This window comes from Pseudorasbora parva, chromosome 9 (assembly GCF_024679245.1).
Source record: "Pseudorasbora parva isolate DD20220531a chromosome 9, ASM2467924v1, whole genome shotgun sequence".
Lineage (NCBI taxonomy): Eukaryota > Metazoa > Chordata > Actinopteri > Cypriniformes > Gobionidae > Pseudorasbora > Pseudorasbora parva.
In genome coordinates, this window is record NC_090180.1 from 43,325,425 (window position 1) to 43,469,603 (window position 144,179).

The 144,179-nt window shown below is 37.7% G+C and overlaps 10 protein-coding genes and 1 pseudogene across 12 annotated transcripts in view; 8 read left to right on the forward strand and 3 right to left on the reverse strand.

Annotated features, from left to right (window-relative positions):
• Window positions 1-1,597: 1,597 nt before the first annotated feature.
• Window positions 1,598-19,527, forward strand: sema4e (semaphorin 4e). 2 transcript variants are annotated; one of them, XM_067452729.1, is made up of 15 exons: window positions 1,598-1,825; window positions 5,308-5,626; window positions 7,798-7,943; window positions 8,077-8,139; window positions 8,515-8,613; window positions 8,697-8,796; window positions 8,954-9,061; window positions 9,947-10,098; window positions 12,837-13,009; window positions 13,152-13,308; window positions 13,400-13,622; window positions 14,685-14,800; window positions 15,532-15,701; window positions 16,528-16,580; window positions 16,657-19,527. In XM_067452729.1, the coding sequence occupies exons 2-15, from the start codon at window positions 5,512-5,514 to the stop codon at window positions 17,274-17,276; spliced, it is 2,295 nt and encodes a 764-aa protein (XP_067308830.1). In that variant the 5' UTR covers window positions 1,598-1,825; window positions 5,308-5,511; the 3' UTR covers window positions 17,277-19,527. The 2 variants fall into 2 exon arrangements, with proteins under 2 accessions (XP_067308830.1, XP_067308831.1); XM_067452730.1 differs by lacking the exon at window positions 1,598-1,825 and having other exon boundaries at window positions 5,291-5,626.
• A 147-nt stretch (window positions 19,528-19,674) lies between these two features.
• Window positions 19,675-31,272, reverse strand: cactin. Its single transcript, XM_067452728.1, has 10 exons — window positions 30,970-31,272; window positions 29,578-30,079; window positions 28,250-28,345; window positions 27,451-27,596; window positions 27,198-27,360; window positions 26,899-27,013; window positions 24,593-24,785; window positions 24,379-24,501; window positions 22,375-22,742; window positions 19,675-20,497 (listed from the first exon to the last, which is right to left on the reverse strand). The coding sequence occupies exons 1-10, from the start codon at window positions 31,248-31,250 to the stop codon at window positions 20,007-20,009; spliced, it is 2,478 nt and encodes an 825-aa protein (XP_067308829.1). The 5' UTR covers window positions 31,251-31,272; the 3' UTR covers window positions 19,675-20,006.
• A 1,478-nt stretch (window positions 31,273-32,750) lies between these two features.
• LOC137089211 (uncharacterized) lies at window positions 32,751-39,676 on the forward strand. The gene is made up of 4 exons (XM_067452732.1): window positions 32,751-32,871; window positions 34,158-34,568; window positions 35,082-35,492; window positions 37,686-39,676. The coding sequence occupies exons 1-4, from the start codon at window positions 32,771-32,773 to the stop codon at window positions 38,005-38,007; spliced, it is 1,245 nt and encodes a 414-aa protein (XP_067308833.1). The 5' UTR covers window positions 32,751-32,770; the 3' UTR covers window positions 38,008-39,676.
• A 4,009-nt stretch (window positions 39,677-43,685) lies between these two features.
• LOC137089888 (uncharacterized) lies at window positions 43,686-55,875 on the forward strand. The gene is made up of 11 exons (XM_067453452.1): window positions 43,686-43,785; window positions 45,256-45,561; window positions 45,835-46,095; window positions 46,273-46,404; window positions 47,073-47,113; window positions 47,232-47,321; window positions 50,781-50,901; window positions 53,010-53,303; window positions 53,602-53,862; window positions 54,052-54,174; window positions 55,494-55,875. Exons 1-11 carry the CDS (start codon window positions 43,719-43,721, stop codon window positions 55,568-55,570), a joined length of 1,773 nt encoding a protein of 590 aa, XP_067309553.1. The 5' UTR covers window positions 43,686-43,718; the 3' UTR covers window positions 55,571-55,875.
• A 6,234-nt stretch (window positions 55,876-62,109) lies between these two features.
• LOC137089226 (natural killer cell receptor 2B4-like) lies at window positions 62,110-67,631 on the forward strand. Its single transcript, XM_067452748.1, has 5 exons — window positions 62,110-62,236; window positions 63,557-63,850; window positions 64,149-64,409; window positions 64,602-64,724; window positions 67,008-67,631. The coding sequence occupies exons 1-5, from the start codon at window positions 62,170-62,172 to the stop codon at window positions 67,082-67,084; spliced, it is 822 nt and encodes a 273-aa protein (XP_067308849.1). The 5' UTR covers window positions 62,110-62,169; the 3' UTR covers window positions 67,085-67,631.
• Window positions 67,632-70,948: 3,317 nt separating this feature from the next.
• On the forward strand, window positions 70,949-81,424 carry LOC137089746 (interferon-induced very large GTPase 1). Its single transcript, XM_067453312.1, has 6 exons — window positions 70,949-71,181; window positions 73,072-73,201; window positions 75,093-75,201; window positions 75,291-75,881; window positions 76,277-76,368; window positions 76,619-81,424. Exons 2-6 carry the CDS (start codon window positions 73,076-73,078, stop codon window positions 81,422-81,424), a joined length of 5,724 nt encoding a protein of 1,907 aa, XP_067309413.1. The 5' UTR covers window positions 70,949-71,181; window positions 73,072-73,075.
• A 21,402-nt stretch (window positions 81,425-102,826) lies between these two features.
• LOC137089212 (interferon-induced very large GTPase 1-like) lies at window positions 102,827-108,211 on the forward strand (annotated as a pseudogene).
• A 1,193-nt stretch (window positions 108,212-109,404) lies between these two features.
• On the forward strand, window positions 109,405-122,690 carry wdr48b (WD repeat domain 48b). Its single transcript, XM_067452733.1, has 19 exons — window positions 109,405-109,545; window positions 110,186-110,326; window positions 110,492-110,570; window positions 110,668-110,750; window positions 112,041-112,170; window positions 112,279-112,367; window positions 112,497-112,598; window positions 112,789-113,013; window positions 113,132-113,206; window positions 116,340-116,442; window positions 116,673-116,770; window positions 116,847-116,954; window positions 117,063-117,159; window positions 118,109-118,204; window positions 118,439-118,544; window positions 118,626-118,713; window positions 118,799-118,875; window positions 120,142-120,334; window positions 121,362-122,690. The coding sequence occupies exons 1-19, from the start codon at window positions 109,498-109,500 to the stop codon at window positions 121,455-121,457; spliced, it is 2,034 nt and encodes a 677-aa protein (XP_067308834.1). The 5' UTR covers window positions 109,405-109,497; the 3' UTR covers window positions 121,458-122,690.
• Window positions 122,691-126,239: 3,549 nt separating this feature from the next.
• blvra (biliverdin reductase A) lies at window positions 126,240-133,543 on the reverse strand. The gene is made up of 7 exons (XM_067452734.1): window positions 133,396-133,543; window positions 130,970-131,093; window positions 130,544-130,663; window positions 130,324-130,421; window positions 127,967-128,074; window positions 127,722-127,890; window positions 126,240-126,928 (listed from the first exon to the last, which is right to left on the reverse strand). Exons 2-7 carry the CDS (start codon window positions 131,086-131,088, stop codon window positions 126,664-126,666), a joined length of 879 nt encoding a protein of 292 aa, XP_067308835.1. The 5' UTR covers window positions 131,089-131,093; window positions 133,396-133,543; the 3' UTR covers window positions 126,240-126,663.
• An 86-nt stretch (window positions 133,544-133,629) lies between these two features.
• Window positions 133,630-135,983, forward strand: coa1 (cytochrome C oxidase assembly factor 1). The gene is made up of 5 exons (XM_067452735.1): window positions 133,630-133,778; window positions 134,981-135,118; window positions 135,191-135,342; window positions 135,417-135,493; window positions 135,629-135,983. The coding sequence occupies exons 2-5, from the start codon at window positions 135,025-135,027 to the stop codon at window positions 135,708-135,710; spliced, it is 405 nt and encodes a 134-aa protein (XP_067308836.1). The 5' UTR covers window positions 133,630-133,778; window positions 134,981-135,024; the 3' UTR covers window positions 135,711-135,983.
• Window positions 135,984-143,006: 7,023 nt separating this feature from the next.
• hecw1b (HECT, C2 and WW domain containing E3 ubiquitin protein ligase 1b) overlaps window positions 143,007-144,179 on the reverse strand; it is a 52,522-nt gene continuing 51,349 nt past the window's right edge. For both annotated transcript variants that reach the window (XM_067452736.1, XM_067452737.1), the window contains exon 28: window positions 143,007-143,340. In XM_067452736.1, the coding sequence (XP_067308837.1) occupies window positions 143,229-143,340 (112 nt within the window). In that variant the 3' untranslated portion in view covers window positions 143,007-143,228. The remainder of the gene's footprint in view (window positions 143,341-144,179) is intronic.

Below are 144,179 nucleotides of genomic sequence, written 5' to 3' on the forward strand. Positions count from 1 at the left end.
ATATAAAATAACGTTACCTTAAACTCAGATTCATATTTTATGCCCATGTATTATTTATTTATTTGGTATATTTGCCGGCTATTTACCTTTTCGCGCTATTTAGGTTTATGACTGACCACCAGAAGGCGTCATTAACCAACTTTTACCTCAATGTTTTGTTCCCTTCAAAATGTCTCTTCACTTCCAAATGTGGTCATCAGTTACTTCCTCAAGTTGTTCCAAACCTATATGCGTTTCTTTCTTCTGTTCAACACAGTAGAGGATATTTTAAAGATTATTTTAATTCTATTTAACCAGACAGTTGATGGCACCTATTGACCATAGTAGGAAAACAATAATATGGAAGTCAATGGGTGCATCAACAATATTCTTTTGCCTCCAACAGAAGAAAGAAACAAATTTTGGAACAAATTGAGGGTTGTAGCTACATACATATTTTTCTGTTTATGGAATCTTTTGAATGAGAAATGTGAACGATACAAATAATTATAGATCAATTTGTGTTACTATCTGAAAACTTTCTGAACAAGAAATAATTAGTGGCATATATACAAAATTATTTTTAGCCATTTTGTACTAATGGCCAATAAATATGTCAAGGCAACTACAGATTTCTTCTTCAGAAAGTTGTGAATGAATAAATTGACAAAATAAAATAAATATATTTTAAGGCAGTATTTGAGAGACCTAAAATTAAATTCAACAATATGGAAAAGATTTCGAAACAACTTTGCAATATCAACGTTGATTCGGTTTGCGAAATGGAAAAACATTTAACAATGATTCAGCTTTGATGTTGATTCACCCGCATTGAAATGACGGCTGGGTAATCATGTAGCCCTATTTGTGTGTGTACAGGTTTTACTTGTGAGGGCCAGTCTTTAAGATTTCCTCACAGAAGAAGTTAAACACGTCAAAAACCCTGAGGACAATTAATGTGGTTCATGTTATTTGAAATGCTTATTAATAATGTGAAAAAGTGAAAATCACTTTTTCCTTTGTTGATATCACCCCTGAACCTGACATCACCAGGTTGTAGTGTGGTTTAGCAAGTTTCGTGACCTCTATATTGAAATACATTTGTCTTTTAGATATCCAGCATATGGTAAAAAGTGAGATAATGATTATATGCAAGCTTAAAAAACCTGATCCAATGTAGTGTGCCAGTACAGAACAAGTTTATCCAGATTGTCGTGTTAAGTGAGTTATTGTGAACATTCAAAGACAACAGTTTGTCAAAATGAACATTAACAACAGTTCAAATGAAAGCACACGTTCTGATGACTTTTATAATGAGGCTAAGGTGACACCACCCGTATGTCTTGTTTTTTTCTTCACACAAAATGTTTTTTGAAACATTAGATAATCAAAAGATTGGTATCTCTTTTGTTTATTACAGCAGCAAACTTGTTTTTTTGTTTGAAAATCATATCTTTGAAAGCACAATGCAGCCTCTACACTCCCACACACACACACACACACACACACACACACACACACACACACACACACGTAGTGACTTGTCTAAGATTGAAGAGCTTCTAAAAGCATGTTTTTCTCTCTCTTTTCTCTCCAGCAGAAGAATGCCTTTGACTCCACACTGCAGGAACTGAGAGGTTTAATGCTCTCTCACACAGAGCAGCAGACAACATGAGTTCCATTCACGGCAGAGCCACGACCCTCAACACACTTTCTGCTGTCTTTGACACTTAGACCACTTTGATTTGTTTTCTATGGGAGGACTAGAGCGTTGTTTGTGTGTGTGAAGAGGAACCACTCATGCGAGCACAGGAGAACTGTGAGACTAACAGAACTTGGTTTAATGGTGAGTTGATGCAGACCCACATTTTTTAGCTGTTACCTAAAACTTGAAACTTATTTTCAGAGGAACTGAGATGAATACTGCAATGTAATGGAAACCGCTGATTGGTTTTCACTTGTGTGAGAGGGAACTATATAGGCTATAGCTTTATTTAAATAAAGAAACACACAAAAATGTAAATAGCTTTGTGCAGTCCTTAAACGAATACCGTTGTATTGTCCAATACTATGGTGCGATTTGCTTGTAAAGTAATTAGAAAAAATGTTTTAATAACTCAATTTAATATGCAGAATTTTATTTTAATTAGTTAAATTCAATTGAACTAATTCCCCAAAATGTGTAAACACTGTTGGACTGTTGTGCTATCAAAGCATTGCAGCATTGTATCAACCAATGGTGTGAGTTTGGGGTGGGACGACTATAGGTTTGAACAATGGCAGACACAGGAAATATTTGGAGAAACCTGTTTCAAACCTGCAGGGTTGATTTAATTTTGTAGGCCACTCTGAAGTTAGCATCACCTTGACAAAAAGCCAATGTGTGGTTTTGTGCGACAAACTTCCGTACTCTGTAAAACAGGTAGCATCACTTTCGGTTCAGGTCTTTTGTTTGTGCTAAATATAGCATATAGCATGTTAAATATAGGGCCATTTTTGTTTGTTTTAAGATTTTTTTTACTTCTAATCATTAAATTTCGGATATTAAAATTGAACAAAATGCCAACAATAAAAGTAACCAGCTAATTAACTTAAAAGTCTCTAGGTATTGCTGTCAGTTCATACTATTAACACTTTCTCAGACAAGGGAATGTGATTTTTACTCTTTTATTCACATAAACATTTATCAACTCGCAAATCAGTTGTGGTAAATGGAAGTTTAAGCATGTTCGGTTACCATATGCGAAAACCAGTAAGGTTTATTCTTGTGTTACGCAGCACGTTGAGCTTCAGCTGGAACCAGTGAGATTCATTATTGTGTTATGCAGCTGGTTGAGCTTCAGCAAGAACCAATGAGGTTCATTATTGTGTTATGCAGCACGTTGAGCTTCAGCAAGAACCAATGAGGTTCATTATTGTGTTATGCAGCACGTTTGAGCTTTCGCAAGAACCAATGAGGTTCATTCTTGTGTTAAGCATCACATTTGAGCTTTCGCAAGAACTAAATAGGTTCATTCTCGTGTTTCGGGAGAACTATTACGACCTCTGTAGTCACACTAAGACTTCTAAATTCAGTGGGTTTTCGGTTAAATTCTGCAAATATGATCTGTGGTGAACACAAGCTCAAGATATTTTGTTTTACAGCATACATCAGCAATTTGTAAGCTTTTATGTTAAAAATGGCAGTTGCTATGGAACTGGACATATAATAAATAATAATAATTAATTTAATAATAATAATTCATTACATTTATATAGCGCTTTTCTAGACACCCAAAGCGCTTTACATATAGAAGGGGGAATCTCCTCAGCCACCACCAATGTGCAGCATCCACCTGGATGATGCGACGGCAGCCATTTTGCGCCAGAACGCCCACCGCACACCAGCTGATTGGTGGAGAGGAGACAGAGTGATGAAGCCAATCTGGATATGGGGATTATTATAAGGCCATGATGGACAGAGGCCAATGGGCAATTTTGGCCAGGATACCGGGATTACACCCCAACTCTTTATCGAAGGACATCATGGGATTTTTAACGACCACAGAGAGTCAGGACCTCGGTTTAACGTCTCATCCGAAGGACAGTGCTCATTGACAGTATCGTGTCCCCATCACTATACTGGGGCAATAGGACACACACAGACCATAGGGTGAGCACCCCCTGCTGACCTCACTAACACCTCTTCCAGCAGCAACCTGGTTTTCCCAGTTGGTCTCCCATCCAGGTACTGACCAGGCTCAGCCCTGCTTCGCTTCAGTGGGAAACCAATCTTGGGCTACAGGGTGAAATGACATACAAAAATACTATCCCGTTTCTGGGTTTTAAGACAGTATGTTGGTAAAATAAAATACTAGCACACTACTCTTAGTGTTTTTAATAGTATGCTATTCAGAATTCAGACATTCAGTTTTTTTCCTGTTCCATTCAGTGACAGTGGTGCACAAATCACAGTTCAGCTTGTCAAAGTGATAAAATTACATTTTATAAATGTGATTTAGTATTTTCAGTTTCATTACTCTTCATGATCCTTCAAAAAACATTCTAATAGGCAGATTTGCTGCTCAAGAACATTTTTTATTTACCAATGTTGTAAACAGATGAGCGTCCATGCTGAATAAGTTATTTCTAAAAAATAAAAAATAAAAAATGTTTAGTAGCACTTCCCTATGCGGGGGTGTTCTTAGAACAAACAAAAAATGTTTTATTTAAGGGATTAAGTAATGTTTGACTCATACTGTAGCTAAAAATTCCCAAAAGGTGTATTTTTGGGCTTGTAGTCTATTGTAATGGTGGGGGTAATTATGATTAGAATATTAGAAGTGAGTAGGAAGTTCCCACAATGATTTAAAAGTTAGCATGTGTTTACATTTGGATGTCATGGTGAAATACGCGTGCTATCTGATCAGATCTACTCTCTCGCATGCTACAGTGTATCTCCTATGAAATGGCACAATCATGTTTGCAGTCAGCGATGTAGTAAACATACGCTATTGTCAGATGTTGGAGCTTTTGATGCATTCATACATATGCAGTAATTTTGCAAAAATTCACAACGCTTTACTGACAAAGTATCTTTGGTTTCAATACAGGATATGGTTTGGTTGATGGCAGGTTGGTTTCTAAAACTTCTCATGCATTTTTTCTCTAGCACATAACTTCCTGCACCTCGAAATGTTATTATATTTCAAATAATCCAGCTTTTTGCCTGGAAGGCAATAAAATGGATGGAAAAATCCCATAGATTTACAAGCCAAGTGTATGCTGAATAAAGGTGGTGTAGGATTTACTTTTAAATAATTTTTGCACTGAAATTGCTAGTAAATCGGACAAATATTTACAAAGAAATGTCAAGTAACATGTGATGTGAAAGGTGCAATTTGGATGTAGAAAGAAGCAGTTTGAAGTATTTTCTTGTAAAACGTACCCAACTAATCTTTGAAAAATATTTTTTACAGTGTAGTTAATAAATAGTAAGCAGCTAACTAAAAACACAGATTACAAAATGGCTTCTGGTATTTTAGTTTTTCTTTATAAGGTCTGTTAGGTAACACCAACTTTTTAACTTTTCAGGTTGTGCTTTTGTGTGCGTGTCACTTATGACGCTAATTTAGACCTGGGGTTTCTAAGATAAGGATGTGGTGGTTGTCTTTGGTGAGCTGTTTTTGCTTTGTGTCATTCCATGGCACGAAAAGCAGAACCGTGTGTCTCTGTCATGGTCCTAGAGAAAAAGCTTTCATCCTCGGCATTAGCATCACTAAAGCAGTGACAGAAATACTGCTGCCAGCACCCCTGCCTGTTCACGTTCTCTCTCTCCCTCTCTTTCAGATGGCCTCACAGGGTTCTTTGCTGCTTCTCTGAACAGCGTTCTTTGCAGCTAAAGTCATATCTCAGTATGGAAGTGCTCTGGACTGAAGCAGGGGAGAAGACAAAGATGAGAGAACTCTGACTGACAGACGACAGAGGAATCTAGCATTTCAACAGACTTTTAGACCTAAAGCATTCTTGTTGTTTTCTTTACTGGAATGCTGAATGATGCTTCTGCTGACTGTTTTGTGCGTGTTGTACGTCTGCAGTCCAGCAACATTGATTGGTGGACAGGGATCAACATTGAATATCATACCTCGGAAAACCGTGCCAATTAGTAGTAAGTCTAATTTATGACAATTATGTTTGGGCATCAAAAGACCATGTACTTTGGTGAGATACCTTTGATGTAAGATAGTCTCAGAAAATATTTGTGCATCTTAAATGTTTGTGCATTAGATACAAAATATCAATTCAAAAGGAAGCATATGTAAACTTTTATATTAATTTTTTTTATATAGCGCTTTATACAATACATATTGTTTCAAAGCTGCTTCACATTAACAAACAGGAAAATAACAGTGCTAATGTTGTAAACATAATAAATTATGAAATTAATTCAATTTCAGCTGTAAAAAAGCTCTACAGAAGATGATAGTGTAATTTTTCATCTCAGATCAATTTAATGTTTATCCAAGTGTTGATTGATGTTACAAATTAGTGGCATTATCCAGCATAATTCAGTTTAAATGTTGTCCTCATTGGATAGTGTGAGGGCAGTAAAATGAAGTTGCAATAATAAGTCAGTATTCTGATCTTCTTTTTTTGAAGTTTATTTTAACAATTCCACATCACGTCATTCTTAATAACTATTAATTTTGTATATAATAATTTATTAGTGATATTTGATTGTTAACAACAACTGGAAGTGAAAAACACCTTATATTTAGATTCAGGTTTTATTTTACTGATAAAAAGGGCCAAGAAAAAAAAGAGTTAACTTTCACTGAATAGTCAGAAATTATTAAATGACCATAAGGTGGATGCAATATTATAGAATTTAGTCAAGACCACCTAATCCGAGACCAAGTCAAGACCAAGACTTTGAGGGGTAGAGACCAAGACCAAAGCAGTACTCTTTAAATTCATAAAGATCCATATTACTGCCTGAGAAATTACTCATTATTAATCAATAAATCAAATTTGAATAAGACACAATATAGAGCTGTTACCAGTCAAATAAATTATTAACAACAAAATTCCTCTTTGCACTGCAGAGGTAGTACAGAAGATCTGAATTGGAAAATTACAAATGCATAAATGCATAATAAAATTCAAATGCCAAAACGAGACAATAAATGAATCAAAGTAGAAAAGTTATTGATTGCTTCTGAAGCAGTACATTTTACATCCAATCACATGAATGATGTTAATAAATAAATAATATCTCAGCAGTTATGGTCTTGACCTGTCTTGAAAACAAAATCCCGAGACCTTAAAGTCTGAGACAGAGACAAGGCCGAGTTCAAATGTAGTCGTGACCGAGACGAGACCAAGTCCTTCAAAAAATGGTCTCGAGTACTACAACACTGCTATAGAAACTGAAGACTTAAAGTGTGACCATTGAACAAGAAACGCTTGTTGGGGCAGCAGGGGCACCAAAACTCGGTTGAGAAGAAAAGATGCATTTTAACTGCAAAATACTTTTTAAAGAGTTTCTGGTGGATTCACACTCAATTTCTCACACACATATATAAAGCTTTTTTCTTGTAAACTTCATGTATTTCACAATACTTGCAATTCTTCTTAAGTGGGTCATGTTTTAGGATTCTTAGCAAAGTCTCTGAGAACCTGATACCTAGTACTTCTGGACTGGAGACACCAGGTAGTTTGCAGTTATGTAAAATGGGGGCAATGGAGACTAAAGGGTTCCTGGTGGGTTTGCACATAAGTCTTCACTTTAGTTCTTTTATAAATTATTTTTCAGTTAAAATCTTTTTTTCAATACCTTTTTTGTGACCCTGCTGCCCCAGTGAACGTTTCTTGTCCAATGGTCACACCCTGATTTTGCCATTTCTATAGTATTGCATCTTTTGCATTAAATAATTGTTGACAGAAGTGTGGTTAAATAACTTTTTTTGGCTCATTTTTACCTGTGTTGTAGGAAACCTTTAAAATTATACACATCTGAATATAAGCCGTTTTTCACTTCCTGCACTCATTGACAATTATATATCACTTATAAAAGATTATTACAAAATGAATAGTAGTTATTAAGATTGATATGGTTTGGAAATGTGCTTGGAATACAAATATGATTAGAATATCAACTTGCATAATAATTACAGTATGCACGCACAGTACTTCTGAATATTTAAAAGGTGACAAATGAGACAGTAGAGGACTATGTACAATATCTTTGTTTCAAACATTTGTTCTGTGTGTGACTTTTCCATTTCTGGCAAACGTTTGCAACTCCTACCCTTGACTGTGTCTTTCATTTGTTGCTAGGTAATGGAGGACGTTTTTTTCGTGAGGAGGGTGTTTGGAACTACACCACTATGCTTCTAAGGGAAGATCTTAACATGCTTATCCTGGGTGCCAGGGAAGCAATTTTTGCCCTCGATCTAGATAACATTACAGTCAAGAAGTCCATGGTGAGGTCTTAAATGCATAGTTACAAAAGCTTTTTATACTGTGATAAATTTGTTCGCTTAGTCATTAAATATCATTCTGCAGAGTGCTTATTTTTAGTATACAGAGGAGATAAGTTATGTTGATTCTCCTCAGGTGAATTGGCCAGTCACAAAACGGCAACAAGAAGAGTGTTCCAATAAAGGAAAAGATGCTACAGTGAGTTTTCACATCTGAAATTCTATTAAACGGATGCATTGAAATATGTGTGTTAAAAAAAAATGTTTAGACAACTAATAATAGTACCTTGCACACGCTTTTACTGTGACTTGCTGAAGTGAATTAATATATTGTTTTCAGTTTATTCAAGTTTTAAGACATTCTTTGTTTAATAAAATAATCAAATTCTAGTAAAATCAAGTTCTAAGTAAAAGACAAACATACCAATGTGAATTTATATTCTAAGAACACACAGCAAAGGGTAGTGTTTGGTTCTGATTGGTTAGACATTGTGGTCAGAATTAAGAGTATGTCTTTTTATACACAGAGGTCACATCATTTTTTTTTGGCTGCATTTTTTTGTTTTTCCTTTAGAATGAATGCAAAAATTACATCAGAATTCTTCATAAAAGGGACGATGGCAGAATGTATGTTTGTGGAACCAAAGCATTCAATCCATCATGTGACTATATGGTGAGTCTTATCTGTTGTATTCAATGTTAGAGACTACAAACACAATGTGCAGTATACAGTGTTTTATGTGTTTATTCTCTCAGTCCTATTCAAATGGTCAACTGAATTTAGAGAACAATCTAGAAGATGGGAAGGGGAAATGTCCTTTTGATCCTTTTCAACGACACACGTCTGCGATGGTTGGTATGTACTGCATCTGTTTATTCATAATATTGTCAATTAAAAAAAAGAGATTGACAGTTGTTCTGACAAGAACATTTAGATTCATATGCAACTATCAACAAGTGTTAATTTAGTGCCAATAGTTACCACATCATCTTTCTCTTGTTTTCTTTTGCAGACGGAGCATTATACTCCGCCACTTCAATGAACTTCCGAGGCTCAGAACCAGTTATGATGCGCAGCACAGACGTCATACGGACAGAGTTTGCAAGCAACTGGCTCAATGGTGAGATAATGCCTTAATAAATCTTCAACTGCAGTCTACTAGTGCTAAATGCTAGAAAACATTAGCAAACTCATTGCAATAACTTGCAACACCACACCACGTTTTTTCATGTGGATTTTTCTGCCAGAATTCTTTTTATTAGCCAAGGATTAATAGCTACGCTTTCGATCCCCAAACTGTTCCCACAAAGTTGGGAGCATGAATGTTCATTTCACTAAAACTAAAGGGCCAACCCCAACCCCTGAAAAACAGCCCCACACTATAATCCCCCTCCACCAAACTTTACACTTTGATCACAATGCAGTCAGGCAAGTATCGTTCTCCTTGCAACCATCAAACCCAGACTCGTCCATCAGATTGTCAGACAGTGAAGCGTGATTCGTCACACCAGAGAACACGTCTCCACTGCTCTAGAGTCCAGTGGCAGCGTGCTTTACACCACTGCATCCGACTCTTTGCATTACACTTGGCGATGTAGTAGTGATGTAGCTGCTTGGCTATGGAAACCCATTCCATGAAACTCTCTACGCACTGTTCTTGAGCTAATCTGAAGGCCACACAAAGTTTTGACTTCTGCGCACCGTGTGCGTCAGCATGTGTTGACCTCGCTCTGTGGTTTTTCGTGGCCTACCACTTCATGGCTGAGTTGCTGTTGTTCCCAATTGCTTCCACTTTTTTATAATATCACTAACAGTTGACTGTGGAATATTTAGTAGTGAGTACAAATACGTGCATATAAATGCTGAAGGTTTAAGTGTCTGCTGATCACAATCATTCACAGAGAATGGTGTGAAAACACAAACCGCTGTTCTGTGGTTGAAAACACCTTAGGGCTGACAGGAAGGTGATGATAACCGAAATATGCTATTTTATTTGTCATTTAAGAACCAAATTTTGTCCACATGGCCCACATCCTGGAGGGAGAATCAAGCCCAGAGGGGGATGACGACAAGATCTATCTGTTCTTCAGTGAGACCGCAGTGGAATATGATTCATACACAAAGGTGGATGTCTCTCGGGTGGCCCGTGTCTGTAAGGTAAACTCCATTGGAGTCATTTTTATATGTAATACATACAATGGGGCAAAAAAGTATTTAGTCAGCTACCAATTGTGCAAGTTCTCCCACTTAAAAAGATGAGAGAGGCCTGTCATTTTCATCAAAGGTACACTTCAACGGTGAGAGAGAGAATGAGAAAAAAATCCAGAAAATCACATTGTCTGATTTTTATAAAATAATTTATTTGCAATTTATGGTGGAAAAAAAGTATTTGGTCAAGCAAGATTTCTGGCTCTCACAGACCTGTAACTTTTTCTTTAAGAGGTTCCTCTGTCCTCTACTCATTACCCGTATTAATGGCGCCTGTTTGAACTCGTTATCAGTATAAAAGACACCTTTCCACAACCTCAAACAGTCAGACTCCAAACTCCACTATGGCCAAGAACAAAGAGCTATCAAAGGACACAAGAAACAAAATTGTAGACCTGCACCAGGCTGGGAAGAATGAATCTGCAATAGGTAAGCAGCTTGGTGTGAAGAAATCAACTGTGGGAGCAATTATTAGAAAATGAAAGACATACAAGACCACTGATAATCTCCCTCGATCTGGGTCTCCATGCAAAATCTCACCCCATGGGGTTAAAATAATCACAAGAACGCTGAGCAAAAATCCCAGAACCACACGGGGGAACAAGTGAATGACCTGCAGAGAGCTGGGACCAAAGTAACAAAGGCTACCATCATTAACACACTTTGCCGCCAGGCACTCAAATCCTGCAGTGCCAGATGTGTCCCCCTGCTTAAGCCAATACATGTCCGGACATGTCTGAAGTTTGCTAGAGAGCATTTGGATGATCCAGAAGAGGACTGCGAAAATGTCATATGGTCAGATGAAAACAAAATAGAACTATTTGTTTAAAACTTGTCGTGTTTGGAGGAGAGAGTTGCATCCAAAGAACACCATACCTACTATAAAGCATAGGGGTGAAAACATTGCTTTGGGCTGTTTTTCTGCCAAGGGGCCGGATTCACGAAAAATGTCTTAAGAAAAAAGTTACGTAAATTCTAAGAAGTTCGTAAGAAAGTTCCTAAGTGCAATTCTTGAAAAATTCTTAAGAAGTTCTCAAATATTTTCTTAAGAACATCTTAATTTTTTACTTAAGAAGAAAATAAATGGTGTTATTTGGTGTAATTTTATTGAAAGGTATTACTGAAAGTGAAGACTGGCTGAATGGAAAACACCTCAAAGCCTGTCTTTTTGTGCTTCCTGCAGATTACCGTAGATATCATAATAAGTGTGCAGCCTATGTTCATCGTGACTGGCTTGACGGGAGTAAATCACCAAATGTTGTTTTATATGTGCTGTGTCTGTAAAATCTGTATTTTATAAGAGCCTAGCCGTTTATTAAGAACGCTGCTCGGGTACCAAGGATCGGCCGTTAGATTTACACAAGATGAATCATAGCTCAGAGACATCCGAGCCCGCGGCAGATGTCAGAAGAACTGGCCGAGGAAAGGCTGCTCTCAGCGGGTAAACGAGCACTGAACACATGGTGATCGCCTGGCTCTCACAACTCCGAAAACGCCAGATAAAATTGTCAAATATGCGCTCTCTTTATAAACAAACCACAGATTTAATCTTTAAACAATTACATTCTCACCTGAAAAAGTCTTAAAACTACTGTTTCTTGACACAATAACAATATTTTTAAATTACGTGGAGTTTCTCTGGTTTTATACTCTTCCATATGGTACTATTAGTTATAAATATTATATTTAGCCAGCTACTGTTATGTTGTAATGCCTTATATTTGAAACAACCCAATAAATTGCTTAAACATCTTACATTTTTAAGATAGGTTGGAGGTTATCCTAACTTTAAGAAGTTATTTTTACGATGATTTTTAAGAACATTCTTTTCGTGAATATGAATACTTCTTAAATTTTATCTTAAGAACAATCATAAGAAAAAAAGATAAGAACATTTTTAAGAAAAGTTTTTGGGAATACAAAATATTCTTATGTTTTTTCTTAAGTTAGAAAATAAGAAGAAATTGGCAGTTAAGAATAATTTTATTCTTTAGAATGTTTTGTGAATCCGGCTCCAGGACGACTGATCTTTGTAAAGGAAAGAATGAATGGGGCCATGTGTCATGAGATTGTGAGTAAAAAATTAGCATCAACCACCATCATCAGCAAGGGCATTGAAGATGAAACGTGGCTGGGTCTTTCAGCATGACAGTGATCCCAAACACACCGCCCTGGGCAACGAAGGAGTGGCTTTGTAAGAAGCATTTCAAGGTCCTGGAGTGGCCTAGCCCACCTCCAGATCTCAATCCCATAGAAAATTTTTGGAGGAGTTGAAAATCTGTGTTTCCCAGCAACAGCCCAAAACAACACTGCTCTAGAGGAGATCTGCATGGAGAAATGGCAAAACTACCAGCGAAACCTTGTGGCGACTTACAGAAAACATTTGATCCCTGTCATTGCCAACATAGGGTATATAACAAAGTATTGAGATTAACTTTTGTTATTGACCAAATACTTATTTTCCACCCTAATTTGCAAATAAATTCTATGAAAATCAGACAATGGGATTTTCTGGATTTTTTAGTTGAAGTGTACCTATGATAAAAATTACAGGCCTCTCTCATCTTTTTAAGTGGGAGAACTTGCACAATTGGTGGCTGACTAAATACTTTTTTGCCCCACTGTAAAAAAGCACATTTCCTGCCTATATGACATCTATGCAAAATTATATAATTTTGTCCTCGCAGGGAGATTTGGGTGGACAGAGGACACTGCAAAAGAAGTGGACGTCATTTCTTAAAACAAGGCTTGACTGTCCCGTTCCAAACATCAACCTGCCTCTTCTGGTCCAGGACATGTTCCACTTGTGCCAAGATGACTGGACCACATGTGTTTTTTATGGTGTTTTTACTCTACAATTGTACGTTTGAGCTCTTTGATTTTGTTTAAACCATATCTCGATTTCTTTCACTCTCAAACCAAACTTTCAAACCTCAAGAACTATGTACTTCGGACTGCCTCTTCCTAGGGATTGAAACTGATGTGTTGTGTCTGACCGACAGAGACTCCTCTCAGTACTCTGCAGTATGTGCATACAAAATTGAAGACATCAAGACAGTGTTCTCTAAGAGCAAGTTTAAGGCTCCTGTTACCGTTGAGACGTCGTTTGTGAAGTGGGTGATGTACTCGGCCGAACTACCTGACCCCCGACCTGGAGCAGTGAGTCTTCTGTTCAATAATTATATTCGGCATTCGTTCAAAATGACTGAGTACCAAAACTTAGTAACTTTATCTTTGCTTCCCACTAAAGTGCATTGATAATCATGCCAGAGAAAAGAGCATCACCAAATCTCTAGATCTGCCGGACAAAACGTTGCAGTTTATTAAAGACAAGCCTCTGATGGACCAGGCCGTCACAGCCACTGGAAAACGAGCCCTACTGGTGAAGAGAGGCACTGCCTTCACTAGAATTGTGGTAGTCACAGCCACTGCCTTGAACGGAAGTACCCATGAAGTCATGTTCATTGGCACAAGTAAAGATACCTTTATCTTACTTTATAGTTTTTTAATTTATTTTATTTTTTTATAAGCCCTCAAAAGAAATTTATATATAATAAAATATTGCAGAATTCTTGCAATGTAAGTGACTTAAAGGGTTAGTTCATCCAAAAATTAAATTGATGTAATTAATGACTCACCCTAATGTTATTCCACACCCGTAAGACCTCCGTTCATCTTCAGAACACAGTTTAAGATATTTTATATTTAGTCTGAGAGCGTATCTAAGTGTATGCAAACTATACTGTCATTGTCCAGAAAGGGAATAAAAACATCATCAAAGTAGTCCATATGTGACATCAGTTAGTTAGAATCTTTTAAAGCATCGAAAATACATTTTGGTCCCAAAATAACAAAAACTATGACTTTATTCAGCATTGTCTTCTCTTCCGCGTTTGTTTTCAAACCTCAAATAAAGATTCAAACGGTCATGAATCAGCGTATTGATTCATGATTCGGATCACCAATGTCACATGATTTCAGCAGTTTGGCAGTTTGACACGCGATCCAAATCATGAATCAATCTCCTGATTCATGACCGTTTGAATCTTTATTTGAGGTTTGAAAACAAACGCGGAAGAGAAGACAATGCTGAATAAAGTCATAGTTTTTGTTATTTTTGGACCAAAATGTATTTTTGGGAGAATGAGATTTTAATTAACTAACTGATGTCACATATGGACTACTTTGCTGATGTTTTTATTCCCTTTCTGGACATGGGCAGTATAGTGTGCGTACACTTGGATACGCTCTCGGACTAAATATAAAATATCTTAAACTGTATTCCGAAGATGAACGGAGGTCTTACGGGTGTGGAACGACATTAGGGTGAGTCATTAATAACATAAATTTCTTTTTTGGGTGAACTAACCCTTTAATAATAATTTTTTTGTGATGTTCCTCCAATGATTTTTCTATTTACACCATTACTAATACAGATAATTTAATTTAAATGCATATCAAGCCATTTAATGTGAGCCAAGTGCGTTTAACTGAGATTGTTGTCTTGTCTTCCGCATTGTTCTATTTTGTATCAGAGAGCGGTTCAGTGCTAAAAGCTGTGAATTATGATGGAGAGATGGTTATTATGGAAGAGATTCAGCTATTTGAGTCCTCAGAGCCCGTCAAGATACTGCGACTTTCCAACACCAAGGTAAAAAGCAAATGCGTTTATCGATGTGTTTATTTCTTAATTAGAATAATCATGAGCTGTGTGTGCCATGCAATTTTATACTCTGTAGCTGTCAGCCGGTACAGCAACAATGGTTATCATGGGTTGAATGCATTCTATGTCAAAGCTTAAATAGCAGTTAACATTTATTTTCTGGATATACATGTGTTTAAAATGTTAGGGTCTGTAATTTAATGTTTTAATGTTTTTGAAAGTGGTCTCTAATGTTCACCAAGGTCAAATTATGAAATACAATAAAATTATGAAAAACAATAATGTTATAGTATAACAGTAATATTATGAAATATTATTACAAACAAAATAACTGTTTTCTATTGGAATATATTATAAAACTAATTTTCAGCATCATTACTCCAGTCTTTAGTGTCACATGATCCTTCAGACATCATTTTAGTATGCTGATTTGCTGCTCAACAAGCATTTCTTATTATTATTAGGGTTGAAAACAGTGCTGCTTCATATTTTGCAAGTCTTTACTGTCAGATTTAATGTATCCTTGCTGTATAACATGTATTTTCTTTTTTAAAGATATTACTAACCTTTAACTTTTGAATGGTGCTGTGTCTACCGTGTGTTTTTAAAGGATTATTTTGGGTTATGTGCTTGTATATGTGCTGAAGGACAAGTCAAAATGATTGTAATCTCTATTATTGTCTATAGATAATTTTAAGTAATGTGTGATGTCATTCCAGCAACAGCTGTACGTGGGTTCGGAGGTGGGCGTGGTGCAGCTGTCCATCAGTGAATGTGGGCGGTACCACACATGTCTGGACTGTGTTCTGGCAAGAGATCCGTACTGTGTCTGGGACCTCAATGCCGACCGCTGCTCTACCATAAACAGCACACACAGAAACAGAACCAGGTGAAAGAATAATATAATATAATATAATATAATATAATATAATATAATATAATATAATATAATATAATATAATATAATATAATATAATATACCGTAATATAATATAATATAATATAATATAATATACCGTAATATAATATAATATAATATAATATACCGTAATATAATATAATATAATATAATATAATATAATATAATATAATATAATATAATATAATATAATAATACAAAAAAAACTAAATTAATTAAAAGAAAAATAAATAATTCATATTTTACTTAAAGAAAAATATCTCTTATTTTAGGACATTCAGATTATTGGTATAATTTTTTCATGAAAATCCAGCATTTCCTGTTCAAAAAATAATGAATTAATGAGAATTATTATTTGAGGTTTTTGTAATTCACCTTATGCTTAAAATGAAAACGTCTGCACGCATTATGATAATTGCAATTTTAGAGGAAACTATTTAATTTTCAGAAAAATGTATGCTTTATGAAAAATGTACATATATATTTTTGGTAACATTTTATCTTACAGTGTCCTTGTTACATGTTACATGCACCTTACTATATTAATAAATTATGCATATGTATATGCAACTAACCTTAAACCAAACTCTAATCCTACCCTAAGCCTATAGTATATGTAGTTCATTATTATTACTCCGTACTTAAATGTATAATTACACAGTAACACAGACACCTTAAAATAAAGTGTAAACATATTTTTTAAGGGATTATTTCTCACACCATTACTAATATTGATATGTCAATACGTCATAATGATGGCATATTGTTGACCGCTGTAATGTTATTTCTTCCACAGCACCGTGATTCAGAGTTTGAGTGATGGAGACGCCAGTCAATGTCCACCTATAGGTAATATATCCCCAAATCTTTATACTGTATGTTTGGGTAGAAGCATTAAAAGTTACATCTAGACTTTGTGTTACAGGTGGCAGTGAGCTAGTCAACATCTCGTTTTTCCATGGCAATACCGTAAAGCTGTGGTGCCAGCCTTATTCCAACCTGGCAAAGGTTATGTGGCAGCATAACAGACAACCGATCAGACCGTCAGACACCTTACAGATCCTCCCCGACAGCCTCATGATCTTAAATGCCTCCACAGAAGCCAGTGGCTACTACACCTGCAGTTCTGTCGAGCGGGAACACGAGGTCCAGCACGTAGCATATGATCTAAAAATGTGGCCAGGATCTGGGACTACAGCATCAGTCCATGATGTTAAGGAAAAAGAGAACACCCTAGTGGCTATGGTGGTGTTATTGTCACTAGTTCTAGGTATGCTAGTAATTTGGAACCTGTACAAAGGGCATTTTCCTTTGCCATGTTGCCACAGTAGGGTAAAGGACATGACGAACAGGAGCGTAGATGAGAGTCTCCAGGCTCAACAACATAAAGCAGCAGCATCATCAACAGGGAACTTCAACCGCAACAACAACTATGCAAACGACCAGAGGTATTCCTTCCCTAGAGAAACGGACAGACTCTCAACCACTGTTGGATCCTCAGGTCAGATCTCAATGAGATATATAGATGATGAATCAGAGATTTGAGATTGTTTTTATGCACAGACTTGCTAATGAGATACATCATCATTTAAATGCAGACCAAGCCCACGAGTGCTGCTTTCTCTTTTGCAGCTTTTAACTCTTGACTAAACTGCTGTTTTGACCCACTTTGTGTCCTTGATGAATTACCTTAAACTTGTTCAACCACCATATGCCAAATGTCCAATGGACAAAAAAGACACTGAACCAGACATTTTACTTTTTTAGCTTAAAGTCTGTCCACATTGCAGCTTATATTGGCAAAGGACAAAGTTCCTTCAAAGTCAAATCACTTAGTGGTCATATTTGTAACGCCACTAGGCAGCTATTTTAATCATGCAAAACCAGCTTGATTGTGTCATATCAAACTGCTTGGCAATATTTCAAATCAAATTTCAGAATTCTGACATGAACTGCCTCATGAATGTTGTTACTTGTGTTAAAATAGCATTTAAAAAGTTTCAGTTTTGGTTGGCCAGCCATTTTGTGACTTTTGATGTCATAGGTGCTCCAAAGCATCCCGTTTTTTCGTTTCGTTTTTCGAGAGAAATCACACCAATCATTGATGCTCATATGGTCATAGCTTGCGTCATGTGAGAGGAATTACAAGCTGAGCCAAGTATCTTACGAGCACCTCCAGAACTTGGGTAGTGCGTTCATAGGCTCTACCTTATTCCCAAATCATACACAACCACATCATATAGGCTATTAGCGACTACACGGCATACACATATAGTCATACACACAAATACACTCTGGTAGTTTTTGTTGAACAGAATGGCTCTGCTGTTTCTCACTATTCACCAAGTCATTTGCACAGCCGACTTTTTTTTCTTCTTTCTTTTTATATATAAAACCATAGCAGCAAATACCCAGTAGCCCCTCTTGTGGCCTTGACCACTTGACCAGAGCGCGTCAGATCATATACGTGATAGGAAATAAGTGTACAAGACTGACCTAGACCTTCAGCGGCTTTAATTCTGACATTTAATTTCTCACCCTTGGGTAAAAAAGTATTTGTAATTTCATAAAATTAAGTTTGAACCACTGGAGTCACATAGACTATTCTAATGATATCTTTTCTACCTTTCTGGTCTATGGAGGGGTCAGAGAGCTTTCAGATTTCATAAAAAATAACTTAATTTGTGTTCCGAAGGTGAATAAAGGTCTTATGAGATTGGAACAACATGAGGGTGATCTTCCGGTGATTTTTGGGTGAACTAACCCTTTACAGTTAAGTGTATCCCATCATTTATCATGTTCAAGAACTCATGTGAACTCAGGAAAACTTTCCAGTGCAAGTTAAATTATCGAAGTGCAAAGAACACAAGTGGGGGTATTTGGACAGGCCTATTATAATACTTTTGGAAATACCCACTTAGACAGGAAATTATCTATTGATCATATACCTATAAGCGAGAGTGTTATTTTAATGTGTGGTTAATAAAATAGATTTAAAAAAAACACAGAAGTTTCCACAAACAGTTTCTCAGAAAGCAATGAAGAAATCAGTCAAACCTTGTAAAGAGTTTGGGGCCATTTACACAGAACTGCACTTTTTTATAGAAGGATTTGACAATTTGCTGTGTCTAGCCCATGACAAATGCAGTACTCAAGTTAAAAAAAACAGTTGCTTTCTGTCCAAATTTAATACTGATCTATGGCTGCAACAACTAAGTGATAATGAAAACCATTAACAGTGAATATCATTCTGTTCATCAATGTTCAGCAGTCTGCCCTTCCCCCCGTCGTGTCAAATTACAGCACTGAATAATGCATTTATATGGACAAAATGAAATGAATGGCCCCTAACTCAGAAAACAAGGCCCAAAATACTGTTCTGCTAAATAATATGTACTTCTCTTACTTGTAAGTGCCGCAAATAAACTCGGAATTAAATCCAATAATTAGTTATCCCTCAAAAGTGATCATTTATAAACTTAGGATCTTGTAAAGATGACTTCCCCCCAGGTCGGCTGATCAAAAAACATGAGCAAGTCTGAGGCAGACTTTTGATTCTTTCTCAGGACAATTGTAACGGTTGTGTTCCTGTTTTAGGGGCACCCATCGGGGTTAAAGTGAGACATTCGGTCTTGTTAAAACCTGCAGTGGGTGTTGCAACTAACCCAAGTATGTTACCTTTAAAGGTAATTCCACATGGACAAGAATGAACTTCCTGTATCTTCAGGATGTAATGACAAGTGTCAAATGACTTCATCTTAGTCAAATTAATGCAGCTTATGTTACATGTTGTTTTTGTTTTTTGTTTTATGAATGTACTGCAGAAACTTATTTCAGATGCTAACAATATTTGTAACTTTAATAATTTTTGTACATAAAAAAGAAAAGCTGTAAAATTCCTTTTGCCAATGAAAAACAAATTAATAAAAATTAGCACAAAAAATTGAGCAAACAACCTTTAATGCGTCATCTCAAAGACAAATAGTACAAGAATTATAGTTAAGGTACACCTCTAACAACTAACATGGTTTAAAAAGGAATCAAATCCAAGCAAAGTGCCTGCAAAACAGAAAAATGTACAAAACTTAAGTACACATTTAGGTCCTATCCTGTTGAAAACCAGTTTTTCAACTAATGGGGGATGTGTGTGGCATTAATAAACAGAGTTTGTACTTTTACATTTTTAGGTTTACACCAAGCATTTGAAAATGAACGTTTTGTGTTCAATAATCAACACTTGGCTAATATAAATCAAACGCTGTCAGATCCTCCTCTTCATCGTCTGTAGCGGTACCGCTTAAAGTGGAACCACAGCTGAAAGATTCCATTGGCGAACTGGCAGCGGAAGCCATGCCGATGGGAATACTCCCATTCACGGTTCACGATCTTGAAGGCGATGTCCTCGTACGGCGGTCCGGCGTGGAAACGCAGAATTCCAAAGTCTTTGTTGTCGGGACAGGGCTCGAGGAAGTACTGCGGAGTTGAGCGTTTGTCGATGAGATCGGGGTAGAAGATGTTGAACTTGTAGCCCTGGACGATCTTGGGCGGCGGGTTATCGAAGTCATAATGGGTCTGGTTGTATTTGTTCCACTCGAAGCCGGTGTGTACGCGGTTGAAGAAGCGGGGCTTGCGCGGGCGGTATTTGTCGGCCCAAAGGTACATTTTTCCAGTCAAAGGCATTTCGACACTGAACTGGGCCTCGTCGCCGCTCATTCCCTCTTTAGCGCGACGCACAAATGCATCCTCCGCACTTTCATTTGCATCACCTGTTCAAGAAAAAGACATGAAGCATGAGTAAATCTTGACAAAAGGAAAATGTGAACTATTAAGCTAGTTTTATGTTCCTATCAGTTAAGAGTCTTTATTGTCACTTAGACTACAAGATTGAGAATTGAGAGGATCGAATTCTTAATTCTAATTGACTGACACAATATTGATTCATTTCCATAATTACAGGTCTACAAAATAACTCCAAGGCTTTCTGACTACATTAGTCACTTCACTGGATTTTTTTAGAACCGTTTACATAAGATGTTTATAAGCTAGTTTTATGTTCCTATCAGTTAAGAGTCTTTATGGTCACTTATACTACAAGAATGAGAGTTGAGAAGACACATGATATTGATTCATTTCCATAATTACAGGTCTACAAAATAACTCTGGGGTTTTTGACTACATTAGTCACTTCACTGGATTTTTTTTTTTTTAGAACATTTTACATAAGCAATACTTCCATCAACATATTTGCATGTGAGTTTTTGGTGTACTGTCTAATAAAGCTGGATTAAAATGAAAAGATCTACATAAAATCAAAAATTTGCATAAAAAGCAAGTGCCCAATTAAGGTGGATATTTTTTTAGATGATGGAAAACTAGACTAAATTCCTAGTAATTATGTGACTTTTCCTCAACAGATCATATGAATAACCAGTGGACCAATCACATTGCACACCATCTTGAATGTAGTTTTAGCCATTCTGAAATGCCTAAAGCCAAAGTCTAATCATAACCCAACACGACTGCGTTATCAAACATTAGACATCCGCCTCCGAACCAGATAGCATGACATTATGATGTTTCATCTGCATGATGTTTCCACGGTTTCTACTGAAGTAAAACTGAAATCTGAGGGTAATGCGGCTATGACTGTAACAGACAGTTCACACGATGATAGTTCACATAATAAATAAAATGGCAAATTCTCTTGATTTAAACATTGCTGGATTTTTTTTGGGATAATGCAAGTACACAATTCAACAAAATATATAACACTGTTCTAGTGGTTTTTGGATATTTTAATCCAGATATCCTATATATTGAGCCTTTAAAGGAACATCAAAGAGCCATACATGATGCTTTATCAAGACATAAGGTAACACACAAGATCATTTTAGGATGACAACCTAAAAAATATGAAGTAAAACACATTCTGTAACCATCAGCTCATTAGTACAGAAGCCTTGAAGGGTGACATTTTAAGTGCCTCCATTTCCTGCATTTCTGCTGTTTGTAACACACTATACTATAAGATAAGGTGCACATAATGTGCCTCCCAATGGCCGAAGTTGAAATTACTTTACTTAATGAAACTATCTTGCCTTTTCCGAGCACCCAGTATGCAGGAAAATTGTGCAAAAAATTGGATGAACAGAAAGGGAATCTATTTCTATTTCTATTTAAAGTGAACTTTTTTTGTTCTTCATATTCTCAGGCAATTCAAAGTCCTTCAAACAAAGAAAGTGCACGCTTATTTTCAACTTTAAAAGTTCACATTTGACTTTATTCCTGATGGTACTGGTACTGAACTGTTAAATTAGCCTGATGTGATCATACTCAGTTCTAGTCAGAATATGAGTCTGATGCTCCATTGGGCTGTGATTATGTGGCATGTTTCAACCGAACCAGGAAAGACATTAATTGGATAGACCAATCAGAGCAACGGAGTGACACATAACGTTAGTTGTCTAATGTCAACAGAATTCAACTGCCCTGTGTTGCCAAGTCTATGTTTTTTTTCCGCGAGTTCCGCTTAAATGTTGTGGGCGGGGCTGCATTTGGCTGGCATCCAGGCTAATGTTAAAGCATATGGTGTGTGTAATTTGACTATGGTATACTACAGATCTGGCGACAGAGCGATACGTACCTGTCACCTGCAGCTGTGTCCGGGCCAGCACGAGTCTCTGCAGGTCCTCCTCCACGTTGATGATGTGTGTGTCCAGCGGTAGCTCGGAGGGCTGCAGGAGGGTAGGACTGTAGCGGCCGGAGTCGTACTCTGCCTGACTCTGCTGGATCAAATCCTCCTCCGTTAACACGGACTCCGCTGCTTCATCTTTCTCTCCCTCCTCTCCATCTCCCTCTCCTCCCTTCTTCTCCTCAGGACTGTTTCTTCCAGACCGCTCACCCTCTTCTCCATCCTTCCCTTTGGTCAGTCTCCTCTCCTCTTTCTCCAAGTGCGTGCCTTGCTGAGAGCTGCCCGCCTCCTCGTCTGCAGACTCCGCCTCTCTAGGGCTACTGGGTAACAGAATAGACAAATCAAACATTAGGGGTATGTGTAGAATGCAAATCTTTTTATTGAATTTTTCAGTCATTTGTGATTAGATCATATACTTTTTTTAAATGAATATATAATTTATTTAATCTATTTCAGGTGATGACATAGTATAAAGAATTTTTAGAACTAGAATTCTTAGTTATTTAGAGCTTAGTTATTAGATAAATATATCCATGATATTTTCAGGCCCAAATATAAAAATAATTCAAATGAATAATTATACAAATTCCCTGATATTTCCAGGTTTTCTATCATCATGGAAACCCAGGAATATTAGCATACTGCTTAGTGCATATTGTACTAATGCACACTATTTAAAAAATATATATATGTGAAACATTTTGCAGAATTCAACAATAATCATTTTAAACTGTAGTAATCTACTTAGTTATATGACCTCACGAAGTTGCATAAGTAATTCAGCAGATTGAGTCCAGTTCATTTCTATCTTAGAAATATAGTTATTTATTATTTTTCTGCAGTCTAAAAATTACATTCAGTCAGATTCATAAATCTACACGTTCAGGTAATTCGCTTGAGTTGTTGGTTATGATTAAGATTATTATTTTAAAGATTAAATTTAAGAATTTTAAAATGTATACAACTAGAAGATGTATTTTTATACATTATGTATAATTATTTTAATTTTATATCTTCATAAATTTGCATTATATTAAAATGTCAATGATGTTTTCAGGCCCTATTATTTGCAGGTTTTCTGTCACCATGGCCCTGGTTAATGTGTCATATATACTAGAGCTGCACAATTCTGTTTTTTTTTATCACTTGTTTTTTGTTCAGAACAGAAACTCTCCTGGTCTTCTAAATAGCTTTTACATTTCCTGTGCTTCTAATTATTTATTCTAAATAGAATAAATTGCAACTAAACAAAATAATGCCATTTACTAGAGATTCTGACTGTTCATTTCTGCAGTCTAATTAAAAATATTGAATTAATTTCAATTAAATTTTTTCAATTGGTTTGAATGCATCACTCACTCAAAGATTCCACTTGTTTCATTATTGGATGTTTTTGAACAAATCTCTAGACAAATACATTTTTTTAACTGTCACTTATCGCCTTCTACTGGTGTAATGATACAATCTTTAATTGAAGAGTAAAGTTGCTTTCTAAAGGTGATAATATGAATTATTATAAGACAGAAATAATGATACTGTGTGGTTTCATACCACAAACATGACAACAGCTTTCTCTGGATCAGAACGCAGATCTGAATGTGTGCTGTGATCGTATTTTGTCAAAGGGTTAATAGTCATAGAACTGCTGTCATTTAGGAATAAGATCACGAAGGTGTTCGTTTTAACAATTATTCATGCAGCTCTAGAATATACCGTATAATGCAATTTATTCTTAAAAAAATAGTATTTGAAACAGTATGCAGAATGACAAAGTAAATGTAGCATGATACATAGTCACATGGCCTTTCTGTTGCATTTTGAATTCAAAAAGTTCCAGTTTATGTTTCCATCTTGGAACTATAGCCATTTTGAATTTTAAACCCAAATTTCACTCTCTAAAATTGCAAAAATTGCATTTGTAAGTCAGATAGCTCAGGTAGAAATGAAATCACTCACATGGGCCGCTCATTCTCCGGCTCCTCTTTGATGATGGGGAAAAGCGGTTCACTCTCCACACCCTGTTCCTGCTTGAGTTTATACAGCTTCTGCCGTAGGACGTCCTGATGGCGTTCTCTCAGCCTTCACAAAGACACACAGGACCTTATTTTAAAACACTTGTGAATGCTGAAAACCTCCAAAGGCCCCATCACAGTTCTAGTCTGATACGCACCTGGCTCGTGCCATGTAGACCCGCACCTGCTGCAGGAGACTCTCCCAGTATCCGATGTCCAGGTTGGAGCCTCCGGCCTGGATCTTGCTCTCGATGTTCATGTAAAGAGCCTGAAGCTGACTGTAAGTCTTCCCTTTAAACACACTCTGCACGTCTGTGCTCACAGATGTGTTTATACCCTCGCGGCGGTCACCTGACACCAAAATCAGAGGTGGATGACTTTCATTATTAAATTATGAGAGGTGTTGTAGAAGACTATATATAACGTCACAGATTTCAGATATAAATTACACTTTTTATTTTAAAAATGAGTTCACTGCAGATATTTAGAAAGAACTGTAGCTAGTGGCCAATATACTGTAGAGGTCAAAAGTGACATCAGGCTGCCTTCACACTTTGTTGAAATATTATTAAAATGTGTTACAGATTTTGTCATCATATTACATAGTTGTGCTTGGAGTCAATTGTGTCATTTTTGACAACACAATGAAACGTGCTAAATTGTGCAACTTAATTTGCTAGGCTGTCATACAAAGAAATTAGGAACATGCAAAAATATGATTATATTATATAATGAATATTAATAACTGGTTATTTTGTATAAATGCTTTTTGCATTTTTTGATATAGTTAGCCCCTTTTTTGCCAAATAATTTTGTCACATAAATAGCAAGTTTAGAGTTATAAAAATCATTTAAAATATAAAATATTTCTCTCATATTTTGTTGGTGTAACTGCTGTATACCAAACTATAATAAAACTAATAACCAAATAAATAATGAATAAACTATTAAAAACATTTAATAAAATTTCAATGTTTAGAACGGTTATGTTTTTTTAAAGAAGTCTCTTCTGCTCACCAAGGCTGCATTTATTTGATCAAAAATACAGTAAGTACTGTAAAATTGAGATGAGGGGCCCTATCTTGCACCCAGCGCAATTGACTTTGAACACCGACGCATGTGTCATTCCTATTTTGCACCCGCGCAAAGCGCGCTTTTCCCTCCACAGAAGCACGCCGCTAAACTAGTGAATGAACTTGCGCTCTCTGGGCGGTTCAGCACAAAAAAGGAGGCGTTCCGGCGCAAACAATCCCTGGTGCTATTTTGCTGTTCCTTTAAACAATTGCGCCGCTGACCAGAAAAAACCTGGTCTAAAGTCAGTGGCGCGTTGCGCGTTGTTCGTTATGCTATTTTAAGAGCGCATGCTTGACCATAATGTATAGCGTGCACAACGCGCATACACTTTGCTAATGTAATCTACACAGATGCAACAGTTATTTTTGCAAATCATAAATTGTTACACTAAAAAAATATTAACACATGAGATGACGGAAATCATTGTGGTGTGCCACGAAGATGTGAAAAAATAGGCATAAATCTAGCTTACAAATTATTCAGGCTAGTAATTAAGGATCAGACCTGATTGCCCAATAGTGGCAAGACATAGATGTATATAAGGACATCTGACAAATTGGTTTGTGGGTCAAGAACCAGGAAAAACTGTTTAACTGACGCTATTTTGGGTGGGTTTCTCCCATCCCCATACAACACAACTTCTCTGTCTTTCACTGCTCTTACAAGAACATCAGTCTCCTCGGCTGTGAACCGCTCCTGGCGTGCGCCTGGTAAATACGCCATAATAATAGCAATCCATAATGGAACTTGCGCACCTGCATTTAAAGGGAATGTTGGATGACGCTCTGATTGGTTTATTTACGTTACGCCCAAACTACACCTATGAATAATGAAGCTACTTCAGACCAACCCATTTTAGATTTGCGCCGGGCGCAAGAGCCGTTTATCCTGCCGGGAAAATAGCAACAGCACCGAGACCCGCCCACAAAGTTACTTGCGCTTCACGCTTTGACACTTGCGTTTCATATCGTTAAAATAGGGCCCGAGATATATTACAATTTAATATAACATTTTATTTAAAATGTAATTTATTCCTGTAATGCAAAGCTGAATTTTCAGCATCATCACTCCAGTCTTCAGTTTCCCATGATCCTTCAGAAATCATTCTAATATGCAGAATTCCAGCTCAAGAAACATTTCTTATTATTATCAATGTTGAAAACAGTTGCCTTAAATGCCTTTACGGTTACTTTTGATCAATTTAATAATAAATAGACCTGAAACTTTTGAATAGTATTGTAAATACAATCTAAAAAAACACATTATAGATATCATAAATTAAATTACAAACATTTAGTGAACATTTAGTTTACTTAATATTTACTCTGAAATGAATCAATTGTAATACGTAAACAGGATGTAAATGTGATAGCAAAGGTCCTCTCATCACCTGGCCCTTTCCCTGACGTCTCCAGTTTGCGCAGTTTGCTGATTTCGTCTTCAGTAATGGTGGTCATGTCCCTCCAGAAATCCACGTTCTTTCCCTGTTCCAGCTCCATGTACACCTGCAGCCAGTAACACACACACACACACACACACGGCTGTTACAACTACAACACTACGAACAAAATCCTCATGTAAGTTATAGAAGAAGAAATACTGTTACTTTACATTTTAATGCAATGTCTGATCTGGCAGTCTAATCAAGTGTTAAATGATTGTTTCTCTCTCTCTCTCTCTCTTACACACCTTGATGTCCTCCAGCAGGTCCTCCATGTCTGTGGCGGTGAGTCCGTTGAGGAAGGTGTACGGCTCATGCATCTCCACCGACAGATCGTCGTCTTCAGCGCTAATGTATTTAGCCAACAGGTCGATGGGTTTCGCTCGGCCGTCACGGATACGAATCTTAGACCTGCGTTACATCGAGAGACGCGTTACAAATGATCCAGTCACATGTATGAATGTAGGTATGTATAAAAAGATTAGCCATCTGAAGAGTGACCTCAGTTTGGCCTGGTGCAGATGAAAGTTGTCCTCCTGCTCCGCCCACGTTTTGAAATGCTCCGCCTCTTTCTCCCTCTGCAGCATCTCCAGCTCCTGCTCACGCATGGATTTCTCCCGCTCTCGCTCCAGACGCAGCTGCTTCACCTGAACACACACGACTCACACATTTACTTCAGTTTGTCTATTTCATTTCCCAAAACCAATTTGAGCGCAGCATTTAGGTATTAAAAAGCAGACCAAAAATACAACACAATTTATTATCAGGAGACATTTTATTAGGGAAATGAATCAAAAGTTATGAATAGCCATTTTTCCACTACAAGCCGAACGGTTCTTAAAACTGAAATAAAATTGAATGGAAATATATATAAAAATGAAAGAAAAAGTTGTTTTTAACTACTGTTAAAATAAAATGTAATAAATAAAAACTAATTCAAAATATTAATAAATTAAAAAAAAACTGATATGTTTTTTACATTAACTACTGACCTTTTAAACATTTGATACTGACTAATTAAACTATAATAATTAAAAATATGATCTTACAATTATTTATGGTGTGTCCTGACACATTAACTAAAATTACTTTTCAATTTCAAAATTCCCTATTCTATAATGTTTTGGTGGTATTAACTAATAAAATATCATCACTTTTATTTATGGAGCTCCTGTTATCTAAAAATAACTTAATTTGTTATGTACAAGTACATATAATCTTTCTCAATTCTGTATTAATTCTTAATTCAGTTTGGAAATCTGAATTCTCTAACGTTTCAGTGTTCAGAAGTGTTTGGTACCTTCTGTAGCTCCCTGCGGTTTTCCTCCTGGATGCGTTTATTTCTCTCCTTCAGATTTTTTTCTGACAAGTGCCCGATGCCTTTCTTCTCCAGAGCCTGAAAACACACAAACACACAAACACACACACACACACACACACACACACACACACACACACACACACACACACACACACACACACAAGTTAACAGAAGTCCTTACCAGACTTTCTCAAGCAACATCACTGCGATATCAAGGTGGAGTTACAGTAACCTATGCATCGATCAAATGACTAACAATATGACTGTCTTAAATGTTTTCATTTAAACGTCAACGTTGAGCTGTCAAGTCAACGATGAGCTGTCATCAGACTCATGTGCAATTTAATGTTTTTCTATAGTTTTTCTACATTATTTAAAAAACAAGTGTATTTTTTTGTTGTGGATGTCCCAATTAGGATACAACATTTGCAGGATTTTCAGAGACTTCAATTGCATTTGTGAGTAAAAATGCTGGCTGTGTACAATAAGCCCATAATAGGGCTGGGTAAAAAAAATATTGATTCTTATTTTTATTAGCCAAATTTTAGTATTAAATCCTATAGAATGAATCTTTTAGTCTATGCTGTTTTCAGTTGATGAATGAACAGAAACCGAATGCACGATATATCAGCCGATGTTCATATTTAACATTATAATCCCGTTAAGAAAATCGGGCCGATATCTTTTGCCGATATATATAATGGAATATTTCCTACCGCTGAGACACTCCAGATTCGTACTAGTTTTGAATTGCTTGCAATAGAATTGAAATCAAAAGGAATATTATAATGTTAATAATAATATCAAGCATGTTTGTTTTCCTCATATTTTCATCAACAATATGGTTTCATTCAAATCATTTCATTACTGTCTCTGTGGAGGCTATTCCATTTAATATACATGGCACATGAATTTTAATTCTTTATACGCAAGTAATGTTGTCCAATTAATTATTTGCATTATTTCTGCATTTTATTTATTTTTAAGGCAAAATATATATATATTTGTTTTGGAGAAAAAAGCCATAGAAGTGTATAATTAATTTCAAAACTAATTTCGATGCATTTCGTTCCGACCTTTCTGGATAACAATCCGCCATCAAAATGATACATTTGCGGTGTTGAGCATTTTATACGGTTGATGGGCAAAGTATTCTTAAATGCATTATAATTTTTTTTTTATAATTGTTAATAAATTATTATTTACGGTATATTGATATTTTATACTTGCATATTCATTACGTGATATATCGCATTACTGACACATCGGCACATGTCTAACCTCCGCTATCAAAGCGTCTCTCTCACCTTCTGCCATTTGAACGTGCCGAGCAGATTGTTATCTCCGAACGGATTGTCGGCATTAGTGTAGCCCATGTACTCTTCACTCCAGCCCATCTTCTCTCTTTTCTTCCTCTCTTTGGCCTCTTTCTTGGCCAGACGCCTGGCTCTCTTCTCCTCTGGTGTCTCCAGTGCTTTCATCATCTCCTTCTTTTTCTTCGTCTCTTCTTTGGCAGAGGATGCACCCTGTGCTGCCTTTCCCTCCTGGTCGGAGTCGGCGGAGGAGCTAGAGGAACTCGGGGATCTGGATTCCGACTGTCTCCGCCTGTCTTGTTCCCTCTCTTTACTCTTTCTCCTCCACCTCTCCCGGCTGGGGCTCCTGCTCTGTCGTCTCCTCCTCTCTCTTTCGCGCTCCACGCTGGACTCTGCGCTGGAGCGTGATGAGCTCCTCCTCCTGCTGCCTCTTTCATCCTTGTGTTTCATCTTCATCTTATGCTTCTTATGATCATTGTGATTATCACCTGAAGAGCTAAAAAAATAAAAATAAAATAAAACACTTGCAATCACAATCAGGATTTATTTTGATTTGAATATAATCATCCTTGAAGGACCCCTATCTTAAAGTCACCGTGCAATAAAAATGTATAATTCTTGTTTTGTTTTTGGGAATATTGCAGCAATTATTATATAGGATTTCTCTGTGCACAATATTATGTTTTATAATTCTTGTGCTTCATAATCTTTAATCGAAATCTCGCTTTTCTCGCATCTCTCTTCTGATAATGTTTATTGGTGCGACAGCAACCTGTCACTCACATGAGATCGACAAATAGCAAACCACAGCCATCCAACCAACTCACCATAGACAAAATCAAGCCCTGCCCTACACTTTTCTTGTTCCTAAAGCCAAAGTTTCACTCAGACCAATGTCAGTTTCATGCCAACACTGAAATTTAAAAGGCCTCTACCTGATTACTTGTATGACGATTAAATTAACCCTATGAAAAAGTATTATTATAAATGTCTAAAATATTTAGTTTCTAGTATCCCTCATATTCATTTTAAGAATCCAATTTTAAATTACTATTTTATTATTTTAATATTTTTTTACTTAATTCATGCTGTATTTTTGGTTTCTTATTAGCCTTTTTATGATCAACGTTACTGTTTTCTTTTAAAAGCACTTGAGTTACCACGGTGTATGAAACGTGCTTTAAAAATACTCGGCCTGTCCTGAGTATTACATTATTACGTCTTTCCATTGGTTATAGTACTACTATTAGATGCCATTTTAACTATATTACACAGCTCTGTATTTCAATTTTTACGGACTTTTCTACGGATCCCCTCCTCGTTGATAAACTTAAATGCATACAGAATAGTTTGATTATTAGTGTCTATGGTTTTAAGTAACGTTACCTGTCTCTGTCTTTTGATTTTCGGCGTGATCGCCCTCTTCTTCCTCTCTGATCGCGGTCAGAGTCGCTGGAGTGGCCGGAGTCCCTGCCTCTGTGTCGGCTCGGGCCTGCGGAACCTCCGCTGCTCTTGGATCCGCCGCTGTCAGACCGCCCTCGTCGGCGAGAACTCTTCACGGGAGAGCGGTTCCGACTTTGTCTATCCTCTGGCGAGTAGACATGTCTGCGGGATCTTTCTCGAGAGCAGGACCGCGATCGGCTCCTACGATGCTTCTTCGATCCCATGTTTTCAGGTCCTGACGGCGCCGCGTCGCGTAAATAGGTAGTCTATAATGTTTATAATATTTATATATTGGCATAATCAAATAAATCCTGTGATAGTCGTTTAGATAAAATAATAAAAATAATTTATATGTGTGCATTAGGAAATATGGAGTTTTATTATTATTCAAGCTTTACACAAATATTCGAATAATATTAAGCAGGCAAAATATTGAGCTCCTCATCTGAGGTCCTTTTTGAGGCAGACTGTTGACGGCTTCGCTGTTTCTGTGTCATTTTAATTTGAACTATGTTAAATATTAAAGTAAAGTACACTATTCATTTAAATACTAAATTACACTATCATAACTTAAAAAACATAACACTAAAATATTACAAAGAATGATGCGGAGGGGGGGGGGGGTCTAATTCGATTGCTTTAATTCAATATTGCCTTACAAGGTTTTAACATGAGTTTGAGATTATTTTCAATTTTAGAGATTTATTCATTAAACTGGATTTGATGCTGTTTCTGACTATTGCCCTAATGCAAGAAGATTAGTCAGCTTTACTTCCATGAACATGGAAACATGGATTATTTGTTTTAATTTTCCTAACGTTACTGCTATTAGTAATATTTTTTACAGTCTATGGTATCCCTATTTGCTTGTTTCCAGAACTGAGGTAGATTAAAATATAATGAAACTAGGGTGAAACCCTTGACATAAGTGTATTAGGCCTACAGTTATTTAGATATAGATGGGCCCAAGCATATTGGAAAAAGATTACCTCAGTTGTCAGTTTACACGTTAGAGAGGATGTCGATTATACTGTAGGGTTATACCTGCTCATGTTATATAAAAGGGAATGTGAGAGCAGACAAAATGGCAAATAAAATCAACCAGCTAAGTGTTGTTATAAATACTCCCTTTGGTAAAGGAGAAGCTAAGACATTATCAAAAAATAATTGATGAAGAAATTGCAGGACAGGTGGATAATGATGGACGGAAATATTAAAGAAATTGATCAGGCACGGGGAATTATTATAGATGTGTGTGTGTGTGTGTGTGTGTGTGTGTGTGTGTGTGTGTGTGTGTGTGTGTGTGTGTGTGTGTGTGTGTGTGTGTGTGTGTGTGTGTGTGTGTGTGTGTGTATTTTAACTGTTGTTATTATTATTATAGTAGCCTAGTTTCACCGGTTTCACCGAACCATAATCCATGCTCGTACGATAGGTGGCGGTATGCATCTGATAAATCACGGTTGCAACCCCCCATATAAAACTAAGAAGAAGACCCAGATTTCGTCTCAATCAGCTTAACGTTAGTTCAGTAGTCAGGGCACTAACCAGGGAGTCGCCCACATTCATGTACACTATACTGATTCATGATGACCTAGAGACCTGATTGATACGCACCCCAAATCTGGCAACATTGTAGGGTTGTGGCTGCACTGAATCGAGTTAGCCCAGGCTGACAGCGATTTGCCATTTCGTTTTTACTTCTATATTGTTGTAAATAAAACATATTATACCATATCATCAAGTTATGCCTCGCGTCAAAAGTGCTCCTGAAAAACATACTTTTACCAGGGAGGAGGAGACGATTCGCGCCGATTCACGGCGGTGGCAGCTATCAAGATTCTTGAGGTAATCTATGCTTGAAATGTCATTTTTTATTTAAGTTATTTATTTCCAAAAAAAATATTTTCCGCTGCTTTTATTTATACTGGGTTAAAAGTGCGGTTTATGGTGAATGCCCATTGTCAATATAGTGCACGTTGCTGAAGGAATCGACATATTATTTTTTTCCCCACTTTCACACGATTTCCTTTAAGAATTTATTGGATTTCGCCAAGCAATAGTAAATGTGTGACCGCACCTTTAGAGTTAACATTACTTGATTAGCAATTCACAAAATGTCAACTAAGCATATTAAAATTGTCTAACAAATTGATTGTGTCTAAAGTAGTTGTAGATTTTAAAGTTTGCTGAAATGAGTAACGTTAGCGGTGCAGGCATGCTATGTTACGGTATAAATTATGTATGTCGTACAGCAAATTAACCAATCAGAAGATGGACCAGTTTCTATGTTCATTCTCACCAGATTATTATTCAGGTAAATTAACGTTTAGCCCTGGTGGAAAAAAGTAGGCTATGCGAAATATCAGTATACTTCATATGTGTGCTGTTTTGTAACAACTAATTTTGCTCTAACTATATTTGTAATTAAATTGTATTAAAGCATAACTTTAAGTGTATTTATTCAGTGTACTTTTATGTGCTAATTTGGAACAACTTCAAGTATACTTTTATGCCTGTGTAGGAATGATTACATGCTTAGTGATATTAAAGTGTACTTTATTTGTGTTATAAGTATACGCCGATCATAGTGTATAACACTGATCATCTTTTCATTACGGCACCTGATAGTGGTTGGGTGTGATATATTAGGCATAGGCAGCAAGCAAACATTTTGTCCTCAAAGCTGATGTGTTAGAAGCAGGAAAAATGAGCAAGTTTGACAAGGGCCAAATTGTAATTGCTAGACAATGGGGTCAGAGCATCTCCAAAACTGCAGCTCTTGTGGGGTGTTCCCGGTCTGCAGTGGCACCCCTTATATATATATATATATATATATATATATATATATATATATATATATATATATATATATATATATATATATATATATATATATATATATATATATTAAAATGTAAAATAAAATTATACTACAATACAAGTGTGTCAAAAGTTGTATTGTGAAAATATGATGCTAATAGTATATTTACAATATTTTTAATGAAAAGCTAATATATTTGAAATACAGTAAAAAACACCTTTTTTTACCAGGGAAGCATTGCGGTAAATCATTAATTCATAGCAATTCAAGCATTCTAAGCAACTTTAGTTTTTTATTTTTACATTAACAGTGCATGTCAGAGCCCAAACCAAGCCTCAAAGTCCATAAAGTCCAAGGAATTGTCTGTAGACCTCCGAGATGGGATTGTATCGAGGCACAGATCTGGGGAAGGGTACAGAAAAATTTCTGCAGCATTGAATGTCCCAATGAGCACAGTGGCCTCCATCATCCGTAAATGGAAGAAGTTTGGAACCACTAGGACTCTTCCTAGAGCTGGCCGGCCGGTCAAACTGAGCGATCCGGGGGGAAAGGCCTTAGACAGAGAGGTGACCAAGAACCCCATGGTCTCTCTGACAGAGCTCCAGCGTTTTTCTGTGGAGAGAGAAGAGCCATCCAGTACAGCACTCCACCAATCAGGCCAATGTGATAGAGTGGCCGGACAAAAGCCACTCTTCAGGAAAAGGCAAATGATGCACAACGCGTGAGTCATACGTTTTTAACACTCTCTGAAAGTAATATGCACTAAATTAATGAAGTGGATTCCAAGCATGAGTAAACTTAAAAATTTAACTCAAATTTAACTTTAAATATACTATACCTTCAGGATATTCATTTATTTTTTAAATATACTTTCAGTGAATTATTGTTACAATTGCAATTTTGAGCATACAGTTTAAAATATACTTTGTATTTTAAAGTAATGTTCAAATGAGTAGACTTTAAAAAGTACACAAATTTAATTTTTAGAAAATATACTAAAATACAATTATTTTAAAGTGTTAAAAGTTGTATTGTTAAAATAGTATGCTAATATAATTTTTATATATTCAAAGATGGTAAAAAATGTTATTTGCAGTTTTCTGTTGAAAAGGGAATATATTTAAAATACAATAAAGAACACTTTTTTTTTCACGGGGAAGCACTGCAGTAAATAATTATTTCATACCAAATAAAGAATTCTAAGCAACTTTGGTTTTTATTTTTGCATTAACAGTGCATGTCAGACCACAAACCAAGCCTTGAAGTCCATGAAGACGAAGGAATTGTCTGTTGACCTCCGAGATAGGATTGTATCGAGGCACAGATCTGGGGAAGGGTACAAAAAGATTTCTACAGCATTGAATGTCCCAGTGAGCACAATAGCCTCCATTATCCTTAAATGGAAGAAGTTTGGAACCACCACGACCCTTCCTAGAGCTGGCCGGCCGGTCAAACTGAGCGATCCGGGGGGAAAGGCATTAGACAGAGAGGTGACCAAGAACCCGATGGTCTCTCTGACAGAGCTCCGGTGTTTCTCTGTGGAGAAAGAAAAGCCATCCAGTACAGCACTCCACCAATCAGGCCAATGTGATAGAGTGGCCGGACAGAAGCCACTCTTCAGGAAAAGTCACATGATGCACAACGCGTAAGTCATACGTTTGTCATACCTTCTGAAAGTAAATGAAGTGAATAAAATAATAAAATCAATTCCAAGCATGAATAAATAAACTTCAAAATGACACTCAATTTTTACTTAAAATATGCTTTAACTTCAGGATATTAAATAATGTATTTTTAAAATATACAGTGGGTACGGAAAGTATTCAGACCCCCTTAAAATTCACTCTTTCTTATATTGGAGCCATTTGCTAAAATCATTTAAGGTAATTTTTTTCCTTATTAATGTATGCACAGCACCCCATATTGACAGAAAAACACAGAATTGTTGACATTTTTGCAGATTTATTAAAAAATACAAACTGAAATATCACATGGTCCTACGTATTCAGACCCTTTGCTCAGTATTTAGTAGAAGCACCCTTTTGATCTAATACAGCCATGAGTCTTTTTGGGAAAGATACCACAAGTTTTTCACACTGGATTTGGGGATCCTCTGCTGCCATTCCTCCTTACAGATCCTCTCCAGTTCTGTCAGGTTGGATAGTAAACGTTGGTGGACAGCCATTTTCAGGTCTCTCCAGAGATGCTCCATTGGATTTAAGTCAGGGCTCTGGCTGGGCCATTCAAGAACAGTCACAGAGTTGTTGTGAAGCCACTCTTTCGTTATTTTAGCTGTGTGCTTAGGGTCATTGTCTTGTTGGAAGATGTACTTTCGGCCCAGTCTGAGGTCTTGAACACTGGAGAAAGATTTCGTCCAGGATATCCCTGTACTTGGCCGCATTCCTCTTTCCCTTGATTGCAACCGTCCTGTCCCTGCAGCTGAAAAACACCCCCACAGCATGATGCTGCCACCACCATGCTTACTGTTGGGACTGTATTGGACCGGTGATATTTTTCTCCACACATAACTCTTAGAATTAAGGCCAAAAAGTTCAATATTGTTCTCATCAGACCAGAGAATCTTATTTCTCACCATCTTGGAGTCCTTCAGGTGTTTTTTTTAGCAAACTTTCATGTGTCTTGCACTGAGGAGAGGCTTCTGTCGGGCCACTCTGCCATAAAGCCCCGACTGGTGGAGGGCTGCAGTGATGGTTGACTTTCTACAACATTCTCCATCTCTTTCTTTTTAATAAATCTGCAAAAGTGTCAACAATTCTGTGTTTTTCTGTCGATATGGGGTGCTGTTAGCCTAGAAATCTAGACGCACCCTAGCGGCAGCAAATTTAATTTGCCTGCAAGTGTCGTCTAGGCACTCTCAATACCATTCTGAGCTGTGTTCCTCAAAATCTGGACGGCCCAATCACATTGTGTATAGAGTCGGTGGGTGGGGCCATAATGACGACTGCCGAGTTGCGTTTGCGTGCTTCTAGTTAACACAGAAACTGGCGAACGGCGGCGGTCTTTCGAATCAGCTCTGACCGCGACTCTGGAAGACTTGGAGTTCAGCTTTTCTCTGAGAAAAGAACAAAGAACGGCACTGAAGTCATTCTTAAAAAGGGAAGATGTGTTCGGAGTTTAGCCGACCGGATACGGCGAATGTTTAATCTATCAACAAGCTCTGTTTCACCTTCGTTGCTCTGGTTGGTGTAGCGCTCTCCTATCAGGTGCAGAGGGAGTTTGAAAGACAACCGTTTATCCCACCCTCGGATTGAGCCCTGTCTATGGTGAGTTTCCAGACCAAACATCTTGATGTGGGTCTGGCTTGTCAGGCTAGGGTGCTGTGTGTACATTAATGAGAAAAAAATGAACTTAAATGATTTTAGCAAATGGTTGCAATATAACAAAGAGTGAAAAATGTAAGGGGGTCTGAATACTTTCCGTACTCACTGTACTTTTAGGGTATTGCTAAAATGACAATTTTGAGTATACAGTTTAAAATATAATAAAAAAAAAAAGATATTTTAAAGTAATGTTCAAATGAGTACACTTGTAAAAAAAAACTTTAATTTTAAGTATATTTTTCTAAAATATATTTTTAGACAAAAAACTAAAATACAATTATTTTAAAGTCTATTAAGTTGTTTTGTGAAAGTATGATGCTAATAAACTTTTTATGTATTTAAAGATTATGCAGTTATTGTCGGTATATTTGTAATATTCATTTGAATAGGGTATTGAATGTATACTTTTTTTCACCGGGAAAGCACTGCAGTAAATCATTAGTTCATACCAAATCTATCATTCTAAGCAACTTTAGTTTTTATTTTTACATTAACAGTGCATGTCAGACCACAAACCAAGCCTTGAAGTCCAAGAAGTCCATAAAGTCCAAGGAATTGTCTGTAGACCTCCGAGACGGGATTGTATCGAGGCACAGATCTGGGGAAGGGTACAGAAAAATTTCTGCAGCATTGAATGTCCCAATGAGCACAGTGGCCTCCATCATCCGTAAATGGAAGAAGTTTGGAACCACCACGACTCTTCCTAGAGCTGGCCGGCCGGTCAAACTGAGCGATCAGGGGGGAAAAGCCTTAGACAGAGAGGTGACCAAGAACCCCATGGTCTCTCTGACAGAGCTCCTGTTGTCAGTCAAGTTCTGAACAGGAACCAATTTTGGAGAAGTTAATTTATTTCCAGAGGTGGAAAGGGGTTGTGTTGCCTTTTTGAAGAGTATTTTTATGGTCACATTTACTCTGCTATGCTGTGGAAAAAATGGAGTACAGCCATTCATAAAGATAAGAGATGTTTCTTGAGCAGTAAATCATCATATCAGAATGATTTCTAAAGGACCGTGTGATACTGAAGACTGAAATAATGATACTGAAAATTCAGCTTTGATCACAGGAATAAATTATATGTTACAATATATTAACATAGAAAACAGTTATTTTAAATTGTAATAATGTTTCACAAAATTGCTGTTTTTGCTGTGCTTTTTTTGCTGTAAGCTTTGAGAATGAGAGACTCCTTTCAAAAAATTTTTTATTTTTTTTTAAACGGAATATTCCACACTTTTTCTTTTTGACTGGTTAATATTCTATTGTTATATTCTGCATTGGATTTTATTTTTGACCGGAAGATAAACAGCCACTTTTGACTTTTCATTTTGTCAAGTCAAGTCAACTTTATTTATATAGCGCTTTTACAATGGCGATTGTTTCAAAGTAGCTTCACAGTGTTAAACAGGACAATATTGCAACAAAATTAGATTTGGCTGTACAGTCGTTCTGGAGAAAAAGGTGAAGTTATCAGCTTATTTTGATTTATCATATAGCGACAATGTTGGTAGATCAGTATTATAGTTTAATTAAGACCTAATAAATTAATTTTATTTGGATTTTTAGTTGAATAACTTGCATCGAAATATTAGTTTCCCCAACTGAGCAAGCCAAGTCAAAGGCGACAGTGGCAAGAAACCAAAACTCCATCAGGGCATGATGGAGAAAAATAAACCTTGGGAGAAACCAGACTCAGCCGGGGTGCCAGTTCTCCTCTGGCCTATTAACAAACAGTGTATGATTATTATTCTGGCAACAGTACAGGTCAGAAATCATATTAGATTAGAATATTAGAAAGTTTGAGCTATCACGCAAGAGACAAGTTTATTGAGGATGAAGTGTCGATTACACAAAAATATTAATATTTGAAGGATCGGAGTCATCGCGCCAGAGACGGGTTTATTTATGATGGTGTTTTGAGTAAACAATTATTGAATAGGAATATTCGAAAGATTGGAGTCGTCACGCCAGAGACGGGTTTATTGTGGATTGTGTGTCCGTGAGGCAAATTCAGAGGAGACACTAATAGACACGGTCTCAGCAGACACTTTAGGGATGTGCTGGACATGTCCAGGCGCAGGTCCACCATCGGATCCAGACACGGCCTGGATCATTTATGTACAGAAACGTCCTACATGGAGTATTGAAATATGTTAATGTTATACCTTGGAGAATGTAAAAGGAATTGAAACTAAAATCAATTCATTTTAATATTTTTATCATGTTGCTTTATTTACCATTTCTCACTTGCCCACAAGGCAATAGCACAATGGCAACGAGTTTTAATGGATTTTTGCACCCACATTTCAACCTGACTGTGTTAAACACACCGCATGCTCAAGAACATCAGGTCAAATGCTTATGTTTTGTTTATGATTTTAGATATTTTTAATACGATGTGTGTACCCAAGGATAGTACATAATGTGGTAATGTTTCATGTTTTTACATCTTTTACACATCTATGTTAACATTTTCAACACATTTACTGCGTTAAACTCATTAACACAGTGAATGAATTAAAATTAATACAAAACTAATGGTCCTGGAACTCACGTATAATTGGGGGGGAAAATTAGCATGGGTTGTGTCATTTTTGTCACATTCTTTCAATGTAATGTATGCTTTCTGTCTAGTCTCAGCTAATAGGGAACATTCTCAGAACTTCCATAACCTTCTGGCAAGATTCTCTCAAAATAATGGACAAACATTCTTCAAGTAATGTTAATAAAAAGTTAATTCAGTAACTTGGCCTTTAATAATATTCTCAAAACATAAAAAACAAAAAACAAAAAAAACATTACTCAATCTAGCTCTAGCTTTTTTGTTAAACGTTTTAGTAAGTTGGACTTACTTTTTTTTTTAAGCTGCTGACAATGAAAGGCAAGGAGACTCGCACACTGTAAGTTGAGTTGATTTATCCACGCTTTAATGTGCTCCCGTTCATAGAGATTTTTAAATGGATGCCGAGGCTTTTTAGGTCAAGTAGAATCTGTGATCTCTGACCTCTTGTCCACTGGTTTTCCATCAATTGGCAACCTGTGGCGTCGAAATACTATTGGGCAAAATGGCCATGTACGCAGTATGCACTGTAACTGGCTGTGGCAATAGTTTTTTTTTTCATGTTCCCTAAATATCTGTAAACATGATGGTATTTTTATGCTTTAGCACAGTCAAAAGCTTGCACACATGTAGCACCTTTAAATGCTACATCTTGTTTCAGAATGTTTGCAAAACAATCAAATTGAATGCTCCCTTAAAGGTGAACTATATAACTTTTCCGTCTGCTAGAGGGCGCCTATTCAAAACAAAAGCGTAGTTTGATGACATTAAGTTTGAGCGCAGAATCTTGAGACATGTGGTCTTCACCTCACAGCCGGTGAAAAAGAATTGGGATAGGACTCGGGCAAAAATCATCCTCATGGATGAGATTATTGACGTTACAGTAGTATGAAGTAGAGCAGGGCTGAGTTTTGAGGAGCTGAGCAAGGCCGCTGGAGTGATTGTTAATAAGATGAACGCAACATAGCTTGTGAGCAGCAGGACTTTTATTATGCCACAGTCATCGGCTCCATTTTCGCTTTTCCGGTCATGAATATGAGGTAACACAACTGTTTATCTTATTGCATACATCTGAGTGTGTTTAAAACAAGGGGGTAATCTAGCGCTCGGAAAGCGCTCCACCCCTAGGGGCTGCCATTGCTAACCAAGCCATCACCTGCTGTTAGCATCCCATTGACTCCCATTCATTTTTGAGTCACTTTGACAGTGAATAACTTTACATCAGAGGCGTTTAAAGACTCCATTTGTCCATTGTTTATTTCTAAAGAAACACGACAATGCATAAAAGTCTCCGTTACCTTGTATCTTACACTATCGCCCCGCAGAAGCTGTTTTTGTAAAAATAGGCTAACGATTGCATCATAACCAACGCGACTCTGTCGCACAGTTGAGAAATTACCGTATAGACCTGAGGAGACGCTCGCAGGCAATCTTTTACTGTCTATGAGACAGTCTGGGGGATGTGGAGACATAAAGTCTGATAAAGTCAAGGGGGAAGAATGGGGAGAAGCCCATAGTGAGCCAAAAGCAACGGGAGAAAATATTTAAACAACGTGATTCAGATTTCACTTTCCACAACTACTAGAAGACCTACAGCTGTCCGACAGGAGGCTCACGTCACATCTACGTCGTCAAGCTCAGTCTGAGCCTGCGCAGTTCGCTCAGCCATCAGGAAGTGAGTGCCCCTAGGTTGACTTCATTATTTCGCCGTTGACGTCAATGGGGTCGCTCTGTCCATTTCTTTTACTGGTTTAAAATGATGTTCTGACGTCACTCTGTGCGTTTGCTCAGTGGCTGCTGTGACACGTTCACGCTGCTAAGAGTGAAGCGTTTCTGCCAAATAAAACAGAGGAAACCAAAGGTAACGCAGATATGACACAATTGATAGGCGACTCTCAGACGTCCAGGTTCCTTGTTAAAATAGCAATTTTTTTTCACAGTTTACAAAAAGTTGGAAACATTTTTAGGTTAACTCAACTGAACAAAATATATACCACTGACCTAGTGGTTTTTGGATATTTTACTTTTTAAAAAATTTACATAGTGCACCTATAACATTTGCATAGCCAAGAAAAAACACCTTTTTTAAACATTTGAAAAATATGATGTTTTTAACTTTTAAGTGTTAACTTGATGGGAATGTTAGCAAAACATGACCATGTTTTTGCTAGCTGGGATAGTACTACTGTGGACTACTGTGGAAATGAGAAGCTTATTTTAGCTTTTTAGCTTATTTTATAGCAGAAGTATAGGGTGCTGAACCTAATCCACAACCTAATGCAGGGCGAGGTTAGTTGTAACACACACATGGTTTAAATCTTTACACACATGCCACCAAACTTGGTGTATTTACTAGTTGCCATATTAACACTACATAGAGAAAAAAATGTGCCAAAATTAAAACAATCTTTGAAAGATGTATCCATAACAAAAAGTAAATTTCTTACTAAAGTTAATTTTTCATCTCATCTTTCATAAAATTAGACATCTGATATTATTTTAATCTTATATCTGTTATTTAACAGTTGAGCTAGTTCTTTAATTCTGATCTAAAAAGAAAAGACACAAGCCGGGTTTAAATGTGCAGGGACCTTATTAGAGAAATATATCCTATTCTATCCTTTCAAGGAATTTTATTGAGAAACCATGAGAAAAGGGTGATAAGGACTGAGAGTCAGTGTTCAGAAATTATTAATTATCATTATGTTCTGAACTATGCTTTATTTCTGTTTTGTGATTGTGTTGTTGTTGTTTTTAAACAAAAAAATGTTTAATTTTAATGATTAAAAAATTGCATTATTTTTTATATGATAAGTTTAATAACTATTTGATTCACAAAATATTTTAGTTCGTCTTTTATATTTCTGAGATTAGATCAGGTAACATTTTAAGCTGTCATTTGGTCATGTTATGATGTAGCTCACCCATGGGGCATGTTGTCACATTTCACTTCCATTCTTTCGAGATATATCAAGAAAAAAAGTATAAACTGTAAACAAAACCACATAATCATGCTAGATGTGTGGATGAAACAAACACATGGGTGAAACATTTATTTTCAACCCCAAGTGTTTACATAAACTGAGAAAGTCAAAAAGTGTTTGGTTGTGCCCTGCCCTCTCATTTGTGATAAACTGAGGCAGGATATCATACTGTCTTCGATCTAAGTAGTCATCTGTCTTTATTAACACAAAGATGAAATTATAATCTGATTGTTTCATGTACTTTATTACTGCCCAACATGGCTGGTTGCAGCTGGAGGCACTGTCACTTGTTCCTCATAGTAATTTAGTCAACATGTCCTCTATATTGAGAGAATTTCTTCCCCCTAACTTTAAATAACTTCTTTGCTTATGTCTGCAAAGTGTGTTTGGAATTGGAATATTTGGAAAATAATTAAAATATATAGTTAGTATTTAGTAATTCATTATCTTCATATAAACTAATACAAGTATGAATGTGCTTATGTAATACCATAGACTTATGTTAGGCCTGGCTCAAGTGAATTGAAGTGAAGGCCAAGTATTGCAATCCATACTCTGAATTTGTCCTCTGCATTTATCCCATTCAAGTTAATGCACACACATTCGAAGAGTTAATCTGATATTATTACATAATAATATTAATGTAAAGTGTGCATTAACAGTGATTGCTCATCCAGACATCATATATACAGTACATCAAGAACTTGTGCTATTAATAATATAACGAATACTATTCACAACATGCATGTATGAGCTTTCTTTTTCCGTATTTATTCTGTTTACCTTGGCCTGTTCAATTTTCATAGTTTTTAATCTCGACAATATGGAGGAATAGGTTATAGGGATCATGTGAAACTGCTTTTCCTCATCTGACTGTTATTTAGAGAATGCTGAACTGAGCTGTTTGTGGTGAGAGCTTATAAGGAGGCTACATGAGTGTCATTTCAATGTATTCAACTTCCTGTTTTAAGACAACTTCAGCCATCTTAATGTTTGTTACAATGGCAGTAGATCATCTGCTTTCATTCTTCATCCTTCTCCTCATCTATAACAAAGGTAATGCACTTAGTTAAGTACATAAATAATTAAAATGTCTTGTTTTTTAATACAATTGTATAAAGCAGGATATTCAGTCTGATCTAGACTGGATGTGTAATAATTTCTGGACTGAAAAACAAATATAAATCTTTTTACAGACACCATGGCCGGCCCGTGGCATAAGGCGGAATAGGCAAATGCTAGGGTCGCCAAAATGAGTGATTTTTCCGGTTTTATTACTGCTACTTTTTATTAATATTAATTCGAAATATTACCAAAAAAAACCTTAAACAAATTCCCAGACTCTTCCCAGACCGCCGCATCAATCTCCTCCTGCCTAGTGTGTCCGATATTGAACGCGCGATCAGTTTAACCTTGGGAATTTGGGAATGTGTTGTTGCGTCGCCTCTCGCGCATCTAATGTAGACAGGAATGTGCTGGTTCGCTCGCGCCAGTGAAAGTTGGAAAGTTGCCTAATTTTTTATGGCCAATGTGTCAAAAAGACCGAAGCCCTCTGATGCAGGAAAGATAAGGAATAAGGGGATAAAGACAGAGGTAAAGTGATGAAATGAATGAACAGTTTATCTAAATGCATTATCTAAATATGAATGTTTGCTAATTAATTCCAGTTATTTTTATCTTAAACTTTATGTAAGCAACTGTTCTGGGTGATTAGAATTAGAAAAAAAAATCATGTCAATTGTTTATAAACATATATAATTTTTTTTAATAGCCTAATGTTTTTACTTAGTTGTGCAATTGTAAGGGGATATATGGCGTTTGTAAAAATTATTTTCTGTAATTAGTAATGATATTTATACACAGGGTTATCTAAAATAGCTAAAAAAAAATAAAATAAAATGCACACTAAATATAAACATTTCTTAAAAAGTTTAATTCATGGTGAAAAGATGAGCATGCATAGTTTAGTGGAGGATATACTTATACACACATTTTTGTATGTGTGTGTGTGTGTGTCCTTGTTTATATTGTGGGGACCAAATGTCCCCATAAGGATAGTAATAGCTGATAGTAATCACTTTTAGCTGATAGTAATCACCCCACTTTTCAAAAGGCTTATAAATCATACAGGTTGAGTTTTTTTTTTTTAGAAAGTAAAAATGCAGAATGTTTCCTGTGATGGGTAGGTTTAGGGGCTGTGTGTGTGTGTGTGTGTGTGGGGGGGGGGGGGGCAGTGTAGGGGGATAGAAAATACGGTTTGTACAGTATAAAAACCATTACGTCTATGGAGAGTTCCCACAAAGATAGTGAACCAGACGTGTGTGTGTTTGTTTTGTTTTTTAATTATAAAAACAACCAACATATAAAAACCTTGATACAAGGGGCACCAAGTAAAATCTTGCCTAGGGCAGCAAATTGGTCAGGGCCGGCCCCGACAGACACCATTAGAGATTTTTATTTTTTGGGATATGTTTATTAAGATTTGACCACAGAGCATCACAAAACAGTATCTCTGTCTCTCCTCAGGGTTCAGTGCTGAGATCTCTGTCTTTGTGAAGACGGGAGATTCTGTTCAGCTGGATACACAGACACAGGAACTACCAGAGTTTGACATTTTATACTGGACAAATGATAAATCAGAGAATATAGTTAGATATAGTGGAACTAAAGTAAATACTCACTCTTCCTACCACAAGGACAGAGTGGATTTCAATGATAAAACCTTCTCTCTCACACTGAAGAACATGCAGAAGAACGACAGTGGACTCTACACAGCAAGAACTAGTGGAGAATCAGATACATTTATTGTTACATACAGAGTATCTGTTATAGGTGAGTCTCAGTTATGTGTGATTTAATGTGTTCCTGCATAAGAGTAATTGTGTTTAATTTCTCACTTTTATATAGTGTGCATATTTAAGGTTGTGACACTTTTTTAATTAATCAGAATTTTAAGCAAATAGTCAATTTCCTTCCATCAGCAAGGGCAAAATAAATAATACAGATAAATGTACAAATAAAATATGATTGTTTAAAGCTTTTTAGAATCACTGGGCTGTTAAACTGTGAGTGTGATTTTGATCTTGGAGTAAATGTGTGTTTCAGACCCTGTGGAGGCTCCTGTCCGGACTGTAAACTCAGACTGGTCCAGCGGTGACTCCTGTACTGTGAACTTCACATGCAGAGCTCATGGCCTCCTGATTCACTCCAGCTATCAGAACAACAGATGCTCTCCAGAGGAAGTGACATCACGTGAGATCAACACTCTCACCCTGGACTGCAGTGAGGAATCCATCATCTGTAACCATAAAAACCCAGTTAGCTGGAAAAAAGACAGAATAAACATCAAACAGCTCTGTGTTATAGGTAAATATCTGCTTCTGTTCTATTGTTGTGAGCACACAGCCTAATCTACTTGTCTTTTTCTCACAAATCAAACTGCTTTTGGTTTACTATTCAGTGTTGCATTTTTAAAAATTATTACTGTACAGTTTTTACTATGAATGGGCTGATTCATGCTGTTCTTCATCTCTTGCTTTCCAGAGAATGAAATACAAATAATCCAACATGGTTCATCCCTTCATAACATTGTGCTCATTACTGTGATAATGATTGCAGTGGGAGTGATCGTGTTTTCTGGTTTACTCCTTTACTGTTGCTGCAAGAACAATAAAGGTATGTCCATCTCACAAATACTGAACAACGGATCTCACATTCATACCTGGAGTAGTTTCTTTGGAACTGAAAACAAAGATTTAAGAACATCAAGCGATGTGGGATTATTGTACAACCAAAAAATTGTATTCACCAATCAAAGTTTGGTGCATTTTTCGATGTGCAGGAAACGCCATTGCTTTCAGTTGTTTGCTTTATGAATCAGATCAGCATTTAATTCTTTGCATGTATTTATAAAAGTAGAAATAATTGTATAAATATTTATATTTATACCTAACCCAAGCCTAAACCTAACCTCTTTTCAACAATATAAATACTTAACAGGCAAAAAAATGTTACAGTCACAGGTTATTTATTGCAAAATCATGTCCATCGTGTCTGTGTATTGACACCAAAGGTTTCTTACTGAAAGCAATAGAGTACCCTGCACATCAAAACATGACACTAAAGGGGAACCTGTGCATTAAAAAGTGATTCCGATGGGTCCTGATAAAAGAGTCCAAATGTGTCTTTTTTATTATTAGTAAGAGCTGTCTAGTGAATCCAGAAGACTGGTCAATATTAAACTTTTAGACAGTCTGATACATGAGAGAAATCAAACATCTGACTGTGAATAAAAGCAAAGAAACGTTTCCACATCGCAGTGAACTTCCTTTCTGACCTCTCAGGTGTCAAACAGAGTGATGATACAGACTACGATGATGTTGAGGTGAGATTCAAATGCCTGTTCATTCCTGCAGACGTCACAGATAATAAATGTCATGTGACCCAATACTGAATATTAACTGTTTCACATTCTGTGATGGTTTGATTTATTGATTGTTCAGATTCTGATACAGAAGATGACAGGAGATACCTGGACCACCGTCGCCTACCGTACAGTAGGACACCAAACACCTTCATCTGCTCATGACTGTTAAAGCTCAGACTCAACTGGATAAAAAGAGTTTGATGATCGACTGGACTCACAAACAGAGGTTCCTAAAAAAAATCTATTCCCTATCTATTCTAGCTCATGCTACACTAAGCAATGTCCAAAACTTTTCAGCTACTTTTTGTGTTTTTTCTCCTCTTCATGACAGAACACTTCCTGTATTCCTGTATCACTGTTGAGAATGAACTTCAGTCAGTTACTGCAGATGTTATGAATGAGTTCTTCTCTGATTCCCTCATGTCACTTTAATATCAACCCGATCACATCTAAATGTGTATAAATAGTACGAGTGTGCAATGTCGTGGAATGTGTACGCCCAAACTCATTTTCGCGTGCATATACTTTTGATGAAATTCGAGATCTCTCAGAGATCATATATAGGCAGGTATTTAATGAACACTTTTAATGTATCTGTTTTCTGTTATCTGTTAGCATATCTGTTTTCAAATACATATTTTCAAATAATGCAAGTTTAAAGGTGGGGTAAGTGTTATTTCAAAAGCGTTTTAGAAAAAGGACACGGGCCGAGTGGAATAACAAACTTGTAGCCAATCAGCGTAAGGGGCGTGTCTACTATTGATTGTAAGAAGAGAGGCTCAGTGCACGTCACTATTCAAAACACAAGTCACACAGTCACACAGGACGGACATTAGCCGAGAACTAATAACGTTATTTTCTGGCTTTTGCTTGACTATGCGCGTGTGTCATGTTCGCTTGTTTGTCCATTTGCAATCGTATTGTGGCTCACTTCAGCGATGATAAACACACCGTATTAATTCCCACACCGTATGGAGCATCTAAATCTCATCACTGTTTCAATCGTCAGCTCACAAAATGTGTCCGACAAGTAAGATACTATATTGCTAATATATGTTTGTTTCCTCTTTTAATTTATATAACCTGTAAGACTGAAAAAACTAGTATATGCCGAAATGTCTGAATGAAGAACAAGGACTCTGAGAAAATAAAGGAAATTAACATCTGAACTGTCCCTCACACACCACTGGAGACGCAAGTCTCACCTCAGTATCAGCTAATCTACATCTTTCCCTATATACCCCGTCTCCCCCAATTCCTTCCCTGTCTCATGCTGAGATCACCTGAAAATACACACAAAATCTCTATATTACAATGTCAATCCACACGATACAGTATTATATGTGTTTGATATCATTTGAAATGTTTCAGTGCGACTGGTACAAATATCTCAACTCCACAGAAGTTAACCAAAAGATAATCAATGTTTTAAGAGTTTAAAGATATCTTGTCTTAGTTTGGTGGGTGTGGCTTTCAGCCATTTGGCCTTTGGATCAATACAAGTCTTGATCAATGCAAATTCCCATTGTGAACTTGTTTACACTTCAAAGAGTTTGTACATTTGTTTCTGGGTATTTAAGGGAATGTTGCAAAGAGCTCAGGGCTTGACACTTTAAACCGGTCAGCCCGTAATGCTGGATGTCTCAAGATAGCCAGCATTATGTAGTTTCCAGAAGTCAGGTATATATTTCATTCTTTACTTCAGAGTATTTGGTGTTATATATGGATTACCTTTGAATTGACTATGTAATTGGCTTTATACATTTACCTGACTGTTAAATAAATTGTTACACTTTGATTGATTCTGACTTGCTCTGGAATTATTCAGGTTGGGTATAATTTCAACAAAGGGTTAAACGGAATAATTAAATGTGTACGTAAACTATTAAAAATGAATGACCAAATAACCAATTGGCATTCTAACCCAAATTCTAAATTATGAGGAAATGGAGTCAGATAACGAGGAATTGGAATAAAATCCCCTTTTCCCCGCTGAAAAGACCGAACGCGCAGCGACCTTCACCCGCCGATCGTTGGCCTCCATTGGGACGATTCGGGCGGCCTTACAAACCCCTATCCGGTCTGACTGTAATATGTTGTTAGTTAGACTATCGTGCTCGTGTACTATCGAGTTGGTCATGAGAACGGTTTGTGTTTTTGTGATGGAAGGGGTGACTTTTTCATTGAATATTAGATCTGTAACACACAGATTCTGCCCCAGTCGTTGCCTGGGTTACGTATGTGTGGGGCGGCACTATCACAATAGGGCGAGACCCTTTTGGGGGTAAGGGCGTGTTTGTTTTGGTGATTTGAAATATTAACAACGGTTACCAGAACGCACTTACCCCACCTTTAAGGCAGTATGTAAAACTATGTGAAAAAATAATTTAATAAGCTACTTAATCAAAAGAGTTAAGACAACTACAAGCCAAGGATACCACTGTAAAAAGAATTATTTTAAAAATAAGTTACCTGGTTGCCTTAATTTTGAGTTTATTGAAATTAAAAATGTGAGTTAATACAATAAACAAAATCGATAATCTTTATTCAAATATTATGTTTATAAGATTTTGTAAGCATATTGGGAAATTGTGTGTTTTATTTGTGATGATGCAGTGAAATATGCCAAATTGTGCTAATTTCATGATTTATCAATTTTTATGCGGTTCAGATACAATAATATTTTAAGTTTATATTTATTAAACCAATCTCCTTCAGTGTTTCAACTAAAATGTTTAATTTCAATAAACTCAAGATTTTAAGGCAAACAGGTTATTTACTATTTTAAGTTAAACCAACAATATTTTTTTACAGTGTGACGAGCGTGCACTTTTAACCAATCAGCGATCAGCAGGCAGACGCACTCATTCTTGACTGAGGTTTTTAGCGTACTAACTTATAGCTGTGTATATTCAAGTGTTACTTCCTTGTGTTATGACGTATTTTTCCATGGTTGCTCTTAAAATTGGTTTTATTCAGTTGTGTATACCTGTGTGGGTGTGGTGATATGCTGTGAAATGCTTTGTGGCCATCTCAGAGGTTTGAATAAACAATGTGTCACTTTTGACTGTGCTAAGTGTGTTATATTCTACTCATGAGCATGTAGGCTACTTCACAAAAGACATACTCGAGTTCTGTCTGAAGATAAAACACAACACAAAGCTAAGCACGTTGTTGTTGTTTGTTTTTTGTCAGATTATCTTACAATATGTATCAATGAATGAATGACACATTTTGATGTGTGCATTAATGTGTGTGAAATGCCAAATGGGCACTTTTTTGCAATTAATTTGCCTTATTCTTACTGTTGACATTTTAAAATTGGTTTTTCAAGACTTGAGGTCATTTGTTAATTTCTTCATTGTTTTTTTTACAGTTTCCTTCGTGTCATTTTAGTCATATTTGCTAATTTTCTCTTATGTATTAGCCCTGTTTTTATCTGTTTTCCTATGATTTTTTTATTATTATTATTTTTTTTGTCATCATTTTTTGTTTTAAGGCAATAAAATGTTACCTATCAAAATTGATTGGTATGGCAATATGACTTTATAACATTATTTTGTCAGTTAAAGTTTTGGGTGGGTTTTTCTTTGAGTGGGCGGATTTTGGTGAGCTTATGAGCTAGAGGTCGTCGGATCAATCTGGCAACACTGAACAACTTCAGACAACAGCCATCTTAATGTTTGCTACAATGGCAGCCGATCATCTGCTTGCGTCCTTCATCCTTCTCCTCATCTGTAACACAGGTAATACACTCAGTTATTAAATGTGTATAAATAACGGAAATATCTTGTTTTCGAGTGCTTTGTCTTTAATGACGTATAAAGTATGTTCAGCCAGGCAGGGGCAGCGGGGGCAGCGACCAGTGAATGTTTAACTTTCTATATTAGTTGTCAAAAGAAATAAGTGCATCAGTTCTATCGTAAATTAACTAAGTACACATGAAAAAAGTGTGTTCTGTATTGAATCTCCATGTGCAAAAAATGTGAATTAGTACAGAAGTCTATGGCAAGCCGTTTTGACTTTTATTAATTCACAGGTTATGAATTATTGATATAAACAATTACATTTTCACTAGTTAAAATGCTAATTCTTGGTTTCAAGAATTCAATATATATGTTTTAATATTTTAAATAACCAAAATACCCCTATATTTACATGTAGAATGCTGCATTTAATAATTTTGTAAGGGAAAAGTGAATAATAAAATCAACTCCTTAGTGGATTCCGTCATTGACTTGCACAATAGCAAAGGCTCCGCCAGTAGTGGGCACTCATGCGTAAGCAATGACGCACATTCAGTCTGCAACTCATGAACGGCATCTGCTCCTGATGAGAATCTAGCTGTTGAAAAGGATACTGAATGTAATAGAAATATGATTGATTTGTGATCTAAGATGCAGAATTTGTATTTGTTTTAGGCTATACATTCAAATGTCTCTGTATTCCCCTGCAGTTGTTTCAAGAAAAGAAAAAAAGCTCCTGATGAGAAACTAATTAAGGCACCAGAAAGCAAGAGTGGTTCATTTCTAACATTAGATTAATTTGTTTCAAATTTAGCTACTTTTAGATTACTTTTTTTTTCTTACGTAATTTAATGACAGAAGACTTAGTTTACTTCTGATGTAATTGCTTTAAATACTTTACAGACTGAACAATTATGTATAAAACAATAGTGGATTTAAAATGTAATATTAAAATATAGCCTATATTTTTTAATATCACCTTCACCCTTTAGCATACATGCTTTGGTAGGTTCAAGAATAATTTATGCAATTACATATTATTTCATATTTGAATGAATTTAAAGAGTAGTTTCATGTCTAATCTATATAGGCTATTGTTAAGTCAACGTTGATATGGGACTCAGTAATAAGTAATGCAATACTTTAAAGAGTGTGTAATTAGTACATTAATCTAATTACACCGTTGAAGATGTAGTAGCTAGTGAATAATTAACTAACAGTAATTTACCCAACACTGGTGTTAAAGGTGCACTATGCAACTTTCCGTCCACTGGAGGGCGCCTATTCTAAACAAAGGTGTAGTTTGATGACGCCAAGTGTGAGCGCAGTATCTTGGGACATGTGGTCTTCACCTCACAGCCGGTGGAAAATAGGACTCGGGCAGAAATCATGTTCATGGATGCGGTTATTAACGTTACTGTAGTATGAAGCAGAGCAGGACCGAGTGTTGTGGAGCTGAGCACAGCCACTTGAGCGATTGTTATACAAACAGACGGGACGGGACACAGTCGCCGGGCGCACGCATTTCCGGTCATGATAATAAGGTAAAGCAACTTTATCATATTAGATACATTTAAGTGTGTTTAAAATTATGTTATGACGTTACTCTGTGTGTTCGCTTGGTGCTGTTGTGACATGTTCACACTGCTAAGAGAAAAGCGCTTCTGTAGAATAAAACCGAGGGTAGCGCAGATATGACGCGATTGACAGGCGACTCCCTCAAACTATGCTGAGACGTCCCGGTCCTTAGTTAAAATAGCAATTTTCTCACAATTTACATATAATAGGAAACATTTGTGATATTGTAGGTACTCAACTGAACAAAATATATTACACTTGCCTAGTGGTTTTTTGATATTTTACTGCAAAAATACTACATAGTGCACCTTTAATACATAACAAAAAACTGTTCAGCTGATTAACTGTAATTGTCAAAGTGGCAATGTGGCATGTCTGATGATAACAGATGAAAGAAATAATAATGGAAACAATGCTTTTATTTCCTTATTAACTTTATTTAATCAAATGTGAGTGTAAGTTGATGATGGTAAGATGGAGGTGTAAAATTTAAATCCAAAAGCTGCTGAACACTGTTTGTCTCTCCTCAGGGTTCAGTGAGATCCATGTGTTTGTGCTGACGGGAGATTCTGTCCAACTAGATATGCAGACAGCGGAACAATATACAATGATTTGGATAAAAGACACATCTGAAATACTTACATATGTACCACATGGACCGATCCTAATATATGGCACTTTTAACAAGGACAGGATGGATTTCAACACCGAAACCTTCTCTCTCACACTGAAGAATGTGCAGAAGACAGACAGTGGACAATATAGATTAACAGCACTAGGAGATCATGAGGTATATGATACTTATTACAGAGTATCTGTTATAGGTGAGTCTCTTTTTTGTGATGTAATGTTCCAGCATTAAAGATATATCACAAGTCATTTGTTCACTTTTTTAGTTTGCACATTTAAAGGAAGAGTTCACCCAAAAATGAAACTTCTGTCATCATTTACTCACCCTTAAGTTATTCTAAACCTGTATATGTATTTATATAGGTTTGGTACAACTTGAGCGTGTCTAAATGATGAATTTTTGGGTGAACTATCCCTTTAAACTAGTTTGTGGCACATTGTCTTTAATTCATGATTTGATGTGATACTGCAACAACAAAATGTGTGTTTCAGACCCTGTGGAGGCTCCTGTCCTGACTGTAAACTCAAACTGGTCCAGCGGTGACTCCTGTACTGTGAACTTCACATGCAGAGCTCATGACCTCCTGATTCACTCCAGCTATCAGAACAACAGATGCTCTCCAGAGGAAGTGACATCACGTGAGATCAACACTCTCACCCTGGACTGCAGTGAGGAATCCATCATCTGTAACCATAAAAACCCAGTTAGCTGGAAAAAAGACAGAATAAACATTACACAGCTCTGTGTTATAGGTAAATATCTGCTTCTATTCAAGACGTGTGCGTTCATTCAGTGAATATTATCTACTCTACTATTTTCACAAAATGCTTTTGGTTTACAAATTGCACGTAGCACACTATTTATAAACTGTAGATAATTAAGTGACTAAAGTTTATTTTGAATAAACCGATTACAGCAGTTCTTCATCTTTTCCTTTCCAGAGAATGAGAGACTTCCAACCCCAGGCAGTTCGTCTCACATGCCTGTGCTCCTTATTGTGTTGAGTGTTGTGGCAGTGATAATGTTTGCTGGTTTGGTCCTTTTCTGTTGCTGGAAGTATAAAGGTATGTTCATCTCTCAATAATTAAAATATAAAATGAGTGATGGAATATGGAAATTATTATTGGAAATTCAATTTCTTTATTTTGTAAATCATTACTTGTGTTCTGACTTCACTCAGTTGTAAGTGTTGGCAACAAATCAACTCAATACTATGAATTTCGTACTGTACATGTTGCAATATTTACTTTTTTTAAGACAGACTTTAAGGTTTCTTTAGAATCGATACAGATTTCTACAAAGAAACTCAACACGATGTCTGTTATAGTAATAGCAGTCTAATGAATCCAGAACAGTCGCTCTGATACATGAGAGAAATCACACATCTGACAGCGATCAAAAGCAAAGAATCATGTTTCCACTCCGCCTGTAATCTGTGCAGTGAACTTCCATTCTGACCTCTCAGGTGTCAAACAGAGTGATGATACAGACTACGATGATGTTGAGGTGACATCGGATGCCCATTTTCCTTAAGATATTATGTTTCTCTAGGGTCTTACTGACATGTCTGCAATTGTAACATCCTTTGCTTAACCATAGACTGTGAAAAAGAATATGGATGTAGAACGTGACGTCACCCGTAGGTTTCCAAAAGAGAATTTTTGAAGCCTAAAGCTGATTGTTGCCATCTTAGTTGTTGTCTCTAGCGGCCAGTTGATGAATTTATTTAGTTATGTTCAAGAGAGACCCTGGAGGAGTTTTCCGCTTGGTCAAAACCAAGTAAAGGTTTTGGTTTTGGAGCAGGTCTCTTTAAATGATAATGAGCTACAGTGTAACTACAGCTCCATCCTTTAAATGCAACTTCATATTCATACATTTGAAAAGCAGTCAGGCCAAAAATGTTTGGCACGCACAAGCAAGTTTTTGCCCACTCTGTCTGGGACATGATTGCCTTCATATATAAAATCAAGCCATTTTGCTTTCTGTTTATTCCAAAGATGGGATTCTGTAGATCTGAATGCGTTCCCAGCCAGGATCGCTTTATTGTTTAAACGTAGTAAAACGAAAGGCACATTCTGTTCACTGTGTACAAAATGGGGGTGGGAAGAGGGCGGACTCCGTATGTTGCTGTGAGGCGGTATGGCTGCATGTTTTCTTTAAAGCTTCTGTGAGCAGGAACACACGGCAGAAATCAAACTAAATGCAAAAAATCAATCAATCAATCAATCAATCAATCAATCAATCAATCAATCAATCAATCAATCAATCGATCACTGTAACTATGGCTTCAAAAATTGCTTAACTCATTTTGATGGGTTGGAAACACGTTGTCAACTTATTAATCATAATTTTTTACATTGAGGTTTGTTTTACTTCTTTTCAGATAGGACAGGAGATACGGACACCGTCGCCTACCGTACAGTAGGACACCAAACACCTTCATCTGCTCATGACTGTTAAAGCTCAGACTCAACTGGATAAAAAGAGTTTGATGATCGACTGGACTCACAAACGGAGCTTAACGTCCTCATTTAACTCTGAAGAACTCATAACTGACTCGTGTGAAAGTGTACAAATGCTCTTACCGCTGTGAATGAACTCAAGTCAGTTACTGCAGATGTTCAGAGCGAGTGCTTCTCTGATTCCCTCATGTCACTTTAATATAGTTTCATGCAATCACACTCTTCACTCTTCATTGAGGGTTTTTATGCAGTTTGAATTAGTTTGCTGCTTTCTCTTAAACAAAATACACTTTATGCATGAAAGTATTGGCACACGCCTCTTAATTATTGAATTTAGTGTTTCAATCAGACCCACAGGTCAATGTGTGGATGTAGAGGTCAAACAGTTGGAGTAGAAAAAGGAAATGACGTGCTGTATAAAAAGTTGGTGTATAATCCAAAAATGGTGTTTTATTGGAAGGCGAAAAAATATTTACAGTGTTGGAGATAACTAAAATGAATAAAAAATGTACAAAAAGAAAACAAAAGAACAATAAATGAGCTATTTTTGCTCATTTGGCTTAACCAAATGGCCTAAGTCTGCTACACTGCTCTGAGTCCACAACGGTCCACAATCAGAACTGACATCCTTTATGTGAGTTCTGGATGACATAAAGAATGTCATGACATGTCAGAAGAATGACATCAGAATGTCAGTTCTGATTGTGGACCACCGTTGTGATGAGCGATTTCGAAACACTGCGACATAAAGCTTTAAGACCTTTGTCATATTGGCCAGCGACAGCCATGACGCCATACTAGTACGACCTAGAATGGAGCACATGGAGAATGAGCAAACGGAATTTCCCTTCTCTCTCTCTCTCTCTCTCTCTCTCTCTCTCTCTCTCTCTCTCTCTCTCTCTCTCTCTCTCTCTCTCTCTCTCTCTCTCTCTCCGGATTACAGTCGTTTGTTTTTTACAAACAAATAATTGTTACAGTCGACCATAGCTTGTGTTACATCCGTTGGGAAAGGTGGTGGGTATTCAGGGATTCATCCATATGTCTGCTCTTCTCTTTCTCCCAGATGTTTTAAAAAAAAATGTTATGAGACATGCATCAAGTGTATGCCAACAAAACAAACCTTTAATCTTTTCCGAAAACTGAAACATACTTTCTAAGTATGGCCATGGTGCACACACTGCAGGAACCGCTGAATTCTTCCATTTTGCTATAACCTGATCAATGTTCAAAAAATGCTGAGAAACTTCACAACACCATACAAGAGTGATTACTGAGGCTGTCTACAAAAAAACAAAAAACCTTTTAAAGAAGAAACAGTGCTTTTCCTCATATGACTGTTATTAAGCGATTGCCGAACTGTTTGTTGTGAGAAACTTTAACTCTTTCCCCACCAGCGTTTTTTTTTTAAGTTGCCAGCCACCACTAGGGTTTTTTTTTTCACAAAAATGTAATAGCCTATAGAATATTTAGTTTTATGAATATCTGAGCATTCAATATATCAAAATAAAGAGCAGGCCCTCTGCTTTTAAACAAAAACAGAAGCTAGCTTATTCTAGCTACAAGCATTCCTTTCTTTATCAACTCTTAAATGGGTAAGTTTGATAGCGTTTTGAAAAAAAAAGCTAAGAAAATTACGTTTTTGTCAAATACATCCAGATCAGCTTCTGAGATTATCAAACACAGATGGAGTCCATCAACACCCATGCTTACAGCTCGTCCTGTGTCCACATTTCATTCAGTAACATTTGGCAGTATTTGATTTTTAATGTTCATCACGTTATTTCACATATGCATTTGCTGACATACGATCACTTGTTGTTGTTTTTAGTCGTGTCCCCTTAGCGTACAACAATGAAAACATGGAAAACTCTCTTTATTTTTTCATTTTGGAAGCAATAGCCTACATTATTAAATCTAACTAAACTAATTGTCCAGCTGGGGATCATGACACAAACTGACCTGAAGTGTTTGTTATGAGGAGTTATGAAGGAGCTGACAAGCATTCAGTTGTTGTTTTCTTGCCAGAGTTGTGTAGATTATTCCTTCATTTTCTATTCTCTTTCTGTTTATGTCAATTGAGGAATGATAGCAAACTTCTTCAAATTTATGTAGTTTTATCAGTCTCTTTCTTTTTCTTCATATAACACAGAGATGTCATTGTTGAGAGTTTTCCGGTGAGATTGAAATGTTCATCTCAGACGTCAGATAATAAATGTCATGTCACCCAATACTGAACACTAACGGTGTTTCACTCCTCAAAAACACCAATTTAGCTCATCTTTGATCGGATTACATGGGCCAGCCTTGGCTCCCCACGAATATCTGTGAGCCTTGGCCGTCAATGGCCCTGTCGCTGGTTCATTCCTTGGAGCACTTTTGATAAATACTGACCACTGTAGACCAGGAACACCCCACAAGAGCTGCAGTTTTAGAGATGCTCTGACCCAGTCGTCTAGCCATCACAATTTGGCCCTTGTCAAACTCGCTCAAATCCTTAAGCTTACCCAATTTTCCTGCTTCTAACACATTAACAAAATGTTCTGTTCAACAGGTGCCATTATGAATTAGTGGTGTTGACTTCACCTGCCTGATCGGTATATATATATATATATATATATATATATATATATATATATATATATATATATATATATATATATATATATATATATATATATATATATATATATATATATGTGTGTGTGTGTGTGTGTGTGTGTGTGTGTGTGTATATGTATACACTCTAAAAACTCCAATTAATAAAATTTTGGAAGAGCAAAAAAAATATGTTGAACTAATTTTCTTACTTGTGCTTAGTTAAGAAGACTAATTATATTAAGTCTGCAGAAATATATTTGAAAAACATTAAATGAATTGATATTTTCAAATCCAGTTAACATTTATAGAATTGCAAATGTTGCGATTAAAAAACACGAATCCAGTAAACATTTTATAAAAGTAGGCTGGCCAACACAATATTTTACTATGGTAAATAGATTTTAGTTTGTGCTGTTGAAATGGGCTGTTAGAAACATTTGATAAAATAGCCTATATCAGAACAATATTTGTGAAATTAGATGTATTTTCGATGTTTTGTTTATGATGGTAGGCCCTATCTGCATTATAATGAGAAGATGGATCCTACAACACTTACATATTACATATTTAATATACATATATAATTCATGAACATATGTAGTTAATTGTGGCATTTAATCTGCCTAATTTTAATGAATACGTACAGGAGCTTGTTTGACTACGCGAAAGGATCTGTATTGCTCGTTTGATTTCGCGGAAGCATCTCTGGAGTACTTTGATCCGCGGAAGGATACAGATCAAAGGACTTCGCAAGGTTCACCAGAGAGGCAGCAGCTGCAGCAATTTTGAGGATGCAGTTCACGCCAGGTAAGTGTTAATGATTAAACTGCATACAAATATGTCGAACATATTAGGCTTGAGTGGATATTTAACGTTAGAAGTGAAGTAAGAAGTAAACTAGAAGTAAATATGTCCAAGGGAAATAGGGATTATTTAGGCCTAAGTGATGTCTACGTCAAGTTCACTCCTCATCGAATAAATGATTTACGTTACGTTAAAGTGGTCTTTAACCATGTTTAAGTAATAATACATAATTTTGTTTAAAAACTACTGTATAATGTATTTTAGATTTAATCTCAACGTGTTGTGTCCTATTTTTGTGTCAGACAAACTTTCTCTCATTAGCTATAGGCCAAGGTGCTGTGGTGATTTTTATACGTGCAAATTTACTGAAACATGTCACACGTGTAACTTAATGTAGGCCAAATAATGTACGCTATTTAGGGTTACTTGGTTGTGTTGAACGTGATTTTTTTCGCGTTCCAACTTTTGAAATTGTCCCTTAAATTAAGGGTACAACATAACCAATAACCAACATAACCAAACAATGAATACTATGATAAAATGGCGCTCATTTCATCGTCCTCACAAGTGGGACGAATTCTAAACTTTAGTTTAGTCACACATGGAAGTAAATTCTTAAGTGTCAGATAACTAACTAACTAAAACTAAACTTATTTTAAAAACGAACACTTGAAATGAAATCATCGTGATGATAACTGCCTTCAATGACATAAACTAACTTTGGGGAAAAAATATTTGAAGTGTAATTTTATTGTTTAGTTTGTCTCGCGTCCATTAGAAAACACAGAGGGGCGGCTATACTGGGACCGGCCACCGGGGGGCGATCAAGGCGCAAAAGCTTCAGTAAATGAGAGGGAGACTGCAGGCTTGATCCCACATGCGCGGGTTCAAAACATGCGGAAAGGGCTCCCTCTGCTGGCTGTAGTGTTTAGCCTTTGGCCAAACATTCCTCCTATGATGCAAATATCGTCAATTTGCATCATAGGAGGAGTTTTTCCAGAAATAAAATGAATAAATCTCTGGTCTCAGGGGGATATGAGGGGGGAAAGCACAATCATTTAAATATACTCCAGGGTTTCTACTGATACAAAGCCATATGCTAATCGCTGAAGTAACCCTTTAAGAAGGGAAGAAGAGTTTTTCCTACCGGATATGGCGAAAGTTTAATCTTTCAATTAGCTCTGCTTCAATGTCGTTGCTCTGGTTGGTTGTAGCGCTATCCAATTGCATTCAGAGGGAGTTTGAAAGACGACCGTTTATCCTGCCCCTCGGATTGAGCTGTCTATGGTGAGTTTCCAGACCAAACATCTTGATGTGGGTCTGGCTTGTCAGGCTAGTCATCATGCACTGATACCTATGCATTTCTTTATATGTTTTTTAATGCATTTCTCAGTGTCATGTTATATCAAGAAAACATTCAAATAAAGTAATCTGTCAATGCATATGGAAACAATCAAATAAAGTTATTTGCGTGAGTGCATTTTGCTGATTATTGCCTTTCACTTAAGTTAATGATGTTTGAGTTCACATTAATTTATCCTTCACGTCGGATTGGACAGAAAACTACAGCACACATTACAGGCATTGATCAACGAACGCGGATATGCTCTTTATGTGTAGTGAAATATCTCCTGAACTCAGGTGATTACTTATATTATTTACATTTTTCCTTACCACCCAAATACTGTAAATGCTCATAATCTGTCTTTCTGACTAAATTTAACCGAGACCTTAAACTGTTTATATTTTTCTTCATAGAATTTTTTTATTACTGTGTTGTATTTGTATTGTTTATGTACACTGGAAGCTTCAGCACCAAAAAAAAATTCCTTGTGTGTGAAAGCACACTTGGCAATAAAGCTCTTTCTGATTCTGATTCTGGAAACAGACTGTGATAGCCTGCGTATGAAAGTACTTAGCTCGAGGCTAGCTACTTTTAATAAAGGCCACATGTCTAATCCCTGCTGCCCTGTCTCTGTGGCGGCGGAGGCACCGCACGAGTTCGACGCTTATTTCGTTCTGGCTGGCGCCAGTCTCCTACGCAGTTTATGTTGCAGCTCCGCGCATGACTCGTGATGCTCAAGAGAACAGCTTCGGCTGCCGTAGATCTCGAGAGCGCTAGCTGCACTATTTACAACAGAAACTGTGTAGGAGACCGGCACAGGCTAGACTGAAATTATTGAACAAAGTTGTCATTTTTTTGTTGGTTTTTGCACACAAAGAGTATTCTCATCGCTTCATTAAATCAATGTTGAACCTCTGGAGTCACATGGATTATTTTAACAATGTCCTCACTACCTTTCTGGACTTTGAAAGTGTTCATTAAGTATACCTGCCTATATATGGCTGGGTCTGAGAGCTCTCGAATTTCATCAAAAATATCTTAATATGTGTTACGAAGATGACTGAAGGTCTTACAGGTTTGGAACAGCATGAGGGTTCAATTTCATGAATTTCATTCTTGGGTGAACTATCCCTTTAATTGAAATTGAATATGGGACTATGACTCCTGTCCATCTTGATACACACACTGATCAGGACACAAGCTGCAACTTTTAAACCGTATAGACTGCTCTCTAAGAGGTTTGAATCAACATTTTGTCACTTTTGACTGTGCTAAGTGTGTTATATTCTACTTATGAACATGTAGGCTACTTCACAAAAGACATACTCGAGATCTGTCTGAAGATAAAACACAACACAAAGCTAATACGCTTTGTAATAACAAAGCTTATTATTTTTTTGTCCGATTATTTTACAGTATTTATCAATGAATGAATGACACATTTTGGCTGTGATGTGTGCATTAATGTGTGTGAAATGCCATATTGGGCACTTTTTTTGCAATTAAATTGGCTTATTCTTACTGTTGACATTTTAAAATGTGTTTTTCGAGACTTAAAGTAAATTTCTTCATTTTCATTTTGACAGTTTCCACCCTGTCATCTTAGTCACATTTTCTTTAATATAGCCTATTAGCCCTGTTGTCATCATTATTTGTTTTAAAGCAATAAAATGTTACTTATCTACATTGATTGGTATGGCAATATGACTTTATAACATTATTTTGTCAGTTATGGTTTTGGGTGGGTTTTTCTTTGAGTGGGCGGATTTTGGTGAGCTTTTGAGCTAGAAGTCGTCGATGACTCGGATCAATCTGGCAACACTGAACAACTTCAGACAACAGCCATCGTAATGTTTGCTACAATGGCAGTCGATCATCTGCTTGCGTCCTTCATCCTTCTCCTCATCTGTAACACAGGTAATACACTCAGTTATTAAACGTGTATAAATAACTGAAATATCTTGTTTTCGAGTGCTTTATCTTTAATGACGTATAAAGTATGTTTAGCAGTGGGGTGGCCGGGCAGGGGCAGCAGCCAGTGAATGTTTAACTTTCTATATTAGTTGTCAAAATAAATAATTGCAACAATTCTAAAATAAATTTAACTCAGTACACATGAAAAAAAAAGTGTGTTCTGTATTGAATCCAGAACAAAAATGTGAATTAGTACGGAAGTTTATGGCAAGCCGTTTTGACATTAATTCACAGGTTATGAATTATTGATATCAACAATTATATTTTCACTAGTTAAAATGCTAATTCTTGGTATCAAGAATTCAATATATATTTATAAATATTTAAAAGAACCTAAACACCCCTATACATAGGCCCTACATGTAGAATGCTGCATTAAATAATTTTGTAAGGGAAAAGTGAATAATAAAATCAACTCCTTAGTGGATTCCGTCATTGACTTGCACAATAGCAAAGGCTCCGCCAGTAGTGGGCACTCATGCGTAAGCAATGACGCACATTCAGTCTGCAACTCATGAACGGCATCTGCTCCTGATGAGAAACGAATTAAAGCACCAGAAAGCAAGAGTGGTTCGTTTCTAACATTACTAACACTATAGTGTTAAATAATAATTTGTTACAAATGTACCTACTTTTAGATTATTTTTCTAAATTAGATTTTTTTATTTTTATTTTTTTAATGTAATTTAATGACTGTTACTTCTAATGTAATTGGTTTAAATACAAACTGAACGATTCTGTATAAAACAATAGTGGATTTAACATCTAATGTTAAAATGTAGCCTATGTTTTTAATATCACCTTCACCCTTTACATGTTTTTGTCCGTTCAAGATTAATTTATGCAATTTCATATTATTTATTTGAACAAACGAGTATTTACAAATCCTTGTATTGTTCAACTGGTCAACGTTGACATGGGACTCCGTAACAATTAATGCAATACTTCAAAGAGTAATTAAAACATTAATCTAATTACACAGTTGAAGATGTAGTAACTAGTAAATAATTAACTAACAGTAATTTACCCAACACTAAGGTTAATACATAACAAAAAACTGTTCAGCTGATTAACTGTCATTGTCAAAGTGGCAATGTGGCATGTCTGATGATAACAGATGAAAGAAATAATAATGGAAACAAACTATTATTTTATTTCCTTATTAACTTTATTTAATCAAATGTGAGTGTAAGTTGATGATGGTAAGATGGAGGTGTAAAATTCAAATCCAAAAGCTGCTGAACACTGTTTGTCTCTCCTCAGGGTTCAGTGAGATCCATGTGTTTGTGCTGACGGGAGATTCTGTCCAACTGGATATGCAGACAGAGGAACAATACACAATGACTTGGACAAAAGATATATCTGAAATACTTACATATACACCACATGGAGAAAGCATGATATATGGCACTTTTAACAAGGACAGGATGGATTTCAACACCGAAACCTTCTCTCTCACACTGAAGAATGTGCAGAAGACAGACAGTGGACAATATATATTAACAGCACTAGGAGATCATGAGGTATCTGATACTTATTACAGAGTATCTGTTATAGGTGAGTCTCTTTTTTGTGATGTAATGTTCCAGCATTAAAGATATATCACAAGAGTCATTTGTTCACGTTTTTAGTTTGCACATTTAAAGGGAGAGTTCACCCAAAAATGAAACTTGTCATCATTTACTCACCCTTAAGTTGTTCTAAACCTGTATATGTATTTATATAGGTTTGGTACAACTTGAGCGTGTCTAAATGATGAATTTTTGGGTGAACTATCGCTTTAAACTAGTTTGTGGCACATTGTCTTTAATTCATGATTTGATGTGATACTGCAACAACAAAATGTGTGTTTCAGACCCTGTGGAGGCTCCTGTCCTGACTGTAAACTCAAACTGGTCCAGCGGTAACTTCTGTACTGTGAACTTCACATGCAGCGCTCATGACCTCCTGATTCACTCCAGCTATCAGAACAACAGATGCTCTCCAGAGGAAGTGACATCACGTGAGATCAACACTCTCACCCTGGACTGCAGTGAGGAATCCATCATCTGTAACCATAAAAACCCAGTTAGCTGGAAAAAAGACAGAATAAACATCAAACAGCTCTGTGTTATAGGTAAATATCTGCTTCTATTCAAGACGTGTGCGTTCATTCAGTGAATATTATCTACTCTACTATTTTCACAAAATGCTTTCTGTTTACAACTGTTTGCACTTAGCACACTATTTATATACTGTAGATAATTAAGTGACTAAAGTTTATTTTGAATAAACCGATTACAGCAGTTCTTCATCTTTTCCTTTCCAGAGAATGAGAGACTTCCAACCCCAGGCAGTTCGTCTCACATGCCTGTGCTATTTATTGTGTTGAGTGTTGTGGCAGTGATAATGTTTGCTGGTTTGGTCCTTTTCTGTTGCTGGAAGTATAAAGGTATGTTCATCTCTCAATAATTAAAATATAAAATGAGTGATGGAATATGGAAATTATTATTGAAAATAAAATTTCTGTTTATAGTTAATTTTCCTTCTGGTACATAAAATAAAAACACTGCACAAACTGATCTTTTTTTAAAAATATATTTATTTTGTAAATCATTACTTGTGTTCTGACTTCACTCAGTTGTAAGTGTTGACAACAAATCAACTCAATACTATGAATTTCGTACAGTACATGTTGCAAGGATTTCCTTTTTTAAGTCAGACTAGGTTTCTACAAAGAAACTCAACACGATGTCTGTTATAGTAATAGCAGTCTAATGAATCCAGAACAGTCGCTCTGATACATGAGAGAAATCAAACATTGTAACATACTTTGGTTAAAATTCTTCAGTTGTTGTATAAAACAACACAATTTTACTTTGTCAAAACCATAGACTGTAAAAAAAAAAAAAAAAAAAAAAAAATATATTATATATATATATATATATTTTTTATATATATATATATATATATATATATATATATATATATATATATATATATATATATATATATATATATATATATATTTTTTTTTTTTTTTTTATATATATAAAATATATATATAGATTTTTGAAAGAGCATTTTTGAAGCCTAAAGCTGATCTTTAGACTTTAGGCTTTGTTGCCATCTTAGTTGTTGTCTCTAGCGGCCAGTTGATGAATTGCAGTTTAAGTTAAAGTAGCACTGGGTAACTTTTGCTCTTGGGTCCCCCTACAGTTGGGAAAAAATAATGTCCTCAACAACTGTCTTAAGCTCTGTCATCCTAAAACAGGGGATGTCATCGCGCGTGCATTTGTTGACATGACAGCCCTGATAGCCCTGAACTAGTGATGTGCGGGTCGTCTCATAACCCACGGACCCCGTATGTCTATTTAATGGTCGCGGGTGCATGGCGGGCCAAATAACTTCATAAATGCGGGTTGGTGCAGCACTAACAGTTCCCCTGAACACTGCAGGAGGAGTTCACATGCAGGTGTTCTTCTGGCGTCGCGTGTGAAATTTCTTCATCCCAGGTACAGTCAGTGGCATATGTTTCAGCATGTCATATGAATATAATTTCATTGGTTTTATTTTTTTCAAACGCCAAATAATCGCGATGCTCACGTTTACAAGCCAGCGTCATTAGTAGTCTATTGGTTACCGTTTTACAGGATCTATATGATACTTCAGTTCAATGTTTGAGTGGTAGGTAATCACCATAACCAGCATGACAGCATCGGTCGGGCACGCCTCCTTCAGCTCACGCCAACGAGCAAATGCTGGTCACATGCTGATCCTCTTCCTGCCTTTAATCACATCACATTTTCATTTCCTCTTATTGCTTTCCTCCAACAAAACCTTTTCTTTCTTATGTGTCTGCTGCTTCAGACATTACTATATTATCCGACAAACAAAGTTGGGCTCGCACGTCTGAATTTAAGGAAGTGTGGGTGTTGGTGGAAGTGACGTATATGCCATAAAGCTGTCGAATTTTGTAGTTCTTTTTGTTCTCGGGTTACTACTCGAAACCCGAAGTTTAAAAGTATGATTAAAAACGATACAGACTCCATCAAGCTATGGCAGACGTGTCAACCTATTGTAAGTCGATGTATCATCACAAGAGTCTTGAAAATATATTATGAAGGTTGAAAAGTTACCTATAGGGTTGCTTTAAGTTCAAGAGAGACCCTGCAGGAGTTTTCCGCTTGGTCAAAACCGGCTCTGTTCACAGTGACCTGTTTTGGAGCAGGTCTCTTTAAATGATAATGAGCTACAGTGTAACTACAGCTCCATCCTTTAAATGCAACTTCGATGCGAGTCCAGCTTCATATTCATACATTTGAAAAGCAGTCAGGCCAAAAATGTTTGGCATGCACAAGCAAGTTTTTGCCCACTCTGTCTGGGACATGATTGCCTTCATATATAAAATCAACCCATTTTGCTTTTTGTAAAAAAGTAAGCTTAGTGTAGTGTTACCACATTAACTTTATCACCAGCGTACAGTTTGTAATAACACAATAACCATAATGCGTTGTTCATTATAAACGTGGGAGTATGAATTATATTGAGAACGCCATACATAGAAATAATGCAGTAATGTACTTTCCCTGTAAACATTAGCCGCATTCATCATGAAAAAATCACTTTAAACCATAGCTTTAAAAATGTCTTAACTCATTTTGATAAGTTGACAACACGTGAACTTATTGATCATATAATATTTTACTGTGAGGTTTGTTTTATTTCTTTTCAGATAGGACAGGAGATACAGACACTGTTACCTACCGTACAGTAGGACACCAAACACCTTCATCTGCTCATGACTGTTAAAGCTCAGACTCAACTGGATAAAAAGAGTTTGATGATTGACTGGAATCACAAACGGAGCTTAAAGGGGTCATATATAATGCCATTTTTGTACAAATTGATATGATTTAGCTGGTCAAAAACCGCAATGTTTTCACCAAGCCATTTCAGTGCATGCGACTTTAAATGCTAATGAGCTTTGCTCACTCCGCCCCTATGTTCTGTGGGGCGCTTTGACACAACACATGTGGAGAGTTCCTTTGACAGCAGTGGAGGGTATATTTTGTATAAAGAATGTCAACGGGAGTCTCTGAGGACACATCTGTAAAACCTTATTGATTTGAACTGGAGTTGGACCCGGGACAAGACGACAGCTCCAATGAAATTCGAAAATTAAGGCTCAAGCAGGACGTTTCTGAATGGTTGGTTAACGTAATGTCACTTTGATCTATCTTTGTATGAACTGGCAGGATAACGTTAGCGTAGTAAGATACAAATGCTATGTGTTTACTGATATGTACGTTAGTTCACTGACAGATTGATGTTACAACTAATGCCAATAAAAACTTTTTTCCGGTAACAGTAGGCTTGTCAGTGAGTGTAATAACTGTTATAACAAGATTTTTTGTTGTTGACATTAACAGACACCGTTATAAACCATCTAAAATAGTAAGCCTAATGTAGTTTTACCATGTCCACGTTATCTTGATCACCACCGTACACAGTTTGTAATAACACAGTAACCATAATGCGTTGTTCATTATAAACATGGGATTATGAATTATATTGAGAGCGTATATAGAAAGCATGTCGTAATGTAACTTTCCCTGTAAACTTTAGCCGCGTTCATCGTGAAGCGTGCAAGCGATTCAAACTTTACACTCACTTCTTCTGGAGGTGCAGCAGGAACATGAATAGCTGGTACTGATCCTTTTTTCAAGAGCAGCTTCTTAGCCAAACCTGCTTTATACTGACCATCGTTAACAAAGTTGTCTGGTGAGAAATGCTTCACGGTTTACGCAAACATTAAAGCATCGACGTTGATCAGGGGAATATTCCCTTCGAAAACAAAACTCATCCACTGCGTCTTCAGCGGTTCGGATTTAGGAACATCAGAATGACTGCTATGTTCGTTATTACACCCAAGAACAGAACACCACAATTACTTAGACGCCATTTTGCTCCAGCGTATATCAACAATGACGGACTATGATGAGCTCGCTCAGGGCGGATCTGTGTTGACACGCGGCTGTCAATCAACAATCGTGGGAGGGGTGTGTGTGACGTCACACGATCGAACAGCTTGATTAGAGATGGGAAACCATATAAGGAGATTTTTAAAAAATCATTATAGGATGGTTGTCCTATAATGCTGCCAACACACATTTCCATACAATCAACTTGTAAAAGTGCAAGTATCATTATATGACCCCTTCAATATCTTCATTTACCTCTCTTCACTTATGACTCTTGTGAAAGTGTAAAATGCTCTTACCGCTGTGAATGAACTCAAGTCAGTTACTGCAGATGTTCAGAGCGAGTGCTTCTCTGATTCCCTCATGTCACTTTAATATAGTTTCATGCAATCACACTCTTCACTCTTCATTGAGGGTTTTTATGCAGTTTGAATTAGTTTGCTGCTTTCTCTTAAACAAAATACACTTTATGCACAAAAGGATTGGCACACGCCTCTTAATTATTGAATTTAGTGTTTCAATCAGACCCACAGGTCAATGTGTGGATGTAGAGGTCAAACAGTTGGAGTAGAAAAAGGAATTACGTGTTGTACAAAAAGTTGGTGTATAATTCAAAAATGGTGTTTTATTGGAAAGTGAAAAAATATTTACAGTGTAGACAATGGAGATACCAAAAATTAGTAAAAACTGTACAAAAAGAAAACAAAGAGAGTTGAGAGGTAAATAAATAAATAATTTTGCAAAGTGCTGCTGTTACAGCAGGTCCATCTAATGTGTATGCTTTGTTTCTGTTTTATATAACCTATGCAAATATATCTATTAAAATACTGATACTCTGGTCTATAACTCCTCCCCAAACCTCCCGCTGCCCTGTATCTTGCTCTCTCATTGGCTGTGGGTTATCGCCAATGTTATTTTCAGTTGGAACACATTTCACTCAGCAGGGCTGTTACGGCACAACAAAACATTGCAAAACCTTTTTTAAATGGAAACGGTGGTGCACTGAACACCCTGTTCTGATGACACAAGACTTTTAACTATGGCAGCTGAGAAGCCCATTCTTTGTGTTCTTTTTGAGGAATGTTTGGAGCCTGATGAAATCGATATAAATACATATGTATTACTGCAAAATACTCTTGATGTTACAGTTGCTGCCTTTTTCCATCCAGCATAAAAAATAATATCCCAATCGAGTGAGGGATTTGTGAAAACTGGTTCCTAATTCTTATGATCCAACATTTATTTTTCCTCATTCAGGATGAAAAGACAAATTTTATCTGAAGGATAATCCACTTCTTACCTCTGAGACTGCGTTATGATCAGACCTTATTATTTTTATTGGTGAAAAAAAAACATGTTTACGTAACCACAAATGAACCATAGTTTTGCTACACAAACCATAGTTTATTTAACCAAGGAATTTTTTGTAAAACGTCTTGGGTTAAAACTGTGACCTTGTTTCCCTGAGAACAGGGAACGAGACATTGTACCAAAAACACTTTGGGGAACGCCTTAGCATGACCGATGACTGAAGCACTGTAAAATCACAGCAGTCATATTGGCCAGCAAGGGCCATGACGTCATACTATGACCCGAAAAGATAAAAGGGGCGCCTGGAGAACATGTAGCTATTTCTTTTCTTTCAAGCTGTACACTTGGGGTGTCAATAATCCAAAGCACATGGAGAGTGAGGAACGGAATTTCCCCTTTTCTCTCTAACCTCGGATTCTTTGTGCGTTCAACGCTTCGTGAATCCCATGGTTTATTTGGTCTGATTCCCCTCAAGAAGCTTGTATATCAATTATTTTGGGTGTGGACCAGATGATGTGTGCTCTACAGTGGCCTTGAAACTCTGAGGGTCTCGCAGGCGATTTGTATGGTGGTTGGTATATTTATTATTTATATTTATTATATTTATTGTAGGCTACATCTCCATCATGCATGAGTTATTGGATAACACATACACTGTTATCTTTCATTTGAAAGCCATGTTTCTAGCATCAGTAAAACCACGTTCTTGCATCTTTAAAATATATCTTATATGCTCTCAATGCAAAATGCTGAACAGTTAGTTCATGCCTTCATGACCTCAAGGCGAGATTATTGTAATGCTCTACTGAGTGGATGCCCTGCATGCTTAATAAATAAAATCCAGCTGGTTAAAAATGCAGCAGCTAGAGTTCTTACTAGAATTGTTTTCCATTAATCTGGTGGAAATAAATGTATACACTTTATTAATGAAACAAAACCACATCATTGTACATGGAATTGTTGTGGGAAAAATAGATACTCTGAACCCCATGTCAATTTTACATAAACTGAAAAAGTCAAACAGTGTTAGGTTGTGGTCCGCGCTCCCCTACTTTTACTTAATCTAGGGTTACGGTTATGGGGTTTGTATAACAAAAATATTGTTTTTCGATGAGCTCTAAAGAAACCTTTTTCTGTCGTACTACTTTTTGAGATGTATTTTGTTTTAGATATTTGCTTACTTATAAACAAGTATTTGATCGATGCATTAGATACAGTGTGTTTTCATGTGTTCATATCTATGCAAATAAATAAGGCGAGGTTTCGGTTTCATATAATGCTTGTGCGGTTTCCTAGAAATCACCTGATGTATTTTAATAAGAAACGAAACGAAACTTGTTTCTACTGTAACTCACAGTTTCATTTGTAGCTATTCTGACAATTCAATCACCATCAGTCTTTAAAGTTATGTATTAACCAGATATGTTCAAAGATCAGCATTCTACTTTGTAGTTGAGAGGATTGAGCTTTATGACTATGACTCGATCTGAGATTCTCTTAGTAAGGATTTGATCACCCTCTGTCTTCATAAGCAGTGTGTACTTTTTTAATTGTTAAAATGTTTTAATCCTACTGACTTCCAAGCTTTGATGGATCCCAGTTGCTGATCAACAGGTGATTTTCATTTATTATTTATTTATTACTAGATGCATTATTAAGGAGAAGGTTGTCTGTGTTTACTCTGGATGTTCAGATGCAGCAGATATAAAAAATATATATTTTAAAATCAAATACAATAGTTTACTATTCGTATTCGTATTTGCTGCTAGCAGCTATATTTTTATTTGTAGTATTATTTTCTTCATGCTGGTTGTTGAAAGCCTGCAAGATGGTTTTGTGTGCTTTATATAGCTAGCTTATATTATGACAGGATGCACCGATTGTTCATAATGTGTATATTTTATTTTATTAGAAGATAGGACATGTTCCAAAGTGTAAAATTCAAATTCAACATAATCATCCATATGCTAATGTTACCATTACATCTTTAAATAAACTGATAAAATACCAAGTTAAAAAAAAAATTCATTTGTTTTCTTGGGATTTTCGAATAAGCATTGTGTGACATATCAAAAGGGTTATGTCTTATTGTGTTTTTTTGTGTTTTTTTTTTTTTTTTTTAAGTATTCAAATAGCCAGTTTGTTAGAGGTATTCACTGCAACAAAAACAAGAAGACATTCTGAAATCATATGAAAAACTGATCTGCATCTGAAATCGCATACTTATCGCATAAGTAATTACTTAAAATTATTTTTTTTTCTATAGTATGAATGTGTATGTTACTCATTCACAGTGCGAGTTCTTTTGTGACATACTGTTTATCGTTTATATTGTACTAGACTAGCGAAGTATGCCATTTCAGATACATCCGTAGGGTGCGTCTCAGTCAGCTCACTAGTTCAGTAGTCAATGCACTGTTGAGGAGTCTGACATTTTAAGTAAGCTACTATAATGTTCGCACCCTACAATGTCCCACAATGCACAAAACCCAGACGCATCAATGCTTATGGCGGTGTCCTAAATCGCCCCCCTTAAATAGAGCACTGAAATATAGTGGACATTGTTGAGTGCACTCATTAAACCCCACAATTCACTGCAATAACGAGTGTACAACTGATGTATGCTCCAAAGCTAGAGAATACCCATAATGCACTGTAAGACTTGCACGTCAAATTTCCCGAGTCTGACCACAAAATGGCGCCCGCAGCTTTTCCAAAACCGCTTTTCCAATGTGGCTACAGCATATATATACAATATACATTCCTTTTATTGATTCCTTTTTATTAATTATTAAATTGTTTAATTGGGTTTTATACATAGTTTATATGAGAGTTCTAGATAAAGCTTATCATTTATGAAGCTGCATGGTTTTAACTGATTAATAAACAGCAAGCAAAAACCGTTAAACAGTGTCTGAATTCACTCACTCGTTTTCGTTCACTCCTTCAAGTGAAGGCCTACTATAACAGTGGAGTAATGAGGGAATGAGGGTATATGGGTGATTTCGAACACCACATGTTTCCTTAAAGGAAGTTCGGAAGAACTTTATGGAAATGTTCTACTCTGAAGTCGTGATTACAGGCACATTGCATTCAAATTGGGACTTGAGATCACATGTACAAATTTAAAATGAGGAAACTAGCACGTGAAGGTGGCAACATAACGACCGATGACGACACATATGTTTTTAAAAATAAAACCACTAATTTATTAGACAGGTAAGGAACACAAGTTAACCACTCCACTCAACGTCATGTGTTGTCATCTCAAGAGATTCTAGTAAATGTGAGGTAGCGTGACGGCAGCAAGACCTTGATTAGCCGGTACAGGTGTTTCATTGGGGCTGGAGCTAAACTCTGCAGGACAGTGGCCCTCCAGGAGCAGGGTTGAAAACCCCTGATCCAATACAATGAAAGTCAAAATGTTCAAATACTTTTACAGTTTGGAACCATTGTATATTATTTGATCCACCACATCTGGTTTATGTTTATTGTGTTTTGCAGACATATGATTATGGATCAAGAAACAGATGATAATGAAATGGACACCTCTCCAGAGTCTTTTAGAGATTCAGATTGTGTCAATCCTTCAGTCACACATCGAAATACAGATGACATCATGGACAATTCTCAGGTAACAAATCAAGAGCCAAATGATGTCTTGGAGAATCCTCCAATGACACATGATGTAAAATACACAGAAACCCCAAACAAAGACAATTATGATTTAGTTGTGACAGATTCAAACACTAAAGTAGAATCGGTAACACTGTAGAATAATGGTCATTAGTTAACATGTATTAACTAACATGAACTAACCATGAGCATATTTGTTCATCTTTGTTAACGTTAGTTAATAAAAATCCAGCTGTTCATGGTTTGTTCATATTCACAGTGCATTTACTAAAAAGGTTTTAATAATGTATTAGTAAATGTTGAAATCATTAACAAAGATACATAAATGCTTTATAAGTGCAGTTCATTATTAGTTCATGTTAAATAATGTAGTTAACTAATGTTTACTAATGACCATTATTCTAAAGTGTTACCGTAGAATTTCAACCAACTTCACTTGATCAAGACCTTGGATTAAATGCCTTACATGGAGAATACAAGGTAAAAGAATATGTTCCAGTAATGTCATAGAAGAGCCATTTTTGGTTCCCCTCTCCAAAAAAAAAAACCTTTAAAGGTGCACTATGCAATTTTCCGTCCACTAGAGGTCACCTATTAAAAACAAAGGTGTAGTTTGATGACGCCAAGTTTGAGCGCAGTATCTTGGGACATGTGGTCTTCACCTCACAGCCGGTGGAAAATAGGACTCGGCAGGACCAAGAGTTGTGGAGCTGAGCAAGGCCGCTGGAGCGATTGTTACACAAACACCCGCCTCACTAACACCAGGACTTTTATTATGATGGGACGGGACGGGACACAGTCGCCGGGTGCGCGCACTAGTTCCGCTTTTCCTGTCATTGGTATGAAGTGATGCAGCTCTGTTAATCATATTAGATACATTTTAAGTGTGTTTAAAATTATGTTATGACGTTACTCTGTGTGTTCGCTCGCCGCTGCTGTGACACTTGTTCACACTGCTAAGAGAAAAGCGCTTCTGCAGAATAAAACAGGAAATCGAGGGTAATGCAGATATGACGCAATTGACAGGCGACTCCCTCAAATGCTATGCTGAAACGTCCCGGTACTGAACAAAATAAATAACACTGGCCTGGTGTCTTTTGGATATTTTACTGCAAAAATACTACATAGTGCACCTTTAAAGCTACACTGTGTGATATTTTCCCCCATCTAGCGGTGTAAAGGTATATGACCATCCAGTGAATATTAGTTTCTGTTCCTCTCAATTCTGATTTCGTTTTAACTCCTACGGTGGCCGATTTAGTCCAAGATTAACATGGCAATCCCCCGCTTCACATTCGACACAGTGCCATCGAGTGTTAAAACGCGAAAGGCGAAGCTTGAATTTACGGGTATGTCCCTCTTTGGCTAATGTACTTTCAAGATAGAGGAGCAACATGGCGACCGGCATTCGAACTCCTCACCCGTATGTATTTTCAATGGCATATTATAAACTTACGAGAATACTTTATTACTTGAAAGAAGTAAATATACATTAATGAGCAAATATATTTTTGAAAGAACTAAGTGTTTTTAGCTAAGAATAAACGAAATAAAAAGTTACACAGTGTAGCTTTAAGTGAATGGTTCTTAAAACACTTTTTTTTTCTTAGTGTAAAGAACATTTTTAATAATGAATTAATTTTGTGCAATAAAGGTTCCATGGATGTTAAAGCTTCTTCATGGAACCAAATGCTAATAAAGAATGACTTATTTTTAAGAGTAAAGAGGGCAATTTAAAAAGAAAAGAATTGTCTTTACATACAAGGCCCAAAATATATTCTAAGAAATGTTCTTCTAATTCAGTTTGTCTATTTCACCTATACAGATGTAGAATCAACATAAAGTCATGGTGGTAATAAGAAAAAGATCATTTGTTGTTCTCTCTCCAGGATCATGTGAAGCCAGTAGAAGAAGAGGGTAACATGGAACCGAATGGTGCAAAAACAAGTACAGTGCATGTGTGCTCAGGCTTTAATGATTCATCTCAAAGCAATGCTGGTAGGAAATCTGCCTATATCAGCTAAAAGCACCATTATTTATTCTTATATAATCTGAGTCTGAGAACAGTTCTCTGTCGTTTGCTTTAGATCACAGTGATCCCAATTTGACTGTTGCATTATTTGGAAGCTCTGAGGCCGTTCAGTTTGGATGTGACAACATTCTACTTGGAGAGAAGCAATTCTGTCTTAAAAATGCAGAATTCCCCACAATCACTCCAATACAGATGAAGATATCGGAACACCATGTTTCTGTGATCGACATGATTGGCTTACATGAGACTGATCTTGAACCTCTCAATGGTCAACTACTGAATGAGAACCCCGCCTTCATCTTCGTTGTGCGACTTGGACAGTTTACAGATGAAGATAAGATGGGCATCGAATCGCTCCAGAGAATATTTGGTGACAGAATTCTCCTCATTATTCTCTTCACCTATGAACGAGAGGAAGAGTGTGACAATATTAAAGATGACTTGAAGAACAACTCTATTCTGGAGCAGCTGCTGAAGAAATGTGGAGGAAGATATCACATCTGCAGCAAGAACATGAACAGCCAATCACAGATGAGGGAATTTATGGACAGGATTAAGTGTCTGTTCACTGACAATAATCAGCAGTTCTACACCAGAGAGACTTACAAACCTTCAAGAGACCTGCAAACCAGTGAATGTCAAAGTGGTAACAGATTCTATGTTGATTTTTTTCTCCATTTTAACATTTCATTCAAGATTCATATTGATTCTGCAATATATTTAAATATTTTGATTCATGTGGAAGTTGTTAAAGGTCGTAGTACTAATGTTGTCCACCAGAGGGAGCCACGGGCTTGTAGATTAAAATCGTTGTAATTGGTTCAAACGAATGATTTGTAGTATTAATAAAATTGGATGGGTCAGTGATCTCCAAAATATATAAATACATTGAAAATATATAGTTTCAAGTTGCATTGACTGGATCATGTATTGTTGTCCACATTTGTTAGCCTACTTTAAAAAATCGGCACATATGAAGCATTTGTACTCTTAAGTCTAACTGAAGAATGATTTCCCTCCTCTGTTTTTTATAAAATCAAGGTTTAGAAACTGAAGCAAGCATTGGTGAGGCTAACACACAGCCTCTGGGGAGCTTGGAACAACTAAAAACTGATAAAGGTGACAAGCAAAAGGTAAGAGCAAATGCATCCCCCCCCCCCCCCCCCACACACACACACACACACACAACCTTTTACCTTTAGATGCTGTCAATATTATGTTGTATTTGTCAGCTTCTCCAAATGTACAAATATGTGCATATCTGAAAATGTTAAATAATAATGGAATCAGATTGCATATTCATATTTGGCATGTGTTTACCAAAAAGAAATGTCTTTTCAAGTTATATCATTTAACTATGTATTATGGTACTGTATTTTTCAGCTAGGTGCCCTGCAACTCTTTGACAGGATTCATCTTGAAGGCAAACACCAAAAACTAAGAACTGTAGATTTCCTTAAGTCAATTGCACAATCACAGTCCCAAGAGACAGATGAGGAGCTGGCTTCAGTTTTTCTACAAAAAATAATGATGCTGGACTACAGAGCAAGATGCCTCCAGAGTAAAGCAAATTATGGACAACATAACAGACAACAAAGGAACAATGACTCTGAAGATGTTGGTGATGCCTTTGATAATATCTTTGGAGAAAATGCTATACCTTCTGATGAAACAAACAAATTAGATACTATCCACTTAATGGATGTTCAGATGGCCATCTTTCATTGTGCTGATAGTTTCCTAAAGCAGCTCATGGTGACTAAACTTTCACAGTGTCAGTATGCTCTGCCTCTGCTTGTACCAAATCCATTCACACAGCATATTGAGTTCCCACTCTGGACATTTCGACAAATCAACAAGAGCTGGAAGACAACTGATGATAACGGTAAAATCTCTAGCAAATTCCAGCCGGTGTACAAGGCAGAAACTCCAATGGTGGCTTTCTTCAGGTTTGGCCCTGTGACCTCATCCAAGTCTCAACTGATGAACAGCCTGATAAATGAGAAACACAACACATTCTTCCACAGGAACTGCCCAGGCAGCAGCAGAACCAGAGTGCTGATGGATGGACTGGTGGAGATCGCCTGGTACTGTCCCTCTGGAGAGAAAACGGATAGATTTCCTCAGTGTGTTGCCTTCTGTAACCTCCATGGTGATGCAGGTGCCAATGAGAAGCAGCTGGATATCCTGACTGAAATGGCCTCTGTAAATGTTGCTATTTTACCACAACTCGGCAAGAATGATAAAAGCATGACCAAGATCCAAAACTTCTACAAGGACTCAAAGCCACTCATCTGCCTCCTTACTGATAATGATTCAGCTCTCACAGAAATGCGAGAAGGGAAATACAAAATTGGTTTGAAAGACAGAAATCAGTCAGTTGTATTTGAAGAAATCAGAAGAGCTATAAATAATGGGCTCTTGTCTTTTAAATCATCTCCCATCTTCAAGCTTGCAGACGTGGTCAAGCACTCTGGCATCAGAGTAGATGAGGACAATGATGAAGACCTCAGGAGAGGAAAAGAGGCAGCAGAGCATATGATGAGTTTACTGCAGGATAAAGATCTGACTGTAATCAAAGAATCATTTCTGCCATTGCAGGGAAAACTGTGGCATCAGTGGTGCAAAAAGAATAAAGAACTTCATCGACCTACATTGGGAGAATTACATAAGGGGAGCAACATTGAAAATAACAAAAGTTTTAAGCGATCAGAAATGGTGAAAATTCGTGAACAGCAACAAACGTCTGTCTTAAGTCAGTTTATCCAAATCTTCATCCAAAACCTGAAAACACCAGTAGGAAATGAGGTCTCGTATTTTCTTAAATGGCTAGGCATCCTGCTAGATGACTACACAGCTGAAAGTCTTTCAGCCCTTCTTCATCAGTATGATGAAAAATGGTCAACAGTCCTAAATCTTAAAAAGAAACATGACAAATCACAGCAACTGGCAGCTGCGCAAGTAGAACTTGAGAGAGTATCAGAGAAACTACAAGCTGCAACCTTTGGCTTGGAGCACATACTGAGAGAGATCGGTCAGATATATGAATCGTGTTCATCTGTGAAGAGGAACAAGAAAGATCTTGCGTTTGACTTCTCTTCTCTCCCGAGTCTTGCAGCAGAGATGATGATATCTGGATTTCCACTGGAGCTGATGGATGGCGATGCTGCCCATGTTCCTCTGATCTGGGTTACTGCTGTTCTTGATGAACTCATCCAGAAACTGGGAAACAGGAGAGTCTATGTGTTGTCAATTTTAGGGATTCAGAGCTCTGGGAAATCCACCATGCTGAATGCCATGTTTGGACTGCAGTTTGCCGTCAGTGCTGGCAGGTGCACCAGAGGAGCTTTCATGCAGCTGGTCAAAGTGTCAGAAGAGATGAAAACAGAGCTGAAGTTCGACTATATTCTGGTTGTTGATACTGAGGGACTTCGTGCCCTAGAACTGGCTGGAAGGTCAACAGGAAATCATGACAATGAAATGGCCACATTTGTTGTAGGTCTCGGAAATATGACACTGATCAACATCTTTGGAGAAAACACAGCTGAGATGCAGGACATTCTTCAGATTGTTGTTCAGGCGTTCATGAGGATGAAGAAGATCAGGCTGAATCCAAGCTGCATGTTTGTGCATCAGAATGTTTCAGATGTCTCAGCCGGAGAGAAAAACATGGAGGGAAGGAGACGACTGCAGGAGAAACTGGATGAGATGACAAAACTCGCCGCTAAAGAAGAAGACTGTGATACAGAGTTTTTCAGTGATGTCATTACATTTGACGTTCAGAATGATGTGAAATATTTTGCACAGCTGTGGGAAGGCAGTCCACCCATGGCACCCCCAAACCCAGACTATAGCAGAAATATTCAGGAGTTGAAGGACACCATTCTCTCAAAAGCTTCTACATCTAACGGCATTACACTGTCTCAGTTCAAAATGCGTATTGATGATCTGTGGACTGCACTGCTAAATGAAAGTTTTGTGTTCAGCTTCAAAAACACACTTGAGATCGCGACATACAGAAAACTGGAAACTAAGTACAGCGACTGGACATGGAGCCTCAGAAGCGCAATGTTGAGCATTGAAGACAAATTCTACAACAGAATTGCCAATGGAAACATTAAGGTACCGGATAAAGAGTTGTTGGATGACATGAAGAAGACAAAAGAGCAGGTGGAAAAATCAATGATGTCTTACTTTGAGGAGGACAAAGACAAAGAAATTCTGTGTCAGTGGCGAGGAAGATTTGAAACCAGAATTAAAGATCTTCATGATGACCTTGTGAAGGGAACAAAAAGTAAATTAGAGGAAGCGATTGAACAGAAAAAAGCCAGGGAGAATCTGGATCAGAAAAGGACAGAGTATGAAAACCAGCTTTTCAGCCGGAGCAAAGAACTAGCTTTAAGCCTGAGAAATACAGGAACAGATGAAAATATGCTGAGCATGGAGTTTGACACAATGTGGAGCAAATGGGTCACTGAAATGACCAAAGGTACTCCTCCACTGGAAGACCTGAACTTCTGGGATGATGTGACTCGGATCTTATCTGAAGATCAGGAATTGACTTTTGTAAGTGAGCGGTTACATCAGAAAGACTATGAATCGATAGACTGCCGGAGTGATTATTGTGTCTACATGAGACTAAAGAAGCATCTAAAGCATTCTGATGAAACTGAATCTTCAGAGGAAGCTGGCAAGAACTCTAAGAAAAGTGGAATACTTAAGCGGCTTGGTCAAACAATCATGTTAGGTATAGATTACATTAGAGGGACTCAAAAGCCACCTGAGAACATGGACCTAAATGCTGAATGTCAATACTCAATAAGGCATCTGACTCAAAAAATTATTCAGGACACTGAGATGATAATAAAGAAGTCACCAGTTGGAAGACGAGGCTACAGTGATAGTTACATTCAGGAAATAAAAGACTGTGTTCAAAAGTCAGTAAAGCAACATGAATCCAAGAGCCAAAAATACAAATTGAAAAAGGAGTTTAGCATAGATCTCAGTCTTCATGTTTTTGAAATTGCAAGACACAAGTTTACTGAACTCCACAAAGAATTCAGAGAAGCAAATGACCCAAGAATTTACCTTGAGAAGCAGAAAACTCAATATTGGAGCATCTTCGAGAACTACTACAGAGGAGCAACTACAACAACCATACTGAGTGAATTCATCTGCAGCAAACTCGAGCCATCTGTCTTACAAGCAGTTTACAATACAACTGCTGTTGATTTGGCAGCACAGATGAGGTCTGACATTCACTCATTACGTGAAAACCGCCCAAACCTGGAGAAACACATTCTAAAATCCCTTGCAGAAAAGGAGGACTTTGAGAATTATGTAAAATACATTCATAATCCCAGAGAACACTTTAAACGATTCATAAAAAATGAAGTGTACAGATACTACACCAAACAAAACAAAAAGATCCTAAACATTTTCAAAGGAAATCTGACACAAAAAGAGCAGATTGTAAGTAATGCAATCAAAGCAGCTACAATGGAGGTCAAGAGTCGGAGCGGAGACGGCAACATGTGGTTCAGATGCTTTACCAGAACCCTGACAGATGAGCTGAAACTCACAGAGAACTCATGTGGTGATCTCAGCGAAATTAAAGACTTGGATTTTCTTGAGAAGCTTTTAAGTGACAGTCTAGAGGAAAGGATGACAAAGCTGAAGGACAGCTTTAAGAGCATCAATGACCTAAAAATTGAGAAGTGCAGGAAGACACCAGATGAGCATTTGATTGACCACTTCTGTCAGTGCTGTTGGGTTCAGTGTCCTTTCTGTAAAGCCATCTGCACCAACACAATGGAAGACCATCCTGGAGATCACAGCGTTCATTTCCACCGGAATAATGGATTGAATGGGTGGTTTTACAGAGGAACAACAAACTTGTCTATTGTTGTCTGCACAACAGCAGTAGCAAGCGATCTATCTTTTTATCCAAATTCCTCAGATGACACAGTCCCCTTCAAAGAATACAGAAAAGGAGGTTCTAAATATGCTAACTGGAGCATCACCCCTGATCAGGCTGAGCTGTCGTACTGGAAATGGTTTGTGTGCAGATTCCAGAAAGATCTGGAAAAGTACTACAGTAAAACATTCCAGGGACATGGTCAGATTCCAGATGAATGGAGAAAGTACACAAAAAAAGATGCTTTTGAAAGTTTGGATAAATACTTGTGATAGAAAAGTAAGCAAATGCCACTCTTTTAGATCCCTGTTTACAGATTATATTTTGATATCTTGTTTCGCACAATACTGTTTCTGAACTGGTAAATTACATTGTGCTTCAGTGTTAGATTAATTTTTCTGACAAAGTTTGTATACTACTATGTTTTGTTGTGAAGTAACTCTGATGTGCTTTTTATTCAGACAAGGATCAGTACTATCAAAGTGGAGAGACAAACGTGACTCAAAGTGGAGAGAAAAACATGTGGCTGTTAAAGGCAGTGGAAAATGTTTACTGATTTATTCTGTCAAAAAAAATTCCTCAGCAGGTCCTTCTAAAAAAATTAGCATATTGTGATAAAGTTCATTATTTTCCATAATGTAATGATAAAAATTCAACTTTCATATATTTTAGATTCATTGCACACCAACTGAAATATTTCAGGTCTTTTATTGTTTTAATACTGATGATTTTGGCATACAGCTCATGAAAACCCCAAAAAATTAGAATATTTTATCCGACCAATAAAAGAAAAGTGTTTTTAATACAAAAAAAGTCAACCTTCAAATAATTATGTTCAGTTATGCACTCAATACTTGGTCGGGAATCCTTTTGCAGAACTGACTGCTTCAATGCGGCGTGGCATGGAGGCGATCAGCCTGTGGCACTGCTGAGGTGTTCTGGAGGCCCAGGATGCTTCGATAGCGGCCTTAAGCTCATCCAGAGTGTTGGGTCTTGCGTCTCTCAACTTTCTCTTCACAATATCCCACAGATTCTCTATGGGGTTCAGGTCAGGAGAGTTGGCAGGCCAATTGAGCACAGTAATACCATGGTCAGTAAACCATTTGCCAGTGGTTTTGGCACCGTGAGCAGGTGCCAGGTCGTGCTGAAAAACCAAATCTTCATCTCCATAAAGCTTTTCAGCAGATGGAAGCATGAAGTGCTCCAAAATCTCCTGATAGCGAGCTGCATTGACCCTGCCCTTGATAAAACACAGTGGACCAACACCAGCAGCTGACATGGCACCCCAGACCATCACTGACTGTGGATACTTGACACTGGACTTCAGGCATTTTGGCATTTCCTTCTCAGTAGTCTTCTTCCAGACTCTGGCACCTTGATTTCCGAATGACATGCAAAATTTGCTTTCATCCGAAAAAAGTACTTTGGACCACTGAGCAACAGTCCAGTGCTGCTTCTCTGTAGCCCAAAAGTGTCTTGACCTGGGGAATGCGGCACCTGTAGCCCATATCCTGCACACGCCTGTGCACGGTGGCTCTGGATGTTTCTACTCCAGACTCAGTCCACTGCTTCCGCAGGTCCCCCAAGGTCTGGAATCAGTCCTTCTCCACAATCTTCCTCAGGGTCCGGTCACCTCTTCTCGTTGTGCAGTGTTTTTTGCCACAATTTTTCCTTCCCACAGACTTCCCACTGAGGTGCCTTGATACAGCACTCTGGGAACAGCCTATTCGTTCAGAAATTTATTTCTGTGTCTTACTCTCTTGCTTGAAGGTGTCAATGATGGCCTTCTGGACAGCAGTCAGGTCGGCAGTCTTACCCATGATTGCGGTTTTGAGAAATGAACCAGGCTGGAGTTTTTAAAAGCCTCAGGAATCTTTTGCAGGTGTTTAGAGTTAATTAGTTGATTCAGATGATTAGGTTAATACCTTTTCATGATATGCTAATTTTTTTAGATGAGCTGTATGCCAAAATCATCAGTATTAAAACAATAAAATAATTTTTATCATTACATTATGGAAAATAATGAACTTTATCACAACATGCTAATTTTTTGAGAAGGACCTGTATTTGTGACTTGCTCCATGAAGGGAATTGGTGTATGTGATGATGCAATATAATACTGCAATTCAATATATAAATTAGACTGTAATGGACAATTTAAAATGTATTACTGTTGTTGGTTTTGTTGTTGTTGTTGTTGTTGATTTCATATTGGACATCATTTTGCAAAGTCGGGTTGCTTGCATCTTAAAACCTCAACCACATTTTAATTATCTCAGATGAAAAAAGCATCATGATTTCCTAATTGTTAATCACTTTAATCTTTAGAAAGCTCATTCCTGCAGAGCAAAACTATGACTATGGGCTGTACCCATGGTCATCACAGACATTTACTGTAGTTCTGCATGTTTTATTAAAGTGTATGCTTATGCAAATTCTGAATAAAGCTGAGTCTATGATATTAGGTTTGATTTTTTATTTTTTATTTATTTTTTTGTTAATGTGCTTAACTTACATTGGTTGTACTCTTATGTAACCAGGGGTGTGATGATTCTAAGAGTAAGTTTATAATGTGAATGCATTTATGACCATGTTAGCTTTAATAATGACAGAATACAAGTAAACAGAGCAAGATAAACATGTTTATTGGAACACACATTTTCATTAAGTTTAAACTGCAAAGACTTTTTAAAACATTTGCTTAAAACATTTAAGTTTAACATCCTTATCAACATTTTAATATCAACAGCAAATGTCTGTGCATTTTGTATATGATGAACTCGCATGCCAGCTGTCTTAAAGCAGTCATTACATTCATAATCACGCATTATTTTCTAATATTGATATCAAACCAGAAAAAAAATGTTATCCAGGAAGAAAGTCGAGGGCTAAGTTTATTTATATGATGTGTGCACTATTTAGTTACCAGTGTTATGTTTATTAACCTCTTATATTTTCAGAGCATTTTAAACATTCTCTAAATGGCTTAAATATAAGGCCCCATTAAAAAAAAAAAAAAAAAAAGGTAAGATAAATGGTATGGTCTAATTTGATAGAAAGCCTTTCAAAATGTTTTATTTAAGAATTACATAAATCAACATGAAAATTTAAAGGTTCCTTACAACACTCAAGTCATAGTTTTCTTTGTTAAAAGGTTTTGACATTTTGTTTAAGGAAGTGTTAAGGGACTTTATATCGGAGGACAACATTCTAAGGTTTGGATTACAATAAATGGTTCTGGCATCGTGAAGATGGAATTTACCCAGAAGACAAAGTAATAATACAGTATAACCAAGATTACCATAATTAGAATTCAAATCAGACAAACAAACAAACAAAAAATAGATTCTGTCATTTTTTCCAATTTGTTAGCCTACATGAATAATAACATGGTAACTTCTGACCAAAAAGACTTGGATAATTCATATATAGAATAGATTCTTCTTCAGTATTACAAAAGGAACATAAAGAAGATACCATCTTATAAAACCTGCTAAAAAATTTATTACAAGGATAATATATTTGACCAGTTTTGACATGGAGTTCTTTAATTTTACTAGGGATAAAAAGTGTGTGAGGAAAAGTCCATAAGTTATATTCAGAATTTGGATAACAGATAGCCTACTCTATTTAGATTGTGCTTTAGGGGTGTATAATATAATTGTATTAACATAGGCTATAATATTTGTTTAAATGCCCATATCTTAAATGTTTTTTTTTAAATCAAAAAATTTTAAATTGAATATTTAAGAATGGAATATTAATTTTAATCAACTTATTATAATATTTTACAGAAAATCATACATTTTTATACTATAATAGTATTTAAACAAATACTTTACTTAAATCTATTCATGCGCAATCTATTCGTGTAATCTACTGCGGCCTCTAGTTCATATTTCGACCATAGATTTTCGACAGGCACAACCATAGACCGTAAAAAATTATGGGCGACTCGACATCATCCGTTTCCGCTTGCCAGATTTGAAGCTTTTTTGCGGCCTGCACGGCGCTGACATCTTGGGACCGAGTCTGCGCAGTAGAGATTTCGGGACCGGTGTCATGACAAATCCTGTCGGGGCGGTTCAAGATGGCGCTCTAGCAACATGTGAATTGATGAGCTCTGCGAACTCAAATAGTAGTATTGGCTTATAGTGCAATCAAAAAAAGACTTTGCCACTCTCTTTCAATCCATAACATCAGTTAGTTAACAAATACATGTTTACAAGAGAGTGACACAATGGGCAAATCCGAAAAAAAGGAAAAGCAAGAGGGCTCCTCAGGTGAACGCTAACCCTGCTATCAAAACTGGTAAAGATAGTGAAACGCAACAAGCTTCCGGAAATCGTGTAAAAGACAATCTACATGACTACAACAAGATAAATCCTGATTTTGATGATTTCATGCTATGCGAGGAGGAATTTCCTCTGCCAGACACTCCATGCAAATTTCCTGCTACCAAACAACGGAAGACCGAACATTCGGACATTGCTGATGTTCATTGCTGATGTGGACTCTCGCAAATAAAGGTGCACTGAGGGGGTTTTCAAGATGGCTCCTTGACTACACGCGTTTTGTTGAGCTCCGCAATCCTCTTAAACTATTCTTCCTAAATTTGCAAAGTTAATATTGAAAATAAACTAAACTTGATTTTACACTGATTTGCCAAAACCTCAATGGGTGGCTCAGGAAAAAGGGAAAGTATTGGAAAGAAGGCTGAAAAACTCGAAAAGTCGGTACATGCCAATATGGCTAGGAAACAGTTCGCAGGAGACTGACTCGTCTGTTAAAGCCTGGTTAAAGCCTCTTCGAGCTTCGAGTTTTCTTCTCAAACAGGACAAAGAGCCAGAAGAATTTACGCTGGCAGAGGAGGAATTTCCATCTCTCCCTGAAACTCCCTGTAAACCGCCAGTCCCCAAACAGCGCAGGATTGTTGATAAAGATACAATGATCATCCTCTCACAGATCTCGGGCCTTTCTCGGCTGGTACAGGACAGATCAGACGCACTAGAGAAGTTGGTGGAAAGAAATTCAAGAGTAATAAATTAAATGAAAGAAGAAGTCGGTGTCAACACAAAACAAATCACAGAGTTTAAGGAAATGATTGAGCTTATCTGCGCCGACGTCAATTCTAAGAACTCGCCTGAAACAAGCTGAAAAGTTTGCAGAGGAGCAAGAGAGACGTCTAATGTTGTTGGAGTGCTATTCCCGCAGATGGAGTTTAAGGATTCAAGGGCTTCCAGAGAAAAATGAAGAGGATGTCCATCGTGAGATTATCAAAATATGCCAGTGTCTCCTGCCGCATCATAAAGATAAAATTCCTGACGTCGTGGACATTGCACGCCGTCTTGGTCATAAAAAACCTGGTGGCAGCATTCCCGGAGGAATTATTTTTCACTTCACATCACGATTCTTCAGGGATGCCGTGTGGCGTGCTGCCAAAGACGCAGATTTTCTGAAGAACAACCACCTGAGGATCACAGATGACTTGTCCCCTGCCGATAGAGAAAGAAGGAGGAAATTATGGCCCGCCGTAGAAAAAGCACGTATGGAAAACAAGAGAGCTTTCTTCGCTGGAGGCCATGCTTTTGTAGAAGGTGTGGAGATTTCTCCACCCACTTGAACTGCGAGGTATGCCCTATCGTTATTGGAATTGAAAGACGGTTATGTTTACAGCCTCTCTTAGTACAATAGTACTTTACTCTTTATTTTGTTTAAAGGCTTAACTGAGTCTAGCTTTGACTCTAGCCCAAACGTTTGCTTTTTCTGAATTTATAAAAGAGGCAACATTACAAAAAATATATATATTTGCAGTAGAAAGAAAGGTATTCTCATTTCCTTTTTTTAGGATTTGAAGAAGATATTTTATTTTATTGGTAAATGTTTAAAAGAGGAAGTGAGATTTTTGCATTTAAAAGGGATTGCTGTTCTCATCCTGGTATACACTTGTTGCAACAGTTTAAGATTTGCTATAACTTTTTATAGGAATCTTCTGGGTTAGATTGTGTGTTTTCTGTAGTGTTTTGTTTATGTCTTTATCTATAGTTTCTCTTAATTGTAGAGGGTTATGTAACATTGTTAAAAGGAAAGCATTTTTTTTTAACTTGAAGCATCTTAATACAGACTTTTGTTTCTTACAAGAATGCCATTCCGATGTTAGAGATGTACATTTTTGGAGGTCTCAATGGGGGGTTGATTTATGCATATTGAAAAATCGATTTAAAGGAAAAATACTAAAATCTGACTGATACTTCTGGACACTACATTTTACTTGCCCTTGAAGTTTTTAACGCAACCTGTATTATTATTAATGTTCATGGCTTCAATTTACAAAGAGAAAATAAGACCTTCTTTGACAATTTATGTGATCGTGTAACTCGCATGTAAGCCATATATCCTAATTCTTCTCTGATCTTTGGAGGTGATTTCAATGTCGTCCTGGACAGTAGGTTAGATAGATGGTTTTTTGGAGAAATTTTCTTTAATTGATATACATGGAGAAAATCTCACCCATCACAAGAATGCTTTACCTGGAGCAATAATTCTTTATCTAGTCAGTCCAGGATTGATTTTTGGCTTGCATCTAAGGATTTGGATAATATTGTTCCTGACATAATACCATCCCCATTCTCAGACCACAAGGCTATTTCAATTAATATTCCTTTTAGACCTTCCGCAAATCTAACTCAAAAGTCTGGGTACTGAAAATTAAATAATTCAGTACATAATGGAATAATCACTGGTGTGGAAAAAATAATCTTAATTTACTGGAATAAAGCTAAAATTGAAAAAAAAAATTGTAGCAATTGGGAACTTTTTAAATTTGAAATAGTGATTTTCTTTAGGAAATATTGTAGTGAGTTGGCAAAAAAGAGGAAAATAGAAGAGGATAAAACTCTGTTCAAAATATCTACTTTGTTATCCAAAAGAGTAGAAGATTTATCAGAGCTCGATAAAGCAGAGTTTGCTGAAACTTAAACTAGAGGAAATTTACAAACAAAAGGCAGAAGGAGCTTTCATAAGATCTCGAAGGAAATGGCTTGAAGAAGGGGAAAAGAGCTCTGCTTACTTTTTTAGACTTGAGAGGCAACAAGCAAAAAATAATTATATTGAAAAATTGAGGATTCATGGTAATATTGTGGAGGACCCTAAAATTATTGCAGATTTTGCTTTGAGTTTTATAGTAATTTATATGCATCTAATTTTTGTCAACAATCTACAGCTGAGTTTTTTGAGTCCCTACATAATATGAAGAAGATTAGTAATGAAGAATTCGACTCATGTGAAGCCCCAATTAGTTTACAAGAAGTTACTGAGGCCATTAATTCTTTGAAAAATAACAAATCCCCTGGAACAGACAGCTTAACTGCTGAATTTTATAAAGCATTTAGCAAGAGTTTAGCTCCTTTTTTATTTGAAGTATTTACAGAGAGCATAGAAAGAGCCTCGCTCCCGACTTTGTGTCAAGGACTTATAACGTCTCGGTTACGTATGTAACCCTCGTTCCCTGAGGAGGGAACGGAGACGTAACGTCAGTGACTGACGAATGGGGGTTTTGCTTAGAAGCCTATCATCTCCGAGACTAGAAAGCGCCCAATGGCAGTGCCAATGCCATGGGCATGCGAGATTTGCATGCGTAACTCCGCCTACCCACGTGGGTATATAAGGAAGTAGCTGGCATAATCGCATTATGTTTTACCTGCTGAGGAGCCAAGTAGAACTCCGTTCCAGCGGTACAGCGGATGTGGCAGCAGGACGTTACGTCTCCGTTCCCTCCTCAGGGAACGAGGGTTACATACATAACCGAGACGTTCCCTTTCGTTCAGTCACTCCGACGTAACGTCAGTGACTGACGAATGGGGGTCCCAATGAAATCACGCCACTCGGCTGTCTTCCAGTGCCCTGCGCAAGCGTGAGAGCCCTGATGCAAGTTAAGACGGTCAAAGGCCTCTACAGGAATACCAAGGTACACTGGGAGGCATATTCCAGGAGGAGATATGCGCCAAGATGCCTACCCGTAGGGAGGACTTACGAATACAGGTATGACCCGAGTGGCTCCATACGGAAGATCACTGGGGTACCAGCCGCAGGTGGATTTTTAACCCCAGGGGGTGGCAAGTTGCCAAGGGAATACACCCGCTCAGGGAGGCTTACAGTGGAAATACACATGTGGGGGTCGCCGGAGGGGAACCATGCACATGGGGCACCTGGCCGGACACGAGTGTCTGGGCTAAGGGCAGACTTACTGGCATCGGCGTCGTCAGTGCTGGAGGAGCTCAGGGCTCTCGGGGAGCTCACCTGAGAAGAATATCGCACGTATCCAGTCCGTGGAGTGGAATGGCGAGCAAGCGAAGACACCTGAGCCAATCCATTACCGGCCACTAGTAGAGGCGAGTACAAAGTCGGATACAGGCTCCACTCGGAGGTTATAAAACCTGGCGAATGTGTTTGGTGTCGCCCAGCCTGCAGCTCTGCTGATGTCTGTCAGCGGAGCGCCATGTGCTAAAGCCCAAGAGGAGGCCACACTCCGAGTGGAGTGGGCCCTGACCCCAAGGGGACATGGACGTCCCTGCTGCTGGTAAGCCAAAACAATGGTGTCCACTATCCAGTGAGACAGCCTTTGCTTTAAGAGAGCCTTCCCTTTCAGCTTCCCACCATAACAGACAAAGAGCTGGTCTGAGGTCCTGAAACACTGCGTCCTGTCTACGTAAGCGAGAAGGGCGCGTACTGGACAGAGAAATGCCAAGGCTGGGTCTGCCTCCTCCAAAGGCAGCGCTTGCAGGTTCACCACCTGGTCTCTGAACGGAGTGGTGGGAACCTTGGGCACATATCCAGGCCGGGGCCTCAGGATCACGTGAGAGTCAGCCGGCCCGAATTCCAGGCACGCTTCGTCAACCGAAAATGCCTGCAGGTCCCCTACCCTCTTGATGGAGGCCAATGCGGTCTTTCATAGACAAGAACTTAACATCTACTGACCGCAAAGACTCAAATGGGGCCCTCTGCAGAGCACTTAGAACTACTGAGAGGTCCCAAGAGGGTACGAGAGGAGCACGAGGAGGATGTAGTCTCCTCGCACCCCTCAGGAACTTGATGACCAGGTCGTGCTTACTTACCGTTTTACCGTCCAAGAGGTCATGATAAGCGGTGATAGCGGCCACATAAACCTTCAGGGTGGATGGAGACAGCCTTCGATCCAACCCTTCTTGGAGGAAAGAGAGCACAGACCCGATCGGGCACTTCCAGGGGTCTTCTTGGCGAGAAGAACACCAATTGACGAAGAGGTTCCACTTCAACGCATAGGCCTGTCTCGTGGACTCGGCCCGAGCGGAAGTGATGGTAGCCACCACCGTAGGTGGTAGGGTATTTAAACCTGCCACGTCCCGTCCAGGAGCCACACGTGGAGGTTCCAAAGATCGGGACGCGGGTGCCACAGGGTGCCCCGTCTCTGAGAGAGGAGATCCTGTCTCAGAGGAATTGGCCAGGGAGGGGCTGTCGCAAGGAGAACTAGTTCTGGGAACCAGGTCCGGCCGTGCCAGTACGGGGCGACCGACGTGACCTGCTCCTTGTCCTCCCTGACCTTGCACAAAACACGTGCAAGAAGGCTCACTGGGGGAAAGCATTCTTGCGTAGGCCCTGCGGCCAGCTGTGCGCCAGTGCATCCGTGCCGAGCGTGCCCTCGGTCAGGGAATAGTACAGGCTGCAATGGGACGAGTCGTGGGAGGCAAACAAATCTACCTGTGCGTCCCCGAACTGATCCCAGATCAGCTGGACCGACTGGGGATGGAGTCTCCACTCCCCAGGGATTGGCTGAAACCGTGAGAGTTTGTCGGCTGCACGGTTCAGGATCCCCGGGATATGGACAGCACGAAGGGACCTCAGGCGCTTCTGACTCCATAGAACGAGATGGCGGGCGAGTTGGGACATGCGGCGGGAGCGTAGACCGCCCTGGTGGTTGATGTACGCTACTACGGCCGTGTTGTCCGATCTGACTAGAACGTGTTGACCCTTCAACAACGCCAGGAAGCAGTGCAGGGCGAACCGTACTGCCAGCAACTCAAGGCAATTGATATGCAGGCGGCTCTGGCTCTCTGACCAAGAGTCGGCGGCTGCATGTCCATTGCACATGGCACCCCAGCCCGTGGTGGACGCATCTGTTGACACAACAACATGCCGGGAAACTCGTTCTAAGGGCACACCTGCCCGTAGAAACCTGAGGTTCGACCACTGGGTGAGTGTCTGTCTGCAGGCCCGAGTCACTGGGACCCGGAGCGTGCCTGACTGCCATGCCCATCTCGGGACTCGATCGCGAAGCCAGTGCTAAAGCGGTCTCATATGAAGCGATCGGTTCAGGACGCGAAGGTCCAGGATCGGTCGTAACCCACCGGATTTCTTCGGTACAATGAAGTAAGAGCTGTAAAAGCCAGACTTAATCTCGGCTGGAGGGACGAGCTCGACCGCGCCCTTCGCCAGTAGGGTCGCGATCTCCGCACGCATGACTGGGGCATTGGACAGAAGCTCGCGCGAACTGAATCGCATAGCCGAGCCGGATGGTCCGTGCGACCCAGCGGGACAGTCCCGGCCGCTGTAGCCACGCTCCAAGGGACTGTACCAACGGGGTCATACGGAGCACCGGCGTACCCTCGGTGGGGCAGCGAGGCAGCGTTACCGGCCCGGACTCGGGTGGCATAGTGGCCCGGTGTCGGGGCGGCGGTAACGGCTGCGCCCTGACAGAGGAGACCAGGGAAGGACTCGCGTTCCACTGGGGTCTGCTCTGAGAGGGGGCTGGCGACAGAGAGGGACGAGAGCGGCGTGGCCCGGGGGCGGCGCACACTGCCGTCACCAGTCTCTGGGTGCTCAGAGATGGGTATGTCAGTTCTTTCTTTAACCATAATAGGGTGCTGCCACCCCGGGCGGCGGCAGCGGAATGAAAGATTCTCAGAAAGAATGAGCGGCCCTGCTGCCGTCTCCTGGAAAGAACTGACCATCTCTGAGATGTCCGCGTCAGGTGCGCCGCTTAGCCTGGCGTTTAGCAGGCTGCGGGGCTGCTGCGGACTGGGGCGGCTTCTTGCGGCGTGCGGCATGGCCCGGGTGAAGGCTGCTGCTGTGGCCACGCGGGAGCGGGGGGGACTGCAGGAGGCCGCCCTCGGCGGCGAGGCAGCTGAGGTAACTGTGCCGGCGGCGCTTTGGGTGCAGCAGCGGGCTGCCGGGGCAGTATATGTTTGATAGCCTCAGTCTGCTTCTGGGCGGCTGAGAACTGTTTGGCGAAGCTCTCGACCGCACTGCCGAATAGCCCAGCCTGGGATATGGGGGCGTCAAGGAAACGAGTCCGCTCGGCGTCCCGCACATCGGCCAGGTTGAGCCATTAGTGTCTCTTCTGGACCACACATGTGGACATCACCCGGCCCAGGGAGCGTGCGGTAACCTTCGTCGCCCGGAGGGCGAGGTCGGTCGCGGCACGCAGCTCATTTCTGAGCCCTGGGTCGGCACCACCCTCGTGCATGTCGCACAGCAACTTGGCCTGGTAGGCCTGAAGAGTTGCCATGGCATGCAAAGAAGCGGCGGCCTGCCCCGCAGCTCTGTAGGTCTTCGACACCATGGAAGATGTGAATCTACAGGCCTTGGAGGGGTGCTTAGGATCGCCACGCCAGGAGGAGGCGCTCTGGGGACACAGTTGCATTGCCACAGAACGCTCCACCGGGGGGACCCCAGTGTACCCTCTAGCCGCCGCCCCATCAAGGGGGGAAAAGGCCAAACGCTCGCGGGAAGACACGGGGGCCCTCCACGAGCGCGCAACCTCCTCATGCACCTCCAGGAAGAAAGGAATTGGGGGCACGACAGGACGGCTGTCCTGACGTGGCGCACCCAAAAAACAATCATCGAGCCGCAAACGCTCTGGCCGGGGCAGAGGGTTCCACTCCAGACCAAGCGCCGCGGCCGCCCGGGCAAGCATGGCTGTCAGCTCCGGGTCCGACTCGGGCAATGCTGACGCGCCCGGAGGTGGCAGCACAGCCAAATCATCATCCTCGGAGGACTCTAGCCCACCTTGTGATGCGGTCACCGACATCTCGTCCTCCTCTGGAGCACCGAACGAAACCCGCGGACCGGTCGAAACCGAGGCCGCAGGCTCCATCACAACGCTCACGGGTTCCGGTGCAACAGAGGGGGGTGTGGGCCGAGGCATGAGCGTCGGAGCTGTGTTCCACACCATCACCCTCAGGTCACCCTGGCCACCAGCCAAAGAGACGCCCCACGGACCGGATGATACCGAGGCCGCGGACACGTCAGCTCGGGGGGTGACGGAGGGGACTCTCACTCCGGCGGCCGCACGAAGATCATTGAGTCTCGACCGCAACACGTAGATGGCCATGTTCCCGCAGTGGGAACATGACTCATCCACAAGCGCCGCCTGAGCATGCTGGAAGCCCAAGCATGCCAGACAGTGCGAGTGCCCATCAGAAGAGTGTAGAGACCGGCCACACCCAAAAGCACACGGGCGAGACATCCTGAAAAAGACGTGCCACGTGTGAGCTCTTTTTGTGAGAGGATTTAACCTCGCAGTCGATGCCGAAGCGCCCAGGGGACCACACACCAACTGGAACCAATCGTCTGACCAGCAGGCAGGAAGTATGTGACCGCTGGAACGCGCCGAACACCAACACCGACTGGAAGATCCTTCGTCTCGAAGAACTGACTTAACTCAGAAGGCTTGTAGGAGTGAAAGGTGAGTAACCCTTGGCTCCGAAGCATTAAAACATAATGCGATTATGCCAGCTACTTCCTTATATACCCACGTGGGTAGGCGGAGTTACGCATGCAAATCTCGCATGCCCATGGCATTGGCACTGCCATTGGGCGCTTTCTAGTCTCGGAGATGATAGGCTTCTAAGCGAAACCCCCATTCGTCAGTCACTGACGTTACGTCGGAGTGACTGAACGAAAGGGAACTTTAATTTCAAATCCAAATAAAGACCCCTTATTAATTGATAGTTGGCGGCCAATTACATTGTTAAATAACGATTACAAAATAATTGCTCTGATTTTATCAAAAAGATTAAAATGTGTTTTGTATATCTTAATTGATGAATGCCAATCTGGCTTTCTGCAAAAAAGACATTTTTAATAATATATGACTTAGACATTCTAGATTATTCTGACTTTATTACTAATGATAATTTTATTCTCTTCTTAGATTATTATAAAGCCTTTGATTCCCTTGAGCATGAATTTCTGTTACAGACTCTTCGTAAGGTGGGATTGGGTGACTTCTTCTGTAGATCAATTAAAATGCTTTATACCAATTGCAATAGCTCTATCAAACTCAGCAGTGGGACCTCTCCTAGATTTTCTCTAAATCAGGGAGTCAGGCAAGGATGCCCAATCTCCCCGTATCTGTTTCTAATAGCCCCAGAACTTCTAAATTTGTATATCAGAGAAAATTCTTTAAAAGGAATAACTGTTAATGGTGCCAAAGTGATAAGTCAATTAGCGGATGATACTATTTTATTTTTAAAAGACGCCTCTCAGGTTGCTGTAGCATTAGAGACTCTTGAGCCCTTTTCTAAAGCCTCAGGCCTTCGACTTAAAGGGTTACTTCAGCGATTAGCATATGGCCTTGTATCAGTAGAAACCCTGGAGTATATTCAAATGATTGTGCTTTCCCCCCTCATATCCCCCTGAGACGAGAGATTTATGCATTTTATTTCTGGAAAAATTCCTCCTATGATGGAAATTGACGATATTTGCATCATAGGAGGAATGTTAAGTCTTTTAACTTCTCAAATTCATTTCTATGAAAGTTAAGCTTGCAAAGTCATGAACTGAAACGCGCCAGACTGAACTCGCGTTGTGAATGTATGCCGCGAGTGTAGTCGCGATTACCTCAGCTCTCATCACAAGCTCAACAGCTTATTTATCTGACTCCTCAACCCATTCTCACTCCCAAGGCGTCAAAAACCAAAGCATGGTCAAGTGCCTTCCGCGTCACAATTAAGACGCAAAAGGTACCCCAAGGCGTCATGTTTCGACGCGCTGGGTGTTCCATTCATTTCAGTGAGAAATCTTTGGCGTCATACACAGACGCACTGGGTATTGGGAATGTTATCGTCATGGTGAAATTGTATTAGTTTATGATTTTGCCATTATGACATGTTGGAGTGTGTTTTTCTATTTAATCAGCAAGCATAATTTTATTTACATTTATTTTATTTACGCTATTTAGACATGCTTAACAATGTAACCCAACCCCATCCCATCCCTAAACCTACCCATTTGTGTGAACATGATATAAAACACAGGATATAACATACGTCTGCATCCACGAGTTATTCAAAAAGTTAAATAATCCAAGTTTTCAAAAGGGCAAAAGATTGATTTGTATGAAGAAAATCCCCAAAAGCGATCAGCATCTCCATCCGCCGAAGATCATGAACACATCAAATTTCAAATATTGCTGCCCGTTACGTGAGATTTCATAGTGAAATTGCATTGGCTCTCGTATGTCTTGTGACCAATTGCGTCATTACGTCAGCATTGATTGTAAAATGTCATTGGCCTGTCGTGTGTCTTGTGACCGATTGCGTCATGCTCAGGAGTCTTTTGAATTATTTGAATGAGTTATGAATGAGTTTGTTCACGGGGCAGCGGGATCATCATTTTAGCGATTAAAACATCAAGATCCAGTTGGTAATTGCCTAGAATCTTTAGTTTGTAATATCCCTGTAAAAGAGAGTGTTGCTTACTTAGGAATTAAAATAATAAAAGATGATAAAATAGATGCTCCTCCAATTTTCTTCCAATCATTGAGAAGACACGTAAGGTGCTTAATCATTGGTTACAATGAGATTTATCACTCAAAGGCAGAACTCTGCTCACTAAAGTGGAAGGCATTTAACACGCAAAATAGGGGGCGTGGTCTTGTTGCTCTCTCACGTGGAGAAGAGCGTGCATTCAGCGCGTGCATCTCCCCGTTATGGTTTTCCGGGTAAAGTGCGCTAAGCTGCTGTCCAATTATAACACGGGAAACGCTGGCCCAATCAGAACTCGTTACGTGTTTCTGAAGGAGGGACTGAATAGAACAAAGAAATCATCAGGCCGTTTTTAGGACAGAGGAATCAGCGCCGTACAGATAAGTAAATTGTGTGAAAAATACAGTTTTTTTTACACGCGAAACATGAACTCATGTTATAATGCACACTGTTAACCTAATCAAAGATTCGAAAACACGCGAAGAATGGGACCTTTAAGTAAGCTACTCTAATGTTCGCACCTTACAATGTCCCTTTTGTGTCAATGCACAAAACCCAGAAGCATCAATGCTTATGGCCGTGTCCTAAATCGCCCCCCTTAAAAATAGGGCACTGAAATATAGTGGACATTATTGAGTGCACTTATTAAACCGCACAAATCACTGCAATAACGAGTGTACAACTGATGTATGATCAAAAGCTAGAGAATACCCATAATGCACTGTGAGACTCGTACGTCGAATTTCCCGAGTCTGACCACAAAATGGCACCCGCAGCTTTTCCAAACCGCTTTTCCAATGTGGCTACAGCTTATATATACAATATACATTCCTTTTTTTATTGATTATTAAATTGTATAATTGGGTTTTATATATAATTTACATGAGAGTGCTAGATAAAGCTTATTATTTACTGAAGCTGCATGGTTTTAACTGATTAATAAACAGCAAGCAAAAACTTTGCAAAAGCAGCAGCCCTTCCGGTACACAGTTCACTCACTCGTTTTCATTCAGTCCTTCAAGTGTAGGCCTATAGCCTGACAAGCCAGACCCACATCAAGATGTTTGGTCTGGAAACTCACCATAGACAGGGCTCAATCCGAGGGGCGGGATAAACGGTTGTCTTTCAAACTCCTTCTGCACGCGATAGGATAGCGCTACAACCAACCAGAGCAACGAGAAGCGGAGCTTAACTCCAAGTCTTCCAGAGTCGCAGTCAAAGCTGATTCGAAAGACCGCCGTTCGCCAGTTTCTGTGTTTACTAGAAGCACGCAAACGCAACTCGGCCATCGTCATTATGGCCCCGCCCACTGACTCTATACACGATGTGATTGGCCCGGCAAGAGTTAGGCGAATACAGCTCAGAAGGGTATTGAGAGTTGCTAGACAACACTCGCGGGCAGATTAAATTTGCTGCCGCTAGGGTGCGTCTAGATTTCTAGGCTAGTAGGCCTACTATAACAGTGGAGTAATGAGGAAATGAGGGTATAGGAGTGATTTCGAACACCACATGTTTCCTTAAAGGAAGTTTGGAAGAACTTTTTGGAAATGTTCTACTCTGAAGTCGTTATTACAGGCACATTGCATTCAAATTGTGACTTGAGTTCATGTACAAATTTAAAATGAGGAAACTAGCACGTGAAGGTGGCAACATAACGACAACGAGGGTTGAAAACCCCTGATCCAATACAATGAAAGTCAAAATGTTCAAATACTTTTACAGCTTGGAACCATTGTATTTTATTTGATCCACCACATCTGGTTTATGTTTATTTTGTTTTGCAGTCATATAATTATGGATCAAGAAACAGATGATAATGAAATGGACACCTCTACAGAGTCTTTTAGAGATTCAGATTGTGTCAATCCTTCAGTCACACATCGAAATACAGATGACATCATGGACAATTCTCAGGTAACAAATCAAGAGCCAAATGATGTCTTGGAGAATCCTCCAATGACACATGATGTAAAATACACATAAAACCAAATAAAACCCCAAACAAAGACAATTATGATTTAGTTGTGACAGATTCAAACACTAAAGTAGAATCGGTAACACTGTAGAATAATGGTCATTAGTTAATATGTATTAACTAACATGAACTAACCATGAGCATATTTGTTCATCTTTGTTAACGTTAGTTAATAAAAATCCAGCTGTTCATGGTTTGTTCATATTCACAGTGCATTTACTAAAAAGGTTTTAATAATTTAGTAAATGTTGAAATCATTAACAGAGATACATAAATGCTTTATAAGTGTAGTTCATTATTAGTTCATGTTAAATAATGTAGTTAACTAATGTTAACTAATGAACATTATTTGAAAGTGTTACCGTAGAATTTCAACCAACTCCAATTGATCAAGACCTTGGATTAAATGCCTTACATGGAGAATACAAGGTAAAAGAATATGTTCCAGTAATGCCAGAAGAACCATTTTTGGTTCCCCTCTCCAAAAAAAAAAACCTTTAAAGGTGCACTATGCAACTTTCTGTCCCCTAGAGGTCACTTATTAAAAACAAAGGCGTAGTTTGATGACGCCAAGTGTGAGCGCAGCATCTTGGGACATGTGGTCTTCACCTCACAGCCGGTGGTAAATAGGACTCGGGCAGAAATCACGTTCATGGATGCGGTTATTAACGTTACTGTAGTGTAAAGCAGAGCAGGACCGAGTGTTGTGGAGCTAAGCACGGCCGCTGGAGCGATTGTTATACAAATACACGCCTCGCGAACACCGGGACTTTTATTATGATGGGACGGGACACAGTCGCCGGGTAAACATACTAGTAATTGCTGGGCGTACCTTTATCGTCAATTTTCGACGCGCTGGGTGCTCCATTCATTTCAATGAGAAACCTTTGGCGTCATACACAGACGCACTGGGAATGGGAATATTATCGTCATGGTGAAATTTATTTTTTGATTTATTTATTGAAATTATTTATTGGTTTATAATTTTGCCATTATGACATGTTGGAGTGTGCTTCTCAATTAAATCAGCAAGCATAATTTAATTTACATTTATTTTATTTACGCTATTTAGACACATTTTAACATGATTTCATTAACATTTATTTTATTTACGCTATTTAGACACATTTTAACATGTAACCCAACCCCACCCCATCCCTAAACCTACCCATTTGTGTGAACATGATATAAAACACAGGATATAACATACGACTACATCCACGAGTTATTCAAAAAAGTTAAATAATCCAAGTTTTCCGAGGTCAAACGATTGATTTGCATGAAGAAAATCCCCAAAAGCGATCAGCATCTCCATCCGCCGAAGATCATGAACAAACACATCAAATTTCAATAGGCTTGTTTGAGATGAGCAAAATCTGCGCAGAACCGATCACCGGTGATCAGCGCGAGATGCATGCCGGTTAGAAATGTGTCCGAGGGCGGTCCGCCTTGCTCTGATGTCATGCCGACGTATGTCAAAAATCTCTCACGATGGCGAGGCGGATGTGTCGGATTCTGCAGTCGAGCGCAGTTGCTCTCCACCGACTGCGCGGAGCAAAAGCACGATGGGAAACGACTTGCTGACGACACAGCTTAATGCTTGTTGGTTTAAACAACCATGATGTAAGGTTGCTTTTTAAAATATTTGATTTTAAAACTCTGATATCATGTTTAAATGTTTATAAATGATGTGTGAATATTCCCAAACTCTCGGACAGTGCGATCTCTCTGTGGGTTATGTGATTGTTGTCATATTAATAAAAATATATAAAAACATGTGTGTAATTAAAATAAAAATGCTTGATAAACAGGCCTTTCAAAAGGAAATAAATAACAAAAACTTTGGGTGTCTTGTTCATAATATTTATTTTCATATAAAAGCAACAGAACTTAAATTACATCCAGTTTATCAGCAACAGAGCGCACAAGTGTGAATCCCGCGATATCCACAACTGATCTCGCAGGTGTGTGATCCACTACGAGAAGAGAGAACTGTCCGGCTTGCCTGAACTTTTTTCACTCCTCCCCTCACTGCAGCCGCCTAGTCTCGCCTTTATTTCAGGCGAGGCAAGGCGCATCTCAAACAAGCCTATTGCCGTCCGTACTTCAGATTTCATAGTGAAATTGCATTGGCTCTCATATGTCTTTTGACCAATTGCGTCATTACGTCAGCATTGATTGTAAAATGTCATTGGCTCTCGTGTGTCTTGTGACCGATTGCGTCATGCTCAGGAGTCTTTTGAATTATTTGAATGAGATATGAATGAGTTCGTTCACGGGGCAGCGGGATCATCATTTCAGCGACTAAAACATCAAGATCAACTCTGTTCTTCACATGAAGACATCGTATGACTTCAGAAGACTTGGAATGCAACATGAGTTAATACTTTTATACAGTTTTGGTCAGATTTTGCAATAAATACTTGTGACTGTACATTTATTTGCCTGGTATGTGTTTTATATTGTTAAGATGTGGGTAGGTTTAGGGTAGGAGTTGGGTTAGTTGCTCCAAAATATAAAAGTAGCCTTTAAATATTAATAAAATCATGTCTGCTTTTACAAACGCAAAGAATTAAATGCGTCTGTGTATGACGCCAAAGGTTTCTCATTGAAATGAATGGAGCACCCAGCGCGTCGAAAATTGACGATAAAGGTACGCCCAGTTCGTTGAAAAGTGACGACAAGGGGTCCTGGCCAAGCGTCTATGGCAAGCCGTTTTAGCATTAAATACACCTTCGCATACTAGTATGGCAAGCCGTTTTAGCATTAAATACACCTTCGCATACTAGTCATAAATCAGTTTTGACTAGTCATAATTCCAGTTCCAGATATCTCCTCTGCAATTTTGACTAGTCGATATTGCAATTAAGATATCTTAAATATATTTATAGATAGTCAGACAAAGGTTTAAATGTTAAAATGGCTTGCGATAAAGCGTCCATTGCTGCGTTCCAGTTCGTTTTTATCATGCCCTTCACTCGCAAACTTCCCTCCGTCTCGTTCACTCGGATGTGCGTCATGCCTACGTTGCATGAGTGCCCACTACTGGCGGAAACTTTGCAATGGACTGAACTGGAACGCCCTAAGCCCTTGATCACTTGGAATCCACATATGGAGTTGATATATTATTTATTTTTTACCTTTACGAAATTGTTTAATGCAGCATTCTATTTGTATATGGATGTGTTTGGGTTGTTTTAAATGTTTTTAAAATAGTTATAGTTGTTTGTGGTGGGGTAAATTAAACGTGATATGTGGTGACGTCACAATCGCGTTGCATTGTGGTATATGAAGCTGCCTGAAATGTACATATGAAGTAGACTCGCTCACTCGGTCAAAATCGAGGGAGCAAGGGTCTGTCCATACAAACTTCCCTTGTCCACTTCACGAAGTGGAACGCACTTCAAAATGGCGGCAGGGATTCCCCCAAGGGGAAGTGCTTAGGGAAGTTTGCAAGTGCGTGTCTTAAAGTGGAGTGGAACGCAGCACATATGTGACGAGTTGGGTGTGAGAATAGGCTTGTTTGAGATGCGCCTTGCCTCGCCTGAAATAAAGGCGAGACTAGGCGGCTGCAGTGAGGGGAGGAGTGAAAAAAGTTCAAGCCGGACAGTTCTCTCTTCTCGTAGTGGATCACACACCTGCGAGATGAGTTGCGGATATCGCGGGATTCACACTCGTGCGCTCTGTTGGTGATAAACTGGATGTCATTTAAGTTCTGTTGCTTTTATATGAAAATAAATATTATGAACAAAACACCCAAAGTTTTTGTTATTTATTTCCATTCGAAAGACCTGTTTATCAAGCATTTTTACTTTAATTACATACATGTTTTTATATATTTTTATTAATATGACAACAATCACATAACCAACAGAGAGATCGCACTCTCTGAGAGTTTGAGAATATCCACACATAATTTATACACATAAAAACATGATATCCGAGTTTTAAAATCAAATATTTTAAAAAGCAACCTTACATCACGGTTGTTTAAACCAACAAGCATTAAGCTGTGTCGTCAGCAAGTCGTTTCCCATCGTGCTTTTGCTCCGCGCAGTCGATGGAGAGCAACTGCGCTCGACTGCAGAATCCGACACATCCGCCTCGCCATCGTGAGAGATTTTTGACATACGTCGGCATGACATCAGAGCAAGGCGGACCGCCCTCGGACACATTTCTAACCGGCATGCATCTCGCGCTGATCACCGGTGATCGGTTCTGCGCAGATTTTGCTCATCTCAAACAAGCCTAATGTGTAGATGTGGAAGTTGTTAAACGTCGTAGTACTAATGTTGTCCACCAGAGGGAGCCACGGGCTTGTAGATTAAAATCATTGTAATTGGTTCGAAAGAATGATTTGTAGTATTAATAAAATTGGATGGATCAGTGATCTCCAAAATATATAAATACATTGAAAATATTGCAATGACTGAATCATGTATTGTTGTCCACATTTGTTAGTCTACTTTAAAAAAATCTGCTCATATGAAGCATTTGTACTCTTAAGTCTAACTGAAGAATGATTTCCCTCCTCTGTTTTTTATAAAATCAAGGTTTAGAAACTGAAGCAAGCATTGGTGAGGCTAACAGCCTCTGGGGAGCTTGGAACAACTAAAAACTGATAAAGGTGACAAGCAAAAGGTAAGAGCAAATGCACCCCCCCCCCCCACACACACACACATACACACACACACACAACCTTTTACCTTTAGATGCTGTCAATATTATGTTGTATTTTTCAGCTTCTCCAAATGTACAAATATGTGCATATCTGAAAATGTTAAATAATAATGGAATCAGATTGTATATTCATATTTGGCATTTGTTCTAATTCGAAATGTTTTACCAAAAAGAAATGTCTTTTCCATTTAACTATGTGTTATGGTACTGTATTTTTCAGCTAGGTGCTGTGCAACTCTTTGACAGGATTCATCTTGAAGGCAAACACCAAAAACTAAGAACTGTAGATTTCCTTAAGTCAATTGCACAATCACAGTCCCAAGAGACAGATGAGGAGCTGGCTTCAGTTTTTCTACAAAAAATAATGATGCTGGACTACAGAGCAAGATGCCTCCAGAGTAAAGAAAATTATGGACAACATAACGCACAACAAAGGAACAATGACTCTGAAGATGTTGGTGATGTCTTTGATAATATCTTTGGAGAAAATGCTATACCTTCTGATGAAACAAACAAATTAGATGCTATCCACTTAATGGATGTTCAGATGGCCATCTTTCATTGTGCTGACAGTTTCCTAAAGCAGCTCATGGTGACTAAACTTTCACAGTGTCAGTATGCTCTACCTCTGCTTGTACCAAATCCATTCACACAGCATATTGAGTTCCCACTCTGGACATTTCGACAAATCAACAAGAGCTGGAAGACAACTGATGATAACGGTAAAATCTCTAGCAAATTCCAGCCGGTCTACAAGGCAGAAACTCCAATGGTGGCTTTCTTCAGGTTTGGCCCTGTGACCTCATCCAAGTCTCAACTGATGAACAGCCTGATAAATGAGAAACACAACACATTCTTCCACAGGAACTGCCCAGGCAGCAGCAGAACCAGAGTGCTGATGGATGGACTGGTGGAGATCGCCTGGTACTGTCCCTCTGGAGAGAAAACGGATAGATTTCCTCAGTGTGTTGCCTTCTGTAACCTCCATGGTGATGCAGGTGCCAATGAGAAGCAGCTGGATATCCTGACTGAAATGGCCTCTGTAAATGTTGCTATTTTACCACAACTCGGCAAGAATGATAAAAGCATGACCAAGATCCAAAACTTCTACAAGGACTCAAAGCCACTCATCTGCCTCCTTACTGATAATGATTCAGCTCTCACAGAAATGCGAGAAGGGAAATACAAAATTGGTTTGAAAGACAGAAATCAGTCAGTTGTATTTGAAGAAATCAGAAGAGCTATAAATAATGGGCTCTTGTCTTTTAAATCATCTCCCATCTTCAAGCTTGCAGACGTGGTCAAGCACTCTGGCATCAGAGTAGATGAGGACAATGATGAAGACCTCAGGAGAGGAAAAGAGGCAGCAGAGCATATGATGAGTTTACTGCAGGATAAAGATCTGACTGTAATCAAAGAATCATTTCTGCCATTGCAGGGAAAACTGTGGCATCAGTGGTGCAAGAAGAATAAAGAACTTCATCGACCTACATTGGGAGAATTACATAAGGGGAGCAACATTGAAAATAACAAAAGTTTTAAGCGATCAGAAATGGTGAACAGCAACAAACGTCTGTCTTAAGTCAGTTTATCCAAATCTTCATCCAAAACCTGAAAACACCAGTAGGAAATGAGGTCTCGTATTTTCTTAAATGGCTAGGCATCCTGCTAGATGACTACACAGCTGAAAGTCTTTCAGCCCTTCTTCATCAGTATGATGAAAAATGGTCAACAGTCCTAAATCTTAAAAAGAAACATAACAAATCACAGCAACTGGCAGCTGCGCAAGTAGAACTTGAGAGAGTATCAGAGAAACTACAAGCTGCAACCTTTGGCTTGGAGCACATACTGAGAGAGATCGGTCAGATATATGAATCATGTTCATCTGTGAAGAGGAACAAGAAAGATCTGGCGTTTGACTTCTCTTCTCTCCCGAGTCTTGCAGCAGAGATGATGATATCTGGATTTCCACTGGAGCTGATGGATGGCGATGCTGCCCATGTTCCTCTGATCTGGGTTACTGCTGTTCTTGATGCACTCATCCAGAAACTGGGAAACAAGAGAGTCTATGTGTTGTCAATTTTAGGGATTCAGAGTTCTGGGAAATCCACCATGCTGAATGCCATGTTTGGACTGCAGTTTGCCGTCAGTGCAGGCAGGTGCACCAGAGGAGCTTTCATGCAGTTGGTCAAAGTGTCAGAAGAGATGAAAACAGAGCTGAAGTTCGACTATATTCTGGTTGTTGATACTGAGGGACTTCGTGCCCTAGAACTGGCTGGAAGGTCAACAGGAAATCATGACAATGAAATGGCCACATTTGTTGTTGGTCTCGGAAATATGACACTGATCAACATCTTTGGAGAAAACACAGCTGAGATGCAGGACATTCTTCAGATTGTTGTTCAGGCGTTCATGAGGATGAAGAAGATCAGACTGAATCCAAGCTGCATGTTTGTGCATCAGAATGTTTCAGATGTCTCAGCCGGAAAGAAAAACATGGAGGGAAGGAGACGACTGCAGGAGAAACTGGATGAGATGACAAAACTCGCTGCTAAAGAAGAAGACTGTGATACAGAGTTTTTCAGTGATGTCATTACATTTGACGTTCAGAATGATGTGAAATATTTTGCACAGCTGTGGGAAGGCAGTCCACCCATGGCACCACCAAACCCAGACTATAGCAGAAATATTCAGGAGTTGAAGGACACCATTCTCTCAAAAGCTTCTACATCTAACGGCATTACGCTGTCTCAGTTCAAAATGCGTATTGATGATCTGTGGACTGCACTGCTAAATGAAAGCTTTGTGTTCAGCTTCAAAAACACACTTGAGATCGCGACATACAGAAAACTGGAAACTAGATACAGTGACTGGACATGGAGCCTCAGAAGTGCCATGTTGAGCATTGAAGACAAATTCTACAACAGAATTGCCAATGGAAACGCTAAGGTTCAGGATAATGACTTGTTGGCTGACATGAGGAAGACAAAAGAGCAGGTGGAAAAATCAATGATGTCTTACTTTGAGGAGGACAAAGACAAAGAAATTCTGTGTCAGTGGCGAGGAAGATTTGAAACCAGAATCAAAGATCTTCATGATGACCTTGTTAAGGGAACAAAAAGAAAGTTAGATGAAGCGATTGAGCAGAAAAAAGCCAGGGAGAATCTGGATCAAAGAAGGACAGAGTATGAAAACCAGCTTTTCAGCCGGAGCAAAGAACTAGCTTTAAGCCTGAGAAATACAGGAACAGATGAAAATATGCTGAGCATGGAGTTTGACACAATGTGGAGCAAATGGGTCACTGAAATGACCAAAGGTACTCCTCCACTGGAAGACCTGAACTTCTGGGATGATGTGACTCGGATCTTATCTGAAGATCAGGAATTGAATTTTGTAAGTGAGCGGTTACATCAGAAAGACTATGAATCGATAGACTGCCGGAGTGATTATTGTGACTACATGAGACTAAAGAAGCATCTAAAGCATTCTGATGAAACTGAATCTTCAGAGGAAGCTGGCGAGGACTCTAAGAAAAGTGGAATACTTAAGCGGCTTGGTCAAACAATCATGTTAGGTATAGATTACATTAGAGGGACTCAAAAGCCACCTGAGAACATGGACCTAAATGCTGAATGTCAATACTCAATAAGGCATCTGACTCAAAAAATTATTCAGGACTCTGAGATGATAATGAAGAAGTCACCAGTTGGAAGACGAGGCTACAGTGATAGTTACATTCAGGAAATAAAAGACTGTGTTCAAAAGTCAGTAAAGCAACATGAATCCAAGAGCCAAAAATACACATTGAAAAAAGAGTTTAGCATAGATCTCAGTCTTCATGTTTGTGACACTGCAATACAAAAGTTTACTGAACTCCACAAAGAGTTCAGAGAAGCAAATGACCCAAGAATTTATCTCGAGAAGCAGAAAGCTCAATATTGGAGCATCTTCGAGAACTACTACAGAGGAGCAACTACAACAACCATACTGAGTGAATTCATCTGCAGCAAACTCGAGCCATCTGTCTTACAAGCAGTTTACAATACAACTGCTGTTGATTTGGCAGCACAGATGAGGTCTGACATTCACTCATTACGTGAAAACCGCCCAAACCTGGAGAAACACATTCTAAAATCCCTTGCAGAAAAGGAGGACTTTGAGAATTATGTAAAATACATTCATAATCCCAGAGAACACTTTAAACGATTCATAAAAAATGAAGTGTACAGATACTACACCAAACAAAACAAAAAGATTCTAAACATTTTCAAAGGAAATCTGACACAAAAAGAGCAGATTGTAAGTAATGCAATCAAAGCAGCTACAATGGAGGTCAAGAGTCGGAGCGGAGACGGCAACATGTGGTTCAGATGCTTTACCAGAACCCTGACAGATGAGCTGAAACTCACAGAGAACTCATGTGGTGATCTCAGCGAAATTAAAGACTTGGATTTTCTTGAGAAGCTTTTAAGTGACAGTCTAAAGGAAAGGATGACAAAGCTGAAGGACAGCTTTAAGAGCATCAATGACCTAAAAATGGAGAAGTGCAGGAAGACACCAGATGAGCATTTGATTGACCACTTCTGTCAGTGCTGTTGGGTTCAGTGTCCTTTCTGTAAAGCCATCTGCACCAACACAATGGAAGACCACCCTGGAGATCACAGCGTTCATTTCCACCGGAATAATGGATTGAATGGGTGGTTTTACAGAGGAACAACAAACTTGAGTATTAAAATCTGTACCACAGCAGTGGCGAGTGATGGATCTTTTTATCCAAATTCCTCCGATTATTTAGTCCCCTGGAAACAATACAGAAAAGGAGGTTCTAAATATGCTAACTGGAGCATCACCCCTGACCACTCGGAGCTGCCGTACTGGAAATGGTTTGTGTGCAGATTCCAGAAAGATCTGGAAAAGTACTACAGTAAAACATTCCAGGGACATGGTCAGATTCCAGATGAATGGAGAAAGTACACAAAAAAAGATGCTCTAGAAAGTTTGGATAAATACTTGTGATGGTATTACAAATGCCACTCTTTTAGATCTCTGTTTACAGATGATATTCTGATATCCTGGTTTCACACAATACTGTTTCTGAACGGATAGATTACATTGTACTTTTGTAGTAGTTTTTTTTTTCTGACAAACTTTATATATTGCTATGTTTTGTTGTGACGTAACTCTTATGTTCTTTTTATTATTTTAGACATGGATCAATACTTATCAAAGTGGAGAGACAAACGTGCGGCTGTTAAAGCCAGTGGGAAATGATTAATGATTTATTCTGTCAAAAAATATTCTCAGCTTGTATTTTCTTTTTTTTAATCGCTCCATGAGGGAAATTGGTGTATGTGATAATGCAATATAATGCTGAAGTTTAATAGATATGTTTAGGCTGTGCTGGACAATTTAAATTATTGTTGTGCTTGATTTCATATTGGACATTGTTTTGCAGGTTGTTTGTATCTTAAAATCTCAACCATTTCACTTATACGAGATGAAAAAGCACTATGATTTCTTAATCAATAATCACATTAATCTTTAGAAAGCTTGTATACCTGCAGAGGGAAACTATGAGCCACCCATGGTCATCACAGACATGTACTGGAGTTCTACACTTTTTTTTTTTTAATTGTGTGATTATGTCAATTCTGAATAAAGCTGAGTGAATGAAATTAAGTTTATTTATTTATTTATTTTTTGTTTGCTTGTGCTTAACTTACATAAGTTGTATTCTTCTATGTAACCAGTGGTATGTGATGATTCTAAGAGTAAGTAAAAACTTTATAATGTGAATGCATTTATGTGCATGTTAGCTTTAATAACGACAGCATACAAGTAAACAGATCAAGATAAACATGTTTATTGGAACATACACATTTTAACATTTAAACTGCAAATATTTTTTTAAATGCATGAAACATTTAGGTTTAAAACATACTTATCCACATTTGAATATCAACAGCAAATGTCTGCTCTGTATGTGCATTCTGCATATGATTAACTCTTAAAGCAGTCATATGGCTACATTCATTATTTTCTAATAGCATATTAATTTCAAACCAGAAAAAAGGTAAGAACATGGAGGGCTAAGTTTATTCATGATTTGTGCACTGTATGTTTACTGACCCCTTATATCCTCAAAGCATATTAAAAAGTTTTTGTGGCAAACTTAAAAATATGGCACTTTTAAAAAGGTAGGATCATAGTCTAATTTGGTAGAAAGCCTTTCAAAAATGTATTTTTCACAGATCTGGACACAGGTTCCTTACAACAGACTGAAGTCAGGTTTTTTTTCAGTTTCAAGAAGTTCAAAGGTTTTGAAGTTTTCTTAAAGGAAGTGAAAGGGGTCTTTATATTGGAGAAACATTCTAAAGGTTGGGATTACAATTAATGGTTCTGACTTTGTAAAAACGTAATTAAGACAAAGTAATAACACAGTATAATTAACATATAATAATAACAAAACTATAAAATAATAATAATGGATTTGATCATTTGTACCAATTTATCTCATGAGAATACTAAGGGACCAAAAGGACTTAAAGAATGGGCAAGACAGACGTGGATAAACAGATGGACAGGGAGGTGTCGTGGAGTTGAAGAGCGTTATAAAGAAGTTTTTGCATTTCTTATCTAATACATGAACACCACTGAGTGCAAATGTAGGGATATACTTGTTATAGTACACCCATCTTAAATGTGCTTTATTCAAAGTTTTTAAACTAACATGAATACTTTTAATCAACGTATAAAAATATTTTACTGAGATTGTAGCATCTTTCAAAGATCAACAATTATTTAGGTAAATTTATTCGTGAGGAAATGTAGGCCTACTCTACTGCGGCCCCTAGTGACATTTCGACAGCCACAACAAACCACAAACACCAGAACGTCTTCCGCCGTCATCCGGAAGTGACGCATTCACTGATTGTCAACATGCAAGATGGCGACTCATCACAGACAGAACGCTGCTGGACGGAGGAAAGTCCAGGTGATCATTTACACAGGATTTTACGGAACTTTAAAACAATGTATTAGTGAATTTGTAATATGTTTACGTGTTTCATGAAAGTGTCGGCTAATGTAGTGTTGCTAATATTTGCAAACCGGCACGTTTCCACCCTTTCAAAAAGTACTGTGGTGTTACCATGGTACATGATGATATCTAACGCAATAGCGTTCAGTCATTTATACGGTCGGTCCAAATATGATTACATTTTTTAGTACATCTTTCGGCTCAGAAATTAGATTCATCAACGTTAGATAAGGGTTAACACTTTATTTTGAGGTGTCATTGTTGCAGTGTAATAATTATATAATCAAGTACTAAGTAATATTAATTAACGACATGCACTTACTATAGGGTTAGTGGTTAGTTGCATGTAATTACTCATAATTTACTGTTATTACTATTGTAAGTAGTAAGTACCTGTAACAGTGACACTGTAAAATAAAGTGTTACACATTTTTGTATACCGTTATTTTCTAGCCTCAAAATCAAATAATCACTTAATGACAGATTTACAAGATTTACTAAGACTGTCTTTGTAATACTTTTTCTAGAAATGTATTACATACGTGTTCTCTAATTGTCTAATAAACTAATGTTTTTAATAATGATGAGTTTACAGGTTTCCTATGTGATAAGAGATGAGGTGGAGAAGCACAATCGTAACGGTGTGAATGCTCTTCAGCTGGATCCTGCTCTCAACAGACTCTTCACGGCCGGCAGAGATTCCATCGTCAGGATATGGAGCGTCAATCAACACAAAGTACTTCCAGCATGCTCATGATTTTGCTATTACGTGACCAGATTTTTCATTTTCCCTGTCAAAAAAATCATGATTTATTCCTGTTCTGTCTCTTTATGTTTAAATGTTTCGGATATTTCCAGCTTTATGTGCCATTGTAGTACTGACAGCCGTTTACTATTACAGCAGGATCCTTACATCGCTTCGATGGAGCATCACACTGACTGGGTGAATGACATCATCCTCTGTTGTAATGGAAAAACGTGTACGTCTAAGCACTTTTTACAGTAAACTTCATGCTCAGATCTCATTAAATATATTCTAAGCATTAGATAGTTTCAGTGGATTGTTCTGTGTTGTAGTGATATCAGCCTCCTCGGACACCACTGTGAAAGTCTGGAATGCACATAAGGGTTTCTGCATGTCCACGTTACGGACACATAAGGTATGTTTCATATTGTGTCAATTGTTTATTATGCTTTTTTTACATTTTCAAATTTCAAATGTGTGTACTTTTGCTGTAATGAGCATGAAAAAGATCAGCAAAGTTACAGTCATTCCAAAAGAGATTATTCTCTATGTCAGTGTGCAGTTTCTGAACTCCCTGAAACACCTCGATTTGTAGTCTTGAGCTTTGTTCTGGGAACGAACACGTCACAATATTCCTCATTTAAATGATTCCCACCCAAGGGAAACCCAAAGTGACATAAAATGCAATTAATCGACTGGCCGTTAGAGACTGGCTCCAAAAGGGTGTCAAATCTTTACCTCCCCCATGTTAAAATGCCCAACTTAACTAAAATATGTTTACTGCCTGGTACAAAAAGTGGTTATGGTCTATACAGCTAAGTTTGCTCTTTATGACAACTGTGAGGGGGTGATTATAATTATATATATTTTTTGTATATATAACTCATTCGTTTAAATTGTTAAGCCTTAAAGTTCAGCATAATTAAGGGGCTTGACCACTTGAGTGACAGGTGTGTTGCCACTATGGTCGAGCTAGATGGGTGTGGCTTCAGCAAACAGGCTCCAGCTCCTGTTTCAGCTCCACCCACAGCCCACCTCTTTGCCCATTTTCAGTTGTCCAGGATTGATGTGCTGCCAAGATGGTGACAGCCGACTCCGCCCGTTTTAGGCATCCAAATTTTTTTGATTTGATTTTGATTTGATGAATTTATTTCACACACTTTATCATTTTAGAGACAAAATTTACAATAATTACTGCTCTTCAGAATGCTCTTCAGAAACCTACGGGTGATGTCACGGTCACTACGTTCATATTTTTTTTACAGTCTATTGTTAAAACTCACGGTTATGGTAAGGGGCGCGACATTTCCGAAAACACACTCGAAGCACTTGACCAATCACAACACACTGGTCCAGCTGACCAATCAGTGTGCATTGTGCTTTTTGGAAGGAGGGGCTTCATTGAGACCGCAACTAAACAGAGCATTACTTACTGGGAAGAGTAAAATATTTGAAACACATTTGAACATTCAAGCATGAAAACCTATTCTAGTTGACAACAAAAACACAACTTTGTAAAAGGGCATAATATGGCCTTTTCAATTATGCAGATGGTAGTCAGACATTTGATTGTTGGCATAAACTCTGGTCCAATTTGGAGCTTTCAGAATTTGCCTAGAAATCAGCTAATTTATACACATTTTGTGTGCAAAATTGAGACTTATGACTATGTTGATGGTGACGCTAGTTGTGATTCTCATTTCAGGACTATGTCAAAGCTTTAGCATATGCGAAAGACAAGGAGCTGGTGGCATCAGCCGGACTGGACAGGCAGATCTTCCTGTGGGATGTGAACACGCTGACAGCTCTGACTGCCTCTAATAATACAGTCACCAGTGAGAAAACTCGCTTTATCATAACTTTGATGCCATCTTTCTTCTTCACTGAGTAGGAATCAAGCACATGAATGTGAAAACCCTTTTGCGTCATATTTTCTGTGACAGCTTCCTCACTGAGTGGAAACAAGGACTCTATCTACAGTCTGGCCATGAATCAGGCAGGAACCGTGATCATCTCAGGATCTACAGAAAAGGTTAGTCTTACAATGTTTTACTTTCACATTTGAAGGAAGGAATATTGGCATTCATGTGACTGCAGGTGGGCTCAGTTAAAAAAGGTTTTACTTACAGAACGTGTTTTGTCACATTTTTGGTAACGGCAGGTCTTGAGGCTCTGGGATCCACGAACATGTGCCAAGCTAATGAAGCTAAAAGGCCACAGTGACAATGTCAAAACATTATTACTAAACCGAGACGGCACGCAGGTACGACTTTGACTTTGTATGACATTGCATGCATTTCATGGCAAATAAAAAAAAAAACTACTTGGATGCATTCCAAAAAATATTTTATAAGTTTAATATCTTATATAGTTTATATATATTTTTCAGACAAACTAAACACAACCATCAACTGACTTTGATAATGTTAAGAGCCTTGTGTTTCTCTGTCTAGTGTCTCTCCGGTAGCTCAGATGGTACGATCCGCTTGTGGTCCCTCGGTCAGCAGCGATGTATCGCTACATACCGTGTCCACGATGAGGGTGTGTGGGCCCTGCAGGTGAACGAGGCCTTCACGCACATTTACTCCGGTGGACGTGACCGAAAGATCTACTGCACAGACCTGCGAAACCCTGATATACGTGTGCTCATATGTGAAGAGAAAGCTCCTGTCCTAAAGGTGAGAGTGATCTCCAAATGCATAGTGCTTGAAAATAAAGAAATGAAGTCATCCTCGAATGCTATTCATGAATCCTTCAAGAAAGCTGCTTATACAATTGATCTGATGCTGTTTGCAGATGGAATTGGACAAATCAGCTGACCCTCCTCAAGCCATTTGGGTGTCCACAACTAAATCATTTGTGAACAAATGGGTGAGTTACATAAACACAATTCGTTCAATTAAGTTTTCTCATTAAACACCTATCCTAACCCTAACCAGACAGTGAATCCCTGACAATATTCAAGAATCAACTGAAACGCAATGTCTTGCATGAGCCCTTATTTGCATCCTGCCAATTTAGAAACAAAAAACTTCTATGCTTTCACTATTTTTTTTACATCCCTCCTTTCCTTGACCTGGCTTGTACCTTTGGATGTTTGAACCTTTGTATTCCTGCACTTCTCATGTTATAGCCTAAAGATGAATATATATATACAATATAACATATAATCTAGGGCTGCAACGATTCATCGAGTAACTCGAGTTAATCGAATCAAAAAAATCCTCGAGGCAAAATCATCTGCCTCGACGCTTCGCTTAGTCCATTTAACTACACACAGATATTGCAGAAAGACATTTTTTGAGTAAGGACTCGGAGTATGAGCGGATTGCGGTTATATCCGCGGTTCAGGTGCATAAACATCCCAAACATTGCAGGTGGATGAGAGAAATCGTTAATATGTTGATTTTAATAAAGACGCGGAACTCTCATATCACGCTAAAACGCAATGAATGCGTGTCGTTCTTTAACTTTCGTTTTCATCTCATGGTGAGATCAAAGACCGCAATGCGAGAGAGAGAGAGAGCGGGCGGGCATCAGCACTGGTCATATCATTTAATATCGCTGTTTTTAAATGAAGACAACTGTGTGTTAAGCTTCAGGATGCGACGCTGAACATTTAAGTTTCATTTGCGGCAGTACACGCGTCAGCTGAGGAGATAAGAGCAACTCAAAACACATGAACGCGATGGAGTTTGCAGCTTTGCACATGGATCACCGTCATTGTGATGTGTGCGAAATCTTTAATGAGACTTTATATATCCTACTTGATAATATCTTCGAAATGCACCATTAGATGTTCTCAATACTAGGCGCAACAAATATCAGAACAAGCTGTAACGCGCGCGCGTGTGTGTGTGTGTGATGAGCAGCGCTCGTGCTTTCAGAGCTCAGAGCTGCGTGCTTTCATTGATTTGTGTAATTTAAATAATTATCACACTTTAATCATATTTATAGCTACTAACTTAAAACAAGCTGTGTTACAATGATGAATGATTAGCTCAAAAGATCAGCATGCGTGATGTACCTTAACTGAATTAAACATATCTCGCGTTCGATCACGTTCTAGCGGTTATTCCTCCATGTGATGTATAGGTTGTCGACCCTGGTTTATGTAGGCTAAATGTAATTTTGCCAAAATATTTTTTTTGTTTTGTTTAGCAACCTACTTCAGTGTAGCTAATATGTGACGATAGCATTGCGCTTAACACGGAGGATTTGAAGTTGTGAATACCGGGTGCTGGTGGATGGTTTGTTTCTAACAGCTGATTCGGTGACGATAGAGCTGATCCGCACATCTCTTGTTCCAAGTTAACCTGTCCAATATGTTTTGCTCCAGTAAAGGAGTAAATAAGACAGTAAATGCTTATGTCATGCCTGAGCTGAAGCTGATACATGAAAGTTAAGTTGCACAACATAAATACAATGTTTAGTTATTTATATTATTTATAGAATATTTATAGAATATTAGAATATTTATATTATATAGAATTTATAGAATATTTATATTATTTATATTGGCATTATTGTTATTTATATTACTACTATTTCGATTTATTGGTTGTAGGTTTAGTTTTAGATTGAACTATGTTTACCTTTTTAAAGTAATTTGAAATAGATTTTTATTTAATATAATATGGCAATTGTATGCATTAAAATTGTTTAGTTTCACAGTTATTAATGTATGCAATTTCAGCAATAAAACTTATTTTTTCTAAAAAGAAGACAAATTAGATGTTAATTTTAAGATACCCGTCTTATTGTCTCTTATTGCTCTTTAATAAAGAAAAAGTAATTATTATCCGATTAATCGATTAATCGATCGATTAAGTGGTAGATTAATCGATTACAAAAAGAATCGATAGCTGCAGCCCTAATATAATCCTTATATTTAAATAACACTTACCTATAGGGCTGCATTATTAATCAAATTTCTAATCGTGATTACAATTACGGATGCCACAATTACGTCATCATTTCAAAGGTACAATTACAAAAAAAGTCCACTTACATTACTTTGTGTGCTTAAAATGTTTTGTTTTCTACAGGTTAAGGTTTTTTTTCTCCCATTGTTTTGATTTTAGTTTTAGTATAATATTATAATACATTGCATATATATATATATATATATATAGTCTTAATGCTATTGAAAAAAGGTTTTCAGGAAGAATGTTTTCATCTTATTTTTATGTAAAAGATAGCAGGCAGTAATTTCAAACCAAACATTGGTATAAAGCAATTCAAAATTGTGATCATCGCAATTACAATTTCAAGGAAATAATCGTTAATTATGATTTTTATCATTATTGTTGAAATGTCTAATCTGCTCTTTTCCAATGTTAGTGAATGCGGCCTATTAATATTAAGCTGCAAAAAGGACAAAAAATTATCTTAAAAGTACCCATTATTATAATTATTATTCTAGTGAGTTGTGTGGAGTGTCACTGGTTGCATGAAAACAATGAAGTTCTTATATTATGAGCAGTGATGACTGAATTTTCATCGTTAATTTAAATATTCATGATATAATCAGAGTTTATGTGGGTCGTAAAAAGGTCTTTAAAAGTCTTCATTCACTTACACAAATTAAAGTGTTTGTTCACCCAGAAATGAATTACTCACCCTCATGTCAATCCAAACGTTGAACTAACCTGTTTGTATAGGTGTTTTTATTTTATTTTATTTAAGTGGATGTATTTTCAAACTGAAGTGTAGCTAATACAACTCCCTAGACATTTACAATTAGGTAACATATTGGCATATTTATTGAAGGGAACGTTATTGTTCCCTTCAATAAATTCTTTTCATTTTCTTTACTTGGTCTTTAATTTTTTTTTAAAAAGGTCTTAAGTCTTAAATTTACCTTCATATAACCTTCAGAAACCCTGAATAATTGGACATATGCTTATGTCTAAGCATATATCTGCTATATAATTTAAATGCGTTGATTTGCATCATTCTAGCAGCTCATGTGTTTTTGTCTTTCTTTCTTTGTGATCATCAGTCTCTAAAGGGCATGCATAACTTCAGAACATCTGGAGACTATGACAACGACTGCAGTGCCCCACTGACTCCACTGTGTACACAGCCGGAGCAGGTCATCAAAGGTAAAAGACCATCAGTGTACACTATAACAAGCATCTGACCTTAAAGGTGGATGTTAAGAGTGGTGTTGTGCAATGGCACAAAATTAAAAGACACCAAGCCCCAGTTTTTTCAGGCAAATTGTTTAAGGAACCTATAGCAAGTGTGCTGTCAGTTGCTTTGGATAAAAGCATCTCGTTTTTTTTGTTTTTGAACTGTTTGTATTCTATTGAACGGTTTAATTTAATTTCAGGTGGCACCAGCATCGTTCAGTGTCATATTCTCAATGACAAGAGGCATATACTCACTAAAGACAGCAATAACAGTGTGGCATTCTGGGATGTCCTCAAGGTAAGAGCAGATCATGAGAAACTTTTGTGACTTCTTTTGGCCAGCCGTTATGTAATCTTGCTCTGTGTTTTTGTAGGCATGCAAGGGGGAAGACCTGGGTAAAGTGGACTTTGATGAGGAGATTAAAAAGAGGTTCAAGATGGTCTATGTGCCGAACTGGTTTTCTGTAGATCTCAAAACAGGGGTAAGGATTAGAGGCAATTGCAATTTGCATTAGCATCATGTTTTTCAATGAAATTGTGGGTGAAGATGTATGTTAATGAGTGTTAAATATGTTCTCTGTGTTTTTCAGATGCTGACTATCACACTGGATGAAAGCGATTCCTTTGCGGCATGGGTGGCAGCTAAAGATGCTGGTTTTACAAGCCCCGATGGCTCTGACCCTAAGTGTAAAGTTGTCTTCTTAGAGCCTAGTGTTGAAAATTCTGAATGCATATGCTGCTAAAATGTCCTTCTTGAAGAAAAACATAAAATAGTGGCTAAACTATGGAAGCTTGTTTCTGTCATGGAGTAAAAAAATAAATAAAAAGGTAATTGTGACTTCTTTCCTCACAAGTTTATATCTAGTAATTCTGACCCTGTTTCTCAGACTTTACAACTTGAAATTGTGATTTTTTTTATTTTTCATTCTGAGGCGGAAACAAGCTTACATTTGCTGACAATGCATTTGTGAGTAACTTACTTAATTTAGAAATAAATAAAGGTGTGTAGGCACCTATTGTAATCGTTAGTGCTCTCTCTCTTGAGTATATGGCTGCCCATAGAACCGCTTACTCAAACATTATACAATTTGGTACATAGATAAAGAACAGACTGAACTGTTCCCATGGCAAATTTGTCTCGAAATCAAAACCCTCTAGTGCCACCAACTGTCCAAATTTCACATTGTTTTGCATGTTTATGCTTATATATTTTGAACCGTAAGAGCAAGAAAAAAATATATTATTGAAAAAAATTTCCTCTGACTCTATGGCTCAAGACAATTCTTGCTGTGCTATTTCAAAACCTTTTTATTTATTTTTTACTACAGTACCAGATCATCTTCAGACCATGCCGACAAAAAATTATGGAATTCAAGTCGATTAGTCAAAATGTTCTCGACTAATGCAAACGAATTTGACGAAGAGCACGGCAAAATGGATCTGAAGCTATATCTCTGCAAATCTTTAGCGTATTCTGACTAAGCTTGGTGCGTGCAATGTCAGCCATGACCTGAGGTTACCTGCGGAGTTACAGCAGGCTGAACCAATCAATGCCCAATTTTCAACCTTACAACTTTAACTCAACAGTGGGAATCATGTAACATAACAATTCTTTGTGTTTATTCACATGTTCCAGTGAATCTGGGTGGGCTGCTCCTGCAGGCCCTGCTGGAGTTCTGGCCCAGAACGCACATAAACCCAATCGAAGATGAGGAAAATGAGCTCAACCATGGTAGGTGTTTTTGTCATTTAAAAAAAAAATGTAAAAAAAGTGATGCATCTTTTAATAAAGACATTTACTGGTAAATATTTTCTAGGAGTACTTTTAGTACTACATTAAATATACATTGACTTTTATTTACCATCTTGGATAACACGTTTGTTGCAGTGCATGTATTTCCTTGTCCGCATCTGATAATCTGCAGCATGTGAATATGCATTTGGTTTCTGACTTGTTTCTCTGTAGTAAACGGTGAACAGGAGAGCCGAATTCAAAAGGGCAACGGCTACTTCCAGGTTCCCCCACACACTCCTGTCATCTTTGGTGAAGCAGGTGGAAGAACATTGTTTAGGTCAGAACGATGAAGACGTTAAACTCACTATTTTTCATCGATCTCGTCTTCGTTATAAGCCATATTTCCTTCCAATTCCAGGTTACTATGCCGTGATTCTGGAGGAGACACAGAGTCTATGTTACTGAATGAAACTGTACCTCAATGGGTTATTGATATCACTGTAGATGTGAGTGTTTAAATCGTCCCATTATGTGTCCATCATACAGATCATGTTTTTGATTGTATATTGATTGCTTTCTTTTCTGCTTCAGAAAAACATGCCAAAATTCAACAAGATCCCATTCTACCTTCAACCTCATTCGTCATCTGGAGCCAAAACACTCAAAAAGTATGTAGTGTCTATAAGTGACAAAATGAAACATTAATCATTAAAAATCATTATGCTTAGATAATCAAATTTTTTTCTAAATTAATATTTTAGACATATGTGACACTGGACCACAAAACCAGTAATAAGGGTACATTTTTTGAAATTGAGATTTATACATCATCTGAAAGCAAAATAAACAAGCTTTTTATTGATGTATGGTTTGTTAGGATAGGACAAATTACAACTGAGATACAACAATTTGAAAATCTGGAATCTGAGAGGATGTGAAAAAATCAAAATATTGAGCAAATCGCCTTTAAAGCAGCACTGGGTAACTTTTGCTCTCGGGGTCCCCCTACAGTTGGGAAAAGGTGTTCTTCTGGCGTCGTGTGTAAAATGTCTCAGGTACAGTCCCAGGTACAGTCAGTGGCATATGCTTCAGCATGTCATATGAATGAAATTTTATGTTTTATTTTTTTCAAATGCCAAATAATCGCGATGCTCACGTTTACAAGCCAGCGTCATTATAGTAGTCTATTGGTTACCGTTTTACAGAATCTATATGATACTTCAGTTCAATGTTTGAGTGGTAGGTAATCACCATAAACAAGCATGACAGCGTCGGTCGGGCACGCCTCCTTCAGCTCACGCCGACGAGCAAACGCTGGTCACATGTTGATCCTCGTCCTGCCTTTAATCCCATCACTTTTTCGTTTCCTCTTATTCCTTTCCTCCAACAAAACCTTTTCTTTCTTATTTGTCTGTGCTACTTCGGACATGACTATATTATACGAAGAACAAAGTTGGGCTCGCACGTCCGAATTTAAAGAAGTGTGGGTGTTGGTGGAAGTGACGTATATGCCGTTAAGCAGTCGAATTTTGTAGTTCTTTTTGTTCTCGGGTTACTACCCGAAACCCGAGGTTTAAAAGTACGATTAAAAACGATACAGATCCCATCAAGCTATGGCAGACGTGTCATTCAACCTATTGTAAGTCGATATATAATCACAAGAGTCTTGAAAATATATTATGAAGGTTGAAAAGTTACCTAGTGCTGCATTAAAGTTGTCCTAATAATGTCCTTAGCAATGCATATTACTACTACTAATAATATTTTTTATATATACATTTACAATATATCTTTATGCCCCATACAATGTAGTGTTAGCTGTTGCCACAAATAAATGCCTGCGACGTTTTGTGGTCCAGAGTCACATATCGTAAGATAAATGCATTTGAATTGCAATATTTTGGAGATTATTTATCATGGCCTGTTGTTTTCAGGGACCGTCTGTCTGCCAGTGACATGCTGCAGGTGCGGAAAGTGATGGAACACGTCTATGAGAAGATCATCAACCTTGACACGGAGTCACAGACCACAAGCTCTTCAGCCAATGACAAGCCGGGAGAGCAGGAGAAAGAGGAAGACGTGGCAGTGATGGCCGAAGAGAAGATTGAGCTCATGTGTTTAGATCAGGTTAGACGTGCTATCCTCTTATTTACTGCATCAAGAAAACACACTCATTACTCCAATGTACTCATTATTTGCTCTTCAACATTTGATTTTCCCTAAATGCTGAAACAAATTTCAATGAGATGAACGTTGTTTAGTTATGATGAGGTTGTTTTTTGCCAAGCAACTGGCGGTTGCTTTCACATTGTGAACTTTTATCAGCGCAGTCTAGTTTTTCTGACATCAATAATGTGTGAAACATTGATTAGTTCAAGTATAAAAGTTTCCGTATATGCTAAACAGTGTGAAAAATCAGTAAGATTAAAACTTAAATAAACAGAACAATTTGCACTTTCCAAGAACTACAACGAACGACTCGGTTGGGCTACAGCCCGTTTTTTCTGGGTTTTGTGAATTGCCAATGTCATTCAAATAATCCCCACCCATGGAATATACACACAAAAAAGGGGACGAGGCCTGGCTGAGTTACACTAGAGAAGACTGTTGTTGTCCAAAAACATTTAAAAACTCATTTGTTTGACCTTCCTAAGGCTGGAGAACTGGTTTAAGGTTTTTTTTTAAACACTCTTCCTGAACATAATAACCCCAATGTTTATCTGTGTGCTGAACATTTTACGGAGGACAAGCTTCCAGAAACTGAGAGTAATGTCCAGCTTATTATAGATGGAACAGTTACCACTCTTTCGGGACAGTCTGTTGTTTTCTAATCACAACTTGTAAGTGTCCCAATGCTTTTGGCAATATAGTGTATGTGGGAAAGTGTTCTTTGAACAGTCAAGCATGAAAGCATATTCTAGTACTCCCCAAAAAAAAAAAAGACTTTGTAAAAGGGCATAATAGGACCTCTTTAAAGAGGCAGGAGACAACAAAACTGCAGTGCGTGCTTATAACAAACAAAGCAATTTTGTGCGTTGGTGTGAATGCCAATATATTTTTTTTGTTCATTGTGTGAATGGACTCAAATGTTAAAAAGTGTGAAATGATTTTTTTAGTAGTCAGTTGTTAAAAAAATGCTTGCTGTTTGTTGTAGGTCCTGGATCCAAACATGGACCTCAGAACTGTAAAGCATTTTATCTGGAAGAGCGGTGGAGACTTGACCCTTCATTATAAACAGAAATCCACGTGAGCCCTTCAGTCCGCATCGCTTTGACTTCCAGAAGAAGCATCCCAGAATGCCCTGCTCTTCTCAGGTCTGATAGTCACCCAGGAGGAATGTTTTTTTTTCTTCTTTTCTTCCCATTCTCTTTGCACTGTCTGAAGTGACAGTCAGCAGAAAGACCTGACCGACAGTTGAAGGTTAAAGACTAAAGATCGACTGCAGATTGCTGCGACGTGCTGTAAACAGACTGTCATTTTTCTGCCTTTATTATTATTTTTGTATATTTATTACTGTTGTGTTTGGTGGCGTGTCTTGTCCAGCATGATGATGATGATGATGATGATGATGATGATGATGGTGGTGATGATGATGATGCACACAAGTACTTCCATTCTCAAACATTCCAGACACTTTTCAACTAGACCAGAACTGAAATCAGCTGCTCTTTGAAGCTCCGTTGTTCCAACTTTGCTTTTTCCACAAGTAAACAAACTTTTATTTTCTAGGTTTAATATGTTGCAATTTATTTGAAGATTTTTACTGAACTTTGAACTACATTTTGCAATCAGAAATCAAAACTGTCCAATGAGGATCTAGAAACTTTGTTTCCGCAACGCAATCAAAAAAAAAAAATCTGTTCCTGTTTTTAATGAAGGGAAATAACAGAATAGATGCAATGTATGCAGTTTTTGCATTGTCTTACCACAGATTCTGAGAAATATGGCCCTGCCCTTGTCAACCTATGTGACATTAGGACTGACTTTTCTTTTGAATAAAAGTTGAAACTGTTTTTTTCACTCTTGGTGTTTGAACATGATTCATAAATATTTGTAAATGTATATTTCACTTTTGAGAAAGGAATGCAGGATTTCATGTGTCATGTCTGGATCATATTTCTTATCTCAAAAGCAAAAGAATAAATGCTAACACTAGAATGAGGTTGCTTGTTATTAATGCATTGATATCATGAATTTTTACGAGCCGATATTAATGCATTCAACATGGAATAAAAATCAGCCTAGAGTAATGAATGCTGTGAACATATTGATCACTCTTCTTAATAAATCAGCTTTTATGGTAGTTAAACAGAAAAATATTTTGCATTAAGAATGAAGGCTTGTTTTGCTCCAGACAATTAAGCATATGCACCGATCATAATTGTGTAAAACAATGAGAATGAAAAAAAAAAACTTTTTACTGAATTTTTGAAAGCATATGTACTGTGAAAAGCACTATATAAAATAAATGAATTGAATTGAAGCGTGTCATTTTTATTACAGTAACAAATTGGGACGGACATAACTCATAATGCAAAAAAAAAGTAAGCTTAAAAAAGTAAAAGTTCAATATTTTAATTTATACATTTAAAAAAGGAATTAATGTGTAGTCAGCTGCGGAAATAAATTCCATAAAGCAGGCACCATTTATTAACTGAACAATAAACACACATGAAGACAAATGTAAACAATGCATTAGAAACAACACTCAACAGGCCTCTGAGCAGTATGCCTTTCACACAATATGTGCATTATATAGTAATGCTTCCTTAATAAAGCCCATAATCTGCTCCATTCAGTGTGTGCTCACCTCATGTCTGATCTCATGAAGAACAGACAGGATCAGATAAAAGAAAACCTTTCAGCACATCATGAATGATGAGAGAACCTCTAAAGCATATATGCATGCCTACAGAGCTCATCCAGTTTTCACAGAACAAACTACAAAATGACAACAGAGGAACTTAAATATGCATGGTGACATACAGAAGCATCAAACCAAACAGTACATAAATGTTTTGCAATGCACCAGCCTGTACAAACACCAATGATCGAAATCACCGGTTCATTTGTCAAATGTATATTTGAATTTGCACAACTCGCTGTATGAGTCACATACTAAAGACCAACTGATTTACAACATGTTAAATAACAAGTAGTGAGCAGCAATCTTCCCTTTTTTGTTAAAGGTAACACTATTTTAAGGTGACAGACATTACTACATGTACTTACTATAATAATAATAATAATAATAATAATAATAATGCATAAATATAGCTGCAAGCAGCCATTATCGGGGCCAAGCGCAAAGAAGAAGACAAGACATGCCAGCATAGCTAGCTGGGAGTGTAAGACCAACTGCAACAATGAGCCATTAAAGACTTAAGTTGATTTTAGGCAAAAAAGCAGTACAATTTTAAATAAAGTCAATAATAATGATTTAATGGTTTATCATTTTCGACCAATAGGTGGCACTGTTACGAAACTGATGTGGCGTAGTCAAACTGAGGTGGAAATGACACATGCAAAGTTTGGTGTCAATATGTCAAAGCATTGCAGAGATACAGCCTCAAGAGTCATTTTTGCATCATAGCTCAACTCTGTTGCAGTGGTATATGACAACTCTTTTGTTTATCAACACGAAATCCATAATTATTTGTTCACATGGTCTGAAGACGATACGATTCAATTTTGGTGAAAATTGGACAAACGGTCTAGGACGAGTTTGAAAAAGTATGTTTTTAACCAATAACAAGATAGAGGGCAGAAAGGTTTGCCAAATATGGACAAAATTGGTATCCATGTTCTCGGCAGGAGCCAATGAATGTGACCAGTCTCATTACAATAGGCTAATTTAATCAAAAGTTATTAGCATTTTGTACACCTTATTACAACTTTTGACCACAAGGTGGCGCTGCCCGAAAACTTTTTGAGTACCTTCAGGGCATGGAGCAGAAGACACATACTGAGTTTTGTAATGATAAGCTAATGCATTCGTTAAGTGTAACATTAGCATTTTATTCCCTAATACTGCATTGAAGTCAATGGGTATTTCATGTTTTGTTCTATTATAGCGCCACCAAGAGGCACATTCCCACCATTTTTTTAATTTTTCCTCAGTATGAGCCCATACATATATGTGTCGAGTTTGGTGAAAATATCTCATTTTGTTTTGGAGTTATAAACATTTACATGAAAAAACACGTAAAAAATGACTGACACCTGACTTTGATGGGATTGTACTACCCCTTACTATGAATATTTTGACATTTGGGCATTAGCGGATTGCTATCGACCTATGTTTCCGAACTTCTGAGGCTGGTTTCGTCTCGATCGGACTAGCGGTTTTGAAGATATCAGCTAATGTTTTTTAAGCACTAAATTACAATGCTGCGCAAACCATACGCCGAAACCTGGCAAGTCTGGTATCGTTGGACTCGGCAAGGATTCAGGAGACAAAAAAAGTTACTCCCATCCAAATATGTCAACCACACCCAAAGATATAAGCTTTTGGGGAAAAAAATTCTCCACTAGGTGGCGCTGTTTCGAAACTTCTCAGGCTACTTCAGGGCATGGTGTTGATGACCCATACCAAGTTTCGTAACAATCCGTTCATGCGTTCATAAAATACAGCATTTTAGCACATAATTCAAAATGGCCGACAGCCAAAAAGGCAGACCTAGTAAACTTGGATATCAGTTGACTCGACATGACTCCCCGTATCTAAGGAGATACATTTTATGATTTTTGGATAAATGGTTTAGAAGTTATAAGCCAAAATAGCCCTTTTTTGAATCTCCGGACCAGTAGGGTGCACTGTGCTGAAACACTGCATGTTGCCTCAGGTCATGCTTGTGATGACATGTGCCAAGTTTGGTTTGAATACGATAAAGCGTTGCAGAGATATGGCCTTTAGTTGTTTTTGCAACCTCTACGTAAAATTTGTTCGCACATTTATCGTAAACGATTTGAAGAATCAACATGAATTCCATAACTTTTTGTCACCATGGTCTGAAGATGATCTGGTTCAATGTTCGTGCAAATCAGATGAACCGTCTAGGACGAGTTCGAAAAAGTAGTTTTTTTGGAAAATTAAAAATGGCGGGTAATTTTTATGACGCAAAACGACGTCATAGGGTGCAATCGAATCGGCTTGAGCCAAGGAGTCAGAGGAAATTTGGATTTTGTTTCTAGCCCTTTTAGTTCAGGAGTTATTAGCATAAACATGAGTGCAACTTTGGACTGTTGGTGGCGCTAGAGGGATTGAGTTAGAGACTCAAAATTTGCTATATTGACAGTTGTGCCTGTCCTTTATATGTGTGCCAGATTTCATCATGTTCCCGCGAGCGGTTCTATGGGCTGCCATAGACTTGTGAGCGGAAGAAGAATAATAATAATAATAGGAACGCTAACGGTTTCAATAGGTGCCTCCGCACCTTCGGTGCTTGGCCCCTAATTACAAGTAACTAACCCAAAACCAAACCTCAACCCCAAACTTAACTATTACACTATTCTAATGTGTCCGTGTTACATTAAGTACTGAGTGATATTAATTAACAGCATGTCCCTACTCGAGGGTTAAAGTAGGATTAGGAGGGTTAGTTGCATGTAATTATACATCATTTACTGTTATTCCTATAGTAAGTAAATTTAACATATGTAACAAGGACACAGCAAAATAAATGTTATTCATAACTCTAGTAAGTACATGTAGCTAAATAATACTAACACTAAGTACAATGTAACTACATCACCTTAAAATAATGTAACCCTGTTAAATAAATTAGCCATGTAACATGAATCAATAATTATAGTAATGAGCTGCACGATATAATGAAGGAATGTGCCAATACTGCATATTCTGGAGCGGACTACCAGTTAAACACAAACTAATCTATTAGTTCAATTGTGTTAACTATTTTTATTAAATCACTGCAAATTTTTTTTTTTTTAATACTTAGCCTAAAAATTGCTGTAAAGGTCCAAAAAGGACAAAAAGTAGACTATAAAGTGTATAATAAATGTTTTTGTGTGTGTGTGTGTGTTTGTGTATACTAGAACAAACTGTAAATCTACTTTTATGGTGGTTCTTTTTTTGTTCTTTTTAGAGTTTAACAGCAACTGATAAGCAGATCCATTGATACATCAGAAATGGGTCGCTTGTCTTGTGTTTAATGCATTAGACTATCTGAAGGTGTTTAATGATATTGATATGTATTATAACATTTGGTTACAATTATTAATATTATATAATGCATCATATAAAAAGGCCAAAGGCTAAAAAAAGTAAGGTGTTAACAAAAGATTCTATTCATTTAATTATTTTGATATTATTCTAGACTCCAGTTGGCTGTCTCTATATCCCTATATCCCACAATTCCATATGTGACATTTAGGAAAATACAGAGCAAATATCTCATAGTGGCTCACTTTATCAGCATGCATTCAGGACAGGTTCAGGCCTGAGCGCTTTCACTGAGCTGCTGAATGCGGTCCGCCAGCTCCAGACAGTGTAAGATCCGGCTCCTCTCCGCCTGGAGCTCCGCGGCAGAGACATCCCCCTGCAGCTTCCGGCCGAACAGCACCATATCCTGCATGAACAGCCCCACTGGCTCCCGCTGACCGGCAGGCAGCTCTGTGATCGTGGTGTCCTGGAACTGAAGGTCTATGCTTTTGGTTCTGCCCAGTCCTGGACCTCGCTCTTCAATCCAAGTTAGAGGTCTGTGTCAGGAAGAACTTTAATTCATTTGTGATTTTTGCCCATCAGATGATTAAAAAAAAAATCAGGCATTACTGAATTTGGTCAGTAAGGTTGGGTCAACCGTTTAGTAACACTCTAGCGACCGCTCAGAACACAATAGCAATGCATGAAGCACTTAAACTCTACAGAGATAAGTACAAGTACTAAAAATTCATGAGTGAGAAGCTAAACACAAACAAGGTGTTTAAGTATTGATAAACTTGAAATGGTGACCAGTTCGACATTCTTTTATTTTATATTTCAAATAAATGGCTGCTGTTCTTTTTTTATTGTTCTATTCTTCTAAGAATAATGAAAAATAAAATGAATCACTCTTTCCACAAAAAAATTTGTTTTCAACACTGATAATCATAATACTTGAGCAGCAAATCAGCATATCAGAATGATTTCTGAAGGATAATGTGAGACTTAAATTCAGCTTTTCATCACAGGAATAAATTACATTTTAAAATATATTCAAATATAAAATAGCCATTTTAAATTGTAATAATATTTCACAATATTACTGTTTTTACTGTATTTTACTGCCTTGTTGAGCATAAGAGGCGTATTTTAACAAAATAAAAAAAAATAAAAAAATAAAACCTCTTACTGACCCCAAACTTTTTAATGGTAGAGAACATTTATTTATATTTAAAATGTTGGTGTTCATGGCCATGTTATTTGGCAGCTATCCATTAAAAATAGAATGAATACACTAAAAAAAAAAACTTAAGAAAGCAAGAAGCCCCTGTCTGAGGCGAGTGTGCTCACTTGTGTTGTTTGGTCAGTAGGTGGGCCGTCATCTTCATGTATTTGTTCTCTTTCTCCTCCACCAGAAACGCTGCAGTAACCGTGAGCTCCCCGAATAGATCAACCAACCAGGTCAGTCTGGAAATGCCGCTGAAAGATGGGAACCCGAAATTTGGCTTCAGGGCTCCACCTGAGAAGAAACATGACTGTCACACAAAAGCTTAGTGGAAACCTTTAAAAAGAGGATGACCAGTGTGCCATTATACCTGTGAAGTGCAGTGTTCCCTTCTCCAGTGTTTTCCCACATATGTCTTTTTTCAGCTGTTTAAAGTCAGGAGTGAGGAGTTCAATATGTTCTTCATGAAGGACCAGGCCTGAAGATACCATAGGGAAGTTAAAACATTCAAAGGGTTAGTTCAGCCAAAAATAGAAATAATTTTCCATTCATTTACTCACCCTCAAGCCATCCTAGGTGTATATGACTTTATTCTTTTAGCCAAACACAATAAGAGTTATATTAAACATATCATGGCTCTTATAAGCTTTGTAATGGCTTAAGAAACAGAACAGTGAACAAAATTCTAGGTCTAATTTTAGTTGGGAAATAAGCCTTTTGGGACTATTTACAAACAATATTTACATTTTTTTTTTCCTTCTTTCTTCTTCATTAAAATCAAAGATGTTTTATGATTTCGTGTACATTTTGTTGTGATTTCACCAGAAAGAATAGTCTCTCTCTGCAATGACATTAAAGCGATAGATTGATGCGCACGTCTGTGTGTGAAGGCTGTGTGCACGAGCCAAAAGAGAACACAAACCTCTACTTTGATTTGATTGGCCATCTCAATGATTTTGACATTGACAAGCAGTTAGACCTGAGGCAGTCATGCAATTGTAACTTTCAAACCTTTTTGTCATCCCAACAACAACATACAGAGCCCTGCATGGAGAAGTGCAGCAGAGCAGTGCAAGAATTTCTAATCATTGGGGAGGACTTGTCCCCCTCGATGTCAATGGTGGTTACGGCCCTGCAGTACAATACACCCACAATACTTTGAACAAATCCAAGCTAGTTAAAATGGTATAGTTTTTAATTATTACTTTTAATAGTTCACCCTCATGTACAGGTGACAGCAGTGACATCATTCTGCTTAATATAGCCTACTAATATAGTATATAATATAGCCTACTCTGCTTAAAATATATTTTATTTTATCAGGATTTACCATATTTAATGTGACAATAACATATCATACAAAACTAAATCTGTCTAAACTTTAATCCCCAATACATATTGTTGCATTTTTGTATTGCAATATATTGTGACATGATAAACCCTTACTTTATTTTGAATGTTCTCATATAAATTTTATCATCAAATGTACAAATTACATAAAAGTAAATACATTTTATATCACGTTACACTATAATGGATAAGGCCATCATTATAAGCAGATAAACATCAAATTTTCATTTTTGCTAACCCTAGGTAAAATTTCACTACTGATTTTGCACTTATCGGTCACAATCATATCTTATATATATATATATATATATATATATATATATATATATATATATATATATTTTTTTTTTTTTTTTTTTTTTTTTTTATGAAATAGGGTTGACATAGTGAAAATCTCAAAAAGATTAATAGATACAGTAAAACAGAAATACTGCATCCTGTTCAGCGCTGACGTGTTTTCGTCAGCTGAAAACGTGTCTGAAAATCGTAAATTGACCCAAAGTGCCATCTGCTGTTCTGGTAGAGGAAGTTGCTCGAACTGCATTTGTGAGAAAATCTGCTCGAACTGCATTTGTGAGAAAATTAAGCTGAGAGATCTTAACAGATATGTATGCTTTTGTGTGGACTAGATTTGGTATTTGTTCAAAGGTTACATGCAATTTGTAGGATGATTTGTATTTATTTGTGAAATTTATTTGCAAATTTATTTACTTGTTTGTATATGCATTCACCTTCACTATTTCTCTCAAAAATGATGATCATGTTGGTAAGTAATTAACTGTGTATCCTTAAATTCTTTAATAGTCGCTTCAAGCCGCGGACATGGAAAACAACCCGCGGAAAAAAACGCGGACTTGGCAACACAGTGCAGTTGAGCTCTGTTGACACTTGACAACTAACACAATGCGTCGCTTCGTTGCTCTGATTGGTTGTCAGTCTGTCCAATTGATCTCTTTCCTGGTTCGGTTGAAACACGCCCCCATAATCACAGCCCAATGGAGCAGTTTCAGACTCATATTCTGACTAGAATTGTGTATGACCACTTCAGGCTAGTATGCTCACTCATTTATTTGCAAAACACAACATATATTTGTTACACCTGTGCGTTTTCACTCAAACTGTTCTTTGTATTTGCACATCGCTTTCTGTTTGCGAGTCGAGTTTTCCTTTGCAAAGCAGATCGTGTTTGTTTGCAAAATGCTGGATTTGTTTGTTTAATTATTGCACAAAAATCACTCCATACTCTTCCTGTGAACTAAACCTTAATGTATTATGCAGAAAAATATTACTTAGCTAGACAAATAATGACAAACATTCTACTTTTTCAAATATTTACTCAAGGAGAACAAAGACATGCATCCACAGACAGCGGCTCACCCTTCTGTTGAGCCAGGTTCCACAGATCCACTGCAGACGTGTAGCTGAGGGTCATGGGATACTCAACGCACACATGCTTCCCCGCCTCCAGGAACTGCCTGAGAACGAGCAGATCAGGAGAGAGACCATCATGCTTAACTAAGGGCACTCAAACATGACCATTTCTGCCATGTGAGAGGGGTCAGAAGAGACTATGGATACAGAGGAGAATTTGTGATACCTGATGTTCTCCTCATGGCTGGTGTTTTCCGTGCATATAATCGCCACGTGGATGTCAGCTCTGCTCAACGCCTCCGCCATCGTGATCTGCTTCACGCCCTGCTGGTCTTCAAGTGTCCTCCTGCTCAAACACAAAATAAATGCTTGTATATATTTGATGTATACACATATGATGAAAAAAACTTTCAATAGGAAGACTCAAATAAGTGAGTTTTAAGTGCAAACATCATTGCCACAATCTATTTATGTAGGCATATTTCTAAACTGCACACCCAGCACAGCACAATAAATAATTGCTATATGGTATGACATGTCTACTGAGTCAACAGAGAGCTTATCTTGTGTTAAATGGGGTCAAAAAACCTGTGTGCTTTAATGTGTGTGAGAAATCACGGGTCTGCATGCATGTTCCGGATGATGCACTGACCTGGACACAAAGCCTTTGATGCTGAGCTTCTCTGCAGCGCTGGACGATAGAGGCGAGAGTAAATCTCTCATTCTCACACTTCCTGCAATGCCTACACCTACAACCACTGATCCCAACATGATTCCTGCAGGAACACAATGTAAACGAGTAGAAAATCAGCGTAACAAGTGTGCTTCAAGTAGAGAAATACAAGTGAGTTTGTTCTGAACTTGATTTAAATTCTGCCTGATGAAGAATCATTTCAAATGCAACGTCTATGGAAAAGGTCCAAACCAAACAAGCATGGAGTGGATCGGTCCACATCTACACTGACCTTTGATCAGTGGTGGAATGTAACGAAGTACAAATACTTTGTTACTTTACTCAAGTACATTTTTCATGTATCTGTACTTAACTTAAGTAGAATCAATAGTGCATACTTTTTACTTTTACTTTGCTACATTTTGCAGCAATTATTATACTTTCTACTCCACTACATTTCTGTTCCATTACATTCTCAGGTCAATTTCAGGGCTCGAGATTAAGGCTTGTCCGGATAATTAATGGATAAGTAATATATAAGGTATAATGAAGTGACAGTTGCACTGTTGAGGCTCGCGCAGCCTCTCAAAGAGAAATGGAAACAAAGCAGCCCCGCTCACACAGGGAAACTCAGTAACATACTGCAGTAAAATTCAAAATGTTAATTTATTATATTTTATTACAAAACTTTTCCAAGATCAGATCGTATTTCCACGTCAGAACCATAACGCATCTCACAGCAACAGCGTGTTACTGAATGATTCAGCGTTTGGATAACTCACTCATTAACTCACGTCTCAATAACTCACTCATTAAGACGGTCACCTGCCACTCTTGCTGGTGGTTTAGTTTCATGTTTAAACATTCCTTCCAACATTTCTTATTTGTATTAAAAAATAAATAAAAAAATTACATTTTATATATATATATATATATATTTATATATATATATATATATATATATATATATATATATATATATATATATATATATATATATATATATATATATATATATATATATATGTATATATATATATAAAACAATCTCATAACATTATTTAATGGAGTTGTAATTTTTCAGTGTAAATTATTTAATTTGACTGGTAACAACTCTAATTCAACCATATTCTAATTTAATTTATTGATCAAATTTAAGAATATAAAGGGAAAGCTGAAGCATAGCTGGGCAACAGAAGGTAAGCACAATTACATTAACCCTAAACTAACTTAATTAAAATGCCAACCCATAATGTTTTCTTCTTTTAATTATTATATATATGTAGATATTGACAATAAGATAATAAATTGTTATCCAAGTACTTTTACTTGTAATACTGAAAGTACATTTAAAATCAGGTACGTTTTACTTTTTACTTCAGTAGGGTTGTCATTGTAGTGCTTTTACTCAAATAAATATGTCTCTGGTTACTTACGTACTGAGATACAGTACTTCCTCCACCAATGCCTTTAACGCAAAGACATGACAGAGCAGCACATTTCTGAGAAGTTTTTGGTGTGTGTATAACATGTGTGTTTGTCTGATAACAGCTTGTTTAAGCTGGAACCAGAGATTGAGTCGCACTTCATTTACAAAATAATATTAATAATAATTACTTTAGAATAGACTTGGACTCCCAGTTGGACTCTTGTGAATAACTACAGTGGTTTTTTTTTTTTTTTTGGTTTTTTTTTTAATATTGCATAAGGGAAAACAGATCCTGGTTATAGTGGTTACCCATTTATTTATTAATGGCAAAAAATATTTCCTATTACCTGAAACTCAAACATTTTTGCCTAGTCATTCAGTGTATTTTTTCGCCTGGTCACTTTTCCTCCAACTCAGTACATAATAAATGAATTATTAAAGTGCATGCTATTCAAATAAAATTCAATTTTTTATTTAAAGTTAAATATCACAAGCTTTAATTTAAAAAAAAGTTTGAGGGTGTTTCTCAACTTCAGCACTTTTATGTAATAAATAGAATTAACATTTAAAGCCCTTGGCGTGATGGTAATGACGGCAGTATATAAGACATTAATTTACATTGGGGGGACAAAAAAAACACACAAACTATATAACTGTTACACATAAATGCCAAATGAATCGGAAAACAGGCATTCAGATAACTAACTTACTGACAACAGGAATTTGGCTATTGAAATGCTGCCAATTTACGTCAACAATCTCAAACGCTACAAAATGCATAAAATATCTATAATGGAAAGAAAGATGCTAAATAAAAAGCTTCAATACGCGTGTTCATTAAATCCCCAAAAACGTCACACTAAAAATGTCGCATCTGCAGCGCGCTCAAGAACGCGCAAATGAGAGATTACACAACGAATAATATTAATTATTTTATATGCGTACGTACATAAGAGCAAGATATAAACGTCCTCACCTGTGAATGTCCTCGAAGAGCTTTTGGTGTGAATCTCTTGAGCGTCTGCAGTTAAATAAGAGGCATGAATGACATTCTAGTGTGACTCAGGAAAGAACTTTCATAACTCTTTTTTCGTAACCGCGCGTACGTCTGACGTCACGCGCTCCAGTCGCACATGTTCCTGTTGTCGACAAATAGGAGACGGACAATAAACAATATCTATCATAAAAAGCAAGAGTTTATAACGTTTACTTTATAGTTTATTTGATAACAGTCGCATAATTGAATGTTTACGATTCGTTTAATCCGATCATATACATCAATGTTGGATTAAAGTTTTTCAAAAACAACATGGCTGCGTCCATAGCGCACTGCTTTTAGTGTCTTTTAAAAATGTGACGGTGAGTTATTGTTTTTTATGAACGCACCTTGAAGTCGATGCATGAATTGACCAAATGAAATTCAGGAACATCTTACTAAAGTATCAATCTTTAAGATGAAGGCAGATATTTCAGACAATGTGGCATTGTGTAACGTTAATCACAGTCACACTGTTTTACGTTTTTCAAAAAAAATTTGTAGAGAATGTCTCATGCTAGAACTGTCTTTCAAGGACGTTGAAGTACCATGTATTTCCTCAGTTTACTTTAGAATAGTATAGCTATGGAACTATGAACAAATGGCAGAATGATAAGAAGTAGTGACGAAAATTACGAAAATCAAAACTATATATGGGGGGGGGGCAATTTATATTTATGTATCATTAAGCACTGAAGCCTTTTGATGAAAATGTTTTTCAGATCATGAAGGAAATAAATTAACTGACATTATATACAGTTGCAAGAAAAAGCATGTGAAACACTTGCAGAAGTATTAAAAAATGTTAACAAAATCATACAAATTCATATTATTTTTAATTTAGTGCTGTCCTGAATAATATATTTTACATAAAAGATGTTTACATATAGTCCACAATACAAAAAAATAGCTGAATTTATTAAAATGACCCATTTCAAATGTTTATGACCCCTTGATTCTTAATACAGGTGTGTTATTACCTAGATGATCCGGCTTTTTTGTTTGTTTGTTGTATGGTTGTTCTTGATTCCCCTCTTGTTTGTCCTGAGCAGTTAAACTGACCAACATTCTTCAGAAAAATCCTTCAGGTCCTGAATTTTTTTTTCCAGTTTTCCAGCATCTTTTGCATATTTGCCTTATATTTACCTTCTCCAGCAGTGACTGTATGATTTTGCATCTGTGATCTGTTCACACAGAGGACAATTTAGAGACTCTTAAAAAGGTTCAGACATTCACCGATGCTCCAGAAAGAAAACACAATGCATAAGATGCTTTGAATTTAAGATGAGGGTAAATTGTACTTAATTTGTCTTCCAGGAAACATGAAAAAAAAAAAATGAAAAAAAAAAAAAAAAAATCTTATTACAAAATAAGAAGAATGTGGACATCTTAATCTTGTTCAAAATTTTCACCCCCAACTCTTATGCATCGTGTTTCCTTCTGGAGCATCCTTTTTCTTAAAACTGTATATTATATTTATGTGATCATGGTCAGCTAAATTTTTGTCATTACTGCTGTTGTATAGAGTTTTCCTGCAGCCAGTAGAGATTTGCTCCAGCTGAAGTGAGGATGAGTCGATCCACCGGCCTCCTGCAGCAGATGGCCATATTCATCACTGTAGTGACCGGCGGCGGCTGCACTATGATGTATTACCTCATGCAGAGTAAGTCATTGTTAATTAATATCTTAAGTTATCTGTTAAAAATCTTTTAAACAAGTGGCCTGTTTCTTTCAGAAAATTTTGCAAAAGCAGAGTACTACCGTCAGGCCCTTGAACAACTGAACAATAATTCCACAGCCATGGCCAGTCTGGGTGCTCCTCCTCTAAAGATCCACAACATCCATTTATCTGACCGACACAACCGCATGGACCACAGCAGCGCTCAGGTCAGAAGCTCTCACCTGAGAAATACTCATTGGTCAGCAATATTTTAATCACTGTCTGTATAAATCATTTTCAGCTGAAGATCCCGGTCACCGGCTCAAAGACTGGAGGTTATCTCTACACAACGTCCACCAGAGACACGCTCATGAACAGGTACCATGTTTTCCCAGAATAGAGACATTCCTCTGTCAAACCCCAACTGTGTCTGCATAGGTTTAATAAGTAACCTTGTGTATGCTAATATATGTTTTTACATTATATAATCATCTTAACCTCTTTTGTCACTAGATGGGACCTTCAGCAGGTGTTCCTGAGGCTGAGGGAAGGAGAAATCATAGAAATTTTCAACAAGACGGAATCTGAAGAGTAACTTCACACAGAAGCATTGCTTCAATGTTGAACACCAACAACAAATGCCAGAGTCCCTGTACAACAGATAACTGACAGCATGTTTTTTAAGCACATGTGATTATGGCATTTTCATATATTTGCCTAACTGAAATGTTAAAATATATTTATTTGGCATGTATGGAAGCTGTGTCCTATGATGCACTATATTACGGGGCAGCTTAAAGAAATTGTGATTTATTTTTTAAAAAAAATTGCTGATTATTTGCTTCATTAAAGATGGATGATGATATCATACACTGTAATTGTATCATCTTTATATATATATATATATATATATATATATATATATATATATATATATATATATATATATATATATATATATATATATATATATATATAACAAAAGTTGATATGTTAACTCCTCAAAATTGATGTGTGAGAAGCAGGAAAAATGGGCAAGAGTAGGGACTTGAGTGAGATTGACAAGGGCCAAATTGTGATTGCTTAACGACTGGGTCAGAGCATCTCTAAAACTGCAGCTCCTGTGGGGTGTTCCCGGTCTGCAGTAGTCCATTTATATCATAAGTGGTCCAAGGAAAGGAACAGTGGTGAACTGATGACAGGGTCATGGGCGACCAAGGCTCATTGATGCACATGGGGAGCAAAGGCTGGCCTGTGTGTTCTGATCAAATAGACGAGCTACTGTAGCTCACATTGCTCAAGAAGTTAATGTGTATGGGACTGCTTTGGAAATGGTTTGAGGAGCATAACAATGAGGTTGAGGTTTTGGCTTGGCCTCCAAATTCCCCAGATCTCAATCCATTCAAGCATCTGTGGGATGAGCTGAACAAACAAGTCCGATCCATGGAGGCCCCACCTCACAACTTACAGGACTTAAAGGATCTGCTGCTAACATCTTGGTGCCAGATACCACAGCACACCTTCAGGGGTCTAGTGGAGCCCATGCCTCGACAGGTCAGGGCTGTTTTTGCAGCAAAAGGGGGACCAACACAATATTAGGTATTAGGTCATAATGCTACGCCTGGGATTCTCAGCCTCAAGAACAAATTCACTAAAACAATTTCACTAAATTATCCATTCAGTTTATGATTCAAACATGAAAATTTGTATTGATTTTTTTTGTACCAGCAAATATCTGATCATATTGAAAAGCAGGGTTGCATAAAATAAATCACAAGAATAATAAAATATATCTGTTTGACTTTCAAGTTAAAAACTTTGTACAACATTAAAATTTGAGGTCTACAATTTCATACAGATTACCAACACTGGGATCTGGACCATTTGTTACTCCATTGACTTGTCTAATAACACTGTAGTTACTAACCCTTACCAATAGGTGTCAGTAAAAGATTACAGACAGTGACTCATGACAGTCAAAAACGGTCTTTATTGCACAGAGTTGAGTATCACAGGTTCGACCGGCAGGGAATGAATGAGGTGCCCTTGAGCAAGGCGGTTACCCACCCCTAATCGCTCCCCAGGGTGCCGCAGTCAATGGCCCACTGCCCCGGGTGTGTGTGTGTATTCACTTCTCAATGCTTTTGGCATAAAGGGTTCTATATAACCCCAATTGAACCTTGTCAAAAAAATCTACAAACAATACCTCATAAAGACAATGTGAATGAAGTTTGTTTGAAATCTTTGCAAATTTATTAAATAAATTAAAAACGCCAAAAATCACATGTAGGCTATAAGTATTCACAGCCTTTGCCATGATACTCCAAACTGAGCTCAGGTGCATCCTGTTTCCACTGGTCATCCTTGAGATATTTCTACAACTTATTTGGAGTCCAGGTGCACCTGTGGTAAATTCAGTTGATTGCACATGATTTGGAAAAGCACACACCTTTCTTTATAAGGTCCCACAGTTAACAGTGCATGTCAGAGCACAAACCAAGCCATGAAGACACATTAATTGTCTGTAGACCTCCAAGACAAGACTCCATCGATGCACAGATCTGGGGAAGGGAACTGAAAAATGTCTGCATCATCCGTAAATGGAAGAAGTTGGGAATCATTTGGACTCCTTCCTAGAGCTGGCCTCCAGGCCAAACTGAGCGTTTGGGAGAAGGGCCTTAGTCAGGGACGTGACCAAGAACCCGATGGTCACTCTGACAGAGCTCCAGCATTTCTCTGTGGAGAAAGGAGAAACTTCCAGAAGAACAACAATGAACAGCTCTCCACCAATCAGGCCTGTATAGTAGAGTGGCCAGACGGAAACCACTCCTCAGTGAAAGGCTGCCTGGAGTTTGCAAAAAGGCACCTGAATGACTTTCAGACCACGAGAAAAACATTCTCTGGTCTGATGAAACAAAGATTCAACTCTTTGGCCTGAATGGCAAGTGTCATGTCTGGAGGAAACCAGGTCCAGCTCATCGCCTGGCCAATGTCATCTCTACAGTGAAGCATGGTGGTGGCAGCATTATGCTGTGGGGATGTTTTTCAGCGTCAGGAACTGGGAGACTAGTCAGGATTGAGGAAAAGATGAATGCAGCAATGTACTGAGACATCCTTGATGAAAACCTGCTCCAGCGCACTCTGGACCTCAGACTGGGATGAAGGTTCATCATCCAACAGGACAACGACATTAAGCACACAGCCAAGATAAGAAATGAGTGGCTATGGGACAACTCTGTGAATGTCCTTGAGTGACGCAGCCAGAGCCCAGACTTGAACCCGATTAAACATCTCTGGAGAGATCTGAAAATGGCTGCGCACCGACGCTCCCCATCCAACCTGATGTAGGACGAGAGGTCCTACAAAGAAGAACAGGAGAAACTGTCCAAAAATATGTGTGCCAAGCTTGTAGCATCATACTCAAAATGACTTGTTGTAATTGGTGCCAAAGGTGCGTCAGCAAAGTATTGAGCAAAGGCTGTGAATACTTATGTACATGTGATTTATTTTTACGTTTTTTTTTTTTAATTGTAATAATTCTGAATATTTCAAACAAACTTCTTTCATGTTATCATTATGGGGTATTGTTTGTAGAATTGAGAAAGAATTTATGAATTTAATGTAATTATGAAACCATTTTGGAATATGGCTGTAACATAACAAAATGTGGAAAAAGTGAAGCGCTGTGAATACTTTCCGGATGTACTGTAACTGCAATGCGGTCAACTTGGCCTTTCGTGTACACTGACCAATTCATATCACAAATAGTAAAAGTACAGTATATGCTATTATAATTTCATACCACTCTATTTCCAAGTTGTAACAACACAGCATGCATACTACATGCATAATCATTATTAAAGCTATATGTGAAAGTTTACACAGTGCGGTAAGCAGTATACGCTAGTGATCTGTTCAACTTCTTCAGCTTCTGTTTAAAAAATGACTAAATCTCAGTTCCAGACTGAGTTGAGGCTTCATGTGTCAAACTTTCCTCTTTCTCTCAAGCCCATCAAAAATCCCAGTTCTCCCCCAAAACCACCCTGCTCCTGCTCCAGAAATATCCTCATATTCCACAGAGCTCTGGGGACCATCTGTCCTCACGTTCATCTGCCAAAACACCCATGCATATGAATACTTCCCCCAATCTGGATCGGATTTTGCAACATACTGCATAACCGTGTTTATGAAATGCAAAAATCCTTAATTTAATGTTATTACGTTTTTCAGGTATATTTTGTTATTTATTTGTACAGGTTATGGTCACAGAGTAATGTGCTGGTTGGTTTTGGTACATTTACACTGGCTTGAGACTCTCTTGAAAATGTAAAAGAAGGGAGACCAGATTACATTTAGGTGTGAGGAAAACCCCATATAAAACATTTAAATAACCATTGCTAAAAAAAAAAAAAGAATTCATGAGAAATGCATTCTATAAACAGTAAACCCTTTTCTCCGGGTCACCAAACAAATGAATAAATCTAGAATACTTGATTCTGATTGGTCAATCTGCAGTCAAAGTGTAGGCCCTAATTATTATAAGGGGCCAAGCACCGAAGGCGTATGGCACCTATTATAATTGTTAGCGTTCTTCTTCTTCCATTTCTTCCTCTCTGGAAGTCTTCTGTTGGGTTTTTGAACTCTACCTTTTTCCACTCAAACTCGACTGTTTATCCAATTTGCACAAAGCAGATAGAGCAACCATTCTCTACCATAGTATTTTTTTCCCCTACTATGGTAGTGAATGGTTGCTCTATCTGCTTGGTTATAAACATTCTTCCAAATATCTTTTGTGTTCAGCAGAACAAAGAAACTCATACAGGTTTGGAACAACATAAGGGTAAATGACAGAATTTTCATTTTTGGGCGAACTATCCCTTTAAAAAAAACGTTAGTCTGATCGAGACAAAAACCAACGTAGGAAAATCTGAATCATAGCGGGTTGACTAAATATTAAAGGCCAAATGTCAAAATGTTGATAAAATGGGGCAAAAATAAAAATCAAACTCAGGTGTGGGTAATTTTTTAGATGTTCACACATATAAACGTCTATAACTCGTAAACGAAATGAGATATTTCCACCAAACTTCACACACTGGGGGCACCAAAAAAAGCAGCGGAACATCAAAAAAATCAGACAAAACATGGACATTACTCTATACAACTAAATTAATTTATATGAGTTTTCAACTTTTTTGTTTAAAATTGTCTCTTGTTCTGTTGTGTGCTTGGCGCCAATAATTGCAGCTTGCAGCCACATTTACTATTATTTTCATTATTATTATGTAAATAATATTCTAATAACATAATAATGTGCTTTCTATAATAATACACTTTTGGTAATTGTATCTTTTGCTATATTTAGTCTTAAAAGTATGTATGGAATAGCACATCATCATCCCACAGTAGGCCTTACTGTACACAGAATAATATAATTTAATATCTAATGTTACTAAGAAATAGTACAATTTCTCAGTCAGCTATATTACAGACCACGACGGATGAGGCACTCGAGCGACGGTCAGATTCAGATAGAAAGTGATTGTTTATTGACATTCGTTAACAGTGTAATGCTGTAGTTACAGAGCTCAGCCTGAGAGAGGCGCTATAAGTGACCTCAACACACAATTCAAAACATTTGTACATTTCCGCTCTTAACTCTTATTATCTTCCATAAAGATAGATTAAAAGTGTAAAAAGACATAAGCAGGCTAGTGTATGTGTCCGAGGTGGAAGCAGGAGCCAAACCTTTCTGCATTCCCCACAATGCCATGTTTATAGAGAGGCAGTTTGTTCCAGAACCTTCTCCTCATTTCTCTCATTTCAGTGTCTTGATAAATGAAGAAACATCCTTTAGATCCGCGCATTTCATATAATTCCAACCAAATATGCATAGTAATATACATCTGAGGAAACCATTTTGAACTTACATTATGCAAATAGTAAGTATGAAGACACATGTAAAAAAACAAAAAACAAAACAAAGATGAATAGTTGGCTGTAGAATTGATTCATCACATTTTAAAATCTTGATAGACTGTTCAAGCAAATATGTACACATTTGATATACAGACATTTTATAATTTCTTAATTGGGATAAATAATACAAATGCACTTTCTCTACATTCCTAATATCTTAAGCTGAGTGGAAGTGTTGTTCGTTTTGAGCTGCAATTGCTTTTAGATAGAACTGCATTTCAGAGACTATCAAAGCCTTACTTCTCCATCATCGCATTCAAGAGACAGTTCACCAAAAATTAAAACTAGAGAGAGAGAGAGAGAGAGAGAGAGAGAGAGAGAGAGAGAGAGAGAGAGAGAGAGAGAGAGAGAGAGAGAGAGAGAGAGAGAGCGTTGTTGCTATTAAATCTTCTGCATATTCAAAAACTATGCATTTTGTGTGAACAATCCCTTTATGAAAATATTAGGAGACAGAAATAAAAGACTGATTCATCAAGTGTGGATTAGACAAAACACATGCACCTTTAAATGACATCATGTCTAAAAGATTTATGATGAGCTTAATGTAGAATACACACATTCACGTCATTTAAAAAATGTAAACATTAACAATAATGTCAGCACAGGAATCTAGTCATCAATAAACCAACCCACAGAACGAACCACTCTGACCTTTCAAAGAAATGTGTCCTGACATTTAAACCAATTTCGTTTTTGAATAAATATATAACTTTCAGAATTTCTCACTGCTCTTCACCTTAAACACACAAACAGCTGAAACGCACAAATTCTGTGTGGCGCACAAATTCTTCTACTATTTGGTTTGTCATTTCTTACACCCCCTCACTAATTTAAGTCATAAAAAGACACCATATAAATAGATATAAATAGATTATACATTTTATAAACATTGGGGGAAATGAGTGCATATCATGGCATCGGGAAATTCGAAGTATATTTGAAGTGACAGCGAGATATTTAACTGTATGCAAATGAGCTGCGATGAACTGCCAATAGGAGCGCAGACAGTAACGTCCACATCATCGGTTTTTGAAAATTGAAATAAAAAACCATACAATAAATAAAAAAAGAATAATTCGATTTTAACAATACAATAAAAATGCTGAATGGAAATTTGTATTTAAATTGCAGTAGTGCATAAACAATCATAAACAGTAAAACTGCCCATTATGAGCATTTACTCACTTAGATGTCTTCACTCCCATTGGTAGAGCACTGCATTTCTCATTTACATAAAGTGCATGCCCAAATCGCTATAAATCACTGTCATTATGAATGCACCTTTACACTTAACCGTGTCTTAACCGAATGCAACACCTGACAAGACATTTTATCAGACCCTTGTTTTTGTTTCGTTTCGCTGAATAGATCCGTCCACAGTGTAATCTGATTGGTTCAAAAACCCACTCCACACACCTGTATAATAAACTTATTCTAAGTGGATTTTCGCTGATGACATTAAAGAAAAAAATGCTATGTTGGGGCATTTTTTAACATACCCAAAAACATTCATTCATTGAATGCAATCATGTGTCAACACTAGTAATTCATTCAAACCTTACAGACGAAACATAAAACAGCATGAAGCCTTGAACATCCTAGAACATTTTTGATGCCTTAATGATTTAAATATTAAAATGTATTGATTAATAAACAAATACATCAAAAGAGTCAAATCAAGGTTTAGACTTTCCATTTCCTCCTTGTCTGTCTTTGACTCCTGCGTGATGTCACTTCCTGTGATGATGCCGTGGCGTTGGGGGAGATTCTGTGAACTCATCACTAGTGCACACATTTACAGTAATTACGGCACCTCAGTCGGATACTTTCTGTGAGTGTATTTGGTTTTAACTTTACATTTCTTGTCAATGTCAAAATGCACCAAAAGAAACTGACGGTTTGCTTTGAAATGATGGTGTGCGAACTGAAAGCGACTCCAGCAGAGGTCGAGGCCCTGAGTGTTAAAGCAGGTTGAAGGCTTCTCTTTCACTATTGCATACCCGTTACACACTGTACACCCGCGCAGGGGACTGATGCATGCAGTGTCCTGAACAAACCAAAGAAATGAACACAGGACACGAGCCACGCTAGTAGATAATTACATATAGTGTACGTGGAAAGTCACGTGAAGTCCTCACTCAAGGCCAAAAGTGCTGGTTTCTTCCACAGCGATCAGCAGTTTCTCGTACAACATTGTGTAGGACGGATACGGCGGAAGATCCAGGCGATTAAAGCATGTGTGTGCCCTGAGAAAACACACACGACACAATCATCAGCCGGTCTGAAGACACCTGTCATCCGGTCTCAAATGAATTGGTCTTCAGTCTCTAGAATCATCAGGTTTTTTTAGGTCTGGTCATGTTTTTAACTTTGATGACACAGATGAAAAAACTAAAATCATGGGACAAGCTTTATTTTTCAATATTATTAAATACATTTAATTTGTAATTATACTATTAATTAGTGATAATTCAAAATTATTTATATTAGCAAATTTAATTAAATTATTAATTAATGCTCATTTAAAAAAATATATATATATTTCAATTATTTATTAAATACTGTCCATTTTTATTCTAGTTTTATTAATATGTTGAATTCATTTGTATTTTAATATTTTTAGTTTTCATGTTAATTTTAGTAAAATATTTAGAAACTTAAGTGCTATTGTCATTTTATTTATTTATTTATTTTTATATATTATTTCTATTTAGGTTTAATTTATATTTAATTATTTGTTTTAGATTTAGTTTTTATTTATTTCCAGTTAATAATTGTGGTGCAAATTGTAGTATTTAATTTCAGTTATTGCCAAGGCAACAATTCTAATAATTTAAAATTAACATTATTTAATAATATAATTTAAAATAATATTTTAAAATTTTACGTTTAATGTTTTTCAACTAATATTTATATTTTATTTTATTTCATCTTAATTTCAATTAACAGAAGACACTTGACAAATTCATATATATTTTGTAAAACAAATATTTTGTCAGTCAAACCCTTTCACATTAAAATAATTTTACACAGAACTTCTTTTTGACTAAAAAGTTAAGGGACAGGTGTATCATTTTGATAATGA

Bases quoted from the DNA above. Each gene is read 5' to 3' on its own strand.
- sema4e (XM_067452729.1), top strand. From the start codon at position 5,512: ATGATGCTTCTGCTGACTGTTTTGTGCGTGTTGTACGTCTGCAGTCCA. The intron at 5,627-7,797 runs GTAAGTCTAATT...ATTTGTTGCTAG, and splicing joins GAAAACCGTGCCAATTAGTA to GTAATGGAGGACGTTTTTTT. The intron at 13,623-14,684 runs GTAAAGATACCT...ATTTTGTATCAG, and splicing joins AGTCATGTTCATTGGCACAA to AGAGCGGTTCAGTGCTAAAA.
- cactin (XM_067452728.1), bottom strand. From the start codon at position 31,250: ATGGGATCGAAGAAGCATCGTAGGAGCCGATCGCGGTCCTGCTCTCGA. The intron at 24,502-24,592 runs GTGCGTATCAGA...GTCTTTGTGAAG, and splicing joins GTCTACATGGCACGAGCCAG to GCTGAGAGAACGCCATCAGG. The intron at 20,498-22,374 runs GTACGTATCGCT...TTTCTTGAACAG, and splicing joins GACACAGCTGCAGGTGACAG to GTGATGCAAATGAAAGTGCG.
- LOC137089211 (XM_067452732.1), top strand. From the start codon at position 32,771: ATGCCTCGCGTCAAAAGTGCTCCTGAAAAACATACTTTTACCAGGGAG. The intron at 32,872-34,157 runs GTAATCTATGCT...TTACATTAACAG, and splicing joins CAGCTATCAAGATTCTTGAG to TGCATGTCAGAGCCCAAACC. The intron at 35,493-37,685 runs GTAAGTCATACG...TTACATTAACAG, and splicing joins AGTCACATGATGCACAACGC to TGCATGTCAGACCACAAACC.
- LOC137089888 (XM_067453452.1), top strand. From the start codon at position 43,719: ATGTTTGTTACAATGGCAGTAGATCATCTGCTTTCATTCTTCATCCTT. The intron at 47,114-47,231 runs GTGAGATTCAAA...TTGATTGTTCAG, and splicing joins CAGACTACGATGATGTTGAG to ATTCTGATACAGAAGATGAC. The intron at 53,863-54,051 runs GTAAATATCTGC...TTTCCTTTCCAG, and splicing joins TACACAGCTCTGTGTTATAG to AGAATGAGAGACTTCCAACC.
- LOC137089226 (XM_067452748.1), top strand. From the start codon at position 62,170: ATGTTTGCTACAATGGCAGTCGATCATCTGCTTGCGTCCTTCATCCTT. The intron at 63,851-64,148 runs GTGAGTCTCTTT...TGTGTGTTTCAG, and splicing joins TTACAGAGTATCTGTTATAG to ACCCTGTGGAGGCTCCTGTC. The intron at 64,725-67,007 runs GTATGTTCATCT...ATTTCTTTTCAG, and splicing joins CTGTTGCTGGAAGTATAAAG to ATAGGACAGGAGATACAGAC.
- LOC137089746 (XM_067453312.1), top strand. From the start codon at position 73,076: ATGATTATGGATCAAGAAACAGATGATAATGAAATGGACACCTCTCCA. The intron at 75,882-76,276 runs GTAACAGATTCT...TATAAAATCAAG, and splicing joins AACCAGTGAATGTCAAAGTG to GTTTAGAAACTGAAGCAAGC. The intron at 76,369-76,618 runs GTAAGAGCAAAT...TGTATTTTTCAG, and splicing joins ATAAAGGTGACAAGCAAAAG to CTAGGTGCCCTGCAACTCTT.
- wdr48b (XM_067452733.1), top strand. From the start codon at position 109,498: ATGGCGACTCATCACAGACAGAACGCTGCTGGACGGAGGAAAGTCCAG. The intron at 112,368-112,496 runs GTTAGTCTTACA...TGGTAACGGCAG, and splicing joins TCTCAGGATCTACAGAAAAG to GTCTTGAGGCTCTGGGATCC. The intron at 116,771-116,846 runs GTAAGAGCAGAT...GTGTTTTTGTAG, and splicing joins CATTCTGGGATGTCCTCAAG to GCATGCAAGGGGGAAGACCT.
- blvra (XM_067452734.1), bottom strand. From the start codon at position 131,088: ATGTTGGGATCAGTGGTTGTAGGTGTAGGCATTGCAGGAAGTGTGAGA. The intron at 130,664-130,969 runs GTCAGTGCATCA...GTGTTTGAGCAG, and splicing joins ATCAAAGGCTTTGTGTCCAG to GAGGACACTTGAAGACCAGC. The intron at 128,075-130,323 runs GTGAGCCGCTGT...TGGTATCTTCAG, and splicing joins GAACCTGGCTCAACAGAAGG to GCCTGGTCCTTCATGAAGAA.
- coa1 (XM_067452735.1), top strand. From the start codon at position 135,025: ATGAGTCGATCCACCGGCCTCCTGCAGCAGATGGCCATATTCATCACT. The intron at 135,119-135,190 runs GTAAGTCATTGT...TGTTTCTTTCAG, and splicing joins GATGTATTACCTCATGCAGA to AAAATTTTGCAAAAGCAGAG. The intron at 135,494-135,628 runs GTACCATGTTTT...TTTTGTCACTAG, and splicing joins AGAGACACGCTCATGAACAG to ATGGGACCTTCAGCAGGTGT.